Here is a 144,179-nt window from a genome sequence, read left to right on the forward strand (position 1 = left end):
ACATTATATACCTCAAATCCCTGTAAAATAGTTAATTTACCAGCTTTTTTTCAGTTACTAGTATTAAAAAATACAATTATGTTATCAAAAATTGAAAATTGCCTTTTAGGTGACCAAAAGAAAGTTCCGCTGCTTCATGTAGTAAATCATTTTACTGCTGCCCTTTTATATTTAATACCCTTCTGCAGTACACATTTATCTCTACACTAGCAAAGTGTACTCATTGATTTCCTATGGTCTCTCTGGAAGAAGGTTCTGCTTCCCTGATGATGAGTACAAAGGGTGGGTGACCCCATTCTCATTCCAATGCAAACCCTGCACTTTTACATTTCTGCTTAGACCACATGAACATTTGACCAGCTAAGAACTCCCTGCCCTCTTCCTACAGGACACGTTGCTAGAACTACTGACATTTTCTCCTGAACACAACTGTATTATTTTAAAAGTTCGCCTTATGTATAAAACACTAAAATGCGTGAGTTCACCACAGCCACAACTGTGGCTTACAGTTTGCACATGAGCTTTTCTTCTGTACTAAAATATGAAAATAACATCTTGCTCATCTTCTGCATGAGAATACCATCCATCAGAATACACTGTCTTTTCATCCAGACTGTGGATAGGTTTGTTAAACAGCAACCAGAATAACGATGCAGGAAGTAGACAGAAAATATGCTACAAAATCTACTCCCTAAATGCTACGCAAAGGCCCTGATGACCCCTGAAAACAAACACTAGCTGGCATTCACTACTGGTCACTGAAACTTTTCAAAGTTGCTGGGTTGAATGACTAATTAGGGCATTAATCTGAAAAAAAGAGAATCACGTTCCACAACATTTTTGTTAAGTCTCTTACCTGTTTTATTAAACTACATCTTCCTCATTATCCTATGGTTTATCTTTTGCCAAGAAAATAGGTCTCTCCAGTTTCACTTTCATTTTTATGTTATTTGTGTACCAGCAGCATGTAACATCCCTTGGATATAGAAGAGTCAGGAAAATGTCAAATCCAGCATTAACTTTTTTTTTTTTTAATTGCCAAGCTTTTCCTGTTGATACTAATCAAGGATTGCTGCTTTTTCTTAACTAATTGAGTTTTGGCAGTGTCCTTTTAATTTGCAGGCATGTTACAGGCTTTGCTAAAATACAGCCAAAGTTGAGTGATAGTTTTATTCCATTGGTTTTCACATCCAAACGACACATGACTGTCAACTGGTTCTTCTTCCATCAAAGGAAAAGGTCTACAAAAATCATAAAGTGAACTGCCTGATCCTGTGCAGACTGATACAGTATCTGTCATTCAACATCCTCATACACATACATAATTAGCACGTTACACATATGCAGTGCACTAACATGAACTCATCCAACATATTTCCAAGCCTGCAGAGACTCTGAGTTCTACTATTCAAATTAAAAATAAATAAATAAATAAATGACCCAACAAAAATAAGTTACAAGGTCTCACTGGCTATGGACCAAAATAGAAATAAATGAAGAAAATGTATAAAAGCAATACACTACATTCAGTCCAGCACCCCAAAAATACTGGCAGAAAGCTCTGACTGCATCGTGATACTTCTGTCCTTGCATAAACACAGCTGAAGAGCCAAGCCACAAAGCTGGCTCTTAGCTTAATCTTTCCCTGACTTACTTATATCTACAGAATACATTCTGTCAAACTATGTTGTATAAAGTAATGCCATGTTTGAAAACACAGGGCAAGAGATGGTGCCAGGTAACACGTCCTCTGCTGAGCATTGCAGGGAAAAAATCTCTGAAATAATGGCAGTAATCAGACAGCACACTCTCATTTTACTTCCATCCTGCAGGGATTTTCTCGAGGTTGAATTAAAATAAGTACCCAGATTTATGCCTTCGTCATAGGATTTCATTCATGAACTAAATTTCAAATGATTTTCAAGCACTTCCCAACCGTATAGATTAGTAACACAATAACACATCCAGTCCTAGACCGGAGAGTGAAAAATAATTGATACAAATAATACTGCCAGTTCGGCATGGACAGGTTATGCCCAAGAATATTACTGCTCTTGCAAGGCTGAATACCCCCTTTGCAGCACTTAGGCATAGCTGTTCTTTCCTTGTGACTACTAATTAAAAAGCAGATGTAAGGAGAATTTCAGTAAGCAAGAAGATACACTCAGGAAGTTTCTGGCGAACACATACTCACAAAATAACTGTAAGTAGAATGTTTACTGACAGCCTGAAAAGGCAGATGACGGAGTGAATCAACAGCAAATCTGCTGGATGTTCCTTCGCCTCAGGTTTACACACATTGGCAAGACAACACAGGTACGTTTATGTAACCACAACTCACAGTCCTCGGGATTTAGGTCTACAACTTCGCCTAGTCTAGAGTACAGCATAATGGTTAAGCCCCTCTACTAAAATAACTGTAAAAAACTGTAAAAAAAAATAATCAGGAGAATAGTCAATCTTTCTGGAGTTCTTAGTAACGCAAAGTCTTGTTTATAACTATAACATAGCCTTATTCTCTGGGAGACTGTCTTAGAAATGGATTCAAAACAGACTTCATAAAGTTTCTAGACACAGTTTTTTCCGATGCAAGCTTTTCTGTGATGCACTATGGAATTTAATATGCAATGGGAAAAGTTCCTTCGAAGAATATTACCAACAAATCACACATATAATCTCGTGCTTAAAAATGAACTGCAATAATGCATCAAAAATCTGAAAGTTGAAACACATCTCTCAACCTTCCTGAATTACAAAGCAAATGTCCTAGCTCTGCTTTCAAAACCATCAGATAGTATATTACGCTTCTAGAAGAAATCACTGTTCTCTTTAACCAGACTGGTTCCATTATTAAGTCTTATTTTGATTACTTATACTCTCATTAAAGTCCCGAGATGCCAGGAAAAGGCTCTTTTAAGTAAGCTATGGCTGAACCGCTATTGATATTATACAAGGGATCTTTTTACCTCGTACTAGATTGTTGAGAGTGCATCATATTGATCTAGGAATAAAAAAAAAAATTCCAGTAGTCAACCCACCTTCCCATCCTTTGTTTTAAAGTTTTTTCTGTTTGCTCTTTTGTTTTAAACAGAGTATACAAAACAAATTCTATTTCAGCTGCGTTGCTATATTTAGCAAGAGGAAGAAATGGTCTGCAAGCTCTTTTTTTTTTTTTTTAATGCAATCCAGGTAAAAACAAACCACCACGAATATGGCTGGCTGTCACATTTAAGGCAACTCTGCCTTTTTAAGTGTTAAAACTTGTAAGAAAAATCTATTTGCAGCAAAATCCTAGGTTCATTTTGATTTCATATTCAGACTAACATCTACCGCTAATCCTCAGCTGGTGAATTTGACTGATGTAAATGCTAACGTAATACGCAAAAGATGAAAATAGAAAGGAGCCTTGAGCACCAGAAAGAATATGTATCTTAAAAATTCTTCTCATCTTCATCCTGGAAAGTCTTGCAAGCTCATCTGTTCCCGTTGTAACGCTATATAATGATTACACCTTCTCCTTCTAAACTCCTTTCCTAATCATGCATATTTAATTCAACTTTGTGTATATATCCTACAGTTTATATAGTCCTTCTATAAATAGACCCTCTGCATCCTGAATTACCTCCCCCGTTTTCCCCTAGATACAGTTCAACACTGGTATTTAGAATAGATCAACTCTGGATTTGTCAGTAATTCTTCCTGCTTCCATTGTGATGCGGTCTTGCCCTCCTGAAAGGAAACGTAAGGGATCCTATCATTTCACAATGCCATTCTTTCACGGGAACTGTTTCCCTACAGAATGAAACTAACTTTAGATAAAGGAACTGGTTTAAACCTGATCGTATTGTCTGCGTTCCTCACCATTTTCCTCCTCCGATGGTTTCAAAGCGGTGCCCGTATGACCGCCTGCCTTTGATACCAGGCGCAAGCCCTTTTGAATCTCGGTGACTCGCGTGGGCTCGTGTTTGGCAGGGTAACAGCGTGCGCTCCCTGCGCGCACAAACACGCCGGCACCCGCGTGTGCGCCCCGGTGCGCGGAGAAACACGCGCGGCTCGGCACCACCCGCACCCCGAGCCACCGCTCGCCCTAACGCCGAGCAAAGTTACGCCGCGGCCACCCCGGGCGGTCGGGCACGCCGTGCTGCTGAGGGGCCTGAATTCGGCCGGGCCGGCCCCCCCACCCCTCCATCCCTCCCCGCACCGGGTGGCGGGCGCAGGGGGTGCGCTGGCCGCTTCGGACCCGCTACCGCCGCGCACCTGCCGCCCTCCCGCCCCGCCGGGCGCGGGGCCACCGGCGACACCTGACGACTTAGCGCGCCAGAGGGGCTCGGGAGGCAGTTCCGCGGTGCCTCCGGGCTTGATACGTGCCCTGTTCCCCACACGACACCCGCACCTTCCCCCAGCGATCCTGGCTTGTTCGCTGCGGGGAAGACGCTCCCCCGACTGGGGCGGCAAAGTCGGCAGGCAGCTCTCCCCAGCACGAGGTGCTCTCGGAGACGGGCCCGGCAAGTGTCCCCTCGCACCCAGGACTCTAGACATCAGCCTTCATTCGGCTGCTTCAAGGGACGGCACGGTTCTCGGGGCTCCAGGGCCCCACCGCGACAGCCCGGCCCCTGAACTGCGCCGGCCGGCCGGCTGGATGCTGCCGGAGGAGGGGCCCCGCTCCTCGCCGCTCGGTGTTACTGACTCCCGGAGGCAGGGAGGAGCGGGCGGTTTCTCCATCCCTCTCTGCGAGGTGTAGCCTTAAAACTGGCAACCGCTAGCTGGGGGATTTCGGTTTCTCTCAAACCAGGGCTGCGGGATGCGCGTTCTTCCACCAGCTCCGCCGGCTTCGCTCCCCACCGGGAAGCGACCCCCCCTGCCCCGCAGCCCCGGCCGCCCCAGGGGCTGAGGGCGGCTCTCCCGCTTCCACCCGCCGCCCAACTTTTGCGGTCACGCCAGCACCAGCACCCCCTTTCCACACGCACGCACTCACACACACCGCTGTAGTTTATAAACGACAGTTGCCCGTAGACTTTCACCAAACAAGCAGCGGGGGCAGCAGACTACAACAGTTATTTAATTAAAGACGTTTCGGAGGCTCCCAGAATAGCTCCGTACCTCTGAGGAGCGATTCCTGGTTTTCCCCCCACCGCCTCGCCAGCTCCCCCCTCGCCGCCCGAGCCACGGCGCGGGCGGGTGAGCCCGGCCCGGCCGGAGGAGCCGGCGCTATCCGGATGCGCGCTCCGCATTGCACAGTCATCAAAGTTAAGTACGCGGAGGGGGGTGAGGGGCTGAATCGGGAGGAGAGACGGGCAAGCCGAAGTATTTCCACCTAGGCAGGATCCGAAATTACGAGGTCGAGCGCGTTATGCGGCCATTTCTGAGGGAGAAGGGGGACGGGCCGGCCGGTGGGAGGGGGTGCGGGGGGGTCCCTCTCGCACCGAGCCTCTCACTCTCATGCCCGCTCCCCCCCCCCCCCTCCCCCCGCCCCGGCAAACTCGTCTGGCCGTGCCCGGCGGGGACCCTCAATGCGCGGAGGACGGCGACGAGCACAGTCGAGGGGGAAGCTCGGGGACGCTTCGCTCGAGTTGTCTTGTGCCCCGAGTTGCTCCCGGGTAACGCGCAGCCCTCCGCGCCTCCCGCTCCACAGCCCTCCTCCCGCTCCTCTTCCTCGCGGGAGGGGCGGGGGCGGAGGGAAGGGGGCCGAAAGGCACAGGGAAAAAAGGGCTGTTTCCTCTCGTTTCTCTCCTCGGCTGATCCCCCCCACACACACCCCGCACACACACATAAGCAAGCAGACGCCGAGCACTAACACTTCCATCCCCTTCCTGCACACACTGGCATCACCTTCGCCTCCCCGGAGAAGCCCGGCGGGCGCAGCGGCGGCGAGCGCGCCTCGCAGCACCGGCCGCCCCTTACCTGGTTGTAGGAGGGCTCCCAGGAGGAGGTGTAGTTGTAAAAGAAGGAGGAGAAGCAAGCGTCTTCTGAGAGCCCGCAGCCAGCCATCCTCCGGGCGCAAAACCTCTCGGGGAAGGCACGCAGCAGCCTTGGCAAACTCTTGCCTCTCTCTCTCTCTCGACCGCCGCCGCCGCTGCCGCCGCGGAGTGTGCCCGAGAGCTTCGCCCTGGCGGCGGCTCGCGCGGTGCGTGCGAGCGAGGCCGGGCGGAGGAGCGCGTGTGCCTGCGTGTGAGTGCGCGCGTGTGTGCGCGGCTGTTTGTGGCGGCACAGGGAGACCGGCGTCACGTGCGCGCGCTCACTCCGCCGCCGCCGCTGCCGGCGGGGACAGGCTGTGCCACGGAGCCCGGCACTGACTCACCAGCGCCAGGCGACCTCTCCATCCCCGCCCGCCTGTCCCCCCTCCCCGTCCCCGCTCGGCAGCGCGGTCCGCGCGAGGAAACAAGGGGGGGATCTGCAGGACCCGCCACCGCACCGCGGCGGGGGGGGGGGGGGGAGGAAAGGAGCGGGCAAGTGGCGGCGCGCGTCCTCCCCCGCCGCGCCGGGGCAGCGCCGCCGCGGGCGGGCGGGACCGCCCTCCCGGCCGCCGACCGGCCTCCCCCGCCCCGCCCCCGCGCTGCCGTGCCGCGCCGCACCGCGCCGGGAAAGTTGGGGCACGCTTTGCAGCGTGCGACCCGAGGCCGGCGAGGGATGCGCGGGTACAAGCGTCAGCCCGGCGCTGCGGCCTGAGGCGGGGAGGGGCGCGGGGGCGGAGCGGGGCGCCGCCTCCAGCCCGCCCGTGGGAAACTTCACCTCAGAGTCCTCAGCGCGTCCCCGGCCTGTCAGCTCCGATTCCCCCCGCGTCTTCCTTTCCCTAAGGGGCATTTTTCCCCCCAGCGCCCCGTTTCCACGAGCGGGCGAAGAGCCTGCTAATGCTTTTTACCTGCTCTCCGTAAGCGCCTCGGCGGCCCCGAGCCGCCGCTCCCGTCGCAGCCGCGGTGACCCGGCCAAGGCGCCCCCCAAGGCAGCAGGGACCCCGCCCGGCCCTAGCGGGACGCGGACCCGACGGCGCGGTCACCGCGGGGAACTCACGCTGAACTCAGCGACGGTGAAGTGTTTGCCCCACAATCAGCGGGCAGGGTCTGGCTTGCGCTGGCCGCGTTCCCTGGGTACGCCTCACCCTGGCTGCGCACCCGGCACCTCGGTGCGGCCCTCGCACGAGGGGAACGTCAGCATCACAAACACCGGTAATTACCAGTGGAAAGCAAACGACGTAGGTGGCAATTTGCCTCCAGGATTGTTCAGTTTCATATAAGAATATATTATAAGCTTTATAATTTAAAATAAATATGTATTTTTGCTTCTAAATGGTAACGGAGAGGCCCAGTGGTTGGTGGAGCAGCACCCAGTATAGTCGTAAGGGCCCTTAGACACCAAGGGAAAAGACAAGCTGGAGTTTTCTGCCATTAACTGTGATCACAGGTCCCTCACTCCCCCTCGCCTGGTATTTTAAGGAAGAAACCACCATTAGTAACGCCCATGGAATCTTTTGAGCATTCTGTTTGTGGAGGAAATCTTTTCTCCGGTCTCCACATGTGGCACAAGCGCGGAATACGATGAGACACACCAGTGTGATAGGAACACAACACTCAGGTGTGAGCAGACTTAGTCTGAATGAAGTCAGACTAGTCAAAAAGACCTGAATTCATTATCCAGATTAACAGTAGTGACAGGCAGCTCTGCTCCCTATGAGGTCTAAACCAGGTAAAAAGCCAGCTGGATGAACCCCCACACCAGAATACAGAAACGACATCAGAAACAAGGTGTTCACTATGACCACAATGATTTGTTGCCCAAGTTGCTTCAGTATTTTCCTTCAGATAATTCAGCCCGTGAGTGCTGCTCACCAGTGGCACAGAACACTTCATGTGGTTTAAGACTTTATTTCAACTTCTCGGATAGTAACAATTAAGGAATAAAATTCCTTTCCACTTCACCATCCTCCTTGAATTTTTTTATTCCCTTCCCTTTGAGGGGTCAGTGTTCAAAGCACTTCTAAAATTTTAAGCAACTTGACATAGCATGTTTCATCTTCACATTAAGTCTTGGGGCATTCCATCCTGAATCTGTACTCCAACACAGACGGACCTCTCCTTATGCTATTCAGGTAGTTTGCACTATAAAATACATGGTTTAAACCCAAGTTCCTACATTTTGAACTGAAAATCCTACAGTTTGGATTCTTCTTTCTCTTCTCTGTTTTCCTTTTTCTTTTTTTTTCTTTTTTCCCTTTTACCTCAATACCCAATGTATTTATACACTTCAGTAAGTGGCATTTACCCTACTTCCTCTCCTCCAGCAACAGTCATACTATCTGCCCCTCTAATGCAATGTTCTTTAAAAGTCTCAAAACAGATTATGGGTTCTTAAATCTCCAGGTTTTTTCTTATCTTTTTCTTCAAAAATTGTTCCTCATCCTGCTGTTAACCATTTGCTCCAGCTCAAAATCTCTTCATTTGAAGTTCAGAGAGTTGCCCCTGGGGGACCATCACTGGTAGGAGGTTAAGCTTAATTGCACAGTGATCAGTTACTAATGGAGATCCAGCTGTAGCCTTTTCTTATAGCTCCAACTACTCCCAACCTATTCAAGGACTCTGCAGAGCACACTTGCTGGCAGCAAAACAAGATCTGAAAACTTATTTATAGCATTATGTATTGCTCCTCCAGACCATTTGTAGATGTTTTCAGTCAACCAGCCATTACAGAAATGGACAATAATCTGTTTGTCTATCACATGGTCTGGCACACTCACATCATTGCTACTGGGATGTTGGCGATGAAGTGAAAAACTTTGTGTGTTACTTCTGTTGTTAGAAGCATGTAACCAATCATAAAATCCACAAATAACTGTTTGCTCACAGCACCATACAATAGACACTAAGGTGTATTCCTTCCTGTGGGCAGGAAGGAGTTTGAATAACAAAAGGAACCCCAGGATAACCATTAATACTCCACCTGTGCTGAAAGAAAGAGGCCTCCTGGTGCAGGTGGAAGAGAGAAAAGTACTCAAACCTCTGCAGGGACTCACACAACATAATAGCGTGCAGGTAGGATGTGCCAGACTACTAGGTAAAGGGTAGCAAAGCAGGTAGGAAGGCACCTTGTTGCAGCCTAGAATTTAATTTAGTTTGCTCTTTGCTTCCATGTTTTCAGCTTAAAGACTTTGAAAGGCTCTTAAATAAACTAGAAACTGTTTTCTTTTGTGTGTGTATGTGTGCAGGAGGGGTTTGAGGGGTTTTTACCTGCAAAGCCTGTCTGGTATGTGAATAAAGTGAATCGGGATGAAGCTTTGAAACTGGGGCTGTCCCTGTCTTCTCGCAGACAGCACATCCTCATTCCCCTGAGGCTGGTGCACCGAGACAGGGCTAAGGCCAGGGACTGCTGTTTGAGTCTAGTATCACCAGGTGCTACGGGCTGGAAGAGACCTCTCAAAGACTAAACGTACCCTAGAGCATCATGAACACAGCTTTCTTTTCTGTACACGGAGTGATCTCTGGAGAAATCCCCTGAAAACCAAGGCTTCCAGAGGTCTTCTGTTTGAGAAGCATATGGAGAATCTGAGATAGAAAAGGCTGATCTTCAACTTATGTGTTCCATGTAAGCAGACAGATTTGTATCAGAACAGTCCCAAGGGCATCAGGATTCAGCTCAGTTGTAGCCTCTAAATTAATTCTGCAACACAAAGTGATACTCCAGGACTGTGCATTTTGTTTAGGCAGTTTGGTGTCCCTCCAAACAAGCACTGCAGCATTTAAACTGAGTGATGTGGTCCCTACTATCTTTAAAGCTTGCAATCATAAATACACAGAATGTTTTACGGGTACTGTTCCTTTATTCACCACTGTCATTTCCCTCTCTCTCTCCCCCACCCCAAGTTCTCAGCATTAGCAGTCACATGTAACTTTTTAATTCCTGACTTTACTAGAGTTCATTAGTCAAAAATCCCTTCTCATGGGGCAAAACCCTATAGTATCAGATATATGCTAAAAGAAAGTTAGAAGCTGTCCCCATATCTTATTTGCAGGTGGGAAAAAAAGACTTTCTACTTAGCCTATTCATAAGTGCATAAAAGCCTTTTAAAGTCAATTAAGACAGTCCATAAAATTGAAGAGGAAAGGCTTTAAAAGTCCACTGATAGGTTTTCTATTAGGCTAATACTTTAAAGCGTTCTTAGCACCTTCCATCAAATGATTTCATTTTGCTTTATGAACACCTCTGGAGCTAGGTATTATATCCTTTTAATATTTGAGGAGATCAACAGTTTAAGTACTAGACCTTCGGAAAAGTCAGGCAACATTGTTAGACAAGTTTATAAAAGCAATTAGCCCCAGAGAAGCAAAAGCCTAGTTACAACAGAAGGAAGTGGAGATTCCAGGGTGTTTAGGTTTCTGCTTACCTTTGAAGACAACTCATATCCTCAACACAAAAATGTAAGATTAGGCCTAACAGGATGAACACAGCAACCATGGTCACTGCTAAAACGTTGTTTCAGTGTTCTGCTTTTACTCATTGGCTTCTCACTGTATTCCAGCCGAAATCCAGGTGGCTTTTTCACCTTCACGTGGCCACGTGGCTAGGCAGCCCCATTCCTAACCACCCGAGAAAGCTGGAATTCCCAGAAAAGCTGCATGTGCAGATTGTCCAATATGAGCCTAAACAGATCAAGATTATTCAACATACAGCTTTTTCTAAAGTATCCCAGAGTAACGTTCCCAAACTTCAACTACCTGCCATCAATCAAAAACCAGCAGGTTCTGCTGAAAGAAAACGGCCTTTGGAAAACTGAATGTCATTGATGAAAATACAGAACATGAGTTCTTTCCATCCACTGACTGGGGGTGGTGTCGGCATTTGTCAGAGCCAGTTTTCCCTAAGTTCTAAATCATATACTTCTCATGGTTGTCTCACTTCCAAACAGCACACTAAACTAGGTGGGTAGCATCTGCACATTCTTCCTCTCACGAGAAAGGCGGCAGCATTGTGCTGGAGCCTTTGCTGTATAGGGTGGCAGAAGAAATGATCCTTGCAATTAAAGCAGAAGGCAGTGAGATTCCAGATGATAATTATTTAGTGTTGAAATTTGTTATACTACCTTGCACTGCCAGTTACTGCACAGCCAAGTTTTACCCTTGTTCCAGAAAGTTCAGTTACCCAAAATAAAGAACCGGTGCTGGCTTTGGCACTCATGGTTCTTCATCCCAGAGCTGAGTCCAGGACTATAACTCATTTCTTACAAGTTTGCAAGATGGGGAAGATTGCATTCACTCTTATGCTTCACCCAAAAGATGGAAAGGTACCTGAAGCTAGATGACTGACCACTAAGACAGGGTGGCAGCTCCAAGAAGAAAGTATTTTTTGTAAATCCTGCTATGTGAAACTATCAGAAGGGAGTAACAAGGTTCTCTAAACCCATCTAAATGCAAAGACCAAATACGCAACTCGAGAGAAAATGGTACATTTTTCAAAATGTTTTGATCTCACCATCAGTCTATTATTTGCCTTGCCTGAGTTCAAGATTCAGTTTCTTGCTCTTCATCCGTGAGCTAATCCCATCTAAGCATTGGGTCATCTTGATAATTGAAGTTACGTGAAATAGGCAAGTGAATGAAGTAAAGCTGATTATTCAGAAAGAAAAAAAAAGTGCCAGGAGTTTAAAAGCTAGATTACATGAATTTTTGCTCATCTCAGAAATGCAGGAAATTATTTTCCTTGAATTCTGCAAGATCAAGTGTGCCACTGATTAAAACTTTGTCTACTGAAGTGGAAGAGCAGAACACTGATGAGTTTGATTGTCCTGCAAGCAAGATATTTTCAATGAGACTGTTAACAAAATGAAGCCACTGTGATAATTTAATTCCTAGTTCAGGCCTTCCAGCAGCTTTTCAACATGAGTAATCTCCATCAGTTCAATACCCCCCAAATTATAAATAGCCACCAGTGAATACGTGCGATTCAAACGTAGGCAGGCAAGAACTTAGGAGGTATTTGCAACTTCTATAGCCTCACCACCATTCAGCAACGTAAATAAACTACTAAAGCCCTATTGGATTATAATCCCCCCCCAAATAACATGTCTGTGATTATGCCTCTGTGATTCCTGTGATTATAGTTACAGAGCAACTAGGTATTAAGTAACTAACCAAATGTGGGGGGTGGGAAGCCTGAACAACTCACCTTAGCAGGAATCAAGACAGCTGGTCCAGCACGAGTCTCTGCCTCTAATGCCAGTATCTTCACATCCAAGAAGAAACCTCACAGCTACCCTGCCTGCTGCTGGGTACCTGGGGATCCTTAGCAAAACACTGAGCCATAGAAATGGAGTAGACTCACCACTGTTTTATCAGTCGTGGTAAAGCTGTCATCTAAGAACAGACGCACTGAAAGGTATGATGAGCTCTCCTGTCATCCCCCAGATAATGAAAAACACACGAGGCTTCGCCACTGAGGACATTATTCAAAGCCTGTTGATAAAGCAGCAGCACCTCATCATCACAAAGCGTATTATAGACAATAAAAAATATTTGGCTGCTCCTTTGGCACTGTACTGTGTGTGTGGAGGCACGTGGAGAAGGGAGGAAGAAAGACTCCCAGTCACACAAGATAGAGTTCAGGGAAGTTACACTTAACTGTCTTTTGCACACTCTCCAGAAAGGCTTTTGATCAATACGGAATTCCATTTTTACACAAGAAATACCACAAAGAGGCAGCAAACCCTCAGAAATAATTGATAGGTATTTCAAAGGGGTTTGACAGATCATTAACTTTGGATTTCTTCGGTGACATCATCCTATTTGATCCAATTAATAAAACCAAACCTCACTTGGGAGAAAGCCCAGGCAAGCCTTTGCACCAGACACTGTGTTGCAGTGCATAAACATGTCTCCTTTCTGTTACACGCCACCCAAAGCCAAGGGAAAGAAGAACCATTTCCCTTAAAGTGGGTTGAACGGACTGCAACGAAGGGCAATGGGATTGGCTCTGCAAACATTTACTTTTCTAATGCTGAAGCTTTGGAAGTAGTGAGAGCAAAAATTTGCTGCTGACTTCGTTGCTAATTTAGGAAGTTCTGAGTCTAGACAGCCCAGCATTGATAAAGTTGTTTTTATAATCAGATTAGTTTGATCATGAGACTGCTAAAAAAAGCAAATTAATTTCTGAAACCTCACTGTACCTAATGAGAGATCTAAACATTAGTCTCCTATCAAGCCAGCAGACTACAAACGGTTGGATTCTTCAGCTTTACTTGCAAAAATAATACTCGTTGCAGGCAATTATTGTGTGAAGAACAAATATGATTATGAAGGAGATCATGAAGTAGGCCATTATCATTTCATGTAATTGAATATTTTCCTGCTCGCTTTTCCTTCTGTAATTCTCCTCCAGAAACAAACAGGATTTCTCCAGCCTGCAGAAAAACCCCAACTCTCCCACCCCGCGACCGCTTGGCCTCGTATTCGACAGCGCTCGAGAACGAGGAAAGCATCTGAACAGAGTGTTTGGATTTACACAGCAGCAACTCCAACAAGGAGCTTCAGAGCAAAACCGTGTGAGGCACAGCCCCAACTGAACACCCAAAGTGAAAGGAACAGCCTTGTTTTCACTTCCACTCTTGTATGGATTTTTCTCGAGGGCCGGTTTGCTCGCAGGGAGAAGCAGCTGTTCATTCTCCATAAGTTTACTGAAAATGAAAGGGTTGTTTTCAACAAACAGGGTACATGTTATTTTAAACACTACAGCCAGAATTTTAAATTCTTGACAATTCTTATCTGCAATTTCTACTCTTTTTTTTTTAAGTATGTGAAAATAGCAGTAACTTCACTTCCACATTACATTGCATAACCCAGTAACTCACTGGAACAAAGCCATCGATATCCTCTTGCACAGCTCATCAAAGCATTTCACCAGTCGCACTGCTCTCAGCCTGCTGCTGCTGCACAGACTGTAAGCCTTCCAGGAAAGGTTCACTGTGCGTTTAATTTTTTAAAAGACAGATACTATCCTGGTCACAATAACAGGCTTATCAGTTACTTGTTATTCAGCACGCAAAATGAAACACCCTCAGCGCTACCAGGGTTTGAAAGGTCGAGTTTAGTTTGTAAGTCTTTAAAAATCACACGTGAATTTTAGTAGTAAACACTAGCACCTTCATAAAGCCTTTCTGAGGACAAAACTGGGCACTGAAATAAGCAGAAGCTGCTTCGCTACACGGCTGAATATTTAAATAGACAAAGCAGTCAGGAAATAGGTCCACCCGCAGCCCTCCACTCCATGGAGCCCAGTAAGCGCTCGATGCCTTAAGTGTTGATGGTCCGTGCTGCTGGAAGCAATGAAGTTGGGAACACTAATGTGATATGCTTACAAAATAAACACTGAATTCAAATGGAAGGCAAGAGCCGACTTTAGTCAAAAGAAAATACTAAATGTTGTGAGCCACAGGAAATATTTATTACCAGCATTAGTTTGTTCCATGTTTTATTCTTCTCTGCAATGGAACTACTGCATAGCTTTCATAGCTGGGAAAAGCTTCAAGGATCACTGAGAGCCAAGATGCACACAGATGAACATTATTGTATGATCCAACATATATTCCCTGCTCCTGAGAAACTGCGGGAGTTGAAACTGCAAACCCAGAACACCTCCCATCATCAAGAGGTGGCTGCCACCATGCGCAGCTTAACCCCTTGAAACTAGAAGCTGGGATCTCCTCCACACCAACCACTTCCCTCAGATGCACCCGTGCAAATTAAGAGGCGGCAGAGCTTGTCATTTGCCAAAGAGAAAGTGAAGAGAAGGGCAGCTGCTCACTCTAACTGCCTTCCTCCTGCCTGCGAAGCTGCTCAGCTCAAGCTCAGGAATGCCCGGTGTTTGTGTGGCCAGGGACCAGCGCACAGCTGTGCAGCACAACAGTTCTATAGAGAAGAACTGTTGCAAAAGCAAGCTGCACCAAACATCTATCGGCAGGAAAATGGACTGGCTTGACCAAGTAGATCATTTTCCCCTCTCTGTTTCACATAAATCTCACATCACAGACGCAGTCCTGAAGTTAAATAATTTTAAAAGGGCAACAGAGTACCGATACAAGATTATACTGCTAATAGTAAAGCATGTTTATTATTAAAACCTTCAGCCAGGCTAAAAGCAAGATAAATGGCGATCCCTCACAAATCACAGGAAGGGAATAAATTCATGTACCTCAGAATACAACTCTGCTTCCTAGGATCATGGTGTGGCTTGGCTTTTTATTGCTAAATTGTCAGAAAATGAAGAAAACTATAGCAAGCTGATTGTAAATTAGTAATTGTAGGTTGGCTGGGTAGAAGGTAAAAACTGTTTGCTCTTTGAGTTTTGTTAAGGCACCTTTCAAAATGCCACACTGAAAGCTAATTTCGGCATTTTGGCTTTAAGCTGCCTTTCATATGGCAAATAATGAGCAGTTTCCATTGTGCACAGCACAGCAGTGCAGGTTGAAAATGACACATCACAAACTAACCCAGCTCCACAGGCCCTGGTCCAGAAAGGGGGGCGGTTGTCAGAAGTCGTGGCCTTGCTCTGCCAGGCAAAGCTGAGCCAACTGCCACAGGACACGTCAATGCAAACTGGGCCGGACCTGCGGCTTGGACACCGGTACAGCGAATGGACGCGTTCCGGTACCACCCAAAGGAACTCCGGCACACCCGCCTTTCGCACTGGTGCACATACAATCTCACAAAAGCAAAAGGCCAGCGGGGTTTATGACATCAAACCATGGTGAAGCATCAAGTCACCATCTATTCTTTGATGAAAATCCTAAATGCTAGAAAAACCCTACAGCTCTACACACAGTGTAACTGGTCCCTTTCTGTCTCTGCAACATTAACACCTGTGTACTTAAGCACAGCTTTATGTACTCGCCCATCAGTAACTACCTCTGTATCTAACAAACCCAAATGCAGTTATGACCTCACATCAGTATTAGCTCTTTCCTGCTTGAGGTATTACACAGAAGCACAATTAAGACAGAAGACTGTCATGTTTTCAAAAAATAACACTCCTTTCACTTAGTGCTGTTCTCCTGTCATCCAACCCAACCTGCATCTTCAGAAGCCCTGCACTACAAATGCTTCATTTTATACAAGCCATGGATTCTCAAAACCCTCCAGAATTCCTCATATAAAAACCTCACTGTGAGGAAACAAAGCATTGTGTTTCCTTTTAGAGTGTTCCAAAGTGGATAACCAACACGTCCTACGGGAGCAGCTCCTCGGCACTCCAGAAAAGAGATGCTTACAGCCTGGCCAGCAGTTTGACCACTCCAAAGCAACAGGAGTAAGGCAGGGAATGAATGCACTAGAAGAGCCAACAGCTGAAGCTGGTGGGGGCAGCTGATGGCCTTTCAGGATCTCTTGCTCCACAGGCCAGCAGACAGAGCTGCAGCTGTGACATTTCACACGACAGAACAGGCAGGAGGTTGAATTTCTCTCTGGCATTAGCAAACTCCTGTGTATTTTGCCATTCCCAACTTTTCCCCCACTTGCTGCAGTCTGCAGTGTGAGCAGCCAGCACCAAAGCTCTGCTAAAGAGCAGGACTGTGGGTGTTGTAACTGTGCTAAGAGGGAGGCTGCGACCTTCACACACTCGTAAACAAAGCGGCCTCATTCTTACACCTCCTCCTTGGACTCCTTTTGGTTCTCTGGGCAACCTTTTTTAACTGGCTTTCCACCAGAAAAATGGGAACAAGGTGTTTCCTTTGTTCTCAAACCCAAATTACTCCGCACCCCTCAGGTAACCAGAGTTCAGAGGAGGGTCCCCAATGGTTTCCCTTTAGGATCTACATGCATCTCGGAAGCGAGGCTGTCCCTCTCACCACACTCCTTCAGAGAAGTTACTACTCATTCCCTCCCTACTGCTCTACAGCTCTAAAATCACATCCAAAAGAAAAAGCAAACTTTGCATTAACTGCCTCTAAGGCATCCACAGCGACTGAAGTGAGTCCGTGTGTCACTGCCCTGACCCCGAGACACTCCCAGGTGCGAGAAGTGAGCCTTGCGCAGCGCAACAGCGAGCGCAGGGTGCCTGTGCAGACACTCCCACCACAGGGCCAGGACCCAGCGGCTAGACAGAGCAGTGCCTTCAGCACGCACAGTCCAGCATGAGAAAGCACTTTGGTCCTCAAGCATTGCAAGCGCTTTGCGTGTCAGTAGGAGAGGTGTTTTCCAGGGAATCCTGATGACCTATACAAGTGTCACACAGGTGTCAAACCCACTGGATTCCCCAGGTGTTTGAGCTCCCATACCTCCTTGAAGCGCTGGCCCCGATTGCAGCAGGGTCCCAGCAGCATGGCTGCTTCATGTAGCTCGCGTTCCTGCTGCAGGAGGGGTAAGAGCTCTGGGCCTGCCCTGTCCCCGGTGACAGCTGGGACACCCAACAGCCTTCCAATTAAGCTGGTGACAAGGGTGCAATCAGTGCCTTTAGGTGTCCTGCACAGGTGTCACTGACTTAATTGGAGGGTGGCAGGGCTGCACAGCTGTCAGAAGACATGTACTTGGCCTGCAGTATCTGCAAAGGTAAGAGTGAAAGGTCCCAGGTTAGCTGTCACAGCCCAAGCTGAGTGTGTGGGTATGACAATTAAAAAGAGAAAGAGAAAACCAGGCCAGAGTCTCCCCGTGTCAGGCTCCACTCAGAGCCACAGCCATCTGCTCCCCCCTTCGCAAGTACCAGAGACACCGCAGTTCACGCCAGCTGGTTCTGGGGTCCTCAAGGGATTTCCTGCTGAGAGTTGGCTGTGCGCGTGGGCCCTGCCATACCCAGGACAAGGTGTGCAGAAGGTGGTTCTACACCATCTCGGTGAAGGCTGACACAAATACCAGACAAATCCTGACCTAGGGAGCGGCATTTCTCAGCACCGCACTAAGCAGCCTCCCCTCTACCCCCCAAAAGGAGGATAAGCAACCCAGGTATTGAATCTGAGTTATCCTATAGCAGGAATGGGTAGAAGGAACATTTGTACTTTTAGGAGTACCAATGTGAAATAAAATTGCCTACAGCATTCAGGATCCCTGTGTTTTAAATAAAAACTCTGTAACTGCAGTCAGAAAACTTAATCCAGTTCAGCATTTTAGGAAGAGTCAGCTCCCTCCTTCCCACTACAAGTGATTTCACAGGACAGGAATGCCCAGATGCACCCCACAACACCCTGCTCCCTCACTCAACACACGCAGGGCAGACTCACAAGTCACAAGCCTATTAAAATTAACCCCCATCCTGACACACTTTCCCTCACATCGCTGTTTTCACTGCTAACAAAAAAGTCTGTATGCCTTCCCCACTACATCACATAAATGGCAATTCAGAAGACAAACATGTTGGAACTAGAAGAAAATCCTCTAATTACTTGGTTCCAAGTTATTTTATAGCCAACTACTATGATTTAAATAGGACATCCCCCCCACCCCAAATCAGTACTTACGACCACTCTGAGGTTAGTTGCCTGTTCCATGAGCATAACCTATTTTGCATTCAGCCTTACAGCATGACAACACATCACTCCCATTCCTGGGGAACCTATTCCAGCAGGACCTGCTCCGCCTTCTCTGTGCCAGAAGGCCTAAATCTCAGAGTAGTCCAAGGAGAGGAACAACTGAAATTTGACAAGATGTTAAACCATAAAATGATTTGGGTTGGAAGGAACTTTAAAGACCATCCAGTCCAAGCCATCCCACCATGGGCAGGGACACCCTCCACTAGACCAGGCTGCCCAAAGCTCCATCCAACCTGGCCTTGAACACTGCCAGGGAGGGGGCAGCCACAGCTTCTGTGGGCAACTTGTGCCAGGGCCTCACTGCCACCCACAGTGAAGAATTTCTTCTTAATATCTAATTTAACCCACCCTCCTTCATCTTAAGACCCCTTGTCCCATCTCTCCCTGCCCTTGTACACAGCCTCTCCCCATCCTTCCTGCAGGTCGCTCCAGGCACTGGAAGGTTACTACAAAGCCTCCCCAGAGCATTCTCTTCTCCAGGCTCAACAAGCCCAACTCTCTCAGCCTGGCTTTGAGGGAGAGGTGCTCCAGCCCTCTGATCAAATCTTCCTGTGAATTCCACATGGGATTAGCCTCCCAAAACAGAACACACTGTCAAGTCATATTTCACTGAATTACCACAAGATTAGAATGGTGCAAGACAATCTGACCCACAGTGTCACTTGTGCTATTGTTTGTGTTGGCCTCAAGCTGCACCTGAGCATTGCCCAGCAGGATAATTTCTAACTGGGCACACATGCCACAGGACACATTACTCCAGTTCTCATCAGGAAATACCTCAGAGTATGTCTGAAGAAATAAATCTCAGAACTACTCTGCATGCACATCACTTTTCAAAAGATCTTCTACACAATTCAAACAAGTCAGAGGGATCAACATTGTGTTACAGTGACATCATAATCGGGCAGCTTCAGCATCCGCACTTTTAATATCAAGGTATCACACTACTGCCATGTCAGTAAGACAGCAGCTTAACAGGAGCCTAAATGGCTTCTCGTGTTGTGATCAAGCCAATAGAAATACCAACATACCGTGGCAAAAAATTAGTATAAATAGACTTTATTGAAGTCAGTACCTTTGTACTGAAGCCAAAGATTGTGTCTACATAAGCACAAGTTGTAACATTTCACAACTTCTAAAAGGAATGTCAACAATTACAACGATCATGCATACCATGGTCGATAATCACATTTTTAGAAGCATTTTCAACCATTTCTAAAGAAATGCTTATAACATTGTTATATATAGAACTACTTTCAATAAACTGCAAAACATTGATCAGCTTTTCCAGTATGAGCTACAGTGTCAACACAAAAGGGGAGGCATAAATGTTTAATTTATGAAATCAGAATGGAATATTTACTGTAAAGAAAAATTAAAAAGCTTTCAAATAAAGGCCATTATTGAACCAAAGTGAAGAGCACAACTTGAACTTTGAATCTTTCATCTCTTAAAGCTGTCCTCTGAATAACTTCAGTTCAAAGCATAAATTCAGTACTGTGAGTATTCCTTGGACTGAAGTTTGGCAATGATGCGATCCAACTGTCTCTTTGCTTCACACTGTGGAAAATTGCTCATGTCATAATATTGAGGGGCAATTTTCACCAGCCTGTCAAGAAAGGAAAAGTTTGTTACAAACTCAAACTGTATGATGCATCCTGCAGAAATCCTACAGCTGAAGGAAACAAAGATTATCCGTTACTCTCAGCTCATCCTGGGCTTCTAAGATCAATGATTCCACACCCACACCCCCCATGCTTTGCAAGCACTCAAGCCCGAAGCAAATAAGTTGGCCCTGGAGTCTAGCAAGATGCTGCTGTTCAGCCAGGGCTCCTTTTGGGCCCACACTCTGCTTCAGTACGAGCTGGAGTAGCAGGAGTCTGACCTGCAGCACACCCCCAAGTCCTCAAGCCACAGACATTCACCCAAACACCGGCTGGTGTAAGGGTACAGGTCAGCCTTAGCTGTCAACTTCAAAACGCAACCAAGGCTGCAGGATCCTGCTGCTTTAGGCTATACAGCAGTTGTTCAGAAAAACATTTTTAAGGAAGAATCCAAACACATATTTTCCACTAAAATATTAAATAAATACTAAATATAAAAAAAAACCATTATGTTTTCTAGCTTAGAAACCTTTAGACTCTTTTGGACAATTTCATTAACAGCTGTAGAGCCTCTCATGTCCCCAGAGCTCACAACTTGGCAGTTTGAGTATCACCTTACAGACAGGCAAGACAATTGATATCTCTGCCTGTCTGCTGAGGATCAGGCTTCTCACTTCCTTGATATGCACTCTACTGATTAATAAATAATACAATAAGAGAGGCCGTACCAGTGTTACCACCTCTTTCCTTCACATTTTAAGAAAGCACTGAATCCTGTTCAGATCCTTCCATTGAAACGACAGTCCCTGCCATGAGCAGTCCTAGATCTTAAGAGCAGAGGCATCTATTGTAATCTCTCAACTGAGGTACACAGGTGGGTACTAGGACACAGCCCCAAACTGAGCAGCTCCAGCTGCTCCTTCCCAGCAGGCTTACTGAAGTAACTGGCTTTGAGACAAGCACCTCTCTGTGCACTGCCTATAGAGCCTGGGTGGGTATCCAAGTTTGGCACACAACTCCCACAAACAACAAGTAACCAACACAAAAAAAAACTCTGGTCATCTACAAGTCCATGGCATTGCTGTCCCCCAAACCATTTTAATACCACCAGCTTCAGGAAAAGCAAAAGCAATTGCCTCAGTTTGAAAAAGGAGAAAGACGAAAAGGAGCTTTACAGCAGGTCACAACTGCTAAGGCTTTTGGCTTACCATTCTGGCTTGATGTCTGTACATGTCCGGATGTAATTCTTCGTTGTAAGGACAAACTCATTATAGAGCACCCATTCTGGTTTATGATCAAGAACAGTGGAAGGATGCAACTGCACCACCTGGTTATCTTTTACTGTTAAGTAATGCCCTGTTCGTTCCAAATGTGCCACCTAAGTAAAAAGATATTCTTTCATTACCACAGGCAATTTTTAAATTAAGGGATTTCAAGCTGACTGTTAAGTGTTCTACACAAAATATACCATTAACTTCATCCAAATTTGGCACATTACTTGACCACTTCAACTACTCAGGTTTTTTTATAGACACAATCAAGATGCCAGATGTTGTTGCTAACTGCCATGGTAAGTGTATATTCCAATGTGCAATTCAAGCAACATACAAAAATAGTTATCACCCAAAGAGACAAATCATTATTAAGAGTAACACAAATATTCTTCATGTTATTTCCACAGAAGTACTGGAAGGGAACAGCTATTGGACAGGTTTGTAGCATCACACAAAGTCAACTGTAGTCTACTGCAGACATCTGCTTTGAGTACCTCCTTGCAGTAGCTGCTGTGGAACCAGTAACCGTAACGTTATCCTTTCAAGGTTTTACTGGCACAGTGTTGCAGGAGTCTCAGACACACGTGTGACTCTGCAACCCTTTCACACACCGGGCCTGGAAAAAACTGTCAGTCCTTACAGTAAGAATAGGAAGTTCAGTGTGTCAGAAATAAGAATAGTCTTGTTACAGCACAAGCTTCATGGCTGGAAAATACAGGTTCAGCATCACGCTTCTGCTTTGACCTTGGTGAAAAATCAATTAACCTCTCTCCGACCAAGCTTCTTCCTCTGTGAAAGGGAAGAAAGCCTGCCTCGCTGAGATGCGCTGATACCTAGCTCATTAAGGTCTGGGAAAGCAGACCGTTATCCTTAGAAGGACACCCTCTTTAAGAACAGTTAATCTAACAGAACAGGTAGCTAAAATTAACCTTTTGATACTGGTAATTCAAGATGACCTCAGAATTTATTTCATTACATAGACATACACATATGCTGTGAAAAGATTAGGCAGGATGGACAATGGCTGAAAGATGCCTGAAGACGTTTTTAATCAGATCATGGTTACCTCTTGTCCTTGTTTTCTTAATTCCTACGTGTAATTAAACTTTATTTTTTTTCTAGTCAAAGGTAAATTTCACCTATTAGATTGAACTCCAGGGTTTCTATAGCAGGTACTATCTTAAAAATACCACCTTCATAACAAACTACTCATTTTAAGCCTGCCTCACTCTTACTACATTAATATCCTGAATGCGTTTTAGGTGTGAAACAAAGTATTTCAATAGATTGTAAATCTTTTCACACAAGATTTTAGAGATTACACTGCTCCTTTAATTCAAGTCTGGGGAGCAAACAGAGGATTCTTTTAAATGAAGATTAACAGTGCACTGTCTGCAACAATTTAAGCTTAATTTCATCCAACTCAATCCAACATTTGGGAAATTAAATAGCTGTATAGCTGCAAACCAGACTAGCACAGAAACTCATCTGTCACAGACCTAGCTCAATCACAGCACGTATGTTGCTATGGGATTATACTTTTTTTTTAAGTAGTATTTTTTAAAGTTACTTTTCAGATCAAACGTAAAGCCCGCACACGGGCAGAACAGTTCACTGATGTTCATTCCAGAAAAGCTGTTAAATTAAATCAGTGCAATTTCCCTTTACCACCTCAGTCTCACTCAGATGTATTCCAACAGTAAAATCTTACCATCTAGCTTTCCCAAGCATATCCAATTCCTTTGTGTGGCATTTAAAGCAACAGCAAAGAGCTGTATTTCCTGTTTACTTTGTACAATTCCAAAATAAAAACATTTTCAAACAACTAATTAAGAATACTCAAAAGCTACAGGAAAGTACTGTAAGCTCTCCAATTCCAGGGAAGGGCGGGGACTAGAATCATCCCAATTAGGGAAAAAAGTTTCCTTAGAACATGGATGTCAGGAATGTGTCACCTTTGAGTGCTTACATACTATTGTAATGTACACAGATCCTGAACAAACACTCAGCAACTGCATTTATCCTATTGAGAGGTTTCTGTGAGTATGTGTGTTAGCACACAGGCTGGTACAGAGTTCCAGGTTTGGCAATGGTCAGTCATGAGATCTGCACAGCAAAGCAAGGGCTCTGCCGCAAACAGTGATGACTTACTACAACTTCCCAGACCCACCTGGCCTGAGCTGCTTCAGGACAGCTGAGAGCACCAATCCTGCAGCTTCTCAGGCGTAAGTGGCTTGCCCCAACCCTGTGCTAAAGGAATTTAGAATGGGCTCAGACAAGCACCAAGGTTGACCTAAGGGAAGGAACATGGACACAGAGTCCCTGAACACCTGGCATGAAGCCAGTGCAATACAGTGTAGGACATCCTCTGAAGGCTCCTTCCAACCTCAACCATTCTGCAATGATTTTCAGAGGCTTTTATCCTTGTATTTCCAATCTAGTAGTGATGGCAGAAAAGGAATTGATGGCTGACTAACTCGGAACTTAAAGGTGGAACACCATTTATGTGTGTCTTAAGATCAAGTTGGAACCTGGGTTTTTCTGGAAGATGCAGCTCAAACAGAGGCCCTGTATCAGGGTCCCTACAGAAAATGAAATGAAATCACCTGTGCTGTCCACCACATCTGGTGTCTCTGTACTGCTAATTAAAAATCTCATTCTTTCTGCTACTCAGTCTTGGTGCTATTTTGTGTACAGAACATCTTGTATTGTGTTAAGACTTCACCTAATCAGGTTCTTACAATAATAGAACAGTAATAAGATAAACCTGTGACACCAAGGTGGTCACCACTGCATGTAATGTACTCCTTTTTGCTCTTTTGCTCTTGTCATCTTTGAAATGACAACAACCAGCACCAGGGCAGGTTCAGATTAGATGTTGGGAAAAAATTTTTTACTGAAAGAGTTGTCAGGGTCTGGACCAGGCTGCTCAGGGAGGGGGCCGAGTCACCTTCTCTGGATGCGTTTAAAAAAAGGGCAGATGAGGTACTTAGGGTTATGGTTTAGCACAGGATAGGAACAGTTGGACCTGATGATCTTAGAGGTCTTTTCCAACCTTGTGATTCTGTGATTTAAGAATCCAGAACAACCTTGAGTTTAAAACTCAATAGCTTCAGAAACACTGTTTCATGCTCCACAACCAGAAGTTTCAAAAATTCAAGCAACTGTCATTGCTCCTTAGGTGCACATTCACTGCCTTCTTTTTTTCTCCAAAAAGTTCAGACAACTGGTAATAACAAGGGGTTTTTTTGAAACTGGTACAGACCTTTCTGCAGCCATATTTTAAGATTGATTTTAGGACACCAGTAGGCAATTAGCAAAGTAGAAAACACCACAGTCAGTAAGTCCTATTTCAGAACAATGGCTGCTGCTGTTTTCATACTTCACACTGCATCTTTAAGCCTAAGGAGTTTGAAGAATCAACTTCTGCCATGGGTTGCCCACAGACCTTACAGTACTTCACATGCAGAGACCAGAGTATGCACACACACACTGCAAGTGCTCAGGCTTGGAATTCCAGTTATGTCCATGTGCATACAGACCATGTTTAAGTACTTCAGTGGCTGGTAAATAACAGCGCTCTAGAGTATCTGTAAGCTTCCTACTGAAGGCTACTCAAAGCAACATGAGAAATGCACAGGACAAGGTTCAGAGTCAAGGTCAAACAAGTATCTATCACAGAGGTTAAAGAGTGAAAAACTCAAAATAAGATGTACTCAGGCACAAAGGAAAAAAACGAAGTAACTTCAACTCAAAATGCCTTCGACAGGTCTGCTATAGCTATCTCTTGATTCAGCCCAAAAATTCAATTTGTCATTCTGAGTGAGGGAGGTGGCAGGCAACCTATTGATCATGGAAGCCCGAGAGAACTTCTGGGAAGACTTTCACTTTTATCTGTGTGAGCCTGCTACTCTAGTCACAGCAAAAAAATAAAGTCAAATCTTCAATTTCTGAGCAGTAGAGACTGAAAAGCTATCTATACCTCCACATCTATGGCAGGAAATCATCTATTTATTAGATGAAGAATTTCACTCAGTAAGCAACAGACAGTGCACAAACTTCTAGGGACATGACCTCCTATAGGTCCAAGCAGTGGAGGGAATCCACAGGGTACCCTCCCAGAATAACACTTCTCTGGCAACCAGACCCACCCCAACCAGCTGGGGCCCAGCAAGGATTGCAATTGGGCAGAATTGCTGTCTTGGAAAGCATACACAGAGTTAAAGGTGGGAATGTGTACTTTAGTGCGCCCCCAAGAAAGCAGAAAATGTGTCCCAAAAGCAAGAACTGAATGGTGACCAGCCTCCTTGTCTGAAGGGTTACAGCAAGTCAGTCCTTAGAACTATTTTAACATTTAACAGCAGCCAGCAGCCTTAATCTCCCATCTGCATTACAGTGAAATGCAGTTGCCAACACTCATATTCCAGTATTCTGAAAACCCAGAAACATGTTTCTGCTACAGACCAACTGGCTCCACCCTGGGAAAGGCTCTGTTTCCTTGGGGATGGGGGGAGTTAAATACACATGGTACCCAAATCTGCACCCAGACAGGATGCACTAAGTGCATGCTCACCAAGCTGCTTGCAAGTGCTGACCAACAGCTCCTTTTCCAACTAGCAAGGTTGTGTGCTCAAATACCACTGGAGCATAGGCCAAGTGAAAAATTAGGAAATGACAAGGGTGCTGGTCAGCCTCTGAACGATGACAAGGTTGTGTTCTCCCAAAGTGAAATATTAGGCTCTAGCAGAGACATTGCTGGGATGCATCACAATAAACATTTGTTGGAAAAAACATTAGTGCAACAGTTCAGAGTCAGTGAGAAGGAGGACTTGCTCCCAGTAAAGGTTCTATACCCCTGGGTTTGCAAGAGCCAAAGGGAGTCGTCTAGCCCTAGGGATGAATGCTGAAGAGAACAAACACAGCGCAAGGGGACTATGCAAAAAAACCAAAAAAGCCACCAGAACAAAGAAAAAACACAGCCTGCATTCTAGCTTGAAGGCATGCTTAACATGAAATGCAAAGCAGCCAGGAGGCAGCAGTGGAGAAGGCTTCCGTACCATCCTGGCTCAAGAGGCAAATGAATTGCAAACAGCATACATCTTGAGATTACAGACCTGCTCCAGCACTCCAGTGCTTGGGACTCATGTAATTTAAGAGTGAAATATAAATATGGAAAAGTATGCATAAGAAAATACTCTCCTCCTAAAAGGATTACATATAGTTAACACCTGTATACAGCTCCACTTTCCCTATTTCTATCAGATTACAAAAAATTTGAAAGCTACATATTCTGCAGTTACTTTAAAGTGCTTTATGAAGTTACTTCCTCAGCTGTTCAGAAGTTAGTGGTCAGTTCCTGACTGGTCATGCCAGAAACAGTATGATGCTACTAGCATAAGACTGCCTACAACTTCTCTTCCAAATAGGATCTGATTAGAGAATGTACTATTTGAGTAACAACTAAGCAACCTGACAAGGACTAGATGGCAATTAGCCATATATAATTTAAGTAGCATTCATTAAGTTTGGATAAATTATAATAACCATACATTAAAAGCCATATAAACACTGAACTCTGATCCCTACAAGGAGGCACACATACCTGCATGAAATACCCAGTAACTAATGCCTTTCTGATGTTGATGTAATAGTCTCGGCTGGTAAAGTCTGTGCTTCTACGAGGCAAATTAAATCTATCCATGATTCGTGACAGCTGTTGGCGTACATTGTCTGCAGACATCAGGGACCTGTAGTTAATGAAGTTGTCATAACACCACTGAACCGACTCATGATCTGCAACATTAAAAAACATGAATCAAAAATGAGTATTTCATCCAATTAGAGCAAGTAAATAAAACAGCAACTGATTGATCAGTCAGATGAACCAGAAAAACACATCCATAAACTTTTATAAATGATAACAGCTTAACTTATTCAAGCAATTTCTTGCATTAGGTAACTTGCACAAATTGTTTTCTATTCAGGAAGCATGTGGTCACCTCTCTTCTCCCCTCACCAACATAACATACTATCACTGATGTTCTGCTGAAATACCACACCAGTGAATTTCACACACTCCAAACACTCACATCCTGCAAGTAGAAAAATCACCTTCCAAGCCTCCAGTGTAAAGTGTAGCTGAACATAAGGGGGACAGCCCAGTCTCTAACTGTAGCAGGCAATGAACACACAAGAAGCTTGTATATCAAATTATAATGTATTTGAAAAACCAAACCCTTCTTAAATTAAACACTCGAGCAGAAGTTAAGAATGATACAGACTAAGCTAACACAAGTGTGAGGCCCCTCACAGCCATCAAGTAAATGTGACTGGTAAAATACAGCATCAGTAACGTAAAATTCAGTATTTACTATTTTACTGCTTCTACTGCTGATACCTCCAATAAGAAATCTGTTAAGACAGCAAGCCTAAGCCATTCTGTCAGGATAAAAATGAGCATGTTTAAAAACAATATCCCCACTTTGCCCTAACAACTCTACTACCTGTCAAGTGATGCTGTTCTAATCTTTGTCAGATTAATAATCCAACAAAACCAGCTTTAACAAAATTGAAACTAAAGTGTATCTCATACAGACTAGTCTTAATTTACACTGAAAGGTTACCTAATTTGAGGAAAGTTTAAGTTGTTTCTGCACTTTATCCTATAGAATATATCTAAGTGTGACTGCTGATGTTCTTGTACACTATACAGCGGAATGATAAATTCAAATACCACAGCATGTTACTTCCTATGCCATTTGAACTGAATACTTTAGATGACCCCTAACAGTTTTATATCGTTCTAGATACAAATAGTAGCAGCATTTTGTCTTCTGAATCCCAGAAATCCTACTTAATTTAACAGTAAAACTGAACAAAACATTATTCCACAAATAACTCCATCCTTCAGCAACCTGAGCAGGAAAGCAGTGTTGTCCAGAAACCCTACCACAAAAACTGCCTGCAAGATATACTGGCTAAGACAAAAAACAAGCAACAGAGGCCTCCAATTCACAGGTGCTTAATAGAGGTTTATCAGCTATCATGCTATTGCTTTACAGTTTTCAATACTTGTTGTGACTTTTACTCTGAATATATCCTTATTTTGGATGGCCACATAATGATACAGTGTTAAAATGTTTCAACACAAAATTTCTGGATTAAAGCTACAGCAGAAAGAGGCACTGAGGTGTGGGATTTTTTTGTTAGTTGTTTTCTTGGGTTTTTTACTCAGGGTAAAAGACAGTTGCTTTTTTGTTTGCTTACAGAAGAATGCAACTGGAGCACCTAAATTAACCTGGTTGGCAGTTAGGAGTAATCTTGTTACTTACCACCAGGATAAGTCACTGTTAAAAAAGTGTGCCACTTATGTAGTCATTTTTCAAGAGAACTCCTAGCTTCACCTGCTCATTCCCATCTTTTTCAAGCTGCTAAAATATACTGCAGCTATGCTGAGAAGGACCGTACATTTTCCCTAAAATCCATACACAGAGATGAGGTAAGTGAAATAATATGGCTCTCAATGACTTCTGTTGATGCATCACCCCTTTGCCAATCCATTCCCAAGGCCTTGTTCTAGAATTCCTAACTATATTAAAAAGTTAGAATGAAAAAGGTTTTGGTTCTAGGAACATATCCTTCTCCAAATTGAGTATTTTCTGCAAAGCTCTCCCTGAAAAATTACAAAGCAATTACACAGATTTTTCTATAATTAATGCCAGATAAACTTCCAATATTTCTTAATTATGGGAACTCTTACTTCCTTCTGGCCAAGGTTACCCAGCATCAATTTAAAAGCCTGGCTTGTCTCCATACTCATCAGTTTATTACATGATCTCTTGGCTGGTTTTTTTGCTTCTGCTTCCCTAAACCCCCCTCCCTGCTGTCCCCTCAAAGGAAAGGAGCACTCAAACAGCTCTTTTAAATATGTAGGGTTTTTGGTACGTAAGTTTACAACAGAATGACAAAAAACAATCCCAAGCCTTTCAACTGTCCTTGGACCTCAGGAACAAAAGCTAGCAGCACGAAGTATTACAAATAATTTTACCACAAAGGGTGCACACTTACTTTGTTTGAAAGCATGGTAGACATTCAGCAACGTCAAATGATCTCCATCTATATGGGCAAACCTCATCTTGGCTTCATCTGCTGCTTTCTTTGCTTCCGTGGGGCGAACAAAACACTGTGGGACTAAACAAGGTTGGTATGGGCCCAACACAAACGCCCATATCGATGAGTCACGCATTCACAGATAGAGGAACAAGGCCTAGCTAGGTCAGTTCACAGAGCATAGGGCAGGGCAGGATGGCCTCCAACTGCATCTTGGACTGTTTACTACCTTGATTTGGTACATCAACACCTAACCACATCTGTAAGACAAGAGGGTTTCAAAGCTACAGAGTACCTGATTATTTTAAATAGAACTATATGTAGGCATCAAAATCCTTAGTCTGAAGGCCATCAAGATTGCCTATGTATACTGGAATGCTAAACAGATTCAAATCCCAGTGCTGATAGCTCTACCAGGAGGCAGTATCCCACGTAAGAAAACACTAATTGCAAATCTGCTTTCTCAGAAAGCATCTATGGACAGAGTGAAGAAGGTGCTTCTGAAACTGTACTGCACTAGCACAGTTCTAAACAAACATGACTTTATCCCGAGTCTGCTACAAGACGGAGTGCACTAGTAAAGTCAAGTCCTCTTCCCCAGATGGTATGGTTATCAGCACTGGTATACAGGAACATGTGAATGAAGGTAGTAATAACTCTAAAGGTTGTGATGGTAGCGGTAGTGGTGGAAGGTTAAACCGCCCTTTGGCACTACTTGAAATAAATTAAAAAAACTAACACACGATGTGATGAGCTTTCTCTGGCACTACACACTCCCACATAAATCTGACTCAGTCTGACTTGAATCCAAGCATCATGTTTTAACTTTCTCTTTCCACATACTGACTACCAAACACCACAAAGAGTATGGCAGCCAACTTAATTCATGGTCTGTCAACATTCTTAAAGGTTTGCAACATCGACACTAATTCACATGATATTCAAAGTAGTTGTAACAGATTTTAACTTGGAGACATCTACAGAAGAAAAAATGTTTGGTTTTAAGTAGATTTAAGAGGTTTATTTTCAATAAAATTAATAATAAGTAAGAAGCTACAAATCCTTTATCTTGTTCCAGGTGCTTGAGACTACATTAGCCTTCTCACAATTGAAGCCCATGAATCTCGGAACATTTCTTTGCATCTCATCAGTCCCTAGCAGATGAGAGCCTTTTTGTGGGGCATTATGCAGTTTTACTTGATTTTAAATTCCCATAAAAACCCCAAAACACTAACATTTCAAAAACTTGAACTGGATGGAACTTGAGGAAAAAAAAATACACACTGCAACATGGTAACAAATCAAGACAGACCAATGCATTAAAGAAAATGGAAATGCAGGTGCAAAATTAACACCCTGAATTTGGGTACTGCATTGAAAACAGAGATAATATACAGTGTATTTTAACGTCCAACTCAGGCTAGTAAAAGCAAATTCCAAATTATTCTATCACTGGCTTAACTCACTGTTTTGAATAAGTAATAGCACTTTTACCCCACAGCAAGACACGACAGCTCTTATAAAATGAAGTACGGTAATTTAATCTGCTCATTTATTCCACGCTATTCTCTGCTCTTTTCTGGTATTTATTTTCCATTCAGTCCAAACCATTAATACATGGATGGCTATCCAGAACCTGACAGTCTTAACGCACCATAACATATAGTCATGCTGCTGGCTTAAAAAAAGGTGTTTATTTTGGAAAATAGTTCTCACAAATAGTGGATTTATGCTGTTATTTTGTTGTGGGTTTTTTTTTTAGAAAGACATTTTAGTTATAATCTATAAATTAACCAACTTTAATCCTTTTTTTCCCCAAAAAACCCCACCCCTATTTATCATGACATTAACTTGTGCCTTAGAACAAAAAAGTATCATGGCCTAGGAAAAGGTAAATAGATAAAGGAGTAAGACAAATCAGTTGAAGACCACAGACAAAAATACTAGACTTACTGCTTTGCAGTAGAGATTAGGGGGGTAGGGGGGGAAGGGAAGAGAAAAAACAGGCACCAACCTACCACCACCTCCGCAATTAATCCTACCATTTAATTAAAAAAACCATTATGATTCTGCCCTGCCCATCTGCTCTGAGTCTGAACAATCATAACTCTGCATCAAACATTTTAGCTTGTTCTTAAAAATTTTCATATAAATGCAGTGTAAGACTAAACTGAAAAACAGACTTTACCCTCAGCCAAAAAAATTTTGCTCCCCCTCTATTCAACCAAGTTAAGCATGTAACCAGTACACCTGCGTTGTGAAAAGCCTGGTAAAATAGCACACCCAAAAGACAAAATAGTTACAAGAACGAACATCCCCATTTTCATAATGGACTAAATCTTGCTGCTTGTCCTTTGACAACTAACTATAAAATGAAGTCAGTTCTACAGAACTGGGAAATGAAATACAAGGCTTCCTTGATAACGTTTTCTTCTCATCAAGCTCTCTCGACAAGCAGCTCCGCTCTGACGCAGTGCTATTCACATAACGCAGCAGCAAAGTACAGCTGTGCACACAAATTAATTCTTATAAATATATATCCTCTCTCAAAGTTTCTTTCTTCCCTTTAGAAGTAACCAGTGTTAAGCTTCGCCACTTAATGACTGAAAACATGTATCATTTCACATACAAGCTTATGGTTTTATATAAATTATACTGTAATCCTTTTGGAAATACTGGGATTTCTCAAAGTGCAGAAGAATGCACAAAATAAAAAATAGATTTCACTGCCTTAAAAAACCAGAGTGGTTGAGCTGACATTTCTGGTACTGAATATGAGCCTAAGGAGCAGCTTCTGTTCCACTAGCCTGATTCCTCCCACCCCCATCAACTCAAACATATACACTCTTTAACTAAAGTTAGGAGCAAACTGATTATTTTATGCATTTTATTTATCAAACCCCATCCAGCTTTAAAAAATAATTAGGACTACTAAAACTATATTGTTTATGTTTTTGATGTGGAAAGCTCCATTTTTCCCCAAAGTGCAGATGTGTATTTTGTTTAGCATCTCTTTCCCTGCTATTACCTGACAACATGGCAGTTATAGATAGGACCTCATTAGAACAGTTGTAGTCACAACTTGCAATAACCATTTTAGCTAGCTGTGGGTCCAATGGAAATTCGGCCATCATGGATCCCAACTCAGTCAAGTCTCCATCATCATTTAAAGCAGCCAGATAATTCAAAAGCTCTAAGGCTCTCATCAGAGTTTCAGGAGCTGAAAGACAAAATATTTAGGTAGACACATCAATCCAACAGCTCTGCATAAGCAAATGAGGAAGCATTGACTCTAAGCCACCTTGTTTTTTCTCCATTCAACTGACCTCCAAACACAAAATTGTTACCAAATTCAGTTATATGCATCCAGACATAAGAAGCCTACTTATTTAGAACTCCTCTTAACTGTATCAAAAGCTTTGAATATCTGAAGATTGCTGCTTTTCAGCATCGTGAAATCGGCACTCCCCGGTGCACTGATGAGTTTTCCCTTTCCCATACAAAATAGATTGATATAGTCCTGAAGTCTCAGCTACAAAACTTTAGTTACCTATAGTCTTTCACAAATCTGAGCCCAATAGCATAGTCTTTTAATCCTGCAATTCTCACAGCAAGTGTATATAGGAAACCAGAAAGAAATCCAAAAGCCTCCCCGCTAATCTACCGTATATACTGCACAGCACAACCCCAACTGTTCCATAGAGCTACTTAAAAGCTTGCAGATTATAAATTATGTGCTGGGTGGGGACGGGGAGAGGACAGGACACAACCATCTCTGATGTATTTATACATGGACGATCTGTGTTTTTAATTAGCAATATAACCCAGTTATTTTTAAAGTATCTGTTAACATTTAACACTGTTAGAAGGAAGATGCACGTTAACTTTATAGTTTGGGCCAAAACCATGTATTTGGCTTTAAAAACACTAGCGATTTCATTTACATACAGTTCTTAACTGATGCACAATTCAAAGATGTAATCAAGGCACTATGTAAAAAAAACCTCATCAAGTAACAGACTTTCTAATGCCTATAAATTCTGTTTTATCATCTGCAAGTAAGGGGCATTCAGCAGATTCCTTGGTTCCATTAAAAGCTGTTATGCAGACAGATACACAAAAAGCTTTGGTACAATATAGAGCACTGAATTTCAGGACAAACAAAAGACATTCCTTACAGATTACAATAAAAACAGTGGAAAACAAAATAATTTATCCCATGCTGCTTTTATGTAAGATATTCAGAAAAATAAATATTTCAGAAGTCAAAACATAACACAACCAGACAAGCTAAAATAGAAACAAATACCTGGAGGATCCATAAAATCAAAGTGCACCAAATCATCTATACCAAGCTTCTTGAGCTGCAATACTACAGATCCCAAGTTAGACCTCAAAATTTCAGGGTATGTGTTGTCCTGTGAGAGAAAAAGGAAAATTCAGAACACCAAATCTTATAAACACTTTAAACTACAGGAGCATTCAAATTCTGATTTGGTATCATGGCACTTGATTGTATTGTTTTTATATATGCAATTGAGAAAAGTACTCTTACCTGCATTTCAGTTTTGTAAGCCTTCTCTGTGTACAGCCTGAAGCACTTGCCTGGTCTAGTACGACCAGCACGGCCAGCTCGTTGCTGAGCAGAAGCCTTACTAATCGCAGTCACCAAGAGAGACTCCACTCTGATACGAGGATTATATACCTATTTGAAAGAGGAATCAGAGCAGGAAAGAAGGAACAGAATGAACAGTGCTCATGTATATGACAGATATCTTAAAAAAAAGTAAGCACTGCTTTAAACTTATTTTCAAACACAGCTTTTGACTAGGAAATCACAAGTTGTACATATCTGCAAGGAGACAAAGAAATTGGCTACGCAAGCCTTTGGATCAGTGACAGAAAGCTTCAAATACAACTGCCTAGAGAACACCATTTACTTTTTATTCATTTGTTAACAACAACTCCTGCCAGGCTTCCCGTCCTCCTTAAATGTGTGTATTTTTAGATAAGATTTTCATGGCAGAAGGAATGTGTTCAAGTTGTTATGCAGAGCGCTAAACACGCTCTTGATGCTCAAATAATTCCCTTTAAATAAGTTGTCTTGATACACTTATAAGGTTGACTAATCATGTTCTGGAGGTCAAAAAAAATCTAACATTAAGCTTAATGCAACTGTAAAAGTCAGACCAATGACAGACTGTATTTCAGAAGGTACATGCAGACTGTCACAGTACAAAGTAAGCTGGAATTTACTGTAAAGTGTCCATTGCAATCACACAAACAGCAGCCTCGCCAACTCAATAACGCTCAGGGAAAAGAATATACTGTAAAAATAAAAGCAGTAGCCAGACCATTTCAGTTGAAGATGTTCTTTGATCTGTGTTTTAATACTTTCCTGAAGTGAACAGGTACAAAGCATAAAAACAACCCCTTTTTTCTTATTAAAGAAGGTATTCTTTCAGTATAAGAACTATCTGTGAAAAACCCTCAACCTAAATGGCAATTGAAAGCTGCCTATGAAGCTGCACTGACTACACCCATTCTGCAGTGTCTTTCATTTTGCAAAAGTTTAAGAGGCTGACAGTGTGTAGGAGTAGTAAAGGAAAAGCCTAAGAAACCAAGTTCAAGACTATTATAGATAGTAAAAGAACTAAATGAAGATTGAGACTTGTATTGCATTCTTTTTTTAGTTAATGGGGTTGACAGGAGGCAAGCTACTTCAGTTCCTCTGAACATCCCATGATGTTCCAAGAAGCACAAAACAAGCGTGATGACCAGTCTTCAAGGCTGCAGCAGTACATGATAAATACTGACAAAAAATAGTACTATCCTTGGTATCATTTCTCTCTTCTCATTTTAGCTCTGGAGTTTTCTATGCTAACATGACTCAAGAGGTAGCTTCTAGTACCATTTTCATGTACTTTCATATCGTTTCTTCGTTTTAATTGAGCATTCTTAAGAACAGGCACATGGTACCTGTGTGCTACCAAGCTAACCCGATCCCAGTATCTTTCCTACTAGAAAGAAATAGAAAACAAAGTCATATTTACCTTTTGTTTAGCAAAGCCAGGATCAATCACAAACACAACACCATCTATTGTTAACGAAGTCTCAGCAATATTAGTGGACACAACAACCTGTCAAAATCCAAAATAATAAATGTAACTGCTTTGTCCTAAAGATGAATTTTGTCTGTGCACCAGAAGTTTTCAGCAAACTTTTCTTCATCAGTAAGTATCAGAGTTGTGCTCCAGCACTTCTAGAGGACAATCTGAAATCAACCAGATGAATTTCTATTGAAATCAGAACAATTTTTGCCCACTGCTTCTGCTCCCCTATGTCTCTATTAGCAATGTAACAAATACTAGCTTTGAGGAAAAAGAAACAGAAGAGCAAATATTTTATTTACATAGCTACTATTCAAACTCTACTCACATCTGCTATATAAGGACAACTCACACCAGATCCCTTTAACCTCATCTGTAATTCCAGCTTTTTAAACTATTTTTTAAGTCTAAACGAGGCAAACTGGTTAAATAGTTTAAAATCAAAGGTTGCATAACTGTACCAGCACAGTATGTTCTTTTACTGTTTGGAATTAAGCAGTTATCAAGACACTCCAGCTAAAATCCTGAACAACATAGATTTAATTCAATTGTATTTTTAAGTTACCATCTACTCAGGTATCTTTACATGTTTTGAAGGTTCCCCTAAAGTTTACAGAAATTTAAGAACGTAAGTGGCATGCAAAAATTAAAGCAAAGGCCATGTCCAGGTTCTGAGGCTTGATTTGCCATCAATTAAATTTTATGTCCAGAGATGCAGTGTTAAGTCTATAGATATCATGAGCTCTCATCCCAATAGTGACCACGTAATATCATGTTGTTAGTAAATTTAGTCAACAACCTCAGAGAAGACCCAAAAGCCATTCAACACTTCATCAGCACTACTTACCTTCCACTTCATAATTTCAGACCATTCCATCATTAATCTTTGAGACACCCTTCATAATTTGCTGAGAATTACAATGAAGCAAGTACCTGGACTAGACTGATAATCCTGCTGATTTCTCTTCCTGACTGCTCACTTTGTCAGTCAGTTACTTATTAAGTCTCAGCTTGTCTCTTAAGGAGACTTAAGGTCTAGGCTTCCCCAAATACCATTATATATTGAAGGCCGTATTTCAGTGGGAAAAAAATTCCAGTATTACTTGGAATTATGGTGTTCCACCTTGCAATGATATACTACTAAGAATTGCTCAAATAATCCTGTACAACTTTCACTCACAGGTAACCTCTACAGGCTAGTCAGAAGTAAAAGCCACGAACATCAATGCAATTAAGTAAGCACTGTCAGAAAAACAACAAGTTTTCATTTAAAAATCGCAAGTCATTAAATTAGCATTCCCATGTAAAAAGGCTAGTGTGTCCACATTAAGCTTGTTGTTACAGTGTTTCTTATTGAAAAAGTCTCAGCTTTTTCCACATCTACTAGTATACAAAGCATGTACACACAGAATATTCAAACACCAACTACAGAGCAGCATTCCAAAGGGTTTGGTCCTGCTTCTAATCATCAATTTCTGACAGGATACCAATAATTCAACACTGTTAGTATGCTCAGTCAGTGAAGGTCCAGCAATTTAACTTGTACTTGAACCATACAGAAGTTTCCAAATATAGAAAGAAAAAAGTTACTTACACATCAGATTCTATTGTATGTACAGATCTCATTTGTTAATGTCACTTTGCTTAAACAATAATTAATGAATGTAAAAACACAAGAAATTTAAAAACCCCACAAAATTGGAAGTTACCCCACACCTTTCAAGCCTAAAACTAAGTACAGAGTTCCTTGGAAACACATGAAAATAGCACTAAGCTATGTAAAGCAATAAGCTGTACCTAATGAGCTTTAGCAGCTGTTTTGAAATTACTGAAGTTTAAAATGTTTTCAAATATCACATTAACAGTTTGATATACCAGAGAGTTTGAGAATAAGGAAGTTTGAATATTAAAATTTACATATTATTTCTATAGAAAGATATCTATATTGCATACGCATTACCTAGCAGTGCATAAGACTCCTGAAACAAAAAACAGAACATAATTTGGAAAAGGAGCAGAAAGGCTCCTTGTCAAGCCACCTTCATCTTCCCCTAGATCATAAACACTGATTAACTGTAACTAACAAAAGCATTTACCTTTAACCTTAAGGTTTCTTGCAATAACAGTTATCTTGCTAGTACATCCAAGAGGATCAAAAAAACTTCCAAGTTATCAAGCTGTATCAGTACTAGCTGTTACCATCACTGCCACTGCAAAACACCACACAACTTACAGAACCTTACATTTCTTTCACTAAGTTAAAGCTCAGGAGATACTTCCCCATACACTGCAAGCACTTCACTCAGTTTTTATGACCACTAGAGCCTTTGAAATGATTCAGACCTCCTGCCAGCGTGCTCTCCTCAGCAGTTCTGAAAACCCACAGGAGATTCTGTGAAAGCAGACGTTTTGTATGACAGTGGAAGCACAGCAACCCACGGTCCTACTTTACATATCTTGATCGCTAAAACTAACTGGAACTAAAAGAACATTTCAACAAATTTACAACACAGACACATTTCCACTCATTGCCAGATTTGCTACGCAAATAAAAAACAAAACATGGAAGCCAGAACATTTCAGTCAAAGCAGGCAAAAGTGAAAAGCAGGTTTGTTTTGGTTTTGTTTGTTTTGGGATTGTTTTTTTTTTCCTTTTTTCACAGAATGGCCTTATAGGTCCAAATCTGATGGTTACCTATCTTATGCCTGCTTTTGCCTACAGCTGGTATCTGTCCAGCATGGCATTTTTTCTTGCTGCTACGGAGTGTCTTCCTCTTACACGTGGGTCCTGGCTTTTTGTTGCTCAACAAAATGAAAACTACACACTGCATCTGTTATCCTCTTACCAAGAAAACCAGAAACTGCCTGTTTTGAAGAGCACAGTTCTAAACATTAATGAAAATGTAACGAAATATACAGCTATCACTTGTTCATCACTAAGAAGCAATTTCATTCATTTAAGTAATTTACTAATACAATCTTGTGGCAACATTTAGCTTCACGATTTCAGATTGAATGCTTTCTGCATCAACTTCAATAGGAAAAAGAGTCATTTCACTAAATGCATTAAGTGATTTATTCTTCCAGAACACTAGAAAGTTGTCACTATTATTCCACATGCATTGTACTGCACAAAAAAAAGCAAATAATCAAGGAACAAACCCTGCCTAGAGCAGATAGCATGATTCAGCTTTGACCTTCAAAATCTTAACTTTGTGATTGTTACAGTTTAACATAGTGTGAGTTTAACTTGAGAAAGCTCTATTAACACTCCTTCCAATTGTTTAGTTTTAGAGAAATGACCACATAGTTTCTAACCTGTTTTGCCTAAGCATTCAGGAATTGAACTATTCAGGAACTGAACTGTTCACGAAGAACATTCACGTCTGTCATTTAAAGCCTTTCCTCTTCTCAATCTATTTTGTCCAATGAAAGAACCTCAAATCCTTGCTTACTACAGAAAACATAAAGCCTCTTAACTTCAGTTTACTTCTCTTAACTTGTTTCTTCTCATAATCGGGCAGGTTTTGACTGTTAAGGTTTCTGTGTTTCTTTTAAGAAGCTTACATGAATGCCACTCCCATTCAGTGATATCAAATTGTTACTTACAGATGGAAGCCAAAATTTTTATTTGCACCGCTGAGTTTTCAGAATTTTAATGATAAAATTTATATTTCAACTTCATAAAAAAATCCTGCTTGCTACTGTCCAAGTACACTTTCAACAGCTGAAGCTCATGTTAACGGCCCACACAACTGAACAGCTGATTACTGAACAGCATACTAAAGCAGCATACTATTTACCTTTCTTCCTATTGCTCCGTTTTGTTTTTTTGGTGGGGGAGGTTCAAAAATCCTTTGCTGTTGCTGAGGAGGAAGGGTGGAATACAATGGAATGATTTTGATGTCACCAACTTCAGGGCCTAGATCATCAATTTCACGTTTTATCCTTTTGCAGGCTTCATCAATCTCCTGCAAAACAAAAACACTGGTTAATATAGAAGTCTGAAAAAGGCAGTGCCTTATGACTATTATATTAAGTCTACACCCTGAAAACAATTACAGTAACTCCTACTTTATAAAGTAAAAATAATTTTTTGTACAAAATTAATCAAGGTCCTTGCTGGATTTGCAATCGAGTTTCCACAATACTTCAAGATGCTTCAGCTTCTATACTCTAATGAACAGCCTAATTTGCATTCAACATCCTTTTTCTTTTAGTCATGTTTCCTAATTAATTCTCTACAAATTGTACTAAAATTGAAATCTCTCACCCTGGAATATTAAACTGCTCTCATGACCTTTTCAATTTTCACAATCTAAAAGAAATTGATGTGCAAGATATTTAAAATAAGCCAATTAAGCTTTAATGTCACGTATCACTAATGCAATTATATGGAAGATTTGCTTCATTGTACCTAATGAGAACAAACACCTTTACAGTATAAACATAGATGCTCAAAACCAAACTTCTCAATCCAGTGTTTCATATTTTACTTTTAAATTAACTGAAACCTGATTTAAATTTAAGAAAAGTCAGTGAAGTACTCTGAAGATGAGCGAGGTTTTTTTCATGCTTTTTCTACCTTGGTATTTTCTATGGTATTTGCTACCATTTTCTGACTAGTTTACTATATAAAAAGTTCACTACAGCCCAATCATTGATAACTGTTTCACTTTAAATCAAGTACATTTAAGTCAGTTAGGTGACCCAGAGTTAAGACAAGATTTAACGAAAATTAAAGCGTACAGAAATTCAGGCGAATGAATAACACAATTCATTAATTTCAGCTTAAAAATTGTAACAGAGCCTGCACTGGTATTACTAAGATGCATGCTTACCAACTACCAATACTCCAGCTGAACCACTGATGGAAAACTTAAGTCATCATGACTAAAACCAGTAGGCAAAAGCAAGAAAAGACTACAACACACTCAAGACAAAGAGGTCAGACATCCCTGATCACAAATAATTCACCAGCCCGAAGCTGATATTTAAGACTCTCCATGAAATATACAAAGAGGTTAATCTGTAAAATCAATGCTTTAGATTATATTAGAAAAGCAAATGCAGTCTCCTTTTTAGAATCCATAATTTAAATAGACCCAGATTTGTTCCACAATCTTTTTCATTTGTTCATGCTTTTTCACTAAGTTTTCAGCACAATTCTATTGAGGTTTTTTTTTTTTTTTTTAAGCAGCACAGACAATACAATACACATGTTCTTTATTGATCAGCATATACAATAATGTTAGCATGGCAAAATGTAGGCTCTTCCCCTTTGATGTCAAAAAGCCCTTTAACAGTAAGCCTAATGCTTTCCAGCATTATCCTGCCAATTTGAATGAAGTGCAGATTTACAAAAAACCTTTTAAGCAGAGGTGCACCTTGCCAACAATCGCAACACACCCCTGGTGAAATGCAAGAGGCACACAAGAAACTGAGCTGGAATGCCCCCTACTGGTTTCTTAACGGGGAATTAAGCTCTTTACAGATGTCAATGCCTCCTGTTCTGCTCATAAAACCTTTGAGTTCACCAGCAGCCTCCCAGCAAAAAGGAGAAACCCAACTTGTTTGAGATCATACACACTAGCTCAGTAATTCAGTACTTATGTACAAGACAGCATGTTAAGTCGTTGACTGAATAGGCAGTGACACTGCCTCTGAAATTTGCATCCATTCAGAGTCTTGACAAGCCAATACTTGGGCTTGTTAAATATTTAATATAAAATTAGGTATCTTTAAAAAAAACAAACAAAACCACAAACCAAATGCTACAACGATAAGAAAAAAAACCAGCACAGGCCTTAGTTCCTGATCTGAAGGTCACTACATTGTTTTATGGAATTTGAGCAAATTACACTGTGTAACTGAGAAAGCTCTGATGCTGGACAGGATGCTTAGTCTTCAACAATAATGACTACAGACTCCAGGACAGTTCTATACTTGAGACAGAAAGATACAAGTAAGCATTGATAAATGAAAGCGCTACACTCTTCAGGCCACACGTACTCAGTCACCTATCATCCTTCAGAAAAGATAAAAAAGTGTTCTTTCTCCCTAGAGTTTCTCAATGTAGTTTCAAGCCTCCCTGATCAGGACTCATTAAAATATTTCACCGTAGAGATGACAAGTGCATGTATAACCATTACTCTCCACAGATTTGCAGAGGTACTACAGACTTTTCATCATAAATTGCTGAAAGAAGGATGCAAGTCACTAACACCGACTGCCACTCAAAAAGATTAAAAGAGGTGGGGCTTTTTTAATTAAAAAGAATCAGTATTAAGAAAAAAAAAGTTAAATTACTTTTATTTACCCTGCTTAATTGTATCCATAACCATCCTTCAGTTCCAACAGACATATAAAACTGGTACCCCAGACTACACAATCCAGAAGGAAAGGGTGTAACAAGAATAGTTTGAAAGCATTAAGTATTCATTTAAGTGTTAAAGATTCATTTATATGACATAAGCAAAACAGGAGAGATACAGTTACAGACACAAGCCTAACTTTAATCCTTTGAGGATTCTACAAGTCTAACTGAATAGTCCTAGTTTACTAAAGCATAAAAGGCTTTTTAAAAAAAAACCACAAGTATTCACATGCCATCTACTTCAAATCCCTTACAAAAGCTCTTGAAGGATGATTATTCCATCAACCCACATGTAAGAGGAGGTTTCTTCTTGGAGGGAAGAGACAGAGTGTAGAGTGAACTTGCCTTACATTTAGATTATGCCAGGAAAAATCCTCAGTGCCCTGACTACCACACTGACTACAAGAGATAGCTGGTACAAGGGTCCTGGAAGCAGGAACAGACACAGGATCAAAGGAGCCAGTCAAACCCACGAACGCCCAGTGCATCAGCACAAAGATTTGCTTCAAAATTTATCAAAGAAAGTAGCCTAACATGCAGAAAGTGTGACACTTAGACAAAGCTGAAGTTAGTGGACTGAACTTGGACTCAGTTCCTTGCAAAACTGAAGGCTTATTAGGAAGCATTATTTGAAAAAACAGTTCTCAGTAAAACCCTAGTAATGTAACCATCCATCTACACTCATTCTAAAGAGCTGACTAACAAGGTACATAGCAAACAAGAAAGCTACATGCTCGCTAAAACATCTGTCTCCAGCGCTAAGTGCCATATACACTCAACATATCTGTACTTGACACCTAGTCATCAGAATTGATACAGACAGCCTATTATGTATTTTCGAGTTACCAACAACTTGATTGATCCAGTCAAAATGAATTAACAAGACACAGTATCTATAGTTCAGCTAGGACACTAAGGAAACTAGTATCAAGTAGCAGCTAAGAGCTCCATAGCAACATACTCTGACTATAACATGGAGCCCTCAACATTCTTCCACAGCCTCAAAAACATTAGATTCTCCTTGGAAAAGCTCCAAAGGCAGACAAATACCAGCAAAGCTAAAACATTTCTTTTTATGGACATATTAGTACTCAAAGAGGTAACGGGATGGTAAATATTTTTCAACCAGGAAAAACAAGTCATCTATACATCCAAATGGGAGATCAACAACTTGTATTTTGTACATACAGCTAAACAGTTTACAAAAGGAAAAAAGCTGTAGCCAGGAAAGTAATTTAATCAATATTATCATTATTAGATCAAGTTTCAGCTAATCTAAATGGTATCCCTTCCAAGAAATTGCTGTGATTAATGCTGGTTTTTACACACAATCCCAAGCGGGCTGCTTGGTTTTCAAACTCCTAGACAAACAGTACTTTGAACACCTGTCAAATTAGGTGGATCTCATTCAGGAGCTTAAGGATCATAAAGCAATTCTAAGACACTAAAAAGCTTCAGGAACCTCAACTGTGCCATAAATTTCAGTAGCACTTAAGTCTGTGCAAGACCCAATGCATAGCAGGGTCTTGTTCAGAAAACAAAGCTTATTAATAGGGTGCACAGATTCCCTTCAATTTATTAGAAACAGTAGTACAGCCATCTGTATTTTCACATAAGAGTAGGTTACTTATGCCTCCAGAATCTGACACGTTTTTACTCCATCTCAACCCACTTTTCCAAAGAAAAGGCAGGCTGATGACTAATGCCTAAAAAAAACAAACCAAAAACAAAACAACAAAACCACCCACCACCACAACCCCTTGGATGCTGTATTTTTTATTCCTCTCATTGACACTGTGTTTCTGTGAAGTTAGAAATACAAAGATCTATCAAACCAGAGGGAAACTGAGTTCAAGGCAGGTTAAAAGGAGTCCCTCATTCTCAGAACACCACGTTTGCTGCTTATATTCTGTTTTAGCATCCTCTAGATGGGGACAGTAATGCCTACTATTCACATCAAGCTCAAGAAATCAAAAGCACGGTGCTTTCTTTTTCTCCTCTCATAGCAGATTTACAAGTTAAATAACTAGTTATATTAAATGATTCAAGATGATACAGAGCAGAACTATTGCTCCAGCTCCAGTGAAATACACAGAAAATACCATCTAACTCTGTTTAACTACACAGTCAAAAGCCAAAACAGCAGTCCTGAGTCACACACTCTCACCCATAAACAGCACTGAATTCCATAGTAACAGCATACAAAATATGCACACACTTTGCAAAAGGTTAAACATCTTACAGTACCAATACTTCAGGTTGTGGTCAAAATTAAATACCCCAAAGCATTTTTAGCCACTCAGTAAGATAAAGCATCTCATGTCACCTGGAGGTATTTCACATCAAAATCTACTGGACTGGAACCATGGCTGCATTTACTCTCTGTATGATGAGCACTGAGTGCTACTTTCTGGTCAACAGGCTCTTACCGCTCTGCCAACAGCTAAACCACAGCAAGCAACAGCAGCAGGTTAGTTTCTGTAATGTTCAAGACTGTCTTTTCAGAGTCTATCTCTTTGTCTTCCATCTCTCTCATACCACCCAGTACCGCTTTCACTGCTTAAACAACATGCAGATAAAACAACTTCAGGTAGAACAAGAGGATAGTGTTGAATTCATACCCCTCTCATTCGTAAAATGAGCACTGTAACAGTGCTAAAGTTTCCTTTTCTATCCCTCACTGCAGAAAGTCAATACAAACCCTTCCACATTGCTCAAAGGACAGCATGGAAAGAGGACAAAAGGAAGGTTTGCTGAAGAAGCCAATTTCTTTATCCTGACAGAAATTATCTGGGAAGATATGATTAAAACTGTCAGTATTTGAAACTAAGAGGGACAGAACTGACCATTTTCCTATGGCTTAACTTTAACAGCACCACTTAGAGGACTAATGCTTAGACTCCATCCAACACCCCTCTGCTCCCTCCTGTTTGAAGTGTTCAAGGCCAGGTTGGATGGGGCGGCTTTGGGCAACCTGGTCTAGTGGAAGGTGGGTGGAAACTAGATTATCTTTGAGGTCCCTTCCAACCCAAACCACTTAGATTCTATGATTATCAAACACAATCAAGACCAAGAACACGAACAGTATTTAGTATTACTAAGCAATATTTAATAATACTCTTTTTACAGAAAGATTTCACTTTTGAAAGCCTTATCAGTCTTCTAGGTGTCCCTTGAGAATGGTCTGTGTCAATTTAATTTAGAAATGTTGGTTCCTCAGGATCTGTGTCAGAACATGGAGTGGAAACTAATGAACAAACCACAAACCAATACCCTCATCAGGTGCCTCCAATAACACATCTCCCCCAGAGTTTATCACCTCACTACTCCAATACTTAATATTCCCCTAGATCTGAATCAAAGCCTAAGGATTTGAACATATCATCAGTTTATGTAAAAGAAGATGTATAAAACTAAACACAGAAGAGACTAATTTGGCTTATCATGCACACCACATTTATTTTTTTCTCTATCTGCTGTTGAAAACGTCTTTATTACACTATTCAAACCAAATGCTCGGATTAATTTCTCTGGCAATATTTTTTCAGTAGAAAGTAAGGTGTTCATACTGAAAGGTTACTATTAGCAAGAACAGCAGCAGAAAAGGATTACAGGAGCAGCTGCATATATTCGGTTAGCGCACCTCATACTTAAGAAGCAAGTTTGTGCTGAAGAAATACCGTAAAGATTCTTGCATAGAGAAGTTCCATGGAATGGTAGTCAAAAAAGCCCAAAGAAAACTCCAGGAAGATTAACAGCAATGACGTTTACAGAATCACAGAACACCAATGTCGGTAAATGCTCCACTTCTCTGGGAAGATTATTCCAAAGGGTGATTATTCTCATTTTGAAAAATTTTCCTCACATGTCCAATCAATCTCCTTAAGACTAACTTGTACTCATTACCTCCATCTTTTCTATGTGACTCCTTGTCAAAAAAGGAGTTTCCATCTTCTTCGTAGCCACCCTTTAAATACCGGAACAAGGTGATAAGGTCTTCCCTAAGCTTTCTTTTCTCAAGGCTGAATAAAATCCAGCTCTCAGCCTTCCCTCATATGGCAGGCTTCCCAGTCCTCTGATCATCTTTGTGGCCCTAAGTTATTGAGTTAAATGCTCCTGCTAAGCTAACAATCCAATAACCAGAATTTGCTTCCCTTTTGTTTGTGTGCAGGACCCATCATCCCTGCTGCCATGGATGAGGCTTGAAATTACACTGATATTAAACAGCAGTTACCAAACAGCTGACCGAAAGTTACCCTGAGCCAAAGTACTTCAAGGGCTGGCATTCAGTCGGGCTCACAGGCCAAACTGCTGTATGTAAACATCCATTTAACTTGCTGGTCAGGCTTCACTCAATCTTCAGATCTAAACTGTATCTCATTATCTTTAGAAAACTGCTTCTACAAAGAGAGGGTGACTAGTGATGTCATTTTAAGCACATTTAATGGAACAATTCGAGCACTTGGCAAGCAAAACAATTCAATGACTTTGTAAACATGGTCCTCGGGAACATTATTTCAGAAACCCTTTCTTCAGCTCTTTAAATTCAGAGCATTTAAAGACTATCTCATGAGGCCAGCAAAACTTCCAAGACTGCTCCAGTGTCTAAACTCTTAAACAGGAGATGATAGTCTTATCTACAGCAGATCAGCTGCTACACTATACATAGGTTGATTTAGCTTTACCTTGGATAAGCAAGCAGACGTAACTGTTAAACCCTGAAGGAAAACTAATACCAAGTAAATATAAAGCATTTTACCTTGCACAAAATGAGTACACAAAGGAAAGAAAAAAAAATCAGACTAAACACATAAATAAAATGTACTCCCCAAACCAGAAATATATGGCAGACACCTAACCTTTCCCCTTCTCTTTTGAGTTCCTGACTGACAAGGGCATTGAGTTGGATGAAAAGAAACTGTCTAGAAACTTGTTTTCATCCTTAAAGCTGCATGAACTTGACTAATACCCCCCTTTCTTCCCCCAGAAAGGAGGGAAAACTGATACATACTAAAACAATTAAACAGTAAAAAAAACCTGTCATAACTGAGAAGTGCTCTCTGTCAGTAAGTCAAAACCGAACTTGTCCCAGCACAGTTCCTACATTCAGGATTTTTTGGACCTGGTCTATTTGAAATATTTAATATCAATACAATCTCAAATGAACAGAACACAAGAAAAACTTCCTCCTTTTAGCACCTGTACACAATTAGTATTATACTTTCAATTTAAGCTCCCCAACTACTCAACACTTTCTCTGCAAGGCTAAACAAGACAACCTGTGTTCACTGCAGCCCAGTACACCTACTGCCTTAACCTTACACAATCCATACTACTGAGATTAAACAATAGTTGTCAATTTTTACTTCCATTTCCTCAGAACATCGTCTCTGCTACTTTCTTTCACAGTTCCAGAGCTTACCCAGCCTCACTGTAATGAAAAAGTGTGCCTTTAAAATAAATCCTCATTTATAGAATGTTTTACTAAATCCTCAAAAATGTTTTGCAGCTCTTTTTGATACTAACATCAGTTTTACCAACATTACTTTAAACCATTCTGAAACAGTGACCCCAAAACTTCACAGCAGCATTTTTCATATTTATCTACAGCAAAGAACAGCGCTGACTTTGTACTTCCAATCTCCAAATGCAGCCTGGATTCTTCCTCCTAAATACGTAATGATGCATTTGGCTTTATGGAGAAAAGGGTACTGGCATGGCAAAGAACACACTTTGCATTCATAAGTGCCTAGGTAGCTAAGATAAGTGGAAGAGGTCTATAAGGTTTCTGTCATTATTTCTGCCTCCCCCACCCCACAAGCTTCATTGGTAAGGATTTTACACCTACTCTCAAGATTACTGATCTTAATGGAGTGTGAAATCTAATACTGTTTTAGCAGAGCTTCAGCAGACAATAAACCAGCTACCTCCAAGCACTGCAGGTGAGCCACTCGAGACATTTAAAGTCAAGTTTAACAAATGTGTACCTACACAGACTACCAGATCTGTAATCTCAATGACTGAGAACAAGTTTGACAAAACCCATTGTCTAAGACAGACATGGTGACTGAAATGTAATTATACTTTCTCCTAGTGAACAGAATTCCCTGCCAGTTTCCAATTTTGCCCATGACCCATGTCAGTCAACCTGACTTAGTTATCCAGGTTATCTCAGCTTATACCTTTTTTGAATACTGGCACAAATGTTATTTCCATCTTCTAGAATTTCCTTGATATGCCAAGATGATTTTTTTGCTTGCTTTTTAAAACCAACTTATGAACTCTCTTCCATACAGGGACTATAGGACAAGTCTTGTTTCAAAATGTTTATTCCTAATAAACGTTGGTTTTAACAACATCCTCTTTGGTTACTAATGACTGAAAAGCAGTTCATGCAACATAACCATGTCCTTTTGCTCCTTTCAGGATTCAGGAAATAAGTTTTTATTGAACACTTATTTCCGCACCATTAATAACAAATTTGATCTTCATCCAGTAACAGGCTTATATAATTAAGATTCCTTTCGTTTTCAAATGTATTTAAACTACTATCACTTTTTTTTTAGTCCTGACACAGAAACCTCCCTAGTATCTCCAGGTTCCATCATTAACTCTATGTCTTAACTAATTGTACTATTTAACTGCTATCCATCTCATTCCCCACATAGGATTACTTCAGGTTCAGTGGGAAGTAGAGGCAGTAGCAAGTAAGGACACTCATTTTGCCTGCAATTACTTTCAACTCCAGTTCACACATGCACGGTTCCACCTAAAACTTCATCCCTTCATGTAATCTCAATTGGCTTTCTAAACACATCTGACAAGAAAATCAAAACGTTCTTCATTGTGTTCATATTTTTTTCCAGAATCGAGTAGAACTAAAAAGCATTTTTGTCCAGCAAAAATCAATGCCAAGACTCCAGCTCCTAAGCCTACTGAACCCAAACCACACAGTGGTAGTGGTACCTAGAGTACACTTTTTGTTCTTGAGATTCTAGTAGGTCCTATCACTTTAAAATGAACAATAATACACTTGTAGACTGTATTATGAGGCTCAAAAGATGAGCCTCAACAGATGCCCCAAAACATCATGAATCAAAATGGATGTGTCCCTTCAAAACTCTACAGAAACTGAACCAGACTTCAATTTCATGGTAACTAGCTCAATTCATACTTGCTGCAGGCAGAACCACTACAGTGCCCTTAAACAGTATCATCCACAGAAACCTGTGAAGTCTAGCTAAAAAACAGAGAATAGAGGCTACTAATACAAGTTTTAAGTGATTTAGTAAAGCAATACAGTACAAAATTGTTTATGCAAAATTATCTAACATACGAACACATATGATGTACAGATTAATTACTAAACATTTGTTTATAACATCTAATGTCCTGTAAATTAACCCAGTGGAAATCAAAGTACCTGTTCACATATTAAAAACAGAGTACCTCTGTAGCACTGACTAGTACTAGACCAGTTGGGGCTAGAGCCATTTTCCAAATATGAGTGGTGCTCAAGAGTTCATAGTATCTGAATAAAGTTATCCCACCCCTCAACTCTCAGTTGTTGCAACAAGTTACTTAGAGCAATATGTAGCAACTGATGTAGCAAGGACATAATTTATCACTGATAATTAGAAGGATAAGTATTTGTCCCTCATGAAAGGTCACGTCCCTCATGAACCATCCTGATTCAGCACCCTGTAAGAAAACAAAGTCTGCTGGAACAGCCAGACAGCAGCGTTCCTCTCCATGGCCACTGGTTCATTCACATGCTTCCAACAGTTACTTCAATTCTCACATTTACCCACCAGACTAGAACTTCTAATAAAACCAAACAAATGATTCTGGCTTTGAAACCACTCAGTGTTTCTCCCTGCCTGCACTTTAACTCACAGCAAAATTCCAAGCCAAGAACAAAGAGGCCAGAGTATCTACTTTTATTAGGCACACAGTCACTGTTTTGATTTCCTAAGGGAGGAGATGACCTGCCAGTAAACTTTTTCATCAAGTGTCTTTTAAAACTCATCTAAGAGTTAGCACAGTGCACACCTTTAACATCCCAAGTTATTTGTACCATTTTCTTCCCTTGGAATAGTTAAAAGACTATGTATGCTTAGATTACACTGAATTGTCCCACATCCTTTGAAGGGTATTTCTACAAGAAAAGTTACTGGAAGAACAGAAAGTCAGAGTAAGTGTGTTTGCTAGCTTCATTTCTCCCCTCCTAAAAAGTACTAGCTTTAAGTTGACCCAGTGAAAGTTTCACAAGGCCTATGGGGTTTTTACCTCTTCTCCACCTCATTCTACTGATAGGGACACTCAAAAAAAGCTTCAAAAGCAACAGATTAGGACTAAAACCAGCCCAGTTTATTTCAAACATAGCAGCTAAAATTTCCAGAAAATCCCCATTTCTGATGCAGTTTAGCTTAAGTGCTTTTGTGCAATCACCTTCTGCAAGGCACCGAGTGAACTTCTGAGACATAACTCCCATATCTGTCACAGAAAGAATGCAACCTCATAAAACTATTCCTAAACAAACAACACACAAATATTTATTAAAACTACTACTGATAGCTAAGTAGCAGAACCAAAGTGTTTTTTCCCCAGGTAAGTTGTACAATAAATATATCCAGAATTAAATAAAACGACAATTTCAGTAAAAGCATATATGCTAGCAGATAGCCAGGACATTCTGTGTTCACAGTAGTACAAAGCTAGGGTTTGTACTACTCTACGTTTCTACTTTTAAAAGTACATAAGAGAAATTTTCATCTTGGAGAGGGCTTGCATAGCATATGCATGTTACAGAAACATACAGTAATAATCAAGGATGACAAGCGTACAGCAGGTAGAAAACCTCAGGTCATTTAAGTGATGAACTAGCAAATGGAAACAACATTTCAGTCTACACAAGCCACCTACAACAGTGTATGTACAGAAAGATGAACAAACAAAAAAGAAGGAAGTACCTCCTGTCCGGTAAGAAAGAGTAAGAGATCCCCTTCCTCTTCTTCACACATGTGAATCTGGATCACTGTTCGAATGGCAGCTTCAAGGTAGTCCCTTTCTGGTTCAGGAGTATAGAATATCTCCACAGGATGGGTGCGACCCGGGATAGTCAGAAGAGGACAGTTATCAAAATAGATCTGAAACTTGCCAGCATCTAAAGTAGCACTCATGACTATGACCTGTGGGTTTGGAGAACAACAAGAGAGTTACTCCAAAGGTTAACAAGAATGAGTGTTACACATACACTATGTAAGAAACTGCACACACACCTGTTGACTGTGATTTAAAGCATGCTTTTCTCCCATGAACACAGCACCCTTGCTAGAGGTAAAAAACCCCATTCCTACTCAAATACAGAAAGGTTAAGTCACAATTACTACGCTCCTAGTATTCTCCTCATTACAAACTTTATTAAGAATTTCCTGGTGTTATCTTCCCAATACACATTATCATTAGATCAAAACAAAAGTTGAACTACTTCAGTTGATTATAAACATTTGCTAATTAATGTTAATTACACAACGGAATGCCTGCAAGAAGAAAGGAGATGCTGCTGAGTTTTATCACTACTGACCTTCAAATCAGATCTTTGCCTGACAACTTCCTTCAAAACTCCCATCAAAATATCAGTAGCCAGTGTTCTCTCATGGGCCTCGTCAAGAATTATAACACCATAGCGCTCCAACAAAGGATCATTCATTGCTTCACGAAGTAACATACCATCAGTCATATACCTGAACATAAAAACAATTCCAACACATTTTATTAAGTACAATACAAAATCCTCTCCTGTCTCATTCACTAAGTTGCTTGAACTAAGCTTTTCATAAACTTTTTAGAAATAGCAACATCAGTAAACTATTTCCAACAATGTAACAAGCCTATTCCAAGTTTTCCAATAGGAATTACTGCAGAGTGTAAGTGAAATGTGGGAGTAGAGGGGAAGCTTAAAAAATGGGAAGGGGAAACAAGGTTTGGAGGCATTTACAACTAGTCTGCAGACTACTAATAGCAGACTTCAGGGACAAGAAAAGGAAGGAAATCCCACCTTCTAAAATTCTAGAATTTTTTTTTTTTCCTGCAACTGTTTCTCCCTTTTTCTGTTTACAGCTGTCTTCACTTTTTGCTTTCCATCTCAGTTAAATTTCTTTACTTTATTCCCAACTTTCAACTACTTGTATAAGCAAAAAAGACATCATCTTACAGAAATGCACTATTCCTTGAACCATGCTTTGCAGAATCTTTTTTAACTAAGCATCCCACTGTCATGTGCAAATGATGTATTAAGCGGCCTGGTTCCATCTGCAAAGCAGAGGAATCTAGAACAGCTGACTAGAACACTATGGATTATGTATCCCAGAGTCAGGTATAGGCCAATTTTGAAGCTTTGTGGCAGTTCTTCCTACTCAAGCAAGCTACTGAACTTCACCAGGATTACCCTGAGCAGGAAGGTACCACACAGGTCAGCTGAATGCATAACAGAGAAACTAAATGCTGAAGGGCTTTATTCTGACTAGCACCTTAATCATGAAATTACATCTTCAGATCACTCCCCTCTCTATTGATCACTTAAAATTAATTTCCATAGGATGCAGCAATTTCTTTAGGAAGAATGACTCATTTTTAATTCCACTCAAGCCTCACAAGTAGGTTTCTCCCAGTTCATGCCATGGCTCCAGTCTCTCCACTCACAGAAAGTCCCTGTCTACAGATTCGCTTCCCTTCTTCAATACTTTTTTCGTAACTTTGCCTACACCATTCACTGCCCTGAGAGTTCCCCCACCTATAAGCAGACTGTGTTGTACCATAACCTGGCAGAAGCCATACTTACTTCAAAATAGTTTTTGCACTGCTGCAGTCTTCAAATCGAATAGAGTAACCAACCTCCTGGCCCAGCATGACATCCATTTCATCTGCAACTCGCTGTGCCACACTCATTGCAGCTACTCTCCTAGGCTGGGTACATGCTACTCCCCTTTTTGGTCCGGGTAACGAGCGCATGTAGTCAACACACCACTGAGGGATCTGTCAAGAATAAAATTCAGTTTTAAGCATGCTTCAAATGGCTAGACATACTTTGTAACAATTGTATTATATCAAAGTTAGTTAGATGCTAACTGCATGAACAAAAGCATGAGGGCAGAGGGACTAATTAGTTAGATCCAATGCCACTAAATAAAGCACACCTTAAACAGGTAACTACCTTTGAACCAGTGTAACCAAAGTTAGATCAGTATCTTATACTTAGTAGCAGTCATCATACTCCAAAGCTATCAAAACTACAGTTAACCCTCAGAATTTTGAAGTCTGTCCCACAGTTCACCGTTCAAAAGTTATCCAGCAAACACACTGTATTTTGTGGCTTTTAAAAGTAATATTATTCATATATTAAGCAAAAATAAACAACTTCAGTGACAAAAATGTCTTAGCCAGAAATCACAACAAATAAAATAAAATTAGCAAAAAACCACAGTCATGTTCATCTGGTTAATTATTATTCTTTTGAAATTTTATCAACCAGGTAAGAAAAAATAGGGATGTCCTATGTTAGCACTCATTTTATTAGCTAGTCTGCAGTTTTCTGCTCTCATTAGGAATCTGCAAACAGCAAGATTCATTTAAAATGGAAATTTTTACTGAGAATAATTTCTATGGTCAAGAACAGATCCAGTAAGACAGTGTATTCTTTGGGGGCTAGACCCAGTGATCTCTCAAGGTCCCTTCCAACCCCTGATTCTTAACATGTTCTCAGTGTGATGTTTCACGAAGAGACCTCTCCAGGCACAACTAGTTCCAAGCCTAGAGATCAAGAAATCCACTCCTTAGTAATTCCTTTTCAAGAACTTTTAAAAGCTCACATTTACACAGGAAAAAAAGTTCATACAATGCACCAATATGGAATAACAGGAAAAGAAGTATAATTTAAACAAGTAATTTTTTTTCCTCTAGTATACTGTATTTCTACAGAAAAAGGGACAAAAGTGAACACAAACATACAGACAAGTATAGACTGTAATGAAAAACTTTTTTAAAATGGAGAATATAGACAAAAAGCAGATAATCAAATGACAGGAAACAACTCAACTGCAAGGAACTCAAATTTCTGAGAACGCTGTTCAAAAAAATAAGAGAAGCATTTGAATACTGATAGCACGAACCTGAAACCCAGTTCTGTGACATATACACACTAGCCCAAGATGCAGCATACAGAAAGGAATTTGCTTCCCAAGTCACTAATTAAAAACTCGGCTCTAAGCAAATTAGGTGAAGCTTCTTGACTTTAAACAGAGCAAGTCCTGAAATAAAACTTCAAAACAGCATGTCTGCCAGGACACAACAGCATAAAAGAAAGTTAATTTAGAGGTGGCTTTCCAGTCAACAGCAAAACCGGTCTCAAAAGTGGAAAAAGCTTCATTCAATGTGTTAAGCTAATTCAGATGACCACCAGAATACTTTTCACATCCAGCTTCAAAGATGTACAAACACTAGGGAAAAACTCTGCCATACTACATTCTCTACTTCAGTCCTGACTGGGAATATACTGAACACTTACCTGGTTCTTCTAAAACTTATCATCATAAAGTTAATTCAAGTCCACTGACAAAATCCCTACAAATCAGCAAATCCCACAGCTTTCCTTAAAAAAAAATATCAAAGCCACGAGGAATAGCTTCCGTTGGCACCCTTTAACCTCAAGGACTTTCTCAATTACTAGAAACTTTCAAATATAACCTCCATAAACACAAGCAGGTAGGGACTACACATACAGTGGCTTCTAAGATGAAAGATAAATGCATTGAGGGCTGTTAAAGACTATTCCAAATTCAAAGGAAAGTTGGCTTTAAAGGGATGCAGGGCAAAAGAGGAAAGCACATAATCCTTCTAGCTTTTCTGAACCACTTCAATTTATTGAAAACCTCTGCTAAAGGCTATAGGGTAGAATTATTATTACTTGAAAAAAGTGTCAGACTTCTACCTACATCAATTCTCCTGTGGACTGCAAGACCAGCAGGAGATTAAGCTATACTCTAAATCACCTTGCTTCTGAACTTCACCTGCCAAGAAAACTTGCTGACAAAGTGGAATCCCTTTCATTATGTCAAACATCCTACCCTTTATGGTTAATGCTCTCAAGTGAAAGCAGGTAATACTCAACTATCCCATCTAGAGAAAAAGTTTGAATTATTGTATCAGCACCATAGATGATTCCTCATTAAAAGGAAGCACACATTGAAATTACTGCAAGTGCCAAACTTTTTCTAAAAAACTCAGCACATCCACCACCCTGCATATTCCACAAGCATTTAAAGAAAACAGATAAATTTAAATTACAAATCAAGCCACTGCAAACCCTAAAGACTTGAAACTTAATGGTCTTGCATTCCAATACACTGATTCAGCAATTTGGGATTAATCTATGTGTAACAAGACTTTGAGAAAAGTTTTATCTCCTGTTGTTTGCATTGTAAAAGCCAAGCGTTGCCAAACCTGGATGCTCTACAAGACTGAAGGGAAAACACGTACACAACAATCAGTGATGGGACTTGACAGGCAGCAGCATTCTCTCAAAAAGATTATCCACTACTAACAGCCTTTTGTCAGCAGGAAAAATTATATTTCAAATAATGCCAACTTTATAACAATAAGAGCAAGCATGTTCGTGTATAACTTCAGTTCGAGGATTAGAGGGTTTTCTTAACCACAGATAATTATTTATCTTGCTCTGATCAATGAATGCAAGAAAAAAAAAACAAGCACCCAGCTGGTTTTAAGACAGCACTTGATCACAAAAGAGAATGTAACACTATCATATGCAAAACAAGGTTTTCATTAAGTGGCAGCAGGATCATTTTCAGTGATATGTTCCTACAGAGACACTCTCAATTGTTTCAAAACATATCTGCAATCTCAGAGAATTCAGAGGAAGCAGTGAAGCTTCTGAGACCGTTTATGTGCTTTTGGTAGCTTAAAATCCATTTTTAGGAAAGATGCCTTAGGTCCTTTTTCTGAAAGGGTAAAGCAGTAAGGCAGTTCAGGAAACTATTTCTGCCTGTGGAATAACATGATAGATGTATTTGAATTCATATGATACTAAAAACACATACCCCTTTAGAGCTTCAAATCTTCAGATTACACAAGAAAACACCTTGTTTTCATACAGGTACATATAAATTATTTTTTTTAATATGAATGTTCAGATCACTATCTCTTCCAACTAACTATATAATCAAACTTCTTCTGAATAATTCTGTAAAATCCTCATCTCAGCTTATACATGTTAAAAAAAGTGATACAGATAATACCATACGGTACCTTCAAATAAGACACTGGCTCCTAAAATTTGCACCAAGAAAGGTATGCACATTTTACCCCTGTGCTTGAAGTATTTCCAGTTATCCATAGCACTGCCACATACACCCTTCATGTTTTTGCAACGTGCACATTTTATGACTAAAAATTTATTTCTGTAAGACTTACTGTGAATTAGCTACAATAAATTGTATAAAGACTAAAATATCCTTTAGTTTTTACTTTCTGCCTAGATAAAAGGAATTTATCAGGTTATAGAACAAACTTTTTGGTATAAATTTCCTCACAGATTTTAAACGGCAAACAAAAAGATAGATTAAAATTCTGCACAAGTTTGACATGCTAAAAATGCACAGCTGTGTTCCTTGTATCTTAGATCTTCACTGTTTACTGGTCCCCAAAAATCTTCTTAAGGGTTAAGGAGGCTCTACAGATCTGTTATCACTAGTTGCAGTGCTGAGGAAGACTTTTAAAGCCATGAATCTACCAAAGTTATTTTAACCACAGCACTGAGAGCTGTATGACCTCTGAGAAGTTTCAGTACTAAGGAAACAAGTGTCATCCTCTAAAGTTTGACTGAAACACATGATCCAATCTGATCATGTCAAAATGGTATCTGATATTTCGATTCACTTTAAGGTGACATCTGCAGCACTAAGTTTCTGTGACTTGTCTACGTTTTATGAATCACAGAACAGTCAAGGTTGGAAGGGACCTCTGGGTATCACCTAGTCCAACACACCTGCTAGAGCAGGATCAACTAGACCACATTGCACAGGAAAGCATCCAGGCAGGTTTTGAATATCTCCAAAGACGGAGACTCCACAACCTCTCCAAGCAGCCTGTTCCAGTAATCTCCTACCCTCACAGTAAAGAAGTTACTCCTCATGTTTAGCTGGAACTTCCTATATTCAAGTTTTTGCCCATCGCCTCCTGTCCTGTCAGTGGGCACCACTGAAAAAAAGATAGACCCCCATTCTCCTGACACCCACTCTTCAAGTACTTATAAGCATCAATAAGATCCCCCCATCCCAGTCTTCTGTAGGCTAAAAAGCCCCAAGTCCCTCAGCTTCTTTTGGTGACAGATGTGCTCTAGTTTCTTGACCAGTAATATTTTTCCTACTCTCCAGCTGCTACCTACAAACCACAGATGTACATTATGAACCACCACCTCAGTTTGTGGAATAGTAGTACACTTTTGTGAAATAGTTGTATGTTTTTGTACAACCAGAAAAGATAGCTAGCAATCCTAAAGCCTGAGCAGCAGACAACAGGTATGGATTGTGAAAAAGAAGAGAAGCTGGAAGATCCTTCTCACTTTGGTATTCATTGAGGAAATAAAACATTCACCAAATTAGTTCTGCTCACAACTTGAGGCGTTCTTATGCAATGAATTTCAAGAAACCAAAGCCAGTTTCACACCCACAAACACACCTAGCAACAGCCTCAACCTTTAAAAAAAATGCAGTATCATATAGGTAAGAACTCACCTGTGTTGTTTTACCGGACCCAGTCTCTCCGACCAGCACAAATGACTGATGCCTGATCAGAATATCCGTGAATCTTTCTTTATATTCCCAGACAGGAAGCTGTAGCCTTTTTTTCAGGATGTCGTAATAGCGTGGTGTATGTGGTAGATTTGTGAAAGGGTTAATACTGTGTGGAATCATTGCTGGTTTTATAGTTTGTAACCCAGCAGCTGCATAATACGTGGAGTTGGATGTAGCTCGCAAATCTTTCTCCTTGTCCCTTTCTCTGTCACGATCTCTATCTCTGTCACGATCCCTGTCGCGATCTTTAGAACGGTCATCACGGTCCCTGTCCCGGTCACGATCTTTCCTAAAATGAGTTAACAGACACAGCAGAAAGTGAGATACTGGACTGCTAAAATGCAAAATAGGAATTTAGATAAAATTAAATTTAAAGGTATCTACTACAAAGTGGATATAAACCAGATCTTTTTGAAAGCCTTGCATACAGCTATATGGAAGGATACACATCGAAGAGACAGTACCGAATATTAAGCATACGTAGGTAGCTACGCTCAATGTACATCATAAGCATGGCCACACCCTCTCATTACAGGCAAGGCAGAGGAAAGCTACCACATGATAGCTTTTTTTGGTCAGTCTTCCATACAATTCTGACTCAGGTTCGTTATACAGGTTGCTACATCTGAAACCATTAACTCAACATGATCAAGTTGTACCATCTTCTCCAGTATTAGCTTCCTAACACTTAAAAAAATAAATCAGAATTGCTGTATTCCCATTTGTTCCAACTTTATTAAGTAAAAAAAAAGAAAAGCTTGTTGCAAAAGAACAACAGTGTTATTTTCACAATAGTTATTCACTCAAATTTCAGTTTCTGGACTCAGTGATAGTTTCTGACTTTGCAAATCTACATACTTGTTCTTGCACATACCTCACTCTCCCTATGAACACTGAAGCACTTGCAAAGAAATCCCTAGTCTGACCCAAACAACTACAGCTACACACTTCAAAATAGAAAAAAATCCCTAACTTACCCTAATCCAGCACTTTGAAATAAGCCCCATTTTACAAAAACAGCCCATCACACTTTAAGACAAAGGATAGTGGCACCTCTGCCTCCAAATCGGAGGATATCCTCAGCTTCAGGGTTTTTTGTGAATTATGTTAACTGGAATCCCATCAAAAATGGCAGAGTAACAAAGTCAACACCAGCTTTATAGTAAAAGCACATGCTAACATTTTTACAAATGGTGATTAAGGGAAAACAAAACCTCCCCCTCTTTCTTGCCAGCACTCAGGCATGCCTGAAATAAAAGAGAGCAATTCTAAAGAAAGCTTTTGGCATTGGCCTCTCCACAGCTGCTTTTATTTTTTATTCACAGCTGGCATTCAAATGTATACTGGTGAAGTAATAAGGAAATTCCTACCTACAGCTAAGATGAAATAACCAAGATACTAGTACTAATTCTATAAATTTTAATTTTAAATGCAATGTACATTGGAAACAGCCACCACTCCTGTTCTAGTATAATGTATTCTATGCAGGCTGTAACTCACTTGCATTCAGATTTTCTTAAAGCTTTGGACACTGAATTGTCTGAAACTTAAGGCTCTTTTCGATCTTTCACTTGAATCTGCAATACCTTGGCTTCAACATTACTTTTAACAGTCAAAGCTAGAAATCTCTTCTTACTGTAAACAGCAGGAAAACATTGCAGAACTCAGTAGGTTCATATTCCCTGGTATGGAAAAGTTACCCATTACAAACTGAAAGGAACTAGGATCCATTTATGCTATGCTTAATGGTGGAAGAGTCTAACAGCATGCATAAGATGGGCATAAAACTTTGGGCTTCTAGCTCATGATCTATTCACGATCAAATTTTTGAATATCTGCAGGTATTGGGTTAAAGGAGTACATGGTCAAGCAGTAACATCATTAATAAGAAAGGGAATAGAAGTATAAAAGCAATGCAAGAGTAGTAAAACCACGGTAAAAGGCAACAGCACAAACTTTACTGAAGGGAGGAGGAGTAAGACACATTACTAGTTCGTGGGGTTTAGTTTTGTTTCTTTGGTGGTTTAGGGGGGGGTTTGTGTATGCTTCTGAAGGATTTTTATTCTTCAACTAGTCAAAATGTAAAAAAAAAAATAATCACCACACTAACAAAACAAAGTGCTCCATAACCACTCACCTAAACAGTATGATTTCAAAAGCTTCTACATGACAGATCATCAAGTTATCTTCAGGTATGCTTCAGCCTCATATAAACCAGCACTACTGCTAAAACCAACAGTACATTGTTGCCAACCCTTCCCGTGTGTTGGTATAAGCATTTCCAAAGTCTTGAGAAGAACAAGGGCAACACTCGCTTTCTTCTGTGTTGGTAGCAATTCGTGTGGGCTTAAAGCATAGATAAAAATACAGCCTCAAGAACACACCAGTGGATTAAGTGGACTACAAATACGATCTAGAACGGAAAGTCCTTTAATCCCCTATTTCTCAGTTTCTTCATTGAACAAATAAGAAAATAAACCAATCAAGTTATATCTACATTTCAGAAGTAAACAAAACCCCAACTACTTACAGGTTAATCAAGAGTTGTGTCTTGTTTTAAAAAGAAAGAGAAGCAGGGACAACCAGGATAGAAAACACACAACATATAACGTACCCTCAAACTTACTCTTAAATGCTTATCATTTTATAGCAGTGCTTCCCCTCACCCATAAAAATGTTTTCCAGTCTCCAGCTGTTACTGAAACTTACACACATCCAGACCTCTTCCGTCAACAAGAGAAAAGAGGAATGTCAGTTATGCTACCACATGAACTTACTAAACTTTGCAAAAATGCAACTTGGCAGTTCTTGATTTATACTGTCACCTTTAAGTTACTTGTCATTATTACACATAGAAGACTGACCTCAAACCCAGAGCTGAACAATAAAAGAATCATAATTTAATCACATTTGTCTTGTGCCTAAATCCCGTAAGTGTCTTCATAACCATAAGGGGGTAGGACTTTTTGCTTTGTTTCTCTAATGAAGTCTGGTCTGCTACCTGCTTTCACTTCCTTATGCCCACAGATACAATATGTGTGTAACATACAAAAGAAACACTGTAGCAATCAGGAAATCAGAGGACAAAAAGCATAAAGAACATGGACACAAAAGGCACAAGGTAAAATCATCAACCATTACAGTGAAAGCCTAAGCACCTCTAACAGAACACCAGTGGTTTTACTCCATCACTAGGCATAGCAATTGTTGATGCAAATAAGCTGATTCTTTTTCTGTTCTGCATATTAAAAAACAAAGTACAATCAGCCTGAATGATACATCCCACTAACACGGTAACCATTATGTTACCAAACAACTAAAGTACATTGCAGGTGGGGAGGGGAGGAATTTGCACAACAGCTCAATTAAAAATCTTCCATCAAATTCCCATTTTTCAAAAATGGTATTTCACTCCATGGGTGATAGTTGAAGGCTGGAAGAAAACATGCCACACTGATGCTTAAGGCTACGCACCCAACACTTACAAGGCTGCTGACCTAGCATCCTTGACTTGTTGAACCACACATACCAGTACAGACCTCAATTCAAAAGGAAATAAAAGACAAGGTAACACGATGCAACTTTCAAACTTAAGTCAGGTGGCCTGAATGCAAAACAAACTGTTTCTGCAGGTGAAGTGGTAGCCAGCCAAGGAGTTGTTTCAGTTTAATCCAGCTCCAAAACCAACCAAATTGCATAGAGGCACTCCTGGCACAAAGGAGATGTATACACGTGCTGTACTGACAAGACTTTCTCTGTGCACCTTCCTTACAGCCTTCCATGAGCTGTAAAACCAAACTACTCAAATAAATCAAGACAATGTAACATTAGCATAGGCTTGTGCTATATGAATTAAGATTTCAATAATAATCATACTCAATAATTATGCTTACAGTGACAACTTCTCAATCCTTTGCAATTTATTGCATTTATTGGCAGGGGAGGAGGGAACAAAGAAGGGCACAAGACCAGCACTTCTACACTTGTTAGGTACCATAAAGGTCAAAAAACTTCTAGCTAAGAAGTTTTACCACTGGTGGGAACTCATTACAGTATGTACAGAAGGGTAAGACTAAGAGTTCAGGGTAACAGTATGTAACCAGTAAAAGCAATCTCAGTAAAACTGTCAACATACAAATGAGGATACACTGACCTGTGATTAACTTTACAGCCAAGAGCAGCAGTTGTACCACATTTAAATAATGCCCAATTTTGGCATAACCATTGGAAAAATCTGACAAAAATCTCTACCTACAAAAAAAGCTGCACACATACAATTTTTCAGAGGAGCTATTTCAGTTTCTGGCAAATCATGCAAAAATAGATTATAGGAGACAAATAGCTCAATACATTTATTTAAAAAAATAATAAGATTAAGGTGATCCTGCATACAGGAAATAGATGTTCAATACTAAGCATACACTTTTGTTCAGCAGAAAAAAAATACATCAAACTCCACAGGCTAAAAGCTGCAGCTATACAAGCTCATACTGGAAAAAAAAAAACCCTCCAAGTTTTGCAAGGCCTGTTTATCAGGGAACACTAACTGCTACAGTAGACTTTTAGCTATTGCAAGCTTCAAGAACAAGATTAAGTATTTTTCTCAGATAAATACTCTGGCCACAAACAATGCTGTTAGACTTTAGAAACAGATAAATTTGTGTAAGTCTTGTGCTCCCATCAGAAGGGACTCACTATATAAACATAGTATTTATGTGTGTTCCTTTAGACCTCAGAAATCTACTTGAAAGAGCCACCCGCCTTCCCCCTCCCCAAATAAAGCTTAAGAGATTATGGAGGGAAAGCTCTAAAAGAACTGTATATAAAAGGACATCACCAGTGTATTGTCTGTGTTCCTACGGTTTCATTTACCTTACTGAAAACCTACAAAGCTTGCACTGTACAGTCCTAAAACTTTAGCCTTTGCAAGAGTAAGGAAAAAACATACAAGCCTTCCTCTGACCCCTACCCCAAAACCTACCTCACCATCCATTCTTACTTAAAGTTAGCCATGTCCCTGGCTGATTACCGAAAGAAAGACGCTAACAAAGGAAAAACGATCCTACCGGCCCGGCGCTAATTATACATCAGCAGCAAACCTCATGCTGACCTGTGGGGCCACGTTTGCCAGACCTCTCGAACCAGAGAGGACAAGAGGACGACAAACAAAACCAAAAAGGAAAACAAAAATAACACGAAGAGCGAGAAGGGCCACAGACAAAGCCGGGCGGGGGGAGTGGGCCGAGCAGCGCGCCGCCCCCGGCTCCGCCGCGACGGGAGCGCAGCCCAGCCCAGCTCAGCTCGTCTAAGCGTCTGGGTCGGCGGCTTCCTCCCCTTCCCCCTCCCCGCACCGCCACACGAGGCTCTCCCCGCCCGCTCCCCACCACCGCGCTGCCGCCATCCGCCTCCTCCGTCCCCACCGGCCGCCGCCGGGCCTAGGCCTAGCGCTCCAGGGAGCCGCCGAGGCTCGCGGGCCTGCCCAGCCGAGGCGGCGCCGCCGCCGCCGGGGTCTCGCCGCGCGGCTCCCAGAGCTCCTTCCCCCACATGGCGGCGGCCGTCCCGCTCCCCAGAGCGGCTCAGTCCCGCCAGGCGCGGCCAGCGCCGAGGCCTGGGAGCGGATTGCGCGGGAACCGCTGCGATCCCCCCCACCCGCCGCGGGCCGCGCTCACCGGGCCGCGCCGGCCCTTACCCGTCGCTGCTGCGCTTCTTGCTGGAGCTGTAATCGTCCCCTAAGTCGAGGCGGTGTCGTTTGGACATGGCGGCGGCGGCGGGCGGGCAGCCGCTGGATGATGCGGCGGCGGGCGGGCCGGCCGGGGCTGGGTGCGGCGGGGCACGCTCTCCGCTCCTCGAGCAGCAGCAGCAGCACCGCGAGGCCAGGCACAGCCGCTAAAATGGCGGCCGGAAGGAAGCGCCGGGACTGCGCGAGACGCTAGCGCGCGCGCGGCGAGGTTGCGGGAGGAGAGGGAGGGAGGGAGGAGCGCGCGCGGGCCCGCCCACAAAGGCTTTCCCTCGGCGCGCGCCCAACGGCCGCGCGGGGCTCGCCATGATGGCGACCGGCGCCTGAGGCGAGCTGCGCGCCGAGCTGAGCCGGGGCGGCCCGGCCCGGCTGGAGCTCGGCAGGCTGGACAGAGCCGTTCGTGCGCTACGGGAGAAACCCCTTTGCACAGCCCTGTCTGCTCGCGCCTGCGCGGGAGTTTCCGCAGAGGGAGTTTAAACCGGGACAGCTCTCCCGATAAGCCTCTGTTTCTCCATTTCAGGCCACTGCGCTCCTCCCTCGGTGCGTTAGGCTGCCTGTGGAGCTAGGCGGTCTTTCACAGGTCAGCTGAAGCGTCGGAAATGCTAGAAAGCCAGGGACGTTAAAGCTTATGTTCCATAAAAAGCACGTACAGCCGTTGCCTACACAAATGCCAACCATAAGTATTCATGGCAGTGTTTTCAGCGAGGAAAAGAACGTCTTTCAAAGACCCAGGAACACGGTTACTAGTTCTGTCACTCCCCTACCCTGCCTCAAAGATTGCCAGGCGAGGGAAGTTGGCACTCAGGAGCAAAAATTCCGGTAGATGTGTTCAGTTGTACTACATCAAAGGCTTTGCTTGGCTAGAGTGGCATTTAGTAGCAATTACTGGAGCATGTGAGTTCCACTGCCATTTCCTCACTACAGTTAGGTTTTGCTTGAACAGTTACAGCCATAATTAGTTACTGTTCATGGTTCCAGCCAGTGTAACTGCCAGCAGAAGCCTGCAAGTTTAAGCCTGATCCAGGAGAATTGGTCCTCAGAGCTGTTTCTTATGCCCCTGAGCATCCTCCTCTCCTACCACCCCCAGCACCTTTTAAGAACTGGGTTAACCATTTGCACAAGCAGCATTTGTCTTCTGACTGAAGGCATAGATGAGCCTGGGGAGGAGACGATCAAGTCAGGCAGACTATGAAATGCCCTGATGACCACATCCTCAGGTCAGTAGCACACTGAGGAATCGGTGCTCTCACACAACTTCATTCTGCCATTTCAAGCTTCCACCCAGCACTAAGTCTCAGCAGCTGCAGTCACTTGATACTTCAGCACAGCTCATAAAAGCCAGTCTCTAAGAGCTTCTGGAAAGGCAAGAGGCACTGTTCTTGATACTTCTGACAGCTATTTAGAGAACATCGACCACTGCACATTCTGTTCTCTATTTCTCTGCTCTCTGTTCCCAGTCTATCTCATGGTCCTTCAGGTATAGTGATTTAAATTCATATCATGGAGAAGTAGTTTTAAGATAGAGACTAAAAGAACTACCATCACCTCAGTATCTTTCTTCATCCAGGCACGTTTGTTGAAAAATACACACTTTGCAAGGCTTCCTCCCCATCACTCTTCACAGACCTTCTGCCAGACACTACCACAACCACATCCTGGATTGCATCAAAAGAAGTGTGGCCAGCAGATCAAGAGAGTTGATTCTCCTCCTCTACTTTCAGCATGCTCTGGTGAGACCCTACCTGGAATACTGTGTCCAGTTCTGGGGTTCTCAACACAAGAAGAACATGGACCTCTTGGAGAAAGTCCAGAGGAGGGACACATGGATGCTCAAAGGGCTGGAGCACCGAAACACTTCTATGAAGACAGACTGAGAGAGTTAGGCTTGTTCAGCCTGGAGAAGGAAGAGCTAAAGGGAAACCTTACAGCAACCTTCCAGTACCTGAAGGGACCTACAGGAAAGCTGAGGAGGGACTGTTTGTAAGGGTGTGTAGTGATAGAATGAGGGACAATGGCTTTAAACTAGAGCAAGGTAGGTTTAGATTAGACATTAGGAAGAAGTTCTTTACTATGAGGGTGGTGAGGCACTAGAGCAGGTTGCCCAGAGAGGTGGTGAATGCCCCATCCCTGGAGACATTCAAGCTCAGACTTGATGATGCTCTGAGCAACCTGATCTAGTGAAGATGTCCCTGTTTACTGCGGGGGGTTTGGGCTAGATGACCTTTAAAGGCTCTTTCCAACTTAACACATTCTATTATTCTATGAACCTTTGCTCAGCTAATTCAATGAGTACTTGCTCTTAAACATTTTGACCAAAGGAATTGGGATAGTTCAGTTGTTTTAAATAATAAGCTGTAAATAATGACTGTAAATGGCTCAGCTACCAAATAGAAAAGGGATCAGGAAAGATCACCTAGCAGCAGTGACCTGTTCCACAACTATAGCCAGCTCAGCAAGTGGGTTTTTATCCATAGCTTCATGTTTCAAAGATCTTCTAAGTTTACACCAGTATAACTACTAAAATATTTCATGTAGACAAGTCCTTTGAGTATGTTTGCTAATAGAAGAGCATTCCTGTCCCTATTTTTAGACAATGTGACAAAATGACACGCAGAGCTAAAAAAAAAAAAAGTAATTTTTCAATTTCACTACAAAAACCCTGGAATACCTATGTCAGAGGTTGCCAGAGTGTAAGTGGTACAGGGTATCTGTATCTATCCCAAATATCAGGCTTATTTTTTTGGTGATGCTGTGGTAGTCTACACAGAGCTGTGTTCTCAGAGTGGAGCTAAGGGAAGGCTTTCTACACATCTCCTGAAGTAGATCTTAAGTGATGTCTGTCTTAAACAAAAGCAAATGATTATTGAAAAAGACCGTGTGAATAGCACTCATTTAGCTTCCCAGAGATGTGAGAGGGGGGGAAAAATAGCCTCTGGGTCTCCCAGGAAAGTGGGAAAACAGGGGGAGAAGATAAAGCATTACATGCATTAGTTGGGTGAGCAGCAACCGTCCAACAACAGGAGCTTAGCAAGCTCTGCAGCTGTACATTCCAGATCTTGGTTGCTCCTCCCTGTGCACAGCAGTATAAAGCCACTTACGGTCTTGCTCCAGCTTACCACACAGCTGACACCAGGGAGGTTCTGCTTTAGGAGGTAGGGAAAAAGGAGCAGGTAGCTCAGCAGGTATGAGATCTTAGGCCATGCCTCAGCAGGAAGTTCAAAAAAGAAGGGAAGGAGATTTAGTGCTAGTTGGGGTGAACAGCTACTTGAGTGCCATGCCCCACACCGATATCCCACGTACCAGTTCACTCTGTTAGCAGTACTTTGCAAACTCCTGAACTCACCCTCCACTGAACCGTGCTTTGAGCTATACCACTGCACAATAAACAATCTGGTTCCATCCCAAAGAGTTTACATTGTAAGGCCTTCATTCTGCAAGCACACACATGCCTTCTTTTACTAATGCAAATAATCCTTTTAACTTCAAAGGGATTACTAAGAGTAGCAAAACTAAGCATGTAGGTAAGTGCTTGCAGGATCACAGCCCAAATGTAAGATGAGACAAGAAAAAGAGATTGGTAAGCAGAAATTGACATAATGACAAAGTGATAAGCATTATGTCAAAAGCCTAAAGGATGAAAGGAATGCATAAAACAGAGCATATTTAAGCATATTTTCTGCCTTTTCATAGGCATTTGTTAAATAAGAGGGGTTTATACCCCCCCCCAGTCTTTTATATCCATCTGTAAAAATGAAAATCTTAGATTACTGAAACAAAAGACATTTACATTAGTTGCCATTTGACTATCCACTCTTCTGCTCTCCATTGTCTTACCCTAGTTTTAAACAGTACGTTCACTGGTATTAAAATCCTCTTAGCCAATGAAGAGTGACCATTTCTTTGCTTTTGGTATAGACATAAAACTTCCTATGCTGTTTGAGTTGAAAGGAGCATTATCATTTTAAATTGAAACAATGCTGAGGGGAGACCTTATCACCACCTACAACTACCTGAAGGGAGGTTGTAGAGTGGTGGGCGATGGTCTCTTCAGCTAGGTGACAGATGATAGGATGAGGGGCAATGGCATGAAGCTGCCAGGGCAGGTTTAGATTGGATATTAGAAAAAAAATTTCTACTGAAAGGGTTGTCAGGGCCTGGAACAGGCTGCCCAGGGATGTGGTTGAGTCCCCTTCCCTGGATGTGCTCAAAAAAAGGGTAGATGAGGTACTTAGGGACATGGTTTAGCTTAGGATGGGAATGGTTGGACTTGATGATCTTCAAAGTTCTTTTCCAACCTTGTGATTCTATGTGATTCAATGGCTTAGGAAAATAAAATCATCTCTAAAATATTAATATTTTTAATGATTATTCTTTCAGGGAGAAGGCAAAGCACAAACGTGTCTCAGACAAGTCATAAATCAAAGACCTACCCTGGGTCATGTAAGGTTTCTGACAGAGAAGCCTGGTGTCACAGATAAGGACATTATTGCCTGTAGCTAATTTTTGCTAGAGACTACCATGTCTCTAGCAGAAACGTGAGATCTATCCAGCCTAGCACCTTAGTTGAAACACACCTTCTTCACTGGCTTAAGCTAAAAAAGGATGGTGAAGGGAAACCACATTCTGCTGCTGCAGTGGGAGCCATAATTGAGACAGACATCTGGGGGAGGTTTAAATCTGCTCAAACTTGTGTACTGGAGCCCTACAAGCTCTGTAGTACATATTTCCTTTATGGTTGGCTGGCTTGCAGTAGACCCTAAGCTACAGTCTGCATGCTCTCAATGCTATCGCAGCACTTGCACTGCCAATATATTAATTTTAATAATTTGAGTTTCAAAGCCAAATTCAACCCGTTTTTTATAAATCTACAAAGCATGATATTAAATAATTTCCCACAGACTAATTTAAAAAAATTAAAACTGGAAGTATTTCGGATAGTGATCATTGCAATCACTGTTTTAAAAGAACATACATATATAAATGGGTAATACCCTTCAAAAATTACTCAGAAGCCTTAAATGCAAATGCTCATCACTGACAAGCTCTCATTCAGTCCTTTCCCCACCAAGCCCATGTAAATAAAAACGAAATAAACCTCATATTCTGTCATATCATCAGAGGAAGAATACTTGAGACAAGAACCCACAATCAGAGTATGTTTAAAAATGTCATACTTCCACATTTTTCAAATTTAAAAATATGAAGATGAATACACGAACTGATCTCAATTTCTGCAGGGAAGAAGAGAGGCAGCTTCTCTGTAATTACAGAAACTAAACTTTGCAACACTTCAAATATATATAAATCAACACTTTGGGTTGCTCGGGGAAGTACGCTGTAGGAAGCCAGCATGGCAACAGCAGTATTGCCGTGACAGCAAACCTTATCAGCCACACAGGCACTGTCTGAATGCTTATTAAATGCTATCCCATACAGGACATGCCATTGCAACCTTCTGCAGGTCTGAACATTTTTAGTGAAGTTTCATAAAGAAGAAAAGAGAGAGAGAGAGAGAGAGGAGTGAGAGATTTCAGTTGTTGTGGTTGACATTAACCAGAGTCACAAATCACTTTTTAAAAACAAACCCCATTCCCCAGGAGGAAATACATTGTCATAGACAACCAGCTGCTGTTCTAAGCCCCTCAGTCACCTGCTAAGGCCTTATGGTCACCTGCAGAAACCTTGGTCACTCTGGGAAACCTTGCAAGAGCAAGTATTGATTATGCACTTTGAATGTAAGTTGAAGAGACAGTGTAATTACAAAATACCACCCCTGAATAAATTAGCTTATACATCTAAATTACAGTTATTGTACACTGAATTTACACATTGTTCTGGTGACTCCTAGATCCTTGTGGTTAAAGTGGTACTGTTTTAATACCTTACACGTTTGGAAACGCCTAAAACTACAGGCTAATGTGCTGTATGAGAAGGCACATTATCTCTTAAGCTCCTTACAATCTGACTGCTTTCTAGGCCAAGTCTGAAATCTTGGAAGAAGCTTGCTAAATATAAGGTGTTTTTAGGGACTAGTAACTATTTCACAGGGGAACTGTTTAATACCAGAGAAAGCCACAATTTCAAGTTTGTTGTTTGATCTTGTGCTAGAATATTGGAAGAAGAACAGGTTTTTCAGAGGTCTGATTCTTTCTTGGATTTTGTTTGCAAATTTTTCACATAAGCAGAAGGAAAAAATGTACTACATTGGTATGTATTTTTCATTCATTTTGTATCCAGTATGATCATCTCCCATTCACTATTGTGTTCGTGCATTAAGACTTTCCTCAAAGTCCCCTCTCTAATACAATCTGTAAAACATCCATATTCATGCCTAAGATTAGGCATGCTGAATCTACCAGTGGTACATCTTCACCCTGAGTACCTGCTCAAGTATTAGGAAATTTATTTGCTTAGTTTCTGCTATCTATATAGAGCATACACTTTTTCAACAAGCTAAGACTACAAAATAGCTAGAGAGCAGTGAAATAGGTGATTTAATAACCTCTTCTTCATGGGCTACTAACATCTAAAGTGGTAAATACTAATCCTTATCTTCATAATAAGTTCCAGACTACTTAACAAAATAATAGCAGTAGAGAATTATGCAGACTAAAAATCCATCATATCCTAGAAATAGCTCGTAACAAACCATAAACATTAACAATCACACCTTGTGCAGCTGGGCCTAATTCTTTACAAATGGCTTTTCTTATTCTTTCCCCAGATGATCCAAATATTTTCTCCCAACTGTGTTCAAAGACCACTTGCAGAAAAATCTGCAGCAGCCAATGAAAACAGTGAAAGCAGATTTAAACTTCTGCAGCTGTGTTACCTCCCTCTTGACAACTTATTACCATAAAGCCCCAGCCTTGTAGAAATGAGATTAGTTGTCAGTGTGTGTCATTTTACCCCCAGCTGACAGCTGGGAGTAACAACATTAGACTAATCTGAAAACCAGTGTAAGAGTCCTAAAGGGGCTGAAAGAAGACCTTAGTTAAGTTTTAGGATTTCTTTGGTTTTTTTAGTTCAGGGAGTGGGAGTGGGAATTAATGTGCTATTGTGTTACTTTGCATACTCTATAACGATATCCTTTTCTGCAATGAGCAAAACTGTTCCCAAAGGGAAAGGAGAGGGTGCTGCTGGAGTTGTTCCTTCAATACTCTGGTGAGTGACCTTCTTTGAAGAGATAGAGCAATTTGTTTCTCAGCTAAAAACAAGAAGAACGTTATACTTTCAGCATTTTTTAAGATTATAACAGCTCTATCTAGGTTAATATAAAGAACTGTCTTGTGTGCCCTGAGGCTCACTATTGTATTTAGAGTAGTGATGACCTTGTCTTCTATGCAATTCTGCCTTTGCAAAGGTGAAGCACATGTATGGCCTCTTTCTTGTATATCTGGGCCTGCCCTAGACACTTGGGATAGTAGATCTTTACATACACAGGTTGGATGGGAGTGGTTGGACTTGATGATCTTCAAAGGTCTTTTCCAACCTTGTGATTCTGTGATTTATTAGACAAGCGCAGCTTTTGCCCAGATCTGGGAAGTACTAGGAATGAGAATGCTATGGTCACTATAGACTTGCACAGACTTTCTGGACATTGACTGCAAAGCAGCAGCTTGCTTTCAGGCCTCAATCTCTTGGGCCCTATCCTGCATCCTATCAGTGAACATTCCCTTGTTGTAGGAGATGCCTCCAGAAAAGGCTGGGACTTATCTGTGCTGTCAGGTGCTATGAAGCCTACATGGCCTAAATTAAGCAATGCTGGTTCAAACTCCTTTGTGCCTTCTGTGAATGTGTCCTACTGCTATATTGTGCATAGTATTTTCATGTACTGTACGAATATATAATTCTACTGCTACAGCAGTACTGTACTATTAGTGTACTATTGTGGAAAGCTGCTGTAATAAGAAGTGAGGCAGATTTAAGGTTATCATAGGTAAAGAAGTGCCACCTTCTGAAATTTTAACAGTTTTTAAGTACCTTCTTTTATGCAATAGTATATGAAACACGTAACACACAGCCCAGTCTTATGTTATGTTGACCATAATGTAACAAGTAGTTCCACGAAGGTAAATGAGGTTTTCCAGAATTCTGCTGCAGCTCTACCTGGCAGTCCCTGACCTTCCCAATTCCTCCGTTTCTGCGGTACCTTCTCCCCTGCTATGGCATGGTTGTTTCAGTAGTCATGCAGCGCATCGGGCTGTGAAACCAATATGGGTAAAAAAATAGCCTAGCAACAACAGCAGAAGAGCAGTTTCTCAGCCTGTTTGGTTTCCCAAGAAGGACAACAGATGGAGTAGCATGGGGACATAGGCGAGCAACTGGAGACAGGACACTGTGTCAGCTGCCAGAGCTCCTGAAAATATCCATGACATAACAGCCTGACACTGTTCTTAGTGAACAAAGTTCAGTACTTGAATATATTTTTAGAGGATCGGGACCAAAGAATTGTGTATTTTCTTGTAAAAGCTGTATTTTAATATATGGTTTTCTGTACCAGATGACTGATCCTACATTAAAGTGACATCTTCATCAATTTACATACATTTACGTGAATAATACTAGCTGTTCTTTTGTAGCCTTTTTTGCATAAATATTCAGATATTTGATATTGGCTTTATTTTTCTGTAGATTCCAGTGGAAAAATTAATATTTTGGAGCAAATTTATAGAGCAGAATCCTAGAGAATTTTCTTTCAAAGAAGTCAGTACTGCTTAGCTCCTTGTGTGGGAGAGTGATGGCATAAGGACTGAATCTTCGATACCAATGTGCTCTGAAAAGCGTTTGTATTCTATGAAAAGCACGCAGTATCCCACGGTGAAGTGTGTTGGTCTGCAGGAACAGTAAAGTAGGAAAAAGCATTTCAAGACCTGTGAGACATAGCTGAAACACCACAGACCTTGTAGAGGATGTTAAATCAAATGAGACTCTTATGTGCTCCTCTTTTCAACAGTGTGTGCTTGGACAGTTAAAAATAAAATATCCAGAACTTGAACGACTCTGTTGCCTGTCTATTATTAGGCATTCATACAACAGAAAGCTCTAATATCCTACCTACATATCTTTTCAAGTTCTCCCATGGGTGTAGTTTTTACAAGCTTTCTGATCTACTTTTGTCAAAGAAGCCGTGTTCAGAGCGAGCTGATTTTTGGATTGGTTTAAGTTAAACTTTCTCATCTAGACAGAAATGAGTTAGGGAGCACTTACATAAATCGCTTTCTTGGAAGATTAGGGTAGCAGGAAAGTATTAACAGTCCAGCAGAGGAACATTGTTAGGAAGCTGAGGGTAATCATGTCTCATAATCCCCAGGATGGATCTAGGAGAGGTTTACTGCTCTGTGCTTTGAGAATGCCATGGAACAGTAACCAGGGCAGGTTCTGTAAGCGGTCTGTAGTAGCTTTATTTGTAACCACAGCATCTCCTATCTCTACTCTGATTCAGAGTAAATGCCACCCCTAGCTAATGCCATAGTGATTAATACTATTGAATTAAAATATTCTCCATAGTTAATACTAAGAAATAGCTGAAAGACATAATTCACAATCTGCTTTGTCATATCTTAACAGCAAATCACTTTTCTATACTAAGTCCACGATAGTTAAGATGGAAATTGGTGTCACTGCTTTCAAAACCATCTGGTGACTTGATGTGAAAACTGTGCTGTTTCATAGGGTCAGTATGAAAAATGCTAATTTATTTCAGCATGAAGTTTTTGAGATACAGTTTTCCCTATGCACTCTTGCATTCACAAAATCACACAGTTCTGCAGATGCCCGTTCTCTGGATGCTCCCCGAAGGAATACTACTTCTTTAGGTTTATCTCAGTTCCAACATTGTGTTCCCCCCCCCAGGGGAAGAAGAAAGAGCAGGGCGTATAAAAAAGTGAAAAACAGTAGTGGTAAAGGGGACAGAAGAGTGTAAGAGCTGACAATTACAAGAAGGAGAAGCAGAAACAGAAGAAAGATGAAGAACAAAAAAATCATCCTTTCCTAAAGGGATAAAGTTTTAATGTGAGAATGGAAAACTCATGGGAAGTAAGACTGCATGACAGATCACTTTAGGAAAAGGAAAGGTATCACCTTCTTTCAACTTAAAGCCCCATCTGACGTTTCATGTGCCAGCTCATGTGTCTGTGCCAACACACTGCTATGAAATCACAAGCCTCAGACCTATTTCTTACCCATCCTTCCCCCTTTGTCCTGATGTTCTACAATGCGTACAGCTTGTGGCTGCCCAGCCCAGCCTGTCCGCAGCAGCCTTCCTCTGCGCTGTACGCATGCACAGGCTTGTGCAGACTGTCTATGTACTCCCACACACCAGCATTTACTTTCAATTAAAAATAATTTGCAAGTTACCAGAGAAATCAACTCTAAACCACAAAGGAGAAAGAAGCAGAACTAGAAATTCATTGGAGGAAAAAAAAGAATATAGAATAAATTAAGAAAGAAACCTGCAGTGAAACTTTGGTCAGGGAAAGCACAAAGTGACCATACGTTCTAGGTACACTGTCACAGATCTCCCAGGAGATGGATGAGCCCAGATGCTAGGCAGAGTGCAACTGTGACTTTGTCATCGATGCAGTTAAGGATAAGAAGGAAAGAAGAATCAGGAAGAGAAACGTTCCTAGTGTTAAATACCACTTTAATTATCCTACACTGAGTCAAGATCAGAACTAAGCAGTAACCTAAATTCTGACCTTGCTGCTGTTCAATGAATGCAGCTTTCTGAGTTCTATCATATTTTCTTTGAAGTTACCAGTGATGCAAGACATCCCAGTCTGTGCTAATGCTCCTCTTTATACCCTTTCCTTCCTTCCTCTCAGCATGGTCTGTACCATACATGGTTATCAGCACTGGGCTGCTCCACTGTATTTTTCACTTCTTCCATCAGCTTTCACTTCAATTCAAATAGTTATGCTGTTATTGCCAGCAGCTCCATAAACGATTCTACAAAACCAGGTCTGTGCTGGAATGTTAACAAGGGCTTCTAATTTTGAAGAGGAGGTAAGTAAGGGTTTCTTTCTCACTTATCACGGTGGTTTTGTACCTTCAACATTAAGACTCTCTCCCAGTGTGTAAGCTATATGTCTGGTTAGGTCTTCACTGACAGCAGCATGTACATACTATTCTGTGGCAAGGAATTGTCACACAATTAAATTTAGCTCTTCACATACACACACAGAGAGACACATCCCGATTCCCAAACCTCCAGCTCTCTCCCATTCCCATCAAGATACTTATTAGGGAAAACAACAGAGAAAAAGTTTATATTTTTGCCCAATGTTTATTTGGAATGTGCTCAGGTGATGGTGCCTTCACCTGTGAATTGACTTTGTTACTTTTTTAGTCTGGAGGAGGAGCAGGGACAATGTATTCATGCTAGCAGACAAACTTCCTACAATAATGATCATCCTGAAACCTGTATGCAGCCCCAGCACAGCCAAGAAGCAAAGCCAAGACTGTACCAAAAGTTGTGTATTCCACAATAGTTCTCTACAAACAGGAGGTCTTTATGGTTCAAAGTCCTAATACAGGAAAACTACTGCAAGAACTCAGTAGAAAACAACATTAAACACTCAAGTGTCTTAACTAAGCTGCGGAGAGAGTGGTTCACTCAGACACTGTCAGTGAGGTGCACTGTCCAGGGCACACCTGGAGCCTGTGTCCAACTTTGAGGGGGATGTGAAGAAACTGTAGAGGGTCCATCTGGGAGCCACCAAGATAGTTGGGGCATCAGTGAGGGGTGGTTGGTCCTTGGCCATCGGTGCACAATGAGGGAACTGTGCTTGTTTAGACCAGCAAAGGAGGGCCAAGCAGCAATCTATTAGCAGTCTACAGTACTTGAAGGTGATGGAGCAAAACTCTTCTCTCTAGTAAAAGATTAAGTAACAAGGGGCAATGAGCACAAATTTCAGTTAGGGAGGTTTGGACTCGCTAGGAGTAAGTGCAGGAGTGGGTTCGTACTGTTGTTTCCTCAGGGAGACAGTCAAATCTCCACCTTCAGGGCTTTTCAAGACTCACACACATAAAGCCATGGCTGACCTGATCTAGCACTGGCAAGAGTCCCGAGTCACACAGGAGGTTAAACCTGACGATCTCCAAAGGTCCCTTCTGACCAATATTTTTACAACTCTGTGAACAGAAAGTAAAACAGAGTCAGGAGTGCTTCAAGACCAGTTCAGTTATGGCAGAGTGAATTAAGCAACATCATCAAATTATTGCTTGGCTGATGTCGCTGACATTTGAGGTGAAGTAACTATAATTTGAATTTCATAATTCAGAATCTTCAATGACAGTTTCAGTTAGAGTCCTAGTAATGTAAGGTACATGGATCTTAAATCACACTACCCTTTCAACTACAGAGATGTAAATTGCTGTGGATTACCAGTGGATAAGGTACACCGTAGATGTCCAGGCCAAGTTTCATTTATATGTGAACTGCACTATTTTTCAGTTTTATCACACTTTTTCTTAAAGCTAAATTCACTTTTAAATGCAAGCACTAAGCAGACTGAAAAATTTACCTCCCTCTAGAAAGAAGGGTTCCCAAATAAATTCTCCAAAACTGAATGGAAAAGGCAGTCAAAGGGGAAAAAATATTAAAAAAAAAAAAAGGAAAACACAGATTAATGAGATTTGTTTGTTCTGGGGTGTGATCAAACAGACCAGCACTACAGTCAATGATAAAAGAAGGCAAAGTGCTGCGCAGACTGTTATATTCATCTGCTTAAAATTCACATGGTCTGAGTGCTAGAATAATTTGCTCCACACCATCTGGCAGGCATAAGAAGTATGAATATGTAGTGGGGGGAGGGCACGAGGAAATCTTCTGCATTTCTATAGCATGTAGAAATACTCTACTGGAGTTTGCAACTTAAATCATGCGACTGTTCAATGCATTAAGTGCACAAGTAAGCTGTAAATAGTCCAACAAATGCTAATTTTTAAAACATGTAGAAATAAACTTACTACATTAGTATAATCCCCCTCCTTGCACTTCATATTTGGAAGGAGAATATAATACGAGCCATGAAATGCAATGCAGCAAGTCAGTGCAAGTATTACTCACTGGGCAGTAGGAATTGTGCAATGTCATCCATGCCTGAACCAGAGAGGATGACTGTTGTAGCTGTCAGCTAAACCTCTTAGCCTCACTTACAAGCTCAGGTTTTTAAAATTTCTGCTCCCAACAGCGAAAACCTCCAGGGTGGCTCAAGAAGGGAGATGCCACAGGAGCAAATGTTCCTAGAAGATTCAACCCACTGTGGGATCGAGATACAGAAAGTGAACTTGCATATCTCAGGGAAATACAAAAGCCACCTTTCTAAATGTGTTGCTACATTCTGTCTTCAGGGAGCATAGTATTCTCGTAACTGTTACTTGGTGTGCAAGCTCTGCAGTTTTTATTCAGTTTTGGTTAAGAACCAAACTTGCTAGCAGCCCAAACTGTGGCTCTTTGACAAAGGTATACAAAGTCTGCCCTGGATGCAGTCAGGCACATCAGAAGTGCTACACAAGTTCTGGAACAGCCCTGATATCCAGGTGAACCCAAAGGGCAGAAAAGCATCTTGGTTATTCCCATCATTTATCCCTTAGCTAGCTTTGGTTAGTTTGACCCTGTAGAAACCATGCTATTTTTAAGTATAACGACTGTGTGACCATACACCAGGTTTTTTCCCCCCAGAATTTCACTTACTGGAGTGAGCACTTCCCAAAGTTTTTCCTTACCTTTTGTCACAAAAGCATTCTTGGAGAGCAAAGAAGCTCCTATTGCACATAGATGTGTACCTGCCACTCTCAGATTCATGCTTAAGAGGCTGCAGCTAATGAGACAGGGAGCGGTAGCTGAGTAGCTGTTTTCTCTAACGTGAAATAGCTGTGGAGGTGAGACCCTGACAAACAGGCTCAGGAGGGTTCAGCTGGGACAGCTGTGGATAGCAGCTTCTCCATTCTGTCCAGGAGGCTGCTCATGTCCAGCGAGAGGCCTCCATGTGCCTCTGCCACCCCTCCACCCCACGTCTATCAGAACTGGAAATCAGACTATGGCACAGACACACACCCTGTCCTACTCTCTCTGCCCTGGAAAGTGAAACCACAGAAGGGTGAGGAGGGGAACAATCTCAAGTGGCTAAAGGTAGATCTCCTGAATCCCATAATGCTCAGCTTTAAGAATTCCGTTACGGGAGTACAAAAGTTTAGACAGATAGAACCTATAAACTCCATAATTTTATTTAATTGGCTGAACTGTGTATGTGGGGCTGGTGCTTGTCACGTTACAATGTCTGAGAAAGAGGTAACCCTTACTCACGTCTCAGTCCCAGGGGTGTTGCTCTACTACACATCTTAGATGACCAGAGTCTTTCCGCTTCTCCAGACTGTCGCAAAGGATATTTAATTACAGTAATACTGCTGTCCCAGTGCTATTACAGCATTGCAAGACAGTCATAAAGGCTGAGCAAGCATTCTCCTTCTAAGCCTCTGTTGTTAAGTGGCTTATAATGTTTCCAAAATGTGACCTTTAGAGTTGGAATTTATTGTGCTTGCATTCTACCCAAAACTAATTTAATTAGGAAGTTCAAAGGAAACCTGTTTACAGAGTTTTGAGTCATCTAGGTGGTAAAGAAGAAATTTCCAATTGCTAAAATAATTCTTCAGATGCAGGAGAAAATTGTACAAAGATGGGATATTTTTTGTCACTTTAGGCATGCCATGTGTCACAACTGAGTAACAATCTCATGGTGTGCAACCCTTTTACAGATTTTCCTGTGTCACTTGCAGGCAGTTTTCACTCTCAGAACAGTCTCTGATGGCAATTTCCACATTTTCACTGTCTCAACTCAACGTCTGCATCTGTACCCTTGCTAGAGCTATGACAACAGCAACTGGTGACCAAGCAGCATTCGCTTCAGCTTAGGGTGTGGGAGAATGTCAGTACCTTTGCAGGGTCTGCCTGTTTGTTCCCATTAGAAAGCCAGCTTTAGTTTCTCCTGTAGTAGAGAAAGGAAATTCCAGTGTTTAGTAAACCCCTCTGTTGAAGTTTGATCAAGAGAGTCATGCAAGAAACTAGTAATTCACCAACTATGCTATGACTTTCCTCACCGATCAAGTGAAATAAAGAGTTCCTGGTGCTTTTTTAAATAACATTTTACTGTCTCATGTCAGCAGTATACTGATATGGACTTGCCTTCAAAGAAACGAAAGGAGGAGGGAATATGGCACTGGGAAGATGCTGAGTTCTGCAGTGTCACAAGGTGTGGCCAGCTTGACACTTGGGATGAAGGACTGAGAGGCAGAGAGAGGACATTGAGCAGTAGCTCCTGGCAGTCTGAACATGACACGACAGTGCAAATGAGCCTAAACATCACTTCTAGTGGTGGGCAGAAATCCAAGGATGACAGGGAGATTTATAGGAGTGGGGTGACTGGCAACAGATGTCCTGGAGATGAAGAACCCTGATGGTGATGCACCGTGGACACAGGATGAAACCTAGTCACCGTATTTTAAGCTGCAATTGTTATTCATGTTTCCTAGGTTAATATACTACTTCCATCAGTCTTACTTATGAAGGACCTAGGGCCCAACGAGCCTACTATAGCAAGACTTATTACATTTACTTCTAAAATGTAGTTCCTTATCATACTACTGAGCATCTGTGGACTGGTGTACAGCTACTGCAGGAGAAACAGTCTGCTATGAGCTCAGATATAGTAGGAATTTAACTCAGTCCCTCTATGAAAGCAAATGCCAACTAGTAGATAGGCCAGTCAGAATTGTAAGACAACTCATGGAAGAGGATGGAGTTCAGAAAAATAAAGAAACAGGTAGGTAGGGGTAGATCAGGAAAAAGTAGTAAGAAAACCAAGGAAAGAAAAAATAAAAAGGAAAGAAAAATAAGGGAGAAGTATTTTTGTATCAAGGAAAAAAAAAGAAAGACAACACAGAGCTGCAAAAAGAGACAAAAGAAACATTAAAGATGACAAAGTGGGTCAGGGAAAGAAGATGTAGAACCTCAGGGTGCTCTGTTTTGTATAGCTCTGTGTGTATGTTATGCAAATAGACTGTTTTGCATATATAAGAATAATTACAGACATCAGTTTAAGGAAGAAATTAGTATCAATTAGAAGTATTAGATAATGGCTTCTTTGAATTAAATCCTGGGTTTATCTGCAAGAAAAGCTTTCCACAGATACAACTATGCCTCTGGTACCCCGCCCCCGTCTGAGGAGGCTGTATCTCCTGGGGATAACTAATTTGGCCTCCTCTGCTCCTGCAATTTGCAGCCTCTTTGATGAACCTGCAAAATACTCTGTAGTATAATAAAAACGGGATTTAGGGGCAGAATTTTTTCAAATTCAAGGGCTCTGTGGATGCACCTAATGGCTCATGTGCACGCAAACATTACTCTAGGACAAGGTAAGATGCAAGCTTAAAGAAGGAGCAGCTCTTCCACAGTAATCCCTAGTGTAAAAACACCAGCTGGAGCTGAAACATCAATTTTCAATTCTTAGTTTAACGTGCCTCCAGTGTATTCAGTGTAATGATTCCTACACTGGTCCCTTCGCATTCTTAAAGACAAAAATTTAATCATTGTTCAGCTGAGCTGGTTTTAGCAGTGACCTAGGTATAGGTGCAAAGTTTGGTGTCCAGAATATCATACCTACCTCAGCATGTGTCCCCAGACCTGGCTGGCTAGCTTTGTTTCTAAACACTCACAGATCTTGAGTAAAGAGAGTAGGAAGATGCACGATAGAGAAGGAGATCCAAGTAGCAGCTCTCCGCAGTTTCTGTGCTGAAGGTGTCCATGTTTTTCAGTTGCATTAAATGATAATGCAAATCTTGAAACCCATGTATTCAATAGGTGGAGTTAAATAGTGTCTTATTTCACACTTAAACCACATCTGGTTTCCAGATATTCAAAGGGAAAACCACTCATGCCTGGTAAAGTGCCTAAGTTACTCGCACGGCGATTGCTTGGTGCCTGGACTCTAATTACAAGGAGATGAAGAAGATGAACAGTTAAGGATGAAACGCACCATATGTCCTTCTGGTAGCAGCACAGTAAGGTACCAAATAAACAACTGTCTTAACACCCCCTGTTGAGTTCTTACATTGCAGGCCGTTGCATGCTTCACTCTTTATATTACCCATAATTTACTGGCTTTCCCACAATTTTAGCTCTACTTGCACAGAGCTGTGATCTTTGGAACTATTTAGAATATATTTAACAAAGTTTTCATTATTTTCTATTGAAATAATTTCATAACCAACACACAGCAGGATTCAAGGTCTGCCTTTGGAATACTTTTTAAAGGTATTTTTAAGGACAGAAGATCTATTTTTCTATCTGTTTAACATAGACATACCAGTAAGTATTGTTACACTATTTGCAGTTTGCTAGTAGATTCGAATGCATTTCATGCTATACAAGTGTGTCACCCAGTTTCTTTCCAGCAGAAGTCCCCCAGAACTACATAATACTTTCTCCTCCATCATTGTTCTTAACAAATTTATCTGGCCTCAAGCTAATAGCACTGCTGGGATTTCTGTCATTCTCATTGTACTTTATTAAATTATCATTTAATGTCATGGATTACTTCCTTGTCTTTTGCTTCTCATATCAATGTGCTGTGCTTGTACCATTCAGTCTATTTGTATTACTACCTCCCATTTGTTAGGACTCCCAAATGTAATTTATTAGACACACAACTAGCATGTATGATTTCTCACTGCTAAATTTATTTTATCACTGAATCAGGGTGGCTTTTTAGCTAAATGTTTCCTTGATTGTGAAGCTAACTTCTTAGGTCCTGAAAAATGCACCTGTATTTATTTAGAAGGCCAACAGTGAATTTTAAATAAAACCTAATTTACATCAATAAAAACATCACTGTTATTTTATCCAAGACTAAATGCAAGATATTTGCCTGGTTTATACCATGTATCCACATCCTGTTGCATCAGAATGCTACAGTTAGAGATTCATGGGTGAAAATATTTAATTGCATGTTAAATACAGTTTGTATTATACTAAGTGTAAAATATGAAACCAAGTATTAAGAATCATTAGTGGTGTGTGATAATTAAAGTCTATATGTAACAGAGGATTTCTTATCTTCAAGTTTACTGTACAGAGCTCATTGGATTTCTAAAACAAATCATTGGGGACTGGACAAATGATATTTACACTCTTTTAATTATCCAGTGAGATTAGTGTTTGCAGTCTGTGTAAGTAGGTCACAAACATAGCAATGGAAATTAATTGTGCTACAGAACAGCAATGATTCATATGTTTTCTAGTCATAATTCTAGTAGCATTTTAAAGATAAGCCTCCTTAAATAATTTATTTTTAAGAAGATCTACTAACAACGTTAAAAGGATACTTTGAAAACAGAACAAAACCCCACTCTGGATGGAAGTAATTTCTCTCTGCATTTATCAAGTTTTACTTTGGAGTACAATTACTTCCACTTTCAGAGATCTGCAGAGTCAGCACTCCATCACATGTGCTGTCTGTCAAAAATCTATGTCCTCAACTGATTTTTTTTTTCCTCCTCAGGTACAGTGAATGGGAATGGATAGTGCATCACCGAGAGAAGGTTCTGCGCCTATTTTTTTGCATCAGCTGTTATGCCAATTTCAGTAGAAATATGCTGGACTTGGCCACATTTATGTCCACATGCATGTAATTCTTTTTCACCGGGCTCCAGAGTTCATTACTTTGCAATGTTCTTGCTCTCAGACACTTTTTACAACAGTGCTGGCACAACACAATGCTCTGCAAATGTCAGCAAAGGCTCCTGCCACATGCTGTAGCCTCTGAGATTTTTTTTAACATTCCCCCCCCCCAAATTAGGCTCAAAATCACACCATTTTAAGGCATTACCAACCTCAGTGGGTTTGTTCTTTCATTACACCGATTCATTTTAGTTATTACATTAGTTCCATTTCCACAGTCATCATTACACCAGTGTATCAGTATTTCCCACTTCAGTTGTTTTCAGTGCATTAAAAATTAGTCATAAATGTTGTTTCATGATCAAATTTGGCATAACTTGCTTTACAGGTCAAGCAAACACATTTTTCTTTCACAGATTAAAAGCAAAATCTGTTTGATCATATTCAAGCCATTTCATTAGTTGAAAAACATTTAGGTTTATTAATTTGGGAACACTGTGCCAAGTTCTGCTGTTATTTATACTGCTGTTAATACAGAGTAACCCAATTGTATTCAGCAGATTAGTCTGAATTTGTACCTGTTTTTACAAAAATAGTCCAAAATTGGCCCCTTTTAGCGTATATAAATAGTAAGTTGGGAAAACAACAACAACAACAAAATAGAAATAAAAGAAACAGACTGATTAGAAGGAAAAAAAAAAAGCCCTGCTCAGTGAATGGTCGAAACGAGTTGGTGTGTAACGCTCTGCTGCTGCAATACTTGCCCCAGGAAGGAAGGAGATTGCAAATGCAATTGCTACTGATGGTTCTGTATTTCCAGTTCAGCTGGGGATTTAATTTTTTTGTAGGTGAATTATTGAATGGCAAGAGGAAACTGGTGTCTCAAGGAGCAAGGCTGCTTCTCCCAAGCAAAAACTAAGATCTTTCACATATGGAAGAGGTGGTTAGCAAACAGTTTCTGCACTGTGTCCATAGCTGCAAACCATTTAGATCACCAGAAAACAAGGAAGAAGAGGACAAGTCTTCTGAAACCTGACAACCTGTCACTAGCATTAAGAGTATTTTACAAGATCAAGCCCTGCCATCGAGATGTCTTCTCAAACACATCTATTCCTCAAGAACATGGGGTTGTGACACATACAGGGATGTTTAGGATTACTTTGATCCAGGTTGCATTGCTTGAAATGAAGATTTCTGGATAAGGTGGATCAAACACATGGTTAGAATTGCTCCTCTGGGAGGGTTTAGCGTAGCAAATACTGAAGAGCCGTTCCCAGGGAGGGCTCAGTCCACTGCGCATTACTCAGAGGACTTCAGGATTCCACAGCTACACAAATCCTTTAATGAAAATTCCTCTGTGCACGTTTTAAGGTGAGGTATGGTGTTCTTGATGTAGCTGTGTTGACTAACTGCTCTTTCCATCTCCAGCTCAAAACTCCAACAGCTTTGCCAGGTGACAGTGGCCACCTCTGCTACTGAGCTGCAGTTCTTGGCTCCTTTCTGAATTTCTGCATAGTCGTATATCTCTCTGACAAGGATATACCTGCTGCCTTCTGTTTGATGGCTGTGCCACTGATGGATTCCTTCTCCAAAACCCAGCAAGGAAACCCTTCCAACCCAAATGAAGATCAATCGCACTGCGCCTGAAGTTTTGATAAATACTTTTGATCATCCAATAATGACTAATTGCTTCAGGAGAGCACAGTAATTCTGATGACACTCATTTATCAAAGAAGGGAGAAGAGAAACTCGGACCTTTATAGCAAAGTCAGCCATCCCATTTTAGCAACTATATTTTATTTTATACAGTGTAGGTCAGCAGAGAGCTTCTCCTACCCTGTTCAAATTAATAGGTAAGCTTCTCTGAAGCTGAAGAGCCAGCACGGTGTGAATGTTACAGCAGATGATGCTCTTTGTTTACACCATCTCTGATCTTACCCAGTTCATTTGATGTCTAAAGGAGACTATCAGTAGAAATTAAGAAGAAAAGGCCAAAGTACATTGTCAATTATAGAAACTGTTTCCACATCTGCAAATGGTGAGCTCCCTGGGCTTTTTGCTGTCTTCTGAAACCTACCTTGCTAAAATGTACTTCATGTTACATCCATGGGAAGATGAACCCCCATGTGTGGAATATAGAACTGGTAGCTGCACTTCTCTTGTACATTGAAATGACTATGTCTCAGTACGGGCTCTCTTGCCAGCTGTTCCTGACTTTTAGGGACCTTGCCAAAGAGAATCCAGAGTTCTCCCTGCCTTCTGCTGGAAACGTGGGACCTACCTGCTCTTCCAGCTGGTTTTGCCACACGGTGCAGGTCACCCTTCAGCTGCAGTATCCAAGCTGACCTGCGGGTGGAAGTCCTGCAGAAGGAAGAGGGAGGAACAGAGTCAAGTTTCTGAAACTGAAAACTCACGACCACATACATTGTTACTCTGGAGCTGGCTCTGCGGGGACTACCTTGCTGTCCTCTTCCAGTGCTCCTGTCCTCTCTTAAGGTGTCAGTGAACCAAAGGGAGTGAATGAGTGTCAACTGCACTCTGTGGGCTGTGGAAATGTTTGGTACAACTCTTCCCTCCCTTAGATGTGGGCAGTGGTGGCTGAACTTAATACATCAGTCCGTAAGTTTACTGCTCTTGGTCATGCTGTAGATTATGGTTTCATACAGAGCTCTGGCTATGGGATCTAAAATACTTATTTTTGTCATATCCATGCAAAATGGTAACTGAAGCCATTGAGGACAGTGGGCTGACAATCTTCTAGTTGTCACAGGAAAACTGAACAGGACTAGAGAATCAGAACTCTTTGGACATGAGAAGGAGTGAGCGATTGTCTGTTTGGTCAGCTCACCATTGAATTTCATGCTGTCTCCTTCCACATCTTTATGTGCTTTCCAGGCAGGAAGTGGCTTTGCTGATACCTACAAGATTTCATGCTATACACCAGCACGGGTAAAATGCTGTCAGTTTTAGGTTGATAGCCACAGAGGTTGGAAAGCCTCAGAGACAAGCCTACTTTGCTTTGAAGGGAGGAAAGATTGCACTTGACCTCTTCCTTTGCATAGAAACTGTCTCTGGAGCCAGCTGGCCATAGTACCCAATATTCCTTCTTCATCTAGGCAATCTCAGTGGAGTTTGAAGTGCCACCTGCACTTCAGAAAAGTTAAGTAAGTCAGATTTCGGATGCTCTGGACTGTTGTCACCCCAGAGGTCAAACACCTATGAGAGAGGAGCATCTCTAACAAGGATGCTTTGAAGGTATATGCATACATCACATGCAATGCTATCTCTGTTACATCATGATAATATATTGGCCACTTTTACTTTAAGCAGCAGCTGATGGGAACTTAACTTTTCCCAAGACAGTTGTCAAACCGAGCTCTATCTACACAGGTATATAACTCACTTGTTACCATTAGCACAAGAGAGCATACTGATGAATACCTTCAGATGCCAAGACTTGAGTTTTACTTCATAAAGGTTGCTGGTTATTATTCTGGCAAATCTTCATGGCATTAAGAATACTGCTCCCCAGAGAGCAATCTATAAGACCTCATCCTTGTTAATGTGGTCTCGATGCTATGGAAAGTGTAACAGGGAACAAAGAGGGGAAAAAATGCATGTGTGAATATGCCTTTTATAATTCCTGTCTAATTCCCGTCCTTAACAGTGGATAAATAAATAGATAATACTGATTGATCTAGGAAGCCAACAGCTCTAATGGATTCTTGGTAGAATGGCAATAGCCTCATCTGCTGGCTCAGAGAACCCGTGGTGCTGAATGCCGAATGGCTGTTGCTGCCCTTGCCACCTTGTTCTCTGAGAGAGACACATTCTTGATGTTCTCAATTTGTCCGTTCCACTCCAAGGAAACCCCCACAAGATCATTGCAAGGATGGTATCTCTGCTGTATACGACAACCAGTATGGAAAGCTGGGGTTAATTTGGTGCAGTTTCATTACAATGTAGCTTCCATAATGACTGGCCACCTCTTCTTAAGGGCTGAAAACCTCCTGAATGCTGGTGTGCCAGAAAGGCTGTACTGAGCCAGACTACAAGTCAAACCAGTCAGCATCCTCTGCTGCTGCTGGCTGGTAGCATGTCAGTAAGGAGAAATTGCTAGAACAGGACACATACAGCATCAAACATTCCTGAGAAGAGTCTCAAAGCCTTCTGCCACCAACAGCCTGTTTCCTGAGACAACAGCACAGCTTGTATTGTCCACGTTTTAGTTTATCACGCACCATTGAGCCCGTATTCACAACCTAATCTGGTACCATGTCACAGCTGGCAGCACAGCCCTCTTCATGCAGTGTGCATTCTCCAGGTGACACAGGGTTAGTTTTTCCACTGTTCCATCCCCCTTACCTTCGAGCTTTTCTTTCCATGGGTGGAAGAGTGCTGCTCAGCACTGTGTGCACCCTGACACTGCACATGACCATGCTGCTCCTCGTGTATTTGCAGTTTAAATGTTACCAACTTTTCTTTGTGGTGCTTATTTTTGCCAAGATGTTGCAAGTTTCTGTGGGTTCAGGGTGGTCTGGTACCTGCTACTGTGGCAGCCAGATTGCTCTCCAAGGCTTGCAGCTGATCTGAGGGCAAGTTCCACTAGCTCTTCTGAAAGGCTAGTTCTCTGTGGTTTGGCTGTGGAAGTAATGGCCTGGGAAGCAAATTTGCAAGGCATGCTCCTATGCTAAGCTCCACCTCTTTCTCTTACCCACACAGCTGAAGACAAATAAACAAGCCTGGATCTGGATACTTCATGGGAATTGCTGCCATCTGAGTCACATCTCCTCAAGGGCCATGCATCTCCTCACTCACTGCTTTCTACCTGTTCTGCTACTTCTACTCCTGCTTTTAACATCATACACAAATAAACAGGAACAGGATAAAATATTCAAGAAGATATATTGCACTCCAGATTATTTTTTAAATAAAGCTTTGTAATTGGACATCTCCAGACTTCTCCAAGGCTGGTCCCTAGCAGCAACATTAGCTATTAGCTAAGACAATGGTATTCCTGTGGGGAAAATAACCCAAGAAACCAAAATGAAAACAGGAAAGGCAGCTCAGTGTTGAAATCAGGAGTTGTTTTTTTTTTTTAAACTCACAGTAGATCAGGAAGAACAAAGCCAGGTAACCTGTGTGTGCCTCAGTTCCCCATTCTGCAAACTGAGAACTGCAAAACTGAACTTTATTTGAAAGGTAAATTATAATTTTAAGTGATTAATGCAGAGTAATTTATCAATTGCAATATGAAAAAGGGAAATTGGGTGCCAGTGCTACATAATCTACGCTGTTATTAAAATTGCATTATCTTGCTAATTGCGCTTATTCAGGTAGCACCTGTAGTAGTAGAAGACCCCTGTCACACCTGTGGGTATACAAATGCATAATAAAAAGACAGCCCAAGCCTTCCCAGAGGTGCTGCCCACAGCACCAGGACGATCAAGTGGTGCTCCTTGGTCCCTTGTCACCAGCTCCTACTGGCCTGGACCGCAGGCTTTCCCATGAAATTCCTTCCCTGCTCCCCCCTCCTCTGCCCTTACTTCAGCTCTCAATATATTTCACCGTTACTATAATTATTCAAAAGACCAATTCTTAAGGTTGCTGTGACCCACTTATTACGGCAAGATGTCCACTCACCTACTCACCAAGGGAACCTGCTGAGAGGTCAATCTACAGGGTGCAAACGTTTGTTTTGAACAAGCCCCTGCCTGGGTGCAGTCAGAGGCAGCTGCGGCAAAAGTAAACTCCCTCTGTTTTGTATTCTGATATAGAAAAGTTTAGGGAAAGAGAGTGATACACAGGAGAGAGCTATGATAAATTATCTTTAAGTTTGCACTCTCACTCTGCATGCTGCATAGCCCTCAGGAGCATAAGTTAATGTTCCAGTAAGATGAAAAAGAGATAGAGTTTTGGGAGCTGGTGCCACCTATATACACACTGAATATCAATGTCATTTATTTCACCTGACATGCTTACACAAATATGTTAAACTTCAAGAAAATTAGCTTTTCATCTTACTCTAGAAAGCTGATTTTAAGCTTTGGAAAGAAACCACAGAGCAATTCTTTATTTGTTAGAAAGCTAGCTGCTTTCTAAAATAAGGCGCTTCTGAGAATAGATGCATTGATCAAAGTTGTTTTGATCAGGGGACCAAAGGCTTTGTGTCTGGTATGGGTTCTCTGTTTATGTTTGTTCATCTGTTTTTTTCTTAGCCTGTTTTCCATCCTCCTTCCCCTTCCTCTCCCTCCCACGTAGGTGGGGATTTGTTTAGCGCTGATGGGGGACAGCAGATTCTCCCCACCTTTTCCTTTTGAGCACGAGCATGGGGATGAGCACGAGCATCCAGGTGAGCCCAGCAGTGTTGTGACAGTGCTGCTCAGCCTGGTTCAGTGGCCAATGCTGAGCGTTCGCCTTCCCCCCACCACTTGCCAGGGCAGTTGCTAAAAGTAGCACTGAGGATTTGCAACGTGGTCCTTAAGCCTCAACCTCGGGCCGCTGTTTTAATTGGAAGTGGAATCAGGTCCTTGATTCTTTTGGAACTGGACTGTGGTTTCCAGTCTGATATAACACAGTCTGCAAAAGCCTGCAAGTGGTCTGTGCATCGCTTTCTTCACAAGCCTGGGTTTCTGTGATGTACAGATAAAGTCCCAGCAGCCTCAGTCTTCATCCCCTGAGCCATTCCATCCTTGTCTAGTCGGCATTTTTAAATGTAGGCACTTTTGTTCTCAGAAGCAGGTGAGATGCAAGATTAAACAGTCATTTTACAACCACCTCTCAAATAATGGGAGAAATCTCTGGCAGCTAAGTTAATCCTCCTCTCTCCCCCTCTCACACAACACTCGGTATGAAAGCAAATTCTGCAATTAGTCACCTAAATCCTCTAATCCCACCTGTCATGCCTCAAATCCTGGCAGATGGTTGGGTCGGTGCAGTCTGTGCCCACACCTCCAGCCTGCCACACCGGTGGCTCTCCCCAGCATGGGTGTGAGGGGGGCTGTGGGATGTGCACTGAACCCCACTCACTCCTCGGGCTGCTGGGGCTGCTGTGCACAGCGTGCTTTGCAGCAACAGGGGGGTTCCATACAGGTACAGCCTGTAAAAGCCCTAGAGAGCTGCTGCCTTGCCCTGCAGCCTGCAGAGAGGGAGAAGTTCTGCTTCTGGGCAGCACGCAGTTTAGTCCCCAGGTGGAAATATTATCCCAGGCTCCCATGGCCCAGGAACAGAAACAGGATCAAAAGCCGGTGGTAGGGACGGTTGTTAGTTGGATGTGGTTTGGCACAGCTGGCATCACTGCATGGGGAGGTGCAACTGCCCAGGAAACCAAAGGCCACCTTGTGATGGAGGGCTGCTGATCAGTAGCCTGCCGACAGACACGAAGCGGTTAATACGAAGTGTTCATAATTAGACTTCATATTAGCTCTCAATTAAGGTGAACGAGGATGGTTCACACCTCTCTCAGTGCTATTATTTCAGCCTTGCTGGCTGGCAGACTCCACAAGACAGCAATGTATCCTTGTCATGGGGACCAGCTGTCCCTGCTTAGGTGAAACAGTCCCTTTTTTGTCATTCTGTCCCATTAAAATAATTCATCAACTCCAATGCATTTTACTAGGGGCTAATGGGGCGACCCTGTTTTTCCTTCAAACGTCCCTATTAATTACTTCTGCATCTTGTTGTCTGTGTTATACTGTAAAATATTTTGCAACTTTTATTTTTCTTGAGTCTTGAAAACTGGGAGTGAAACAGCTGGGAAAAAAAAATCCACAATAAACAACCCCCGTGTTTCTAACACCAACCCTTTCTGGAGGTGGTAAATCACCACTGGATTATTCTGTCTCTCCAAATACATTGCAGTTAATTGCTTTTTGGGCAGATGTCTATCGCCACCCTTCACTGGATGGAGTCCAAACAATCCCATCATACATCACAGACCCTATGGTGTGAGCACCCTGCCTCCATGTTTTTTGGACAGCAGGTAAAGAGGCAAAAAGGAAGGTTAGGAATCAGTAACTTAAAAAAAAAAACCCAATAAATTAAAGTTGAATACCACATGTTGGAACATATTTTAAGGTCTAGAATAAAGCTCAGTAGGTAATTTGTGGCAGGGTACACCTTGATACCAAATCAGATCTTATGGAATATCAGGGGAAAAAAAAATTCAGACCACTGAACTTTTTTTTTTTTAAAGTTAGTGAGTTAAATTTGAAGGGACAAATTCTTTTCTGTGTCCACCTAGGAGAGAACCAGAACAACAAATCTCTGCTTCTTGCCTTGAAGACCACTTATGCTACTTTCAAGGTTTGTGGTTACCTTGAAGGAAGTGTCTGTCACAGGGCACAGACTGAATCTGGCATCTGTAATTATTGCCATGAAAGAAAAGACACAGCTTACAATTCCATTCAGTATTTAGATATCTTCCCATTTCGACAAGTGATGTGGATAGCACATGTTTTGTTGCTAGGAAGATCTGGGGCAATTTTTTTTAACCTTTTGAGGTTTTTGTATCAGAGGCAGGAGTCCTGTGATGATCCTGAGGGACAGGGTCAGCTGCATGGCTTTGTGGCTGTTCCTCCCACCATCACCTGGGCTCTGTGCATCACACCAGCCTGTACTGTCACGTGGTATGTATTTTCCCTACATGCCAGACCAGTATGGAAGCAGCAACCTCATCATGTGTTTGGAGCTGAGCCATCCTCACCCTGCGGGCAGAGCCTTCACCAGCTGCCATCCTCAGCATCAACCTTGGACACACCAAGGGTGTGGCTCACACGCTCACACTCACACTCAAGGAAAGCTTAAAATTCCCTACTCTGCAGTGTCAGGGGTGAGACTGCTGGAGCCCATCCAGACTGGTCCTGTGTTACAGCCTTTCGTTGCTGTTTCAGCAACCTTCGTCCTCCCTGCATGACGTGGTCTGTGCTGCACTTTGAAAATAAGGCCCACAAAACCCCTACATCTTCAAATGTCATTACCTACATTTAAAGCACGGTCTTTAATTACTTTTGGAAAAGAAAAAACAAAGTGAAGTGAAGTGAAGAAGTGGAATCGAAGCCTGTTGCCAGCCTGTGTTTTCAGTCTTCATTACTAGACCTTCCTGTCACTAATGAGAGGATGAATGAAAGGGAAGTCAATGAAATCAGTATTACAGTGTGCCAATGACAGATATTTACATTTCTCTCCTGTTAACACCCTCTCCTCTCTTGGAAAATGCTTTTCACAAATACAAGGCCCTCAAAGAGACAACCTGTGGGACATTTTCTTAGTGTCAGGAGTTCCAAGCAGATGCATGTTAAAAAAGGAAGCAGAACAGATTCCTCAGCCGAGTCAGCTTTAATCTCTGTTGGCCAAGTACCTCAGCTTTCTGTGGCATTCCTGTTGCTGGAAGGGGAACAGACATGGAGAGGCATATAAGGCAAAGTCTGAGCTTGCTTTCACTGCATACCAAGGCTTCCCTCAAAGCATCTTTCTTCATAAGGCACCAGTTTCCTGCCTCTAGTGGACAGGATGGTGGATGGGACAGACATGGCTGGGTTTCCAGCTGATTTCCTCACATCCCATATGTTTCTCTGCAAGAGGGAAGAACTGGCTCATTATTCAGAAAATTGAAAGATGCCCAGATTAATCAGTCAGTTCTTCATGAAAGGCTTTATTATCTCTGCTGTTACTGGGGTTCAGCTCTAGCATGAGTCTTCTGTTTCTTTCAAGGGGGTTGTTCTCTCATCCTCTCTCTCATTCCTTGGAATTCAAATCCGTGAGTCAAGTCAGCTTGATAACAGTAAGACAATGGACCTGCACCTATGAAAGGACTCTGAAACACACCTTTCAAATGGCTTCTCATGCCATAATATGATGAGGGTCTAACACTAAGAAATTCTGGTGGGAAACTAAGCTGCTAAGATGCAGGCTCAGTGAACAAGAGCCTGGTTTTCGCTCCGTAGATAAACATTCACTGAGGCTCATATCAAACTAAGGGTATAGCGAAAATATCTCAAGTGATACAAAATCATTAGAATTATACAAAATAAGATGAAAATTTGAGAAGGACTTGCCAAAGCGAGTACCTTGTTCCTAAGGTAAGGAATTTTTCCAGGCATCATTATGTAAACGTGTCTGTCTAGTTATGGACACATGCAAATACATCATAGACGAATTGGATTTGTTCTTCTTTACCATGACTTTGGTCAATGGTTTAAAACAAAGCATTTTTCTGTGCTTTACATTCTCAAAATCCCAAAGGACTTTCAAGGTCCTACATCTGTACCAGAGATGCTGACCTCGCTCTTGCTAAACCAAGAGAAATCCCCCCATTGTCCTTATGATTTGGAAAGCTGGCATTTTGCTTGATGATATTCAACTCATACACAGCCTTGGCTGTTCTAATATTTAAATTAATTTTATTTATTTACAGGGAAAGTAATACCACTGGGGGACAGATATTTTCTGTGGTTTTAGTGAAATGCCATGGAGTCTTTAACTTCCACCTGGACAGCCACCAGAGACAAACAGAAAGGACCTTGGGTTTAATGTCTCATCTAAAGGATATTATAATGTGTTGGCCTCATTATTCACAGCAGAAAAGGCCTTTGTCATGGTCAGATGGCTTTAATGTGTTTCGTATGCTACATAAATTCAAACTTGATGGCTCATTTATTTGTTGGATTGCAGCGTTATTCAACCTAAATGAAGCCTTGGTATTTACTAATAATTTGGGCTCTGGCTGTTGTTTACTTAAGCAAGCAGTGTCCACCATCTCCTCTGTTGTCTGTATTAAGTGTGGACTCTACTAATTCAAGGAATATTATAGAGGGGGCCAAAAATTGCAGAGAAAATAGCTTTTCATTTGTGGACAGTTATTTATCTAAGGCTGGAAAGATTAGTATTCCAATATTGCAATTTCTGACATCAATTTTCTCAGGGTCAGAAACAACTTCACAGACTCCATCTAAGCCTCAAAGTACCCCCGTGAGGAAGTGAGTCATCGTTATCAACATTCTGAAGAAGGGCAAATTGGAGGTAAGAGGAGGTTAGACAGCTTGTTCCATGTCAAGAGGAAGACACTGACTAAAAGGCATCCGGAATCCAAATCTGCCTTTTAACCTTAGGACCATATTTCCTGTTGTGATGTGACAATATTCTCTGATGAAGCACCATGCTGCAATTATCAAACCATGTAGTCATGCCACACCAGACGTGTTCAGAGCACTGAGATTCCCTTCTACTGCCTGAAAAGTGAGATTGTATGGCTATAATGAGGAAAAGGGTGGCCACATGGTCAGATATAGTGTGCATCCTCTATTCTACCATGTAGAGAGATTCACCTTTTGTTGAGATGTCCTTTAAAATCCAGATTTCAAAGTGGAATTCTAGCTGAACTCTCCCCAAACTGATTTTAAAATCCTCGACCTGTTGGATATCGTGAGAGCAATTTTTGGAATTAAAAATTACCCATTAAATCAAAAGAGAAACTAAGTTGGCTTAGATCAAGTCAGAAACATGAGTAAATATCCACAACCAAGGCAAAAGATACTCACCCTTCCTGCAGAAACATACAGCTGGAGTTTTAATAAACTGAATAACCCCAAGGACTCAGGTTGCCAAATAGGTTCTGAGTGGGACAGGATCTGTATGGCTGATTCACAGCTAGGAAATACATAAATGTAGTGTAAATACCAACTGTTCATTTAGGCCACTAATTACAGGTTAAAATTATATAAATTGACCCAGATTTTCCCTTTCCCTGAGGATACCAGTAGGGAATAACTTTAAAACTTAAAACAAATCATGGTCCTGGCACTGAAGCCAGGTGTTCTTGGGCCAGTTCTCCCAGTCAAGTTGCTAGTATGAAACAGCTGCTGCTTGTTGGATCTCCAGCCAGTTAATAATTCACCACTCTACCAAATAACTTTTCAAGTGATTTATTAAGCGATTAGGAGTCTGCTCAGACAAATCAAGAGGACTGTATTATCACAGCAGCAGTAATTCAGCCCTGTAGCAGAAAGGAAGGTCTACCTGGGAGCTCCTTCTTCAACAACTTTCACTTCCTTCTGGGAGTTACAAACCACACTAACTGTGACTTCTTACAAACCTGTTCTCTCATCTGCCTTCCAGCACGGGGCTGTGCCAGCATCCAGCCTTGCAGGTGGACCAGGACTGGCTGGGATGGGGTTCATTGCCTTCACTGTAGCTCTTAGGGTGCTGTGGTTTGGGTCTGTGAGCAAAGCGGTGCTGGTAACACGGGGATGTTGTAGTTACTGCTGAGCAGGGCTCACACAGCATCAGGGTCTTCTCTGATTCTCCCCCCACCAGAGCTTGGGAGGAGGGCAAGAGGTTGGGAGGGGACACAGCCAGGACAGCTGACCCCAGCTGATCAGAAGGATATTCCATGCCATATGACATCATGCTCAGCAATCCATATGATGTCATGCTCAGTAATAAACCTAGGGGCTGAAGCTTTTCCAAATTGGCTGTTACTCAGGGACTGATGGGCACTGATCTGCTGGTGGGGAGTGATGGCTTTTCCCTCACATGCTGTCTTTGCCCCCTCACTTTCCCCTTAAACTGTCTTCATCTCAACCCACAAGTTTTCTTGCTTTTACCCTTTTAACGTTCCCTCCCGTTCTGCTGGGGGGAGGCGAGTGGCTGGGTGGCTCTGAGCTGCCCACGAGGGTCCACTCAACCACAGCAGGGTACAAGTCATTGTGCAAAACACTAGAACCTTCTGGAAATGTCTTGACTCACCCTCCACTTAAATGAAGAGCCTACAGCATTTACCTCCCCAGCAGCTCTTGGGTGCCCTTAGTTAGGTGAGTCCATCACTGTGATAAAGGGGTGGCTAGGGGTACATTTTATTGTGTTGCCTGCAGTATGTGCCAGTCATGTATGTTCCTGAACTGGACAGGACATCGGGGTATTTGGCACTTTATGGTGGGTGAAATACTCTCTATGACCACTACACTTTTTCCAGTGAAACCATTACACACCATTTGAAGTGGCCCAGGTTTGCACATTGCAAACGTGGCCTGTCCTCATGACGGACAGAGAACTGGACCTTGCTATGGTGCAGCTCTGTATCTGCTTTGGGACCAGATGTTTCATAACCAGCACAGCAGAGCTTCCAGTGGAGCTACTCAGGCACACTCCTGTTAACAAAATTAGGTAATCCTCTAATAAAAACGTCCAATCTGTATCTGGCTTCTACTACATACTACGTAACCTTCTAATCCTCAGTTCTAATAACATCTGCAGGTTTGGGGAATAAAGTTTTGCAAGTGACAAAGCAGATGACAACTTGTGGGAGGGAAACCTGGGGGCTGGTTGTGGAAGGAGGGCTTGTAACAAAAGGAGAAAGGAGAGGGATTTTTCTTTTTGTGTTGGGGGTTTCTTTGGGGTTTTTTCCCCCCTGCATCTGTTAGAACAATTTGTGATGCACTCAAGCAGCTGCTTTCCCTTCAAGAAGGCCACAGGGAAATATTTCCCTCTTTATTCTTTTTTTTTTGTTGTTGTAGGTATCCTAATGCTGAGAGTATAAACAACAACCAGCCCAAGGATTTCTCCATGTGCCCTGGAAAACAGCTGGTTATCCTATTTAACTGGAACTGAAAGACTCCACATTCATAAAACACCCCAGCAGGAGCCTTATTTTTGTACAAATGTGTACTAACTTCATGGGGGAAATCGGCACCAGCACACCTCATTATATCTAATGGAATACTATTAAGATCTCCGTGCCCTGCGAGCTGCAAACCTCTCTGTAAGCAGGTGGCATCCTCAGCCCTGCTTATTAACGCACACATCGGCGCTGGAAACAGCGTCGCCCCTTCGTGTGCTTTGCCTCCTGTCTCCTATCCCCTGTTTTTTTCTAGAGCCAAACACTCGGCTGTGGAGCTGCCCGAATCCCTTGTGCTGCTGGGTTGGAACTAATGGGATTTACCTGGGCTGAAACCAGAGGCCGCAGACCCGCGCTGCGGCTCTGCAGAGATCCCAAAACCTGGCACCGTCTGCAGGAACTTTGTGCTGCTGCACAGTTAAAGGAGAGAGGAAAAGAAGAAGAAGGAAAAAGGAAGCAAGGAAATGCAGATATGAGCGGTACTAAGAGCATCACCAGCCAGCAGTGTGCCCTGGGGGCTAAGAGAGCCAATGGGATCCTGGGGTGCATCGGTGTGAATGTGACCAGCAGGGCGAAGGAGGTGATCCTCCCCCTCTACTCTGCCCTGGTCAGGCCCCACCTGGAGTACTGTGTCCAGTTCTGGGCTCCCTGGTATAAAAAGGACAGGGATCTCCTGGAGAGAGTCCAGAGACCGGCTACGAAGATGATTAAGGGCCTGGAACATCTCCCCTATGAGGAAAGGCTGAGTGAGCTGGGACTGTTCAGCCTGGAGAAAAGAAGACTAAGGGGGGACCTTATTAATGTTTATAAATATCTTAAGTACGGGATGCAGGGGGAAATGGGCAGCCCCTTTTCAGTGGTCTGTGGAGACAGGACAAGGGGCAATGGCTGCAAGTTGGAGCACAGCAAGTTCCGCACCAACATGCGGAAGAACTTTTTCACAGTGAGGGTGACAGAGCCCTGGGACAGGCTGCCCAGGGGGGTGGTGGAGTCTCCTTCTCTGGAGATATTCAAGACCCATCTGGACACCGACCTGTGCAATATGAGCTGGGGAGCTGCTTTGGCAGGGGGGTTGGGCCTGATGAGCTCTCGAGGTCCCTTCCAACCCCTACGATTCTGTGATTCTATAACAGAAGTGACCATTCCTACTCATTCTCCCCCAGAACCCCCCCCCCCCCCCCCCCCCGACCTTAATTATTTACTTAGTTGGAAATTAATCTTCCACAGGGAGGAATTCAGGTGGAAGTATTTACCTCAGATAGGAACTTCAGAGCATGCAAAATGTTTGTGTCAAAATTCTTCAAAGTGAGCCATTTAGCAATGAAAACCTTTTTCATTTAATTTTCCTGAACCCGGCTCACCCATCCCGTGGCCCACTTGACAGTTCAAGAAAACAATCTTAATGACTTCCACTAAAATGTCAAAATGATTTTAAACAAGGTAAAACACCTCTTGTGTTCCTAATCCTCGAACATCTGATCTCCAAAGCCATTCTCCACGGGGGAACTTAAATATGTGCACAGGCTTACAAGAGCTGCATGAAACTAAGAGATGTTAAGGTCAGACAAGGGGCTGGAGCCTTGGAAATTTCAGATTGCAAACAGGATTTAGGATCGCGTGTTTTCACCAAGACAACAGAAGTGGATATAATTAACACACGTTGTTAAACTCCTTTAGTCTCCCAGGGTTTCAGTTATGCTTCCAAAAATCAATCCCCCAAAATAAATATGGCTAAAAAGGCAGGGAGCCGCTTCACCATGAGAAATATTCTTACTCTAGGGGAATAAAAACCAAACTATTTTTTTCTTTTTTAACCACAAACTGCTTTGCAAAGTACTCAGGGGTTCAGGCCCTGAACTGCTGGGCACCAGAGGAGGTGGGAATCCAACCATAAGCTGTGCTTTCTGCTTGTTAATTGCAGGATCCTGCAATACCCATGGTGAAATACCTGCTTCGAGAAAGCCTCCAGGAATTCAACCTGCTCTCCTGCAGAGTTCAAGGACCAGGAACCTTCTCAGGAACCTCCCAGACACTGCTGGGTATCATCTTCAGCAACAGCTGAGGGTTTGCTGCCTTTCATAGCTGCCAGCCAACAGTACCTGTTGTCACATACAACACTGAGGGAGTTGCTGTCAGCTGCTGAAGCCAGGTGGGCTTTTGTCTCCTAAACCACCGTGGTCCTTAGCTTCAGCTGTGCTCCAGCTCTCTCTCACACCAAGCAGAGCCTGTGGTACCCACAGGTGTCAGCAACAACTGGAGTGCTAACAGGAGACTTCTTGCCTGTGGCATGGGAGTACTGGGACCCTCTGGAGCTTGCACCCGAAGCCTCATGCTGTCCTGCTTCAGGTAGTGACCTAACATGTAGGGACCTAACATGCAGGCACAGCTCTGCCTTAAACTGCAGCCTTAGGGAGGGGCATCGCTGTCCTGGGTTTGGTGAGGGGTACCTTGCAGTTCTGGCATTGCCATGAAGGTGGAGGGGAACACAGACAAACTGGGAGACTTTTACAGACAGGTGCTGCTTGTAAGAAGGTCAGAAATGAGAACCTTTGGAAATGTATTTAGTCTGTATTTAGTCTGTATTTAGCCTGAACTAACCCCATCTTTGCTTCTGCACGATGGAACACCAAAATGCAATGGGTCCCACTGGCTCTCTTGGCAGAAGGGTGGTATAGCAATGTGGGGATGTGCACAGGGAAGGTGGCTTTCTGCTAGGTTTTGGATGCCCCAGGTTTCAGATGCCTCTTAGCATCAGGCAGAATTCCCAGGGCAATAATGGTAACAGACACGTTGCAATAGGGTAATGAAACCATACAGGTCCTAAGAAGTCTGAGGCTGCAGGAAGGATGGGTGAGGCTCAATCCAGGAGTCACAGCCACGGAAAAAACACTAAGAGGCAAATGGTTTGCATTCACCTCAAAGCCAGAAAGGGAAATAAATAAAATCCATCAGGAACTTATAATTTTCTTTCTATGAGAGAATAACAAGTCCTACATACAGAGAAGTTTATCTTAGCTTTACTAGCTTTACTACATATCTTAACTACTATCTTACATGACATTCTTGCACACAAGTTTGGGACAAAACAGGTCTTGATCATACTCCTATAAAGCAGGCACAGAAATGGTGGGAAACCTGCACCCAGTCAGTTCCCAATGAGGAGGACAGCCTGCCTTGGGTGCAGAAATTTGCCTGTGATTTGGTTTTACTCAGCCCTTCTGTTAATGACTTGGATGATGGAACAAAAAGCAAACCGATTAAATTCACAGCTGACACCAAGCTGGAAGGGCTGTAAATACACTGTGGGGAAGGATTAGAATTCAAAATGTTCGTGACAAGCTGGAGGAACAATAAGGGGTGGAGGAAATAAGGGGTGGAAAAAAAGGAGGTAACTGCATTAAGACAAGGGTAAAATCCTGTTCTCAGAGGAACAGCCAACTAAAGAAATATAAAATGGAAGCAATTGCAGAGACAGCAGTTCTGCAGGAAAGGACCAGGCAAAGATCATCTTATGAGATGATAGAGAGCAGTTCAGTCTGCCAGGCAAGTGCAGTAGTAGTCTCTGCTGATGGACTGTGCCTCAGCTGACACGCTGAGATGCCTGTGCCCTTCTCTTCTAGAAAAGAGAAGCACAGTCCATAAAAGGTGATCAACACAACACGGGAGCCTACCCACCTTAGGAAGAAAGCCTAAAAGACCTGGGGCCATGTTGCTGAGAGAAGGGCCACTGGGAGAGCTGCACTCCCAAATTCGCATGAGGCTGCTGCAAAGCAGAGGATCATCTGTGCCCCATGCCTGGGACCATACAGCCAACACAACGGGGTCTAATCCGCAGCAGGAGCCAGGCTGGAGAGCAGGGAAACCTCTAAGACAAAGGACAGTCAAGCCACAGGTGATGGCAGATTCTTCATCAGTGATGAGTTTTAAGAACACAATAGCCAAGTTTAAGTCATGAGTTATGGCTGAGCACCCGGTTGCTAAACTGCTTTCAGGCCTCAGCACAGGTACAGAACAAGGGGTGGCGAGTGGACACCCCACCACTTCCCAAGCATTCCTTCAAACAGCTTGTATTTTGTTGCAGAGTTTGTTTTCCTCCTGCTCTTCAAGCGCGCTGGGTGTCCATAGCCACCTCAACAACTGGGCCAGAGGCTATGTAAGGAGAATGCTTGGTTGTGTTTTGTTGAGATGGAGCAAGGTGTTTCTGAATTGCAATAGGTAAATCAGAAGAGTTTACACTCCCTTGTTGGAAATGCAGTCTGCTGCCTAAGTGAAACTGGACCAATCCTCTACATAGAAGTGTAACAGAAGATAAACCAAAATGTGTGGAGAAGGATCAGGCCAGTTTTGGGACTCTGGAACTTTTTCTTCCTGTAGAAGTATCTGTAATTCCTCCTTTCCCACCTGCTTCCACCCCTGCCTCTTGCAGTGGCTCTTACCTGCCCTCTCTCACCTTGCTGACACGCTCCCGAGACTGGGAATGAGCCTTGGCCAGGACTGGGCTTGTTCCTGTGGGAAGGGCTTGTGGTTCCCCATTTTGGTCCTGGAAGGTCCTGCTGCCTCCTGCTCAAGTAGGAGACCTCAGGTCTACCTCTCCCAAGATGCACCTGACAGCACCAGTACCCACAAACTCATCTCCTGCCCCAGCATCACAGTGACAACAGAAGCATCACAGTGAACACCTGCAGAAGGCAGGGACTGACCTGCCACCAATGGCCACGTCTCTTCACTGCACGAGGAGGACAGAAATACTTGAAAATCCTGCTCAGTTTACCCGTGATGATCATGAGAGTTCTGAGACCCCTGCTATTAAGTGTCAGAAGAAGAGAATTAATTTTATATTTAGTTATTTGTACACACCCTTCGTGCATATACATCTGACCTTCTGCCCTGACCTCCCTGCAGCTCCTGAGCTTCAGCCTGAAGCTACACACAGCGTTGAAGTTGTGCTAACGTGCCCAACGTGTGCCGTGCCCACTTTGAAATAACCCCCAAGATATTTCCATTTATGGCCATTGGACACTGAGCTCGAGGGAAGCGTGGTTATTCCTTGTCTCCTCTCAAACAGCAAACCCTTCTTCAGGGTAATGGAATGCAGCAGAAAGGATAAACAGCTAGTGGCGGATCAGGGAATTAATGCCAACACAAATAATAACCTAAATTATCTAATGGCTGGCTTCTGTCCCTGCTTTTTACATTAGATATTTATATTTTATACCCACATCTGAACATGAAATTCTGTTAAATGAGGTTGACGGACCTAGAATGAGCTTCTGAATGCAGCTTTTTCAAAAAGCTTACTTATAGTTCATCTCACCCTCCCTCTCTTAAAATGATTTCTTCTCAAGCTATTAAAGAGGAAGAAGTATTTTTCAAATTGGCTGATGTTGAGTAGTTTGACAGTTGCAAGATCTTCTATTTTCAAGAGAAATTATTCCCCAGAGAGAACAGTGTTGTTTCCCTTTTGTATATTTATTGAACTTGATTTTTTATGGGTAATGCCCTGAAAAGTTGGAATTGCACGAAGCTCTTCTGCAAGAATGTTATAAATGGATGCTTATCCCAGGCACTAAATAACTTTGTTTCTCTGAAGAGAAACACCAAGCTGCGGAACAGGAATGGAGAGGAAGAAGAAGCCTAGACCAGTGACAGATTTGCTGTTTGATACAGCAAGATTTTTCATTTTCTTTTCTTTTTCATTCCTGCAAACAAGTTCCTCTGCTGTGATTCTGCTGGGTGTGGTGCTGCTTGCTGCCCAGTGCCAGCCCCCGCTTACCAGGCAGGCTCAAACGGCTCAGCACGGAAGGAAGCCCCTCTCCCAGGAGCACAGGAGCTCTGCTAGACATTGACAGGCCGTGTTGGATACCAGGACAGGCAGGAAATAGCCAAAGCCAGGGCACCCTTGTGGACAGTGTAACTGGTTCCCAGACTGGGGCCGTGACTTGGAAGTGGCAGAAAGTGCTCTGAACCGAAGGAGCAAATTAAGTTCCCAAAGATCTTGACTCTGCTTCCCCTGGGCTACAAAACGTCCCCACCTCTTTTAGCAGCCTCAGCCATACGTGGAGAAAAGCAGCCAGCTCCATCACCCACTGAAGAAGATGTAAAACTTGCCTTCTCTTGGTGTCATTTATACGGAGAATCATTCTACTATAAAATCACTGAGAGCAGCTCCAAGTGCTGGAGGTGCAAACCAAGGCTACAGAAGGATGCCAAGCACTGCTTCACTGCGTTTAACTCTACGCCGGACAAATCAAAACAGCAGGGTGATGCAGTAGGACAATGTCACCTGAAAATAAACCCACCAAGCAAACCTGAAGACTGAGAGCCTGTGAGCAGAGCTTAGTGTAAAGCCCCTTGTAAAGCCCAGGAGTAAAGCTAAGTCTGTCCTACGTGGTGTAGAGAGCCTTGCAGAAAGTGGCTTTGACTCAGTCTCGCATAGCCCGGGAGCCTCTCAGATGTTGCATGAAATTCAGGACACGATAGATCCTGGACAGCTGGGACAAAAGCAGAGGTCTGGTTTTCAAACAGGGATTGTAACACAAGCACAAGAGCATGGTCAGGTCCCTGTGGGCTTTCCTCCCAGAACTGCTACAGGCCGTTAGCCCGCTGCTCGGCACCTCTAACCAGAAAACTAAAACACAGGCAGCGGGTAACAACAGAGTTTAATGACCCACCTGGTTAGTGCTTGGCGACTTCCCGCTTCCAGGCCCAGGCTGGATGCTAAATCACCCTGGCAATTGCATTTCTTGTAGTTATCAGCCCTTCTCCTTTTCAAAATACATCTTTCTGACAGCAGCCCACAGCTAGTATTTCCTTCTCGTTCTCCGGAGCGCAGAGCACGACAGATACATCATTTAGCTTTGCTGCAGTCCTCTCTGGCCCTTTGATCACCTCCCTTACACCCCTCTGCATTCCCCTTCCTTCCTGCGTGTGCAGCACGCCGAAAAGGAGCTTTGCAGCGAGTACCTGGGCTTCACAGGGTGGGGTTTATCAGGGACAGAATCCTGGCTGGTGTAAAATGCCACCAACACCGCTGAAGTCAGCAGCACTCTGGTATTTAAACCCCCTGAAATTCTGCCCTTAGTTCTTACTTCAAAACGCCTTAGAATGAAACCAACTCTTGGCAATTCTCAGAGCAGTGACTGCCGGCTTAGAAACGTCCTTGCGGGCGAGTTAAACTCCGTTGGAGTCCAGTAGTTTGTGACTCGAGGAGTAAACCATGAACAATGCTCCTTTCTTCCTTCCATTCACCACATCCCATTAACAATGGTTTATGAGACCAAAACCCATTTTTTTTACCATTAGCACCCAGGCTGGATGCCTGCCTCTTGCATTTCACAAACCGAAGCCACCCCCCTTGGCATCTGGCTGGCTGTTGGCTGAACATTTTTGGCATCTATGTATAAAACATTTTACTGCTTTCAAACGCTTTGGAACGGTGTGATTTCTTTCATAGGATCGCCGTGTCGCAAGTGTGGATTTCCCCAGCCCGGAGTGCCAGCAAAGGAACCTGGGGAAAGGCTGGGGAGGAGGTAGGGTTACGCTCAGGGTGCTGGCTTGTTGGGAACGGAGAATCCTGGCTCTGGGTCCCTGGCTGCCACTGAGCACGGCCTGGCTCCCACGAGCACGGCAACTGGAAGAGCTCATAGATGCCCTGAAGAAAAGAAGTTGGAGCTGTTCCATTTCATAGATGAGGAAGTGAAGCCCAGGGTTAAAGTAACACCTTCAATGTCTCACTATCCCAATATCCTGAGCAGAAGTTAACTCAGCGTTTCCAGGCCCTGGCTAACGATCCAAGTCGTGGGCGCCCTGTTAGCTCTCCTCTCCCTCGTATGGAAAGGAAAAAAGCAAACCAGCTCTCAGATAACCAAGTATCTCAATGTGATGTAGAGTATGATAGCAGTAAGATTAACACACAGTTTTCCCATTCCTTACCCAGCTGGCAGCAGGCATGAACTGGGAAAAAGGATTTTCTTTGCAATTTTCTTGCGTTGAGAATTGTTCCCCAGCAATAAGAGCGACTCTTTTGCTCTCTACTGAAATCTCAGCCTGTTAAATTGCTCTTGTGATGGCTGAATCCACATTTCAGCTGCAGCAGTGGGAAGCGCTGCAGGCAGGGCAGTGCCCCCAGGAGAGCATTTCTCAGTTCAGGGGATGATGAAACGCATGTGAAGTCCCCGTGCTCCAGCCAGCTTCTGGGAACACAATTTCTCTGTGCCCCAGCCTGATGCTGTGCTGCCTCAGAACTGCTCACTTCTCTCCTTGGAAAGAAATCACTCCTGTCTCAAAAGAAAATAATCCTTCAGTGCAGCTGATAAGTTGGCAAGTGAAGTGGCAGACAAGAGCCCTAAAACTTTACAGAAAGACATCCCTGAAACGTACCTCAACATCAGTCAGTCTGAACTGTGCCCTCCAGGTTTTTTTAAAACCACAGACACTTTGGTACACGTCCATGCAGAACAGCTCATGTTGCTCAAGCACTGCTCTCAATTTTGGCTAATAAATAGGAATGCAAACCAGCTCCATGACAACCAGCACGTAAGTGAGCCAACTGCCCAACTGTGCCGTAGCAAAGCTCCTTCCTCGCCCCTCGCTGAAGGTTGCTCGTTTTAGATAAGCACAGGAAGCCATCAAAAGGAAGATTACTTTAAAACTTGGGAACGTTTTTCCTTGGTTTTGGAACGCCAGTGAGGACTGAGAGCCAGACTAACAATCTGCGCAAGGACAAAGCATTCCCCCTGCCCAAAATGAAAATGCCTAAAACTTTCCTCCTCCCTCCCCTGCCTTCCCTTCCCCTCCCACGGGTCCCCTGCTGACGCCTCCCCTGAGCCAGTGTTACCTAACTTTTACACAAACACGCAGTTCCCATAAGCATCAACTCCAAACGGCTCTGGCTTTCCCCTCGGAGCACATCCTGGCTTAGGGGAGCAAAGAGCTACTACCACTGAGGGCGTCCGCAGCAACTCTGCAAGGTAATCAACTTGTCAGACTTTTAATTTCCCTTTGTAATGCCTAACTAGCCGTTAAGTAGATAGACCAAAAGAAGCCTCCTGGCAAACTGTCTTGCTTGAACGTGTAGTAGGAGAAAAGTCTCAATAGCCACTCCAAAACTGCTCAAACACCACTCTGGCTTCCTGCAGGGACTAAGAGGTGGTTTTTAAGATCGAGATCCAGTGTAAACTACAGAATCAACAGCATTTCTTCTGGTCATGGGTGTCAGCTGCATGTGTGTAAAGATACGTGTGCGTTGTGGTTTAGTTTCAGTTCATCACATGAGACCGATTCAGAAAGCAGCAGTGCGGGGGACTGCGCTCCAGCTGTGCCGCTGCATGCCTCTCCCTCCAGCCGCGCTGCTGCCAAAAGCCCTTCATCCTTTGCAGCTTCTTGTATGTTTTTGCAGGCTCTGCATTGCCGAGATGCTTCTGCTCCTTTCTCTGGTCGCTGGGCTCTCCCTGTCTGCCTCGGGTGTCATGACAGATAAAGAAACAGATCCAAGCAAAGAGGCATTCCATGACATGCAGAAAAAGGTGAATGACCTCTGGCAGAATTTGCTCTACCCGGTACTGCCTGGTAACGACACTGATGGGATGCTGTACGCCACTTGTGAAATGAAGCCCAGCTCCAAAATAGAGGCTGACAAGCCACAAGTGACTGGACAAGTCTTGTTCAGACAGCATTACTCAAATGGAAGGTTAGAAGCCATTTTTTACTTGGATGGGTTTCCGCTGGATAACAGTCCATCTGGTAGAGCTATACACATCCACGAGCTCGGGGAGCTCAGCAACGGCTGTGATTCGACAGGAGGACACTACAACCCCTTCAGCGTGAATCACCCCCGGCACCCAGGGGATTTTGGCAACTTCCTTCCCAAAGAAGGCAAAATCAGGAAACACAGAACCAATCTCTTTGCCTCCATGTTTGGTCCATATTCCATCATCGGCAGATCTGTTGTGATCCACGAGCAGGAAGATGACATGGGCAAGGGCAACAATAAGGCCAGCTTGGAGAATGGAAATGCTGGGAAGCGTCTGGCTTGCTGCGTGATCGGGATATGCAACAAGAACTTGTGGGAAGAGAAACTGCCTGAGGTGACAGACAAGAAGAAGAGAGGGCTCAACAGACGAACACTGAACCAGGCTTAAGTGAAGACCAACAAGCTGGCTACAGCCTGGGCAGTGCGAAGTCCCTTAGGCTGTGCCGTTGGCCACCAAGATACATGGCTAAAGGATTCCCCATTTCCATTTGCTTGCTCCTCTAAGATTGCCTGTCGCTCTGTAGGGCCTCCTTTCTATACACCCATCAATAAAAACAGCATCAAGTCAACACTGTGATGTATTTTCTTGAAGAGAAAGATTGCCATTCATGCGGTTTGGGAGTTGAATGCATGTAAGTAAGAGTGCTTAGGGTAGTCTGTAAAGAGTCTGTGCACTGTGAGGGATTCTAAGTCAGATACCAAAGGAAAAAATAATTAATATTAACAAGAAATTGCCTTGCATCAGATGCTACCCTGTATTTAGCTGCAAATCTGAAGGACAAAAAAGATCTCTGTGCTGTCAACAGTGTGGGGTGCTGTGTTGCAAGACCTGGACAATGGACTTCCCCTGAAAACAAGGGAAAGTACAGACATTTCTGCTTTACACTTTAGATCCATTGCATTATGCCACTTGTATTTTCAGGTTTTATTCTCAAACATGTATAAGCTTCTTAACAATGCTGAACTGTCCGCATGGCTACAGCCAAGTCACACTGTTTACAGCTGAAAACAGACTTAAAAGAAACAGTTCAGTTTATCATCATTCCCCAGCAAAAGTTTCCTAAAGCCTCTAGTCTGTGCCTGGTAGTAACTAAGTTGTACACAAAAGTTTTAGTGCTGCTCAGACAAAGATGATGGAGTTAACAGATCAGAGATAAATTCTATTTTCAAAGCCAAAAAAAGCTGCATTTCTTCATACAAAAATGTAGGAAGCAAATAAATTAATTTAGACTGGAGGAAGTGACAGTGAAAAGATTTAAGTCAGATAATTTCCAGGCTTTAAACTCTCACTCAATCAAGCTTTACTTTTTTAATTTAACACAACTCACTGAAAATACTAAAACACTACCTGCTGACTATCATTCATCTGATACTGAGCAAAGGAAAGAAGCAGGTAGAAGCAGCGTATCAGGAAATGTTTTTATTAAAGATGACAAAATTTATTTATACAGTTGAACCACGTTGTGCAGTTAATCCTGGCAGCAACAAAAGAGAGGCCTGCAAATAAATTAAACTGCATAATTTAGAAAGTAAAACTACAAAACAGAAGCTGGTAAACAAAATCCTATCTTTTAGAAATGTAGCAGACTTTCAACTTAATCTCAGTTAAGATACTGAAATACATTCCTGAGCTCACATGGATTAAAGAAATTCCACTGTCTTTATTATACAAATTCCCATATGCTTAAAAATAGTCTCACTTAGAAAGAAGCAGCATTCTAAAAGATGCTTCTTAATCTGTCATTTTCACACGCCTACTTTACAAATTCAGTGAACAATGTGTTTCAAATAACCACAACATCATATTTCCAAATTAAATCCTTCTCACAGATAATGCAGGAATTCACTTTTAGGTGAGACAGCCTCCTTAAAAATCAGTTTGTGAAATGCATCTTGTCCAGACCCCTGCCACCACATTCCCTTCCCAGTTTGCTTCCCCAGAGCCCAGCACCAAAGGCGGCTCATGTGTCTGGATGTGATACCTGCATTTCTGAAGTCCCAGAAAAAAGGAACACAAGTCTGAAAAACAAAACAAAAAAATCCAAACCCGACTCCCCTCTTCCTTCCTTCCCCCTCAAAAAACCTGTAGTGTTGATTCCACAACAAAACACTAATTCATTTACTGGGGAAAGAAATAACTAATCATCGTTCTAATAGCACACCAATATCTATGAAAGCAATATCCAAGGAAGATACCCACAGGAATATCCAATTAGTTATCACGTAGTGTGGCAAAGATGTCTTAAAAGTCTCCTGGCTTTGAAGTCTCATGTTCCTGGGAGAAGGCTAAGAACGTAACTAGAATACACATTCACTAGGGCAGAGAGGAGAGGGACAGCACTGCAGCAGTGACAGAGCACTAAATATTAGGTTTCCAGAGATCTAGGTATCTCAGTGGAATGCAGTGATTGTAAAGATAAAGACAGCGTCTAGGAGGGAGAACAGCATGAGAATAATTACCAAGATGCCCTAATTGTTGGGTTGTACTTCACTGTGTTCTCACAGAGAAAACAGGCTAAAAAGAATCAACAAATGAGGCACTAAACTGCTGTTGGTCCAGCACTGCTCCTACCTGCCTGAGTTTTTGCATCAAGCTCTTCATTAATTACTAGAATTAACTGGCTATTAAGGGAGTGGGAGCAAAATGCTAACTGACACACCGTGTGTCAGGCGAGACGCAGGACAGGCAAACAATCTAACACCCTCAGTATTTCCAAGCTCAGCTACGTGAAACCTTGACCTTCTTACTGCTTCCTCAGTTCTGACTGCACTGATACTTAGCTCTGCACAGGATCAGTCTGTGAAAGATGGGAAAGAATACATCTTGAATAAAATGCTACTTCATGTGACATTCAAGCATTAAAGGAAAGAAATCCTGCCACCTTCTCCCAGACATTTCAGTTTCTGCAGCTATTTCTCTTCTGACTTGTCAGTGCTGTCATACAAACGAGTCAATAATGCAGTCAGTTACAATTCATGGGCACAGCACAACAATCCTGCAAATTCTTAATCTCTTCTTGGTTTTTCAGGCGGTAAGGAACTGAAATGGTGATCAGGGTAACTCAAGGAAAAAAAACTTCCTGCTGCTTCACGTCCCTAATGTGCTTAAATACACAGATGGGGTTTGTTCCTGAGGGCTGCTGCTTACTCTCAGCAAAATGCTGCAACGTCAAATTACCTTTAAAGGGAACATATTTGAGGAGCAGCACGGGTACAGCTTTCCTGCCTGCAGACAGACACTGAAAGGGTTACATGAATGCACCTGCTAAGGAAAACACATGAGAACAGAGACACGCCACATTTTTCACCTTCCCACTATCATTCCTTATATTTATATGTAATCATTTACGTACAGCCTTTCTTCTGCTGAATACAAACTGTTCATGGACGCTGACACCTTGATTATGGCAGCACCTGCTAGCTCATCTTCCATGTACAGAAGAGTTTGTCAGTATTGCTAATATAAACTCTGTTTATTCAGTAGCTGACAAGTGGGCTGTAAAAATTTGCAGCTGGCAGTTATTTGTCAAAGAAGGACCCAATCTGGGAGGGATTTTCCTTTTTATTAGTAGTATTTTATTAAATTTGGTTTAATTCTCTCTGATTGGTTTCAAGTTCTAGGAGTGAGAAATGAACATTTACAGACAATTAGGTCCCAAGCCAGCAGAAAAATTGCCTTGACGGCTGCTGGCCCATAGAAGCTCCACAGCTGCAGAGACTATTCCTTATGCTACAAAACAGGAGAGGAAGGACGTGCCTCCCGTTCTCCAACAGCTGCTAACTTCAACGTTAAGTATTCCCTTGTTGCTGCCTTCCTAGGAGCAGAGTGGCAAAGCTCCAGCATCAGGAGTGAGCTAGGGAATGACACAGCAGCTTCCCTTTTCCATAGTTACTGTAGGAACATTTTCCTATGACTAAATATCAACAAGGGAAGAAGTTTAAGAAAGCGGCAATAATGCAAATAAACCATCTACCACACCGCAGACTGGTGAAAGGAGGAGGAAAGGAAGAGTTATCCTTCATCCCGAAACAAAATACCAAAAGATAACCCAGATTCCTGTAAAAAGGAGGGCACAGATGGAGTAGGCTGAAATCTCCAACCTGTTACTCAGCCCGGGGGCTGTTCCAGCTCCTCTAAGTAGAGGAATGCAGTTCCAGTAACTGAGAGAGCCAAGCAGGGAAGGGACCATCACCGTTTTCCCCTTGCTGCTCTCCTTGCTGTGGAACAGCCTTGTCGTTTCTCACAGAAAGGCTTCTGGCTTCTCTGATGATGTTTCCTTCTGAGCTTCATTAGGTTTGGTTCGTGGTATGTGATAGAAGAACTTGTGTTTCCACAGGATGAGCTGGGAGAAGGAAGGAAAAATTTTGTAGAGTTGAGAAGATATACAGGTTTGCAAAGAGCGAGCTATATACACACAGGGATGGTTTTCAGAAACTTCCTGTAAGGGAAGTTTTATTCTAAGGATGCACTTACAATTACTATATGTAAAGAGAAATAGAGCGCAGTCTGAGCAACAAGCAAAAGCTTGCAGCCTTAAGATGCTTCTCAATTTATCACCCCAAATATTTCATCCTCAGAAGACACTTCTAACCATTAAAATACAGTCCAGTGCTAGGACTATACATGTTACAGAAGCCTTGTGTTAACACAATAAATTTTCATTTGTCACTTTGCTACACCAGTATAAATTACATCCACCTATGTAGAAACTCCAAATCATTACAAAAACCCAACACAGTTAAACCTCGGCACTAATTCTTTCCCTTCATAACTTCTATTTTTGGTACACTACAGCCAAAACTAGCAGGAAAACACCTTTACATTAGACAAATATTAACAGTTCGATGTAAAGATCAACCCTGTGGCACACTGTTTCACCTGCCATTCGCAGCAGCACAGACACTGCCAAAGGATTACAGTGAGATGCTCCAGGGCCTGGATTTCATACCTCAAGCCAAACTGTTATCCAAATATTCAGAGTTTTCAGCAGGTTCAGATGGTTTCTCGTTTTCGGATTCAGGGAGCTCCTCAAAGCCGTTACTTGTGCGTGCAGCTGTAACACCGAGCCCTCCGTGCTTCCCAGGCTCCTCAGTCTGCACCACATCCAGGGTGCCGCTATTTCCATCCCCTCTTTCATTTGGAATTTCACAGTCGCTCTCTGAGGTTTCATCATTGTCTTTCAGGGCCTCGGTTTCAGCTGTCTGTTCATTCTCAGAGGTTGAGGGGTCTGTGGGGTCGGATGGGTCAGGGCTGGAAAGTGGGAACTCTCCCTCAGATGAACCATTAAGCTCTGCTCCCACCACCACGTTCTGCTCCCCGGCGGAAGCGCCTGCCCTTTTCCCTTCCAGTTCTGCAACTGCCTGCTCTGTCAGTTTAATTATCTGACTTCCAAGCTTGTTCATTTCTTTTTCCTCAAAAGGTAGCTGGGGTAGGGAAGGATAAAAATGCTTATTTTGGTTTCTGTTATTTAAGTTTGTTCCCTCTGGAGCCAGGGACTCGCTCGTAACAGCACCAGTTTCATCACGTTCTCCCTTCTGTTCCCCTGAAAGAGAAATGGAAGAGTGAGATGCTCCAGTCAGCCACAGGTATCATCCTGACCTGAAGGCCATCCCCACCAGCACCAGACCACAGAGGTGTTTACCTCAGTAAGGAATTTGAGGGCGATACCCTGTCCCACCCCAGGCCTGTTTCTTAGATGATGAGCAATCAGCTCTAAGCTCCCTGCTGGATCTGGCACTGTTTTGGTATCTGTTTTTCGACAACACTGACAACCCTTTTAGTCAGAGATGATACCATACTGTAGAACAACAGGGTCAGGAAAACTTTTCTAAAGGAAAATGAACTCTAAGCAAGGCACTCAGCTACAGAAATTTTTGGCACAGCTTAACATCACTCCCACTTTCAGAGGTTGACACAACCTCCATTTATTTGGAGCTTTCATCCAAAAATGAAGTTTTGCTACTGGTCCAGCAACATTTCTCCAAACAGAAAAGATTGTTCTAATTTGGGTAACAGCATCAGGCAAAGCAGCAGTGGAAGAATTTTAAATATACCATTATACCAAAAAGCAAACACTGAACAAAGTGTCAGAATAGAGAAAACAGCAATGTGTAAACAAACAGCTTTGTGAGAGAGAATTTGTCCTCAGCTAAGGACAAAAAAACCTCACTGAAAACAAGCTTGCAAAGTCAAGTAAGAGAAATTACGAAATGCCAGTATGGCTGCACTGGCAGCTTAGAATGATGCCTGTCATGCAGATGAATTATCTTTTAGTGCATGACCATTTGCTCTGCTTCTCCTGCAGGAATCCTGCCTCATGCAAAGCATGGGACAGCCTGACTGCAGGGAGGGACCAGAGCTGCAGAAGACAGGAGCCAACTGTCTGTGTCAGAGCCATCTCATTTCTAATTTGGGAGATGCTGAGTGAGTGGCATGGTTGGCAAAGGTTGGCATGAAGGGAAGAGACCCCCTTGCTACCATTAAGGAAGCTGGGGATGCTGCTCTGAAGAGATGGAATTTAAGTCTGTGGAAAAGGCAAGGATAAATTAACTTTCAAAAGGTGATCACCCACAGGATCTATTCCTCATTATCTGAGCACTCAGTTGGAAACCTAGAAGCCAGATCTGCAATGCTGCTCTGCTCACAAACACATGTACTCAAAGCACTCCAAAAAGAGCCAAAACTCAAGTACATCAAATCGCTGCGCAAAATTAGCAGGGACTCTGCATTATTCTTTGTCTGCCTCAGCTTCCTCCCTCTACAGTGGGGTAGCACCATCCCAACACCTTGCTGCAATTTTCTGAAGATAAATAGTTTCAAAGCACTGCATCACCAGAGAAAAGTTCGGAGAAAACCAGCACTTTGGTCTTCAGGGAATGCTTGAAATAGCACAGAGGCAATACAGCGGGAACAATGCATTCAGCAATGAAGAGGGAAAAAAGCCTAAATAGCTGTTCATTAGCAGCTGTGATGCTCAAGCACAATCTATCCCAGGACACTATCCATCCTGTGAACTGGATACAGTGAGATTCGGTGGCACAAGGCAGGGCAATGGTATAAATTAAAGACCGTGTCATTACGCCTGTTCACACGGGAACTGCCCAGCACATCCCACAGACTCCGACCGTCCAGCTCAACTGAAACAATGGTAACGCCCACAGACGAAAAGAGGCCTTGATGAGGCCAGAGTAAGCAGATAGATCTGATAAAAAAGGCCTGAAAGAGCCCTCTGATTATCTCCAGCTCTAGCTAGAGCAGCATTTGATGTATTATAGAATGTTCTGATAACGAATGTGTTGGTGCAAAAGCTAAAACCATTTCCTGGGCCAAATGGGCACCAGATATCAGTGGCACTATCTAAAGGACCACAGGTGACCGATGTGACATCAGGCCCAGTATTCAATGGTATGTAAGATTTTCATTGTTATTCTGCTCATCGACATTTTTCACTCAACTGATCATTCAGCTAATAGGAAAATAAAAGCAGGTTTGTTTCTATTTCTGAAACACTTTTAAACCAAGGGCTTATTTGCTTGACAAACAAAGGCAGATGAACACATTCCTATGCTCTTCCCAGCTGCCAAGCTCCCCTGAGATCTTGGAGGTACACCACACAGATGAAAAACTGCCACATGCACCATGCTCCTACAACTCAACAGCAGACAGTCACCCACTACGTAGATAGCCCCAGAAGGTGACCCAGGGTATCACTCCCATATAGCTGCTGACTGCAGAGGAGCTGGGTGACTCCAAGCCTGGGAACACATCCTACACCTGAAAGCACACTGCTTCCTTTTCCAGCCTTTTAATGGAGGGTGGCAGCCCCAAACAGCCCCCAGAAAAGGATCTGGAGCAACAGAAGTTATTGTGGCTTTTGCTGGGAGCTGTGGTGTTCCCACACAGCTGGCAGTAGCGATGTCTCATCTATGACACTGAAATTTGGCCCAGTTTATTTATCTGACTAGACTGTCAGAGAGGTGAGTTTTTCCTGGGTTGTCCCTGCAGGTTATGAGGAATACTGGGCCATGTGCACAGGGGAAACCCAAGCTGTATGTGCAGGCAGAACAGCGATTCCTCAGCCTATGCCAGTGTAATGACAGGATTTTCTGTGACTGATCTTGGCACGGTTACAGGAGGGGGAGGAGGAAAGAGGGTGACAACCTACTAGGAGATGATTCTTCCCCTGGCTGCCACAGCCCTAATCCTTGTCTGCCTTCTGCTCTTCTACTCCTCTCTTCCCCTGCTAGCTCTGTATCCCTTTGTTTTGCCAATCTCTTTACTCACTCTGCCCGTTTCTCACCCATCTTTCAATCTTTTTTGTCATGCCTTGCTTTCACTGCCAGCATTCTGATTCCCCACTCCTGTGCTCTGACTTCTGCTCAGCCAGATGCAGGTCTCCCCTCACTCACAATTCCTTCAACTCTGTCAACCCCCCATCTACTCTCATCTTCCCATCACTTCAGAGTTCTGATCTCAGCCTTCATTTCCTCTCTGGTCCAGGTTCTGCTCCCCCTAGGTCTGCATTATCTTGAAGGAATGGTGCATGCAGAGTTTTACTGGTATTGGTGGCACAAAGGAAGCTCATCAGAATCATTGGTTTGGTTTGTTGGTTTTAGCAGATGAGATGTGAAACTGAATGGTTTAGAATGGGGTGGAGAGTCCAACCTGTTTTCTCAAGGTGGAAACTGCTTCCCCAGATTTCAAATTCCTGTCAATTATCGATACACTAAATGTTTGCATGTTTAAGAAAAAAAAAAAAAACACAAACCCCACAAAAAATACAAACAAAACAGAACAAACAAAAAACCCCAAACCCAAACCTCAAAAAAACATGTGGTCATCAAAATGAAACACAAAAAAAGTGATTTGGCTGACTTTAAAAAAAATCAGCTGAAGTAGAATACACAGCATGGGAAGCTTCAGCCCAGAGCTCAAGTTTGGCAGTGTTACAAGGCAAGAGAAACAGGGTCTGATGAGATCTGACAGGCAGCTTTAATCACAACAGTAATATCACCCTTACCTAGGACAAATGTGTAAAGGAAAGAGCATAATGCCACCAAGTAAATACTCACAGTAACTGCAGATTTAATTAAAAATCAATGATTAAGCAGGCAAAAAATGAATATTTATGAGTTGTTATTACTCACCGGAGAACTATTCACTATAGTTTCACTTGTTATTTGATCAAGATTATATACAAAAAAAAAGATCAGTCTGGCTGTCAAGTTTTATCAGATGATGACATGGATAATAAAGTCAAAATTAAGCCACAATCTATTTAGTTTCAGGACTAACAAGTAAATTGTTTGTGATGCTTCATGGTTAGCTGAGTAAGATCTGGGCATACCAAAACGTTATGCCCATTAAAGAGCTTATCCAAATGCTGACAGGCAAGCATAATAATCCATCCCCCATCCACTCTGAAAAACTAAGGAGAAAAAAATGCAAAAATCAAGGTTATCAGCAAAACACTGTCTTCTGCTACTGTCAAATAAAGTTAAGCTTGACTTTGGAGAGATGTTGAAGCTTGCTATTGGTGAAGGATTTTTAACAAAACACATGCAAGACCATAAAAAAAGCAGTCAATTTCTCTGGGAAAACGAGTCAGGTATTTCAATTTACTGGGTGCAATCAGGAAGCCTTTCATCTAGATATCAGCTATAATGCAGGAAAGTGCTAAGCCAGTTCCACAGACTGCTTTCCTACTGTGCATTTTAACTGAGGGAAAAAGAGCAGGAGGCAGTTAACTGTAACATAGATGGCATGAATAACTTTCTCACAGTATCAAGTTATCTGGCAGGAAAATTCTTTGAGGTGTAAGAGCTGATCCCTAGCCCTGTGCAGTCCATTCAACAGCCCTTTTTCAGTCGTTTCTTTGCTATTTGTACTGGGACCATCTATCCATTTCACTTGTGGATAATTTATTCCATCTCTGTGACCACTGAAACTTCGCCTTCTGCCATCCCAGCATGAAAAATTATTACTTTTTATTTGGAAAGAAATGAGTGCTCCTCATCATGTTCCTTACATTCCAGGTGCTCACCTTGTACTTCAGTTTTCTGTGGCTTATCAGTAAATGCTAATAACGGTGACCTGGATCTCTGTATAACTGGCAAGGTCGGGTCACTGAACGTTATGGTATCCTTCCCACCTGAAACAATCGAAGCATTGGAACTGTTAATTCACCAGTTGCATCCATTGTGTGATGATATTCAAACACAGCCTACAAGTTTTTGCAGTGTTATTGAAAAGTAAACAACAGGGAAAGCATCTCAAATGATCCTTCTACAGCATGGGAAAAAATACTCTGTGTTGGAGCTGGAATATGCAAGTCAAATACAGAAAAGGCACGTGCTTTTACCTGCAGCAGTGACCAAAGGACAAATTGTGAAAGAAGACCAGGTGCTGTATGCAGCAAATTGTATTAATAATTAGCATTCAATTCAGAATATTAGTAATCAGATCATACCACAAGTTTTATGAAGAGTAGTGGATCATTTGCATGCTATTACCAGCGAGCATTCGACACTGACTCTTTACTCTCTACTGACTCATTGATGAGCCTGCTCGTATCGCATATGTAGTTTTATACTACAGACTCAGACATGGATTATCCTTGAAAAAAAAAAACCACTAAAAGGTTAGTTTAACTAAGAACCAAGGGAGCAAACGAGTACACATTGCTGGGGCAACAGGAGGGGTTTTAATCTGAAAATTCCAAAAATGTTTCTGAGTATTTTCATTTGAAGCTGAATGGAAAAGGGCAATTTTCCAGCTGTTTTGCAGACAAAATAGTGCAAGAAACTCTTCAGCTGAGGACTCTGCTGTAGATGCCTAGTCTTTACATATTTTAGCAATACAGAAAGCAACACCTGCAGATCCTTTAGGAAGTCCTCCACTATTCAGGATGCTCATGCTTTTAGCGACTGACACTACCTTAAACCTAGAGGGGGAAGTGGCAGGAAATGTGCAAGATCAGCTAAGCATGGTGTTTGTGTGGCCTCCAGAAGAACTGCCAACCGATAAGTAACGGCCAGGGAGGCGGAAAGCTACTGCTCTATTTATCTCTGCAAGAACCGACACTCAGGTAACAACCACTCCTCCCCTCTAAATCTGCTCCTACGCTTCACCTTAAGGCAACATCCTAAATCTAGTCACCCCTCCAAGACAAAGACTTTCAAAAGAGCACCAGGTCAGTAGATACCCAGAATAAATCCAGCTCTGGGAAAGTTCTGGTACCTACTCAGAAATAATGAAACTCAAGCTGTTCCCATGGAGTCAAACATGACTACCCCAGTCCCAAATTCCCTTTGAAAGCACTTGGCTGTAAATACCTCAATCCTGAAGGTATTAATGACATTTTTATATCCTTAACACATTGGGGTACAATATACTGCAGCAGTATGAATGCAATTAATGGGTTTGAAACATGAATCTTGTCAGCTTTGATATCCCTGACAAAGCATGCATCAGAATTCTGCCTTCACCAGAGCAAGTAATATATCAACTAACAACAATGCAAAGTACACCCTCCAGTGTAAGGCAAAAATAATTAAAATTAAAAAAAAACCCACCCAAAACAGGCAACCCCACCAACAAAACAAAACAAAAAAATCATACACACAAAAGCACCCCTTAAAAGCTCCAAACAAAACAACAAAAAAAGGCAAAACAAATCCAATGGCTATTTCAAAACACAAATGCCCCTGGATGAATACACTTTCCCCTAATAGTGAAAGAATTTGGCATTAGGAGAACTAAATCATAGCGATATGAAAACATACAGCAGATGTTCACCCACAGTAAAAAGTAACAACACATTTAAAAAGATACAAAAGAGTCCAACAGAGGGAGTAAAACTGGAAAAGATTATGAATTTAAAAAAAAAATTGTGGGGGAGCATAAAAAAGAAAGTACAAAGCAGAGTCTTTTTCTTCTTTTTTTTTCTTTTTTTAATAAAACCCCTAAAGCCTGAGCTCAATTCCCTGAAAACTGCAAGACAAGTTTCAGAAAAGAAACTTCTTGACTTCCAGCCAGCGTTTACACAGTAAACACATTTACTTCCACAATTTTCTCTGTAAACCAACTTGGTTACAAGAAAATAAAGCTTAGCTCAGTATTGACACTTCTAAGCAACAGATGTGGCCCAAAGAGTCTGATGATATTTATTTATTAACAGTGACTCATGTCCATTAGTGAAGGATGGACACGGGGGTTTTGCTGCACTATATTCCGTGAATTATTATGTGAAGTGGGGTTACACACAGGGAATTCCAATTAGCTGCCATGTACACTCAGTTTCATAACTTACACAGCTTTGTGTTCCTCTAGTTAATGATTTTATCAAGGACTTTAGTGAAGAGTACAGAGATCTCACAATAAGCAAATAAGTAAGTTTTCAGTAGTATTAAATTCTCCATTTTCTTCTCTCAGGTCAGGTATCCTCTTATAATCTGTGCCGTGCCCTACACCCCTGTCACTGGCTATACTCACAGCAGCTGCTGAGCCTGCTAATTCCACCTTGCCTCTGCTCCACGCTGATTACTGAAGAGCAAGAGGCAGCACTGGAACTTTCTTATCATCCCAGACAGAAAAAGGCTGAGTCACCGTTGCCTCTTTTCTTAGTGGAAACCTGAAATTTTCAGGAAATTGATAGTTTCTGAAAAATACAGATTTACCTGAATGTCTATAGTGACAGCAGCTTGTAAGAGGAATAAATTGGTGTTTACTATGTACCATTGCTGAATACACTTAACATATTACACACACACATTTGAACCACCGTGCAGCTAAGACAAAGCAAAGAAATAAATGCTTCTGCCAACACCACTGTTGCAGTTTAACCTGGCCAGCAGCTAGAAGGGGCAGGCAGCCCTTCACTCACCCCCGCAGTGCCATGGGGGAGTCTATCGAAAGCGAAGAGGCAAACTTGTGGGTTGAGATAGTTTAACAGGACAGAAAATGAAGATGATGATGACAGTGATGATGATGATAATACAAAACAACTGATGAATAGCTCAGTTGCTCACCACCCCAAGCCAATGCTAGTTCCTGAAAAGCCTTGCCTCCCAGCCAACCTCCAGTTACATACGGAGCGTGCCATCACACTGTATGGACTATGCCCCTGGCCAGTTTGGGCCAGCTGTCCTGGCTGTGTACCCTCCCAGCTGCTTGGGCACCCCAGCCTTCTTGCTGGCAGGGCAGTACAAGAAGCTGTAAAGTCTTGGACTACTTGGCAACATCAGTGTATGATCAACATTATTTTCACCCTAAATCCAAACCACAGCAGTAACCAGCTGCTGGGAAGAAGATGAATTCTATCCCTGCTGAAACCAGAACAGTCACATTCTCTGCTTCCTTCTCAAGGCAAGCAGGCTCAGAAAATCATAGCCAAAGTTATGCCCGAGTTTGCTTTCCTGTCAGCAAAGAGCTTTGCAATAGATTTGTTTTAAAACCCATTTTCCAAATGGCAAGCTGAAGTTTGTGGTAGGCAGAACTTCTACAAAAGATGAACTACGCTACCAGTTTCACCATTTCAAAATTAAATATGCACTTCCCCCTGATTAACTTCCCTGTAGTTCAGTCATGCATTGATCAAGAAGCAGGTGACAGATATGTCACCTGGCAAAAAACATCAGAAGCGGTCAAGCACTGTCTTCAATAGGATAAAGTTTATTAACATCATTTATTAACACCATTTGGAAGATATTAATATCCTGGTGACAGCAAATGTTATAAATGCTATATGGACAACGATGCCTAAGTAGGAACATTAACTTCAGATTAAAGCCCTGCAATTTATAACACATATTTCTTTGAGTGCTAGACTGAACATCAGCTTTCATCTGCATATTCAACACCCAGCCAAATAGTATTATTTTCCTCTCTGCATCTAGGACTGATTAGATGAGATACCCTCTGTGTTCTGCACCCCCACCCGAGCCAACATTGAGCTTCAAAGTCCAGTGTGGTAGTTCCCTCACAATTTGTTACATGGTGCTCTTCTACAGAGTGAAAGCTTCCCATGCTCTAACAAAGAAAACTGGTGACCCTCCATGTGTTGCAAGGCTTTTTTTGACCACCTTGGAACTAGAGTGCACCTGGAAACAAAAGTGCACTCTTGATTTAAAAGGCAAGCAGCAAATCAACAAACCTTTGGGCTCAACAGAACTTGCAATCCAGGGTAAAATTCCTTTACAACTATTTAAGCTCATCCTTTCTTACTCTTTTCCTCAATTTAAAGGAATTGTCTTGTAGAAGCAGCCTCTATTCTCTTGTGGTCATCTATCTCACTTGACTGAACACCTTAATCTGCCAGATATAAAAATGTTCAGATAACATTCTTGTTTATTTACATGCAGCGACAATATTTAACGTACTGCTAAAATCAGTTACTAAAAATATATGTTAAGTAGAACCTACTCCCAAATCCCACTGAGACATTGTAGCTCAGGCCTTCAGGCAGCAAAAGAAAGGAAGGAAAGAGACAGGTGTTATTGTATAAACATTAATTTGATGTCTTACCTACACAGACCAACAATAGTGCAAGAAGATCCCACTATACCCCTTTCTTTAAATGCAGCATTTCCAATCTTTGCAAAAGGCATTATTGGTGTGTGAATTTCATGGAACACAAGTTTTGAAAGAACAACAAAACAAAACCCAAGCAAACCTGCAGTACCTTAAGCTGGTGCATTTGATACACTTGTATTAATGTACAAAACAGCATCTTAGACAAGTATTTCACCTGTATCTTCTGGACAACGTGGGGAGGGACAAATGCACTAAGGACACTACGTATGTTAGGTGACTAACTGAAGAGCAATCCATGGAAAGAACCTTCAGTTCTGTGAAGTGTCAAGAGCCAGTTCCAGAGAGGTGATTAAGAATGCCTACAAGAGGCAGGCTGAAGTGGAAATACACCACAGCAGGCCAAAGGCTTGAACAGCACATGTTTGTCACAAGGTCTCTTCAGCTCTGTCAAAAGTTTTCTTCTAGATGGGAAGGTTAGGTGGAAAAAAACAGAGCTGAAAAACTAGAAGCCTAAACCACAGTGTCTCCCACCCCCAGCAGCACCGATAGGAAGCCGTAAACAACAAAGCCTAATGATGCAAACACCAACAATGGAGTAGCATAATTTACAGTGGTTAAAGAAGACACAATTAGGTGTAATGGGAAGAAAAGAAGCAAAAAGTAAATGTAAATTAAATATTGCACATTTTCCTAACAGCGAGGTCTATTAGGGAGCAGATTAATCTCCCATTACTTGAGTAATTCAAAACCAAATACAATACTTAAGATGCTACAGGGAATAAGCCTGTTCTGGAGAGATGGACTAGAAAATTTAAGATCATTTACATTTCCAATTTCTCAGAGTTTATGATTCTACAGAAAAACATTAAAAATACATTGATAAAATCCATGGAAGTTCCAAGAAGTACACAACTGATAAATACATTTGTGAAAAAAACATAATGGCCAATATCCTGTACATCATTTCATATGACTGTTTAAATAAAATAGCCCCTTTTTTTTGCCTGCAGACTATGGAGACAATTTAATTATTTCCAGTATTTAAAACTTTTTTTTTCAGTGTACATATTTGACTTAAGAGTTTAAAGAGCCTAGTGATTTTTTTGCTTCAACTTAACATTTATTAGACATTTCCAATTTTGCAACTGTGCTGAACAGCACATAAGTGAAATAACTGCCATTAAAAAAAATATAGCCAAGCTTCTCTTAAATGCAAATATGGGCTGGAAAACTAAATAATGCAAGCTATTTTCTTGAATTTTTACTAACCTGGAAGACTCCACAAGCCAGCAATTTCCAAAGTTCTTAATTTCTTTTCTAGTTCTGCCACTCGATTACCTAGAATTCTTTGGAAAAAGAAGACAAAAACAAAAGCAAGGGATAGTCAGCTGAGGTGAGATTCCTTGCTATACTAAGGTAACCAAACCCAATTGCTTATGTGTCTACAGTTGAATTTTTAACTTGTTACTTAACTAGTGCAGTAAATCCATATACAGCCATCTCTTTTTGCTAAGGGGAATGGATAACCCTCCCAGAGCTACAACAAAGTGAAATACAGTTGTCTAGTCTATCCCACCATTTTATAAACCAAACAACCCTTGCCCAAAAAAAGTCTAGGGTGTACTGGATATTCAATCTTTGCCCTTCAGTAAAGACAAAGAATAGCAATTCTATTTCCTTGCCTGCAAATACCTCTTCTCAGTTACTTTTACTTTCTCTATAGCTGAAACCAGAATGTAAAAGCTATGCAGACAAAACATGGAAAACTCAAGACAATATCTAGAATGATTTTGAAGTTCTAAGACACAGTTTGGGCCTAGTCCTTTATTGACAGAAGTTACTCTGTCCCAAAGACAGCTTAAAATGGCAATCTTTTCTTTTAGTGCTGAGCTCTGTTTTCTACTTTACTAAACGCTTCAAGCTCTTTAGTGTCTTTATCACCCAGTCAGGTCCCACCACATTTCTTGGGCCATCTCTTCTTTTGTATCCAATTCCTACATGAATGCTATTTGCAGTTAGCTCTGCTGCAGGATTTAGCTTTTAGTCTTAATTCTCTTCCCAGATCAAATGAGAGATTTCTATCTTGCAAAGAAAGCTCTTTTTTATTTTCCAATGAATTTTTGAAAGTGTTTCTCTCACAGGCACAGCAAGTCTCCTAGAGTCAAAAGTCTTTAAATAAATCCCAAGCAATACGAGTGAGAAACCTAGACACAGAGATAAAGGACATAAAGTTTTACTCATCAAATTAGAGCAACAGGGTAGGTTAGTTAAATTTGAACTGAATGCTGAGAAGCACCATATCACAACACAGCAAGGCAACAGGATCTTCCCGTGCTCACCAGAGCTGTGTAATACTGCACTGTGTGCTCTCCAGCTAGGGCTTTATGCTGCAGATACTGAACATACTGGGAATGTCATTACTGACAAGATGGCAGAATCTGGGAAGGACAGGAAGAACAGCAAATATCAAAGGGGCTAGAAAAACTGATTAACAAAGACTAAGTATTTTTGAAATCTCTACTGTGAAGGCTCTGCAACAACACAATGAAACCCAGTAAGTATTTTAAAGATTGCAAAAATACCAAGATGAGAGAGAGAACGTTAAAGAGAAGGAGAAAGCTTATAATAAATATCAAAGCAAGCACTGAAAGGTACAGGGTGTATATCAACTGAAAGCAGACAGTCCATCACATTTACAAGCAGAGGAGAGAAGACATTTGGGAGCAGTTATGTTTATTTCCCCATTGAAACTCAGTAATCAAATAGGTTACCAAGGTTATGATGGACCTATTACCGTCTTCTCCAATTACAATCAAAATTGCTCAAGTCTATAGATTTCACTTTCAGAAACGCTTCTGTATGGGAGACTCAGCCTTAATACCTCTATTTTTCATATCGCAGTGCATGGCCCCAACAGTCAGCATCTGCACTCTGCAGTACCAAGCGACAGGTAATGGAGAAAAGCACAGAGCAGCTTTCAAGAAGCTCTACCTTGTGCACAGGGAGCCCACTCCCATCCCCCTAACCCACCCCCCGCCAAGGGTTAGCTGACAGATGTCTAGTTCCCCTGGCTTAGAAAGGCAGGGAACAGACAGAGATGATGCAAGACTTCTTTTGCATCACATTAGCTTGGCAAGGAAGCTGAAAACTCCTTACTGTTTTCATCAGTAGTTCACCAGCAGTTCCAGTGCAGAAAAGGGGAGGAAAGATCCTGCCCTCCCTGTTGCCTAGCCCTATCGCAGAAGGAAACTTAACTCTCTGTATCAAGTTCAGTTATTGCTATTCCTCTTGTTAGTCAGATAACAATAGCATGGTCACTTTTCTCTCGCTTCCCTGGAACTTTGTAATTTATCAATGGTACCACACTGTTTCTAAAGGTTTTGGAGCAAATATATCTTGATAATTCCTACTGGATCCTCAGAAGAGGTGCTGAGTTGCTTTTTAACCTCACATAGAAGGATCATTCTGTAGCTCTGAACAGTGGTTGGCAAAAAGAGAAGACAATACCCGACCCTGCTCCTTTCATTCAGGATGAAAGCAAAAATCATTAAGTGATGAGCACGATTACAGGTTGCTTCAAACCACATTACCTGAAGACAGGTATGGGAGAAACGAATGCTACATGAAGCTGTGAGTTCTTACAGAAACACACTTTGAAAAATGAATGTGTAAGCAATCCTGAATGCAGCATGGTTTATCCCATTCCTTCCTTTCCCCTGTGACCTCCGGATAACTTGCCACCTCCGTATGCCCTGTGGGAAGACTGTGCCACTGTGGCCTGGAATAGTATGTAGTCTTCTAGGGGCTGCATGGGTTAGTAGCATCTAAGTTCCCTAATCTATTTTTTTATCTCTAGCCATAGTGGATCAGATCCTTCGACTAAAACAGAAGGATCAGGGCATGGACAAAGGTGCCAATAGCTATTTCTGCTGTCCTCTGGTCATGTGTCTAATGTAACAAGGGAGTTAGACTAAACCTCCATCCAGGACAAGGTGTTATAGACCTGTGGTGTTCACGGAAGAGCAGCAATGCTCCCTCCTGAATTGAGAAGCTCCCTTCGGGCTCTCCCATGCCTCCCAACACACATGGCCATAATCTGAAAGGAGCTGTGCTAATTTACAGCACCTGAGACCCATTTACCTCACTTCACATTTAGGTCTTGCTACAGAGACATAGACCCTCCTACAGATACGATCACCCAACTGGCAGTAGGGTTTATCACAGTCATGTATCTAGTTCTATAGTTCATGGAAACATTTGCTCAGTTACAGACTGACACAAGCCTTTTTATAATTTTGGGCATGACCAAGCTCGCCCAAGTTAGAAATGTTAAAATTAGTGCAACATGTCTAAGCAGCAGAGAAGCTTCTACACTCATCTGGCTTGCATGGGTGCTGGAAATTTCAGGAACAAATTGCACTAGAAAGAACATCTAATAAACGGGTTTATTGCTGGCAGAAGAAGAAAATATTTTTATCCTCTTGCCAGGCAGGGTTAGGACTGTTTATTTTTGTATTTATGTAACTATTTAATCTTGCAACACATTACTGCATACAGAATTCATTTACAACTGCCTTTTCAAATTAAACTAATGTGCTTGTGAGGAAAAACATAGGACGTTACTTAAACTTAGCAGTAGTAGCTACCAATCACCTGGGGAAAGTGACCTGTTTCCTTCCCAAACAACTTATTTTTTTCCTTAAAGTGGGGCTGAAAAAAATAAAGGCTGGATTTAACCTACTTGTTCCTAGGCACATACACCCACAGCTCTTTTTATCACGCCACAGATTTAGAAAAGCAGCAATAATAATAGTGTGCCTGTTCCAAGAGCAAGTGGCAACGGATGTTTTTAACAACAGTGTAACAGCAGAAAGCCAACTTCAACAGCACTTCCAAATGCTAATCTACATTAAAAAAAAAATCCTCAACATCTTCAACAAAAGAATGCATCTTCTACTAGTACCAGTTTAGGCACCTGTCCATTTTACTTGTGCACTGATGTCACCTCAGCTCTAACCTTCTCCAACAGGTGGGCAGTTTCTTCCCCATTTTCAGAGGTCAGCAGTCTTTACTTGTATTTTTTACATGGCAAATAAAAACAATCTTCAACAACCACGTAATGCATCTCAAATAAAGGAATTTTTTCCCCCTGATGTCCCACCTGCATTTCCCTTTTTCACTTTAACACTTTTATGTCTTCGGTGTTTCTATTTGAAGTAGTTCCCATTCCTCCTAGCTCCTTAAAAGCTTCTTTAATACAACTCAAGTCCAGGTGACAAAAATAACAGGCATACCACACAGGAGCATCTCTGAGGCTCTTTGCTCATGTTGCCCATTATTTATCTTTCTTTTTCTTTCCCTGAAGAATCCTGAACCAAATATAACACTACAGCTCCAGCACAGTCCTGACCTGGGAGAGATGTGGAGTGTCACCTCCCACTAAGACCTGATCTATTTGGCACAGAACACCAGTTTGTGCATACATCCAGTCACTATTCCTGTGGCTATGTATGACCATAGATAAAAGAATCTTATCTCCTTGTGAAGGCTTATTGTAGGAAAACCTATACCAAATACTAGAAAGCACACACAGCAGAATCATCAAGCAGAGCCACTGCTGCAGTGATACATTTGAGAGATGCAAGAGACTGCATGTGATCAAAGACACACAGAATTAAGAATGAAGTTTTCTACAGGTATCAGCAAGAGCATGCAAACTAGAACACCAGGAAATGGTGTAGCATCGTGATGTAAAAGACAAAGATTGGTTATCCCTGGAACAACAAAAGTTCTTCTGTGGATGTGATGTCACATTAGCAGTAAGATGGGAGTAAGCAGGTGTTAGCCCTTGATTAGCACTGCTCAGCTAGGAACTCCCCCTGCATTGACACGCTTACAGACATGAACTGACTGAGCTGCCATCAGTTAGATCTGGGCTACATTTCCACCGCTTTAGTCTCCCTTTAGCTGATTAGGTATTTGCTTTCTCAAGAGTATTAAGAGTGGCTATAAACTGCTCCTCCACTTCTGTTGCCACATCACTAAGAATTATGCAATGGAGTCTGCCTAGTATCAGAGTTATCAATTTTCAAAATGAATCATCTATTCTAGTGCAATACAGATTACTTCAGTACTACTCCTTTCTTTCATGAACGATGTCTGCCTGTTTCTGGCATCTGGTCCTGATGTGCTTTTGAGAAGTCTGAATAACCACTGATTACCAGTAGTGACTCAGTGTTTAAAAAAATAACAAAAAAAAAAAACCTGAGCAGAGAATCAAGGAACACTTCCTAGCTCTGATTTTCATGCACTGTATAGGGACAATAATGTCAGAATGTCAGAAAATGTGTCACAAATGATTATATTCTGCCATGATAGGAGCTTTGCAAGACACAAAGAATTCTACTGATGAGTAGAACAGTTAAGAGTAAACAAATTCTCCTTGAAAGTTCAGTTCAGATTTAAAAGAAAAATCACATAGTAGCAACCCAACAGTGTTTAACTCCTACAACTTTTGATAAAGTATCTACAGAAGCAACAGCTATCGCCTCTATAACACACAGACCACCAGCTGGTGACCAATGTTACAATGTATCTTTTCAGATCCTCTCTGAGGTGCAGTATTTACTATTCCCACCAGGCTGAATTAGGAAATTCCCACACTAACAAACATTACCAAGTACCTTCTCCAGTTCAAGGGTGTCCTTCTTCCAGGCAGCTTTTCTTTACCCATACTACAACCTGCTAGAAGTTATTATGGTTTGTCTAAAACCTGAGCAGCAAACCAATCCTTTCCTGGCAGAGGCAGTCAGGTCTCTGTCTAAACCAGACTTTACTTTGAAAATGTAATTTTTCCCCATACACATACCTGGTATTAAAAACAAAATAACCCATCATTTAACAATGACTACGAATTTTCTGTGAAAATCAATCTTCATTTCCCCAAAACTCCCCCACAACTATGACTCCTCCATAGCTTGGTAAGTTCTATTTTACTTAGAAGCCATGCTACCTACTTGTTGGTTTGTCTTTGGTGTTGTATGACCATGTTTTTTTCATGGATGGTTTCCAGCAATGCAGTGGCCAGTGATTTGAGATCTGAAATGGACTGTGGTGTGGCTGGTAGGCTACATCCATGATCCTCCGACAACAACTCCTGGACTAAAATGTTAAAAACACAAATGAGTTTTGGCTGCTCACACACAGAGATAGGACACAAACATTTACTTAGCATTAAAGAATGAGTACATACTCTTCCCTTCAACTAACAAACAAAGCCAAGAGACCAGAAATATAATCTGGCTGGCATGAAGATGGCAGCTCTCTAAGCTGGTTGTTATTCCACAGCAATTGCCAGACCAAATTTAGCCAGACACATCTTACACCAACTTAATCCTGCTTAATTTTTTTTTCAGAAAGTTATCCTTGTTCAGAAGGAAACAACCTCGTTCTTCTACAGGCCTACAGGCTGGTACAAACTGGTCGATTGGTCATTTCTCTCCCACTTATATCAAAACATAAACCTACAATGCAGCTTTTACATTGCTTTTTATAATTAGTACATCCTTCAGTTTATTTAAGATTGATGTGAAAACTGTCACCCATGAACTCTTCCTCTGCAGCTTAGAGCCTGTACCTTTCAACTACATCAGCAAGTTCCCTAGTATCATTAATTTCTGCAACTGGAATCCATATATATATATATATACACACACACATATATACATACACACACACACACGTATGTATGCAAGTACACTGAGAAGAGGACAGAAGTCAAAACCAGAAAAGCAAGTTTCAACATATGATGACAAATACAATTGACCTCATGTGTATGTATGAGCACACCAGTGCCTGAACAGCAGGGTGCCAGGTACATTGGTTGGCTCAAAGAATGTTCTCTTCCCATTTCTTTCATAATCTTGGTATTTTCCTTCAAGGAGGGAAAAGACGTTACTCTGTTTCACTACCCATGAAGAACCATGGGAAAAAAGGAATTCTTGCAAAACATCTGAATGTAAAAGCTTCCAAGAACAGTACCAAAAAAACAGACGTAGGGCCCCTCCTCTGCCACCCAGTCTATTTTTCATTGGAATATGAATTGTGATTGCCATTGTTAGCAGAGCAAAAAGATGAACAATGAAGTGATTTGTCAGGGTCAAAGTTGCAGAAGGGTTTAGAGATTAAAAAATATTTGAGAAAGCTGACTGAGCAGAGAATGAATGGCAAAAACATAACAAAAGGAGTAGTAGTACTCAAGAGACAAATTTTATATTGTCAACTGAGAAAAGCACATAATAATAAACATGAAAGAGAAAAAAGATTTAGGTTTGGTTGATGAGGAAAGGGTTACTGAAATTAAGAGGTAAGAAGGAATTCTGTGCACACCATGCTGCATTTCTGTAATACCTTGCTTTGCAGACAGGACTCCAGTCAGAGCACTGCTACTGGATCTACTGTGAGTCTTTGAATTTTTTCGTCTCTCTAGTGCATTCTAAGGAAACAACAAATATGTTATTCAGAAAGACAGTAGCATATAATTCTTTTCACTAGCAGTAAAGACTCTGGAACTTTGGGTTTTGGTACCAGAACCACTCTGCAGGGCCTGGTACTTAGACCCAAGGTAACTGATGGGAGCGTAACTCTGGTGGAATACTATTCTCCAGCCAAAACAGCCTTTGCAATGTTACAAAGACTCATTCTGCCTCACTGCAACCATTTTATTGTAGCCTCTCCCAAGCCTATTTTTTAACAATCTCTGGAGTTCCACTGATGATACTGCAGTAATCTGGAGAGAGTATCAAACTTTCACAGCATTTCTTTGGGTAGACTTCAAAGGCAAAGCTCAACATCCTTTATCAGACTTTCTAGAAGCCCTTTACTGACTTTAAGGAATTAAAAGCAGAATGATCCTTCTACAGAAGTCCATCTCTTCCAAAACAGTTCTGTGAAACTCACCAGACCACCATGATGCTCAGTTCTTACTGATAAACTAACTCACACTCCAAGAGACCCAAGTCATAAGTGTGAAGTGACACCAAAATAAACTTGGTATTTTGAACAGCTTTGTTCATGCACAAAAATTAATTAGTGCTGTGACTGCTTCACAGTTAAGAAGTCCTATTGACAGCCCTGAGACAACCTTTCTCATGCCTTGACAAGTAGCCCTCCCCTCCCACCCCCCAAAATCACTTGCAGAGGAAAACAGAGTGCTTGACTTCAGGGATGAGCAAGAAGATTTTGCCCTGGGGATTTAGTCCTGAAGGTTTCATGCAAACCAGCATGTATCTTAAACCAGGAATGAAACAACGAAGACTTAGCAATCATTAAGACACACAAAGAATGAGTGTGGTCATTATGGGACAGGAAGACAAGACCTGATTGTGACAGCAACACAGTTGCAGTCATTCACCACATACTGCATGACCTGCTGGAAGGCTGATCATGTAATATCATGATATATCATGTAATATCATGTAATATCATGTAATATCATGTAATATTACATGATATATCATGTAATATCATGTAATATCACCTCCCAGCAGGAGGAAGGTTCTGCCACAGAACTTTAAAAAGTATTCAATTCATTTTTCAAAATACACTTAATGGGTACTACATGAGCTGAGAAGCCTACAGAAGGAAGGCTGAGCATCTAATAGATATACATACTAATGCTGTCAGAATGTTAATGGTGGATGTTTCTTTGAAGACACCATTTTGTTCTGCAAATGTGCATGAACAACAGCCTCTATGAACAGCAAAGCATGGTTTAGATGATACACTGAGAAGACCTTACCTTATATTTAGTAATATTAGACTTAAGAAGGTTGACTTCCTCTTGAAGTTGTTTTAATCTCTCTTGAAGATACCTGAAAAAGAAATGTAATCCTTTACCTCACGTTACCTTCAAGTACTGCCTCAAGCTCCTCTCTACTATTTGGCATGTCCTTTCTTTGAACTACTGAGATTTCTTTTCCCTCTGCAGTTCTGTGAGGGATAAAATAACAAAATCTTACTGCTCTTGACCCCATAAAACTTTAAGTAGGGAAACAAATTGCATCAGAAGAGGAGGCTGCCCTTCTGTTAGATTTGTCAGGCATGCTGCACAACCATTTTATATCGGTCCTCAGGTTTTTGGGGAGGGAAGCTAAAAGGGTGTATTTATGTCTAGAGGAAGTAGTCAGGAAGCATTTACTCATGTCCTCTGTGCTTGAAGGTTTGCGAGATGGACATATGAAGATTTGTATATATGTCAACACAAGACTCAGCTATGCAGAACCTTTGCATTGTAAAATCCATCACTTACATGGCACTTCTGATTGGCAATCAGAAAGTAGAAAATTTAACAGTGCAGTTGAAAAATGGTATACAGTTAACTGAAACAGTATGGTTCTTCCTAACAGACTTTATGCACTTGGATTAGAAGGCCATTTCCACATAGGAAAATATCTTTTTCATGTCTAAAGGGTTTATAAAATACCTCCTTTCATGCAGTGCAACTGCAGCTGTATTAGGGTTTGTGACAATTTAATTATTTTAGAGGGAAAAAAAATCATATGACTGTTAAGGCAGTAGGGAGCTTAAACTGATACAGAACCCCATAGGCCACATAAAACAGAAAAAGAAACCAACTGGATTTGCTAGGAGGAAATAATGCCTTTGGTATTACACTTTCCTACCTGAAGCATAAGCCTCTGCAAATGGAAAGTGTCTTACAACATCCATTTCACCTTAAGGTAATTGTTGACATTAAGGGAGGTACCTGCTATGCTCTGTCAGTGACTCCTCTCTGCTTTGCTTAGCAGAGACCATAAAACACATTCCTTTCCCAAGGAAGAGGTAAGAATATCTACATGGGTGATTTCACTTGCAACTTTTGTTGGCAAATCACTCCATGTTGACAACCTCTCCCTGTGGTGAGAATTATGTCCGAAACCATTAACTCAGGGTACTCACAGTCCCTGTTTACAACCCAAGATTAGCCCATTACAGCTCACTGTGAGTTTCTGAAGAAACTGGGTTGTAATATTGCTTTTGGTGTCATACAGTGATGGGAATAGAAAGGTCTGCATTTCTCTTCCTTGTTTAAACTATTTGGGAATATCACTGACACGTCTGTAGCCAAATAAAACACTGGTCATTTCCAGTAGCCTGGATTTCTCAATACTATTTGATGGTCAGTTGCAGTACAAACAAAACGGACAAAACAAACCACCAAAATGTCTTTAACTTTTATTCTTGGATACATTTTCTTTCAAGTTTTGTTGTGACTGGTTTCCTGGTGCTCCTGTTAAAGCAATACACTGCTTGGTCTAGGGAAACACTACGGTTTGCAATGCACTCACCTGTTCTCCATACATAGAGCATCTACATCAATGATACGGTTTTCATGCCCTCCTAAGACATGATTAAGTTCTTGGTTTAGTCTGTCAGATTTATCTTGGTAAAAAGAGCGTTCTTCTTTTACATCCTGCAACTCATCCAGTGCAGCCTGAAGATCATATCTCAGAGTCTCAATCTGAGAAGAAAGGAGAGGTCTGAGACTATTTTGAAATTTAAGCATAGCGTCCAAACTGAAAATAGCAACAAGCACAGCATTTCTGAACAGGATTCAATTTGGACAGTCAGAAGTCTTTCCAAAGCTTATTACCCCTGGTCCTTTTACACTATTGTGGTATTATTTCATCAATTTGAAGTTAAGTGACTTCACCAGCTAGAATTATTTTCCAAAATTTCTAGAAAAACACTACAATGGAACAGCAAAAGAAACTTTAATCCATGTTGTAATTCTCCTTCAAACATGGTAAACTGGTTTTACAATATTCTAGGACTCTGGGAATTAATTCAACCAACTGAGAATTTGGGAAATTTGAGGTATAAAGAAAAAGTCTGGAAGGGAGAATTTATACTAATGACAGGACTTTCAGCAAGGAGGTTCCACAGAAGAGGAAGAAGAAACAACTTAGAAAAGGTCAAAATAAGCCACTAGGGAGTTGACAGTGAGAGCATTGCTATTAAGCAATGGGATAGAGATATCCAGTATAAAAGATAGTCAAGGACAAAAAGCTTCAAACTTCCAAAGAGAAGAAATGGAGAGTGTGATAAAGGGCTGAAATGAGTTGAGTAGTTTCCACTGGTGCCTCAGAAAACACTGATAAGCCAGGAAGGACAGCAGAACACCATGTGAAAAGAGGCCAGGTGATGAACAGAGAGAGCTTGAGCTTGGGAGCGGAGATAGCACAGAGAATCATGCTGGAGGAAGACCAAGTGTATTCAACAGTCATCCTTGTAAGCTGAAGTAGTGCTGCACTTGTGTGAACACTGAAAAACTAGGAATACACACCTCCTCCTGGATCACAGAACGGCTCACACAGGGCAGAACTGACAATGGCAGGAATGAGTGCGGGACAACAGAGACTACAACCCTCCCGACTTGCCCAGAAAGCTATGGCTTGGTATTTGGGAAAAGTCTGATGGATTGGATGCTGTATGGTACAAGGCATTGATACAGACTTGAGGGAGGGAAAAGAGTTCTGATGCAGTTTTTTCAAGAGAGGGGAAGAAATAGCCAAGAGGAAGAGGACACTAACACTTCTACAGAAAATTTGATGCAGAGAATCTTTAGGAGCTGCGTCAGCCACCACATACTGTGCTGAATGCTTGTAACAGCCTTCACTAAGGAGTGTCTTTCATTGACAATATTCAATTGTCAAAAGTTGTTGCTGCACATTATAGAAAAAGAAGAACTGATAATCTAAAGGAGGAATTCCTGAGATCTGGAAACTCACTCTATCCACATATTTAATTAAAATCCCAACACCTTCACTTCATTTGCAATGTTAATCCGCTGCCAGCTCTCCAAATACAATAGAGGTAGTCATTTACTTGCTACAGCACTGGCTCTGTAAAACATGACAGTATATGCCCATTTAGTTATTACTTGTTCTCGAGCCTTCTCCAATTGTTGAACAAGGTCCTCCCGTTCATGTGCTGCAAAGTGGCGAGCCCCAACTTCATCATCTCCAAGTCGTTGCTTTGCTATTGTCATTCGAAGGAGCTGCAATTACAAAACCAGATTCGGTAAGCAAGAGAACACAGGCTGCAGCATCACAGTACATCTGCATTAGAAAGAGTAAAGCTGTCATAGATTTCATCTCCTCCAGGCCAAGCAGCTGGTATTATTTAAGCCAGGAGAAATCTTCTGCGCTGAGGTCTCAAGCCTGTTTGCAGTGAAAAATTCCAGTTGAACACTCAAAGCATCAACAGGAGCTGAAACTGGGCGCTGCAACAAGAGTCACCAGAGTACACAAATGATCAAAGACAAATACAGACCCAAGGCCAATGTTTTTTTAGGAATGACAGGAACTAATTCTGGTCAGACTAAAATTAAGAGAATTCTCAGAAAGCCATTTTCATATGTAAATCTTAACATTCTCTGCAGCAGAGAACTATTCTTATTAAGAATAAAGATGGACGAAGTGGCTTGACTAGCTTCATTTTACTGATACCTCTTAAAATCTCACTGCATTACATCAGTGCAGAATTTGCATTAACAGCTGCTAATGCATTTGCTTGGGCAAATTTTTTTTTTCTAATCTACTCACAAAAGTCAGTTCATGTAAAACCAAAAAAGCAGACCAACAACAAAAAGACTTGGTCAAAACACCCAAACAGCCAATGAGCTCATATTTGATACCCAAACCAAAAAGCAACTACCTTCAACAATAACAGAGTATTAAAACTCTATATAGTCTATAAGGCATTCAGCATTTACAGTTGTTTATACTGGATTCAACTAAGTGAAGTGTTGCCTCCTCATGGCCTCATTTGTAGGAGCTCCAGAGAGACTAGAGAAACCCACCACAATAACCAGCCTGACTTTCTCGCTATCTTTGACTGCACCAAGGAATTAATGCACATCATGATATTGCAGAGTTAGGTGGGGGAAAAAAGAAGGAAAAAAATTTTTTAAAATCAATCTTCTGAAGTATAAGATTGTACATTAAAAATCTATCTTTGGTATTTATGGGATGCCAGTCACCATAGCTGCAATGTGCCAATTAAAATCCTGCTGATGCAAGACAGACTACCAAAATGATTGTCCCCACTTATTTCAGCTCCAGTTCAGAGCAAGTCACTGAAGCTGGTACAACTTATTCTGATAAGGAGTTCATTTGTTCAGGGGAAGCTGTGCCCCAAAAGTAACTGGTTTTGGCAAACTACATTTCCCTATCCCCACAGGAAAAGTACAAATCACCGCACAGTTAGCAAGGCTGAATGGAACCTAGGAGATATAATTCATATTAATTTCTTTATCAAAACAAGTAAGTCAAAAAGGCAACTAGGAAATCCTGGAATGGCTTCCTAGCTTAGGGACTGGGGTTTTTTTATATGCTAAAAGGCTGATGAACAAATGGTATGGTAAAGGGATTTAATTCAGTTAGATAAATTTATTTTACACTAGAGAGAAAGGCAGCAAGAAACAAATGTAGTAACATTTCCAAGACTCAGTCCTGTTCAGAAAAACTGGATATGGGAAGGGGATTCACACTCTGCCAATGCCTCCAATCCCTGCAGCCGAGCAAAACTTCTGCATAAAGCTTGGCACCGGGCTGGGAACTGGATCAGAGCTGTGACTCATGTACTATGACCAACTCTCCTCCAGCCCTGGAGGGGGTGAGGCATAAGATGCTATTATAACTGCAAGCAATTATTACTTGCAAGGTCAAACAGTCTGCCAATAAAAGGAGAACTCCTTATTTACCACTAATTTGGAGGGGGGGGGGGAAATGCCTGAAGTGTTACAAAAGCAGTACTTCAGAAACCTGAATTCAGACAGTAAGAGCAGCATTCTAAGCATACACAGGATAAAGTAAACTACCAATCCATAAACCCACAGACTGCTTCTTCCAGACAGTTGGCCAATCAGAGAGTTGACAGGGCAGAACAGGCCAAGTCCTTTAATTCTGCATTGCGAACGTCTCATGAGGCAGCACCACCTGCTATAAAATTCCTCCCTGAAAATGCTGTGACCCAAAGAGACACTAAGTGTTATGCCAGAGGGTTAAGGGTTTATTTCATATATTAGTGCTTTGTTATAAACTTTATACACCTGCCTTCTGGCTGCTGTTATTTTTATTTCTGTCATACAGGAATCACTGAGGAAAGGACAGCTCAACTTCATTTTGCAGCTAGAGAAGAGGTTAACACTACCCCTCAGGATTCTCTGAACAACATCCACAGCAGAGTGGATCTAAATTAATGGCACCTTACTTACCAGAGAGAGCCCCTCTCTGTCAAGTACTCATAGATGCTAACCAAAACAATCCAGTACTGCAAGCCATTACTCTTTATTATTTTAATACCACAGCTTTTCCTTAATTGGTGGCAGCTAAAATAATTATTTATAAAGTAGCAGCTCTGTAGCAGCCCCATAATGCCCCAAACAAGCTTCACTAGGAGAGCTGCTGTGCAGGCTAGGAGTCCACAGACAATGCCTGCACCAAAACTGTACATTCCTGATTACCAATAAAACATGCAGAAGGAAAAGTGATACGAGCACAATGAGTAAATTCCTCATGGAAGGTAGAAACCTTCATGTTCAGCCACAGTCACTGATAGCAATTGCCTTCACCACATCTACAAAATCTTAAAAGGTGAACCAGAAGTATGCAAATTTACCACCTTAAATCCCAGTTCTGCCAAACACATGCAGCACAGATTTAGCATTTCACACTGTTGCTGCATGAATGACTGTCTGCCTTATAATAATGAACTGTCAGTCATAGCACAGCCATTGTTTTCCCTGCATCTTCCTCTCACTTAGCACTGCCCTCGACAGCTTACAAAGCCGTTTCCTTGCGTGGGTAGAAATTCAACTGAAGACAACTGAGTCATCTAGTCTTCCAGAAGCCTCCAGTTTCTCTTATGCTTGCCATTTTCACCCTTTTACAAGGGAGAAATACATTTCCTAACTATCTTCTAAGTTTCATTAATAGTTCTCCAAGAATTGCTGCCAGAACATTAGGGAGGAATATGATTTACAAATATCTATCATAAACATAGAATAGTTTTCATCTGTCAGAGATGATAAGAGATTGTCATCAATCATAAAAATAAATAGTCTTAGATATCTATTGCTGGGCCACTGCAGTCTAACTATTGCTGTATTTCTCAAACTGCAGCAACAAATCCTTCCAGAGACAGCCTGAAGAAGTCTTATTATTTGTGCAAACAGAATTCAAGCTGAAATTAAGGGAAAAAATTAGTCCAGTTAAACCAACTGCAAGTAATTTGTTATTGCCTAACTGATGATGTACTTAACATGATTTCAACAACAAGTAAAAATGCCATCAGTTTAAGGTCTTGCTAATCCAAGTGACTGTATCCTACTAGTAGCAAACATTAAAGCAGTGGAAAACAAGTCAAGCTATCAAAAGAATTCTTTATCAATAGAGCTAATGTGTGATATTTAAAGAGTTTTTTTCTTTTTTAGTCCTACAAAGCTCTGCCACTCAGTGACAAAGCCTGCATGAGTCACCCTTGCTCAGACACAGGCAGAATTGTTCATCCATAAGCAGCTTCACTTGCTGCAAAAGCAGCTGTTTGTTCATCTCTTGCCAGAAGTAAGGTTGACGTAGACCAGCTGGGCAGGATGCCCTCCCTCACTTTGGAAAAAACAGAGAGAATAATGCAGGGGAAAAATGTAAGAACAAGCAAATTATTATAGTTCTTTGTTTTTGTATATACCATGCATTATCTGGACTCCAGTGCTTGAAGTAATCCAGCTGCCACTACAGGAGAACTGATGAGCAGAACAGAATGGATTGGGGAGTAAGCCTAGAATTTTATCACCAAAGTGAGGAGGGAGCAAAATCTGACACAGGAGGAGAGTGTTAAATCCCTCAGAGAGATGGCAATGCTTTTTTAGGCACTTCAAAAACCAGCAACCTGACTCTAAAATAAGCTCTATTTCTCATTTACTAGAAGAGTGAAGAATGTGTTCTAAAAATGAAAATCCTAGTCTAAATTAATCCCCATCTGATGCAGTTCTTCCCTCCCCCTCTTTATTTAGTGATGCACTATTTTGCATATTTTGGAGAGGGGCACAGTGGGCAGAATAAGTCTTTTTTGTATTTTTCCATTCATTATGAGGATCATGAATTTAGATTCATGCTGAGCATACAGATGCCACTAAGATGACCAGCGAATATCAAGTTAACCCGTTAGGCAAATCTAAACAAAGCCAATTCAAGCACAAAGAAGTAGGCTCCCTGTTACCAAGATTATATTGGTATAAGGAATTAGAACAGGTATGTAACCTTGATATCTAAATACATTACAGTTTTACTACCTTGTACTTACAAACCCTTGTAATCTGTTCAGGACTGGCTTGGGAAAGGCTGTGTGGCATACCACAGGTACTGGAAAACTGCAAGGCACTGTCTTCTATACTGTAGTGCAGTTCAGACAATCAAATGCAAATGAAAAGAAACACTGGGAAAACTGGTCCTTGAAGACTGGAGCAAGTTACACTGAATGCTATGCATACTACAAATTCAGGTCTCCCTTGACCTTCTCCCAGCAACCTGCACACCTTCAAGGAACTCTTCTGTGATAAACAATGAAAAAAACCTGCATTATCACAATCTACTTATATTTAAAGTAAAATAAATAAAATACATTTAAATGAGAAAAAAACCCAACTCCAAACAAAAACCTGCAGTTAAATAATTAAAAGCCATGTAATTTTTATTCACATTTTAAAATCCTGTAACTTTAAGCCTGTAGTTCAGTGATGGAAGTTATAATTCATTATTTGTTTCATTTTTTACTTCGTTAACCACCTCGACTCTCAAATTCAACCTCTCACTAGTTTGATCTCTGAATGTACTTTTGCATACAGCTCCAGCTGTGAACGTTACACACATTTGGCTTGAGTTTAAATATTTCAATTAACAGAGACAACAGGAGTTTGATTAATACCAAATGGCAGATTTTGAGCAATGTTCCATATAACTTGCTAAATTTAGCAATAAAATAAATTGGTTATGTAAGGGCACTAGGATGAGGGATAATACAAAGCTCACTATATATACTGCTTCATATTTTTTGAAGGGAAAAACTATCCCTCCCTGGTTTTATCGTCTACTAAAATTCTGTATTTTCTTTGGGGGGGAAAAAGCAAAAACTCTCACATGATGAAGACAACATGCTTAGCTGTACTTATTTGTAAGAAGAAGAGGAGGAAAAGGAGGGAAGGGAAAAAGGTCTGATATTAAAGCAAGGCTAGCTGAAAAATCTATACTTAAGGACAACAGAGCAAAAGAAACATACAAAATATATATAATAAACTGCACTTACTCTTATTTTGTACAAGCTTATTTTCTACTCTTTCAAGCATTTCTTGTAATTAAACTATTTGAGTTCTATAATCCACTGTTTTATTTGGGTTTTTTAAGAAGTAAATGCAAATTCCAGACCAGTTCACACATGGCACACCATATATTGATTACAAAAGTTTATAATACCTTATTGTCCCCTTGTACTTCTCCCAGTCTCTGCTGAAGCTCTCTAATCTCTTCCCCAAGGTGTTTATTTTGATCTTGAGCCTCACTCAGTAGTTGTGTTAGATTTGCCTGGAAAAGGAGTAAATATTAGTCAAAAGTTAGTGCCTATAAGGTCTAAGTGGTGATTGAAAAGAAACCCTAGACTTAACTGCTTATCTCTCAACAATCTTTATTTTATTGTTGTTGGTATCCAGACTTCATGCAACCAAAAAAAGGAACCCTTGTGACATTATCTTTAGCAGAAGGAAACACACAGACCATGTGTGCATACACGCTCCCTGAACAGCACACAAATCCTAAACAAGACCAAAATCAAAACATCCATGCTAGGTCTGGTATCTTGGCTTGTGGGAAGAGCAAAATGCAGAGTACTTTGACAATATTTCTACAAAGTTGCCTAAATAACAGTTTTAAACTCGCATATAATTGGACAAAAAACACAGCTGAGAAACAATTATGATATCATTTTATTCCCTTATAGTGTTTAGAGCAGATTCCTAGCCAGTAAGAGGATGCCAGCCAGCCAAAGTCCCTGGCCCTAGATAGAGCTGTACCACGGATTATAGCACAGAACTTCAAACGTGAACCTGACTTGGGTGGTTCGCTAGTGCATAGATTTCTAGAAAAGAGAGGTGAAAATTACAGATTAATAACAAACACCCCCTCTGCCACCAAATAATCCAGGTCAAGTATTACCATTTACATTAACCTACTAAATTAGCAGGGTGAGCAATCTAGTCTGCAATTTTACAATTAAATTCCATCAGCTTGATCACTACTGGAAAAAAAAAATGCAATATCCTTCTTTCTTATTTATGATATATGAAAATTAAAAAATACTACAAATAAATTTATTATATTTCAACCCTAAAAATATCCCAGGAGTACACAAACACTGACCCAGGAATGGGTCACAGGAAAAGCCTACCAACGACATCTCTTCTAAGAGAATCACAATCACAGCGGTCGATGTGCAGCCTTTCAAGACACTGCCTATGGAGAGCTAGGTGTGTGTCATCCTTTGCCATAAGGCTGAAGAGTATAAAAAGAAATGAAAAAAGTATTTTCAAATCTTCCAAGCATGACTTGGTAAAGCCCCACGAGTCAGTATTTCTAAGCTACCTTTACATGTACTCCCTAGGTTTGAGGCCAGGGCATCAACTGACTGTTCTGAGCTCTCTCCTGGTATTTCAGGTGCAGTTTCCCTACTTGCTGCGCTGCTCTTTCAACTCCCCCCGTTCTTGATTTTGATCTCTCTCCTTTTCAATCCTGCTCCTTTACGCAGTCATTCCCACTACTTGACGTCTCACAGGACATTTTTGCGAGTTTTATCTTTAAAACTCAAGCACTATGAAACCAACAAGGCATGTGACAGCCATTCCTGCAAGCTTTCCCCTTGTTTACTAACTGCTACTTCCACACATCCAGTTCTGCATTTAAGAGACCTATTAATATGAATATAGCTATGCATACATCTGACCATCTGCAAGGTTAGACTATTAAGCTACAACCAGTTGGAACTTTGGCATGCTACTATAGGAAGAAGCTGACTCCAAACTCCAATTGGTCTAAACCAGCCACAGCTTCAAACTTTCTAATGGGAAAAATTAAACGAGAAACTGATACATCCTACTTGATGAACAACAGGCCTGACCCACTACTACAGTTTCTGTACTTCTGGTGCTCTTGAGATCATAGGTTTTCAGAGTTTTTAGAAAATAAACATGAAAATGTACATTTCCAACAGTTTTGGAAAAGATTAAATCTGAGGGCTGCAAATAAATGATTTGGGGAAAAAAGCATGATAACAAAAAAAATAACAAAAATGTAACTAGCCAACTGTGGGGCCAAAGTCAAGCTGCCTTTATTTTTCTTTTCAAGACAGCAAATGTTCAAGCAATGCAAAAGGTTCCTCAAGTATGCTTCTGTGGAATGATTTTTTTTCTATGCATTAAACAACTACATAATGGTCACTCAATATACTGAATGAATCAAGGAACTTCAGAACACGTCGAGACAATAGTTTTGAGAGGTACTTCTCAATGGCTGTTTAGAAGAAAGAAAACAACCCATGTTTGCAGGAAATTGTATTTAAACTGCAGTTATCTATGGCTACTGCTCAGATGATATTTTTTAATTTTTTTTTTTTTAAAGAAAGCTGACTTTCAATAAAGGCCATCCAACCATCAGAGGTAGTTAAAAGAAACATGATTTGCACAAACCTCTCTGACACACTTCTATTTATAAAGTCTCTTTTTATGATGAATTTGAACAACTCCTAACGCTGCAATAGCACATGTAATTTCAGCCCCTGGGAAGAGCTCAATCTCACTAATCAGTGTTTACAGCCACACCACCGGGATTCTAGCAGTCTGTAGTCAAAACCCAGCTCCCAGTAACTGCAGGAAAGGCATTACCATGCCTATACTAAATCTTCCTGCTCAGATTTATTTCCTTTAAAACCATTTCTCTGAGATTGCAATTCTATGCTGAATTTTATTTGTCAGTCATATAAATGACTTAACGTGACAAAAACCTTTATACTTGAGACAGGGATTTTGGAAGAAACTTTAAATGGAGAATTTTAGACACCAAAATAAAACAGCCTCATTTGAGCATGCTAAGAGCATTACAATGAGCTAAGTATAGACTTGGTCCTTAATGCAAAGCTTCTATTATACTTCTGTTAAACTAAAACAACCAAGCTATGTCACAGAAGTAGTCTCCAGTAATTATTCATTTCCCTGGCTTAGAGGTTCCATACAAGGTATAATTTAGATTGTTCCCAGTTTTAAAGGTTTTGGCAAGAGCTCATTAAAGCTCTCCATTAAATGGGGATAGAAGGAGAAACACTTGATTGTCAAAAGTGCTGTGCCGGGCTTGAAGAGAGCCAGCCAAGAGGATGCGTTGAACGACACCTGGACCTGGTACCAGTTCTTTGGCATATATAAGAAAACATACCATATGGCTGAAAGATGATAAAGCTAACAATGGAGGACTGGCTTTGTGAACCTGTACACATGTATTTTTTGGGAAAGGGGAGAAATCTCTGTAAGGAGAAAGGCAATTCATTTTTCTACCTGGCAACTTCTTTTCAATATTCAGAGAACAAACAGAGAATTCACTTAGAAATTCAGGACAAGTTACTTCAGCAGACAATGAAGCTCGTATCATTTACCTGTGAAACACAGAAAAACTCTCTGAAAATTAGCCAAATTCAGTTTCTCTAGACTCAATTTCTTCGACAGCTTCTTTTGATTCTAGGTGAAGCCCTAAAAAGGCTTCTGTAACTACCAAAGACTTTACTTCCTTTACCCACACTATTCAAAACCAACTCCAAAGTACTGATGAGGAGAGATTTCTCAGCCATGGGTAACAGGAGGGAAAGATGCAGAGGTCTGTTCCTTTCTGCTGCCTCATCATGTCTTACCTCAATAACCACCCATAACAGCAGAAACTCTTCATTGTCTCCTACCTTCTTTCAGTACAACTGCTTGTAGTACTAAATAACTTGCTTCATTTAAACCTCTACTTGACTGCCCAGTATCAGACAAACCTTCCTGAGCTCTGTCCACCTCTGGTGACACCCAGTTTCTGGTAGGTATTCCTGAGCCTCTACAGTGCATCAAGCTCTTTGTTTTACACCCGCATGTCATGGGGAAGCGTGCCTATGATTTGCACACATTTCAACCCCCCACAGACATCAGATATTGTCTCTACATACTTTTTTCTTCTGACCAAAAGCAAGCACAGATACTGACAATGATCCTACCAGAAGGTAGGATGAAAGGTGAAAGAGACTGATGAGAGAGTGCTGGCTGAGAAGTGCCCACCTTTTTTACATAGGGGGAAGAAAGCACCATAAATCAGAAGAGACCAGAGGGTGGAAGATTCAGTGAGATGAGTGAGATGGCATCACAGACCTCAACCTTTTCTTCCTCACCTTTGTTAAAATTTTCAAGAACATTTTTGGGACACAAGGTGGAAGAGAGCCTTACTTTTAGCTACAGGTGAGCATCTGAAGCTACTGACAAAATTGCCTGTAAATACCTATTAAAATAAGCCAGTGAATATCTGTCAGACAGCAACAGATCTGTGTTCACTACTGACCGATGACCAAGAATGGGGGGGGGGGGGATGTAAGTCCAAATCATCATCCCTGGATCTATGCACTACACTTGAATTTGGCTCAACAATTTTGCAAATCTAGCCACACATACACATAGTGTTATTTTTCTTCGCACTACTTTAAAAATGATGGATAGTAACACAGTCTTTAATATAGCTCTCAATTCTCTTGCACATAAATCTTAACCGACACTAAAAAAAAGACTTTTTTTTTTAAAAAAAAGGACTTTCTGCCTTTAGACATTGCCTGAAGAAGTAATTTGGCAAGAGGGAAGAAGAGGAAACTTCCAACATACCTTTACAGTTTATAAATATTTTTAAATACAAACAGGCATTTCTATACTGCAGTTCACATTCTTTTATGTTTCTTTTGGCCACACCTTCAAAACAAAGAACGACACTGAATTATAGGGCTAACAGAAAATAAAGTCTGATGAAACATTAAGCACACTTGATGGGTAGGACTGATAGCAAATTTAATTGCAGTTTCTCCGCCAGTGCATTCGTATTATTGCAATGGCTGAATTAATACAGAAAAACCTGCCTTGCTTACCAACTACCATCGCTCACCCCAAGGTAGAACAACTGACAGACTCCCCTAGTACCAGCATCCTTACAATAAAAAGCAAGCAAATCGCATTTTTCTCTAAGTTGAAAAACTGTAAATAAAACTTTTGAAATTATAGATCCTGGGCATACTAAATAAAATATACTTAATATGGGTTGTATTTCCCCACAGAAAAATGAAAACAACAGCAAAAATCAAAGCCTTCCCAAGCTGTTGACATTAAACAAGAAGACAATCCTTTCCTCCTGAGTATATGCCACACTAAGAATCAGGCAGGAATCCCACCCAGAAGCACACCAGTCAAAACTTGACCAGGCTCTGCAAAACAAGAAAGACTTGCTCATGCTCACATACCCTTCAAGACACTCAGCAACCAGAATTTTTATAGAGCTGATTAACAGAACCAAACAGCCACTTGAGCAGTAGACATATAAAAATTAACACTTTTCAACCAGGCTTTTGTGCATTAACTCAGCACAGTGCTGTACAGGACCAAACATTGCCCAGCCAGACCGAGAGCATTTGCCAAAGGCTGACAAACAAAATAAGGTGAGCAACAACTACAGGCTCCTTTAAGAAGCCCATTTTTGCACAGCAACTTACCATACACTGTAAGCAGCAACTGAGGGTGTCAGTATGAACTACCAGTATCACAAGAAGGTACTTGGCAGAAATTCCTTCACCGTGAAGGTTCAGTAACGTACCTCACCCCCCCCTCATACTCCATCAGGGTTTTGTTGACAGCAGATGAACATAGTCAA

The 144,179-nt window shown here is 41.7% G+C and overlaps 3 protein-coding genes across 3 annotated transcripts in view; 1 reads left to right on the forward strand and 2 right to left on the reverse strand.

Annotated features, from left to right (window-relative positions):
• Window positions 1–19,542: 19,542 nt before the first annotated feature.
• DHX15 (DEAH-box helicase 15) lies at window positions 19,543–63,618 on the reverse strand. The gene is made up of 14 exons (XM_084266657.1): window positions 63,528–63,618; window positions 57,779–58,127; window positions 52,810–53,003; window positions 51,553–51,712; window positions 50,939–51,157; window positions 39,394–39,561; window positions 35,534–35,620; window positions 34,036–34,185; window positions 33,790–33,898; window positions 32,509–32,700; window positions 29,439–29,561; window positions 26,974–27,164; window positions 21,306–21,475; window positions 19,543–20,102 (listed from the first exon to the last, which is right to left on the reverse strand). The coding sequence occupies exons 1-14, from the start codon at window positions 63,593–63,595 to the stop codon at window positions 19,985–19,987; spliced, it is 2,298 nt and encodes a 765-aa protein (XP_084122783.1). The 5' UTR covers window positions 63,596–63,618; the 3' UTR covers window positions 19,543–19,984.
• Window positions 63,619–104,765: 41,147 nt separating this feature from the next.
• Window positions 104,766–106,186, forward strand: SOD3 (superoxide dismutase 3). Its single transcript, XM_084266644.1, has 2 exons — window positions 104,766–104,835; window positions 105,264–106,186. The coding sequence occupies exon 2, from the start codon at window positions 105,280–105,282 to the stop codon at window positions 106,003–106,005; it is 726 nt and encodes a 241-aa protein (XP_084122770.1). The 5' UTR covers window positions 104,766–104,835; window positions 105,264–105,279; the 3' UTR covers window positions 106,006–106,186.
• Window positions 106,187–109,917: 3,731 nt separating this feature from the next.
• The window catches only part of CCDC149 (coiled-coil domain containing 149), a 39,969-nt gene continuing 5,707 nt past the window's right edge, over window positions 109,918–144,179 (reverse strand). The window contains exons 3-13 of the mRNA XM_084267063.1: window positions 138,684–138,791; window positions 133,094–133,210; window positions 131,499–131,671; window positions 129,950–130,022; window positions 128,560–128,644; window positions 127,167–127,311; window positions 121,420–121,496; window positions 120,040–120,072; window positions 115,661–115,768; window positions 110,567–111,160; window positions 109,918–109,960 (exon numbers count right to left, since the gene is read on the reverse strand). Of these exons, the coding sequence (XP_084123189.1) occupies window positions 110,568–111,160; window positions 115,661–115,768; window positions 120,040–120,072; window positions 121,420–121,496; window positions 127,167–127,311; window positions 128,560–128,644; window positions 129,950–130,022; window positions 131,499–131,671; window positions 133,094–133,210; window positions 138,684–138,791 (1,512 nt within the window). The 3' untranslated portion in view covers window positions 109,918–109,960; window position 110,567. The remainder of the gene's footprint in view (window positions 109,961–110,566; window positions 111,161–115,660; window positions 115,769–120,039; window positions 120,073–121,419; window positions 121,497–127,166; window positions 127,312–128,559; window positions 128,645–129,949; window positions 130,023–131,498; window positions 131,672–133,093; window positions 133,211–138,683; window positions 138,792–144,179) is intronic.

The sequence above is a fragment of the Gallinula chloropus genome, assembly GCF_964237585.1.
Source record: "Gallinula chloropus genome assembly, chromosome: 7".
Classification (NCBI taxonomy): domain Eukaryota; kingdom Metazoa; phylum Chordata; class Aves; order Gruiformes; family Rallidae; genus Gallinula; species Gallinula chloropus.

Coding starts and splice junctions, on each gene's coding strand:
- DHX15 (XM_084266657.1), bottom strand. CDS start 63,595: ATGTCCAAACGACACCGCCTCGACTTAGGGGACGATTACAGCTCCAGC. Junction 51,713..52,809: donor AGTGCAAAAACTATTTTGAA/GTAAGTATGGCT, acceptor TTTTATGTTCAG/GTATATGACTGATGGTATGT. Junction 51,158..51,552: donor GGCAAAGATCTGATTTGAAG/GTCAGTAGTGAT, acceptor CCAAACCCACAG/GTCATAGTCATGAGTGCTAC.
- SOD3 (XM_084266644.1), top strand. CDS start 105,280: ATGCTTCTGCTCCTTTCTCTGGTCGCTGGGCTCTCCCTGTCTGCCTCG.